The sequence below is a fragment of the Leptonotus elevatus genome, chromosome 2 (assembly GCF_054856555.1).
Source record: "Leptonotus elevatus isolate MCC_2025b chromosome 2, RoL_Lele_1.0, whole genome shotgun sequence".
Lineage (NCBI taxonomy): Eukaryota > Metazoa > Chordata > Actinopteri > Syngnathiformes > Syngnathidae > Leptonotus > Leptonotus elevatus.
In genome coordinates this window covers 18,126,318-18,248,213 of record NC_141240.1, presented here as the reverse complement: position 1 = coordinate 18,248,213, position 121,896 = coordinate 18,126,318, and the positions used below count along the sequence as shown (strand labels likewise).

General features: G+C 39.5%; 10 protein-coding genes and 1 long non-coding RNA gene across 27 annotated transcripts in view; 4 read left to right on the top strand and 7 right to left on the bottom strand.

The window, feature by feature from the left end:
- Positions 1–308: 308 nt before the first annotated feature.
- On the bottom strand, positions 309–3,181 carry LOC147178661 (uncharacterized). Its single transcript, XM_086069242.1, has 2 exons — positions 2,865–3,181; positions 309–2,382 (listed from the first exon to the last, which is right to left on the bottom strand). The coding sequence occupies exons 1-2, from the start codon at positions 2,982–2,984 to the stop codon at positions 1,285–1,287; spliced, it is 1,218 nt and encodes a 405-aa protein (XP_085925368.1). The 5' UTR covers positions 2,985–3,181; the 3' UTR covers positions 309–1,284.
- A 997-nt stretch (positions 3,182–4,178) lies between these two features.
- wfdc2 (WAP four-disulfide core domain 2) lies at positions 4,179–5,226 on the top strand. 4 transcript variants are annotated; one of them, XM_086069143.1, is made up of 4 exons: positions 4,179–4,332; positions 4,459–4,587; positions 4,697–4,834; positions 4,931–5,226. In XM_086069143.1, exons 1-4 carry the CDS (start codon positions 4,236–4,238, stop codon positions 5,062–5,064), a joined length of 498 nt encoding a protein of 165 aa, XP_085925269.1. In that variant the 5' UTR covers positions 4,179–4,235; the 3' UTR covers positions 5,065–5,226. The 4 variants fall into 4 exon arrangements, with proteins under 4 accessions (XP_085925269.1, XP_085925268.1, XP_085925271.1 ...); XM_086069142.1 differs by having other exon boundaries at positions 4,444–4,587; XM_086069144.1 differs by having other exon boundaries at positions 4,204–4,332; positions 4,462–4,587.
- A 486-nt stretch (positions 5,227–5,712) lies between these two features.
- On the bottom strand, positions 5,713–13,026 carry pigt (phosphatidylinositol glycan anchor biosynthesis, class T). Of its 2 annotated transcripts, XM_086069141.1 has the most exons (12): positions 12,662–13,026; positions 11,305–11,482; positions 11,041–11,165; positions 10,577–10,677; positions 10,274–10,448; positions 10,101–10,198; positions 9,861–10,017; positions 9,523–9,723; positions 9,002–9,167; positions 7,845–7,928; positions 7,491–7,765; positions 5,713–7,431 (listed from the first exon to the last, which is right to left on the bottom strand). In XM_086069141.1, exons 1-11 carry the CDS (start codon positions 12,978–12,980, stop codon positions 7,516–7,518), a joined length of 1,854 nt encoding a protein of 617 aa, XP_085925267.1. In that variant the 5' UTR covers positions 12,981–13,026; the 3' UTR covers positions 5,713–7,431; positions 7,491–7,515. The 2 variants fall into 2 exon arrangements, with proteins under 2 accessions (XP_085925267.1, XP_085925266.1); XM_086069140.1 differs by having other exon boundaries at positions 5,713–7,765.
- A 531-nt stretch (positions 13,027–13,557) lies between these two features.
- Positions 13,558–47,422, top strand: phactr3a (phosphatase and actin regulator 3a). Of its 6 annotated transcripts, none has more exons than XM_086067708.1 (12): positions 13,560–13,880; positions 37,067–37,231; positions 37,363–37,530; positions 38,135–38,353; positions 39,038–39,263; positions 39,511–39,764; positions 41,261–41,414; positions 45,648–45,703; positions 46,105–46,166; positions 46,274–46,414; positions 46,492–46,568; positions 46,941–47,422. In XM_086067708.1, exons 1-12 carry the CDS (start codon positions 13,607–13,609, stop codon positions 46,954–46,956), a joined length of 1,812 nt encoding a protein of 603 aa, XP_085923834.1. In that variant the 5' UTR covers positions 13,560–13,606; the 3' UTR covers positions 46,957–47,422. The 6 variants fall into 6 exon arrangements, 3 of the variants coding, with proteins under 3 accessions (XP_085923834.1, XP_085923833.1, XP_085923835.1); XM_086067707.1 differs by having other exon boundaries at positions 38,132–38,353; XM_086067709.1 differs by having other exon boundaries at positions 13,568–13,880; positions 37,070–37,231; positions 38,132–38,353.
- Positions 21,086–38,620, bottom strand: LOC147178658 (uncharacterized). Its single transcript, XR_015094014.1, has 3 exons — positions 37,335–38,620; positions 37,101–37,181; positions 21,086–21,904 (listed from the first exon to the last, which is right to left on the bottom strand). It is a non-coding gene; the product is annotated as an uncharacterized LOC147178658 (long non-coding RNA).
- A 53-nt stretch (positions 47,423–47,475) lies between the features above and the next one.
- On the bottom strand, positions 47,476–74,913 carry sycp2 (synaptonemal complex protein 2). Of its 3 annotated transcripts, none has more exons than XM_086067704.1 (44): positions 74,809–74,913; positions 74,277–74,331; positions 73,064–73,198; positions 72,836–72,967; positions 72,649–72,753; positions 72,531–72,555; positions 72,177–72,259; positions 72,003–72,094; positions 71,887–71,921; positions 71,660–71,802; positions 71,222–71,274; positions 70,559–70,604; positions 70,299–70,403; positions 70,151–70,211; positions 68,535–68,683; positions 67,308–67,376; positions 66,837–66,926; positions 66,689–66,761; positions 64,061–64,188; positions 62,585–62,648; positions 62,455–62,500; positions 62,267–62,346; positions 60,048–60,406; positions 59,551–59,669; positions 59,409–59,427; positions 59,255–59,322; positions 59,135–59,180; positions 59,011–59,054; positions 58,833–58,890; positions 58,558–58,717; positions 58,368–58,420; positions 58,122–58,277; positions 57,858–57,975; positions 53,650–53,732; positions 51,486–51,713; positions 51,323–51,368; positions 51,033–51,140; positions 50,562–50,752; positions 50,303–50,403; positions 50,028–50,127; positions 49,849–49,907; positions 48,242–48,317; positions 48,022–48,078; positions 47,476–47,719 (listed from the first exon to the last, which is right to left on the bottom strand). In XM_086067704.1, the coding sequence occupies exons 2-44, from the start codon at positions 74,286–74,288 to the stop codon at positions 47,660–47,662; spliced, it is 4,035 nt and encodes a 1,344-aa protein (XP_085923830.1). In that variant the 5' UTR covers positions 74,289–74,331; positions 74,809–74,913; the 3' UTR covers positions 47,476–47,659. The 3 variants fall into 3 exon arrangements, with proteins under 3 accessions (XP_085923830.1, XP_085923831.1, XP_085923832.1); XM_086067705.1 differs by having other exon boundaries at positions 58,122–58,274; XM_086067706.1 differs by having other exon boundaries at positions 60,048–60,346.
- A 1,298-nt stretch (positions 74,914–76,211) lies between these two features.
- On the bottom strand, positions 76,212–79,503 carry ppp1r3da (protein phosphatase 1, regulatory subunit 3Da). The gene is made up of 2 exons (XM_086069041.1): positions 79,192–79,503; positions 76,212–77,709 (listed from the first exon to the last, which is right to left on the bottom strand). Exon 2 carries the CDS (start codon positions 77,684–77,686, stop codon positions 76,766–76,768), a length of 921 nt encoding a protein of 306 aa, XP_085925167.1. The 5' UTR covers positions 77,687–77,709; positions 79,192–79,503; the 3' UTR covers positions 76,212–76,765.
- A 106-nt stretch (positions 79,504–79,609) lies between these two features.
- Positions 79,610–83,149, top strand: fam217ba (family with sequence similarity 217 member Ba). The gene is made up of 5 exons (XM_086066991.1): positions 79,610–79,870; positions 79,954–80,114; positions 80,198–80,297; positions 80,803–80,867; positions 80,973–83,149. Exons 2-5 carry the CDS (start codon positions 80,008–80,010, stop codon positions 82,342–82,344), a joined length of 1,644 nt encoding a protein of 547 aa, XP_085923117.1. The 5' UTR covers positions 79,610–79,870; positions 79,954–80,007; the 3' UTR covers positions 82,345–83,149.
- A 338-nt stretch (positions 83,150–83,487) lies between these two features.
- Positions 83,488–87,876, bottom strand: LOC147178653 (putative tubulin polyglutamylase TTLL9). 5 transcript variants are annotated; one of them, XM_086068707.1, is made up of 14 exons: positions 87,799–87,851; positions 86,784–86,833; positions 86,607–86,699; positions 86,424–86,535; positions 86,151–86,336; positions 85,975–86,043; positions 85,807–85,900; positions 85,651–85,691; positions 85,072–85,159; positions 84,789–84,847; positions 84,509–84,705; positions 84,097–84,210; positions 83,883–84,007; positions 83,488–83,811 (listed from the first exon to the last, which is right to left on the bottom strand). In XM_086068707.1, the coding sequence occupies exons 1-14, from the start codon at positions 87,820–87,822 to the stop codon at positions 83,768–83,770; spliced, it is 1,296 nt and encodes a 431-aa protein (XP_085924833.1). In that variant the 5' UTR covers positions 87,823–87,851; the 3' UTR covers positions 83,488–83,767. The 5 variants fall into 5 exon arrangements, 4 of the variants coding, with proteins under 4 accessions (XP_085924833.1, XP_085924832.1, XP_085924834.1 ...); XM_086068706.1 differs by lacking the exon at positions 87,799–87,851 and adding an exon at positions 87,684–87,784; XM_086068708.1 differs by lacking the exon at positions 87,799–87,851 and having other exon boundaries at positions 86,597–86,699; positions 86,784–87,172.
- A 763-nt stretch (positions 87,877–88,639) lies between these two features.
- Positions 88,640–96,572, bottom strand: LOC147178652 (putative tubulin polyglutamylase TTLL9). 2 transcript variants are annotated; one of them, XM_086070121.1, is made up of 13 exons: positions 96,427–96,572; positions 95,530–95,622; positions 95,363–95,465; positions 95,090–95,275; positions 94,900–94,968; positions 94,721–94,814; positions 94,599–94,639; positions 90,602–90,689; positions 90,400–90,458; positions 90,107–90,303; positions 89,628–89,741; positions 89,203–89,327; positions 88,640–89,105 (listed from the first exon to the last, which is right to left on the bottom strand). In XM_086070121.1, coding segments are annotated over exons 1-13 (1,242 nt in total). In that variant the 5' UTR covers positions 96,429–96,572; the 3' UTR covers positions 88,640–89,034. The 2 variants fall into 2 exon arrangements, 1 of the variants encoding a protein (XP_085926247.1); XR_015094250.1 differs by lacking the exon at positions 88,640–89,105 and having other exon boundaries at positions 89,312–89,327; positions 90,105–90,303.
- A 14,663-nt stretch (positions 96,573–111,235) lies between these two features.
- The window catches only part of edn3b (endothelin 3b), a 21,724-nt gene continuing 11,063 nt past the window's right edge, over positions 111,236–121,896 (top strand). The window contains exons 1-3 of the mRNA XM_086069036.1: positions 111,236–111,251; positions 115,467–115,832; positions 115,931–116,147. Of these exons, the coding sequence (XP_085925162.1) occupies positions 115,763–115,832; positions 115,931–116,147 (287 nt within the window). The 5' untranslated portion in view covers positions 111,236–111,251; positions 115,467–115,762. The remainder of the gene's footprint in view (positions 111,252–115,466; positions 115,833–115,930; positions 116,148–121,896) is intronic.

Genomic DNA, 121,896 nt, shown 5'->3' with positions numbered 1-121,896 from the left:
AGACTGAGCCCGTTTGATGGTTTGGGTGTACCTACCTGTCAATCAAATCAAATCCAGCCCGATTAGATTTGCATAGAGACGCTGCAATGAAACAATTTGAAGATTACGCAGGTATGTTTCAGAGAAACGCATCACCGTACTTATCAGATACTGATCATTTGAAACCTCAACTGATGGTTTAATTTTCATTTCACTTTTGACATTTAATGATTAGGCAAAAATGGAAAGTAGTGGAAAACGTATCGAAATACAGTAATCATTACTGTATTTCGATACGTTTTCCACTACTTTCCATTTTAACATCTATATCTATATCATTACTGAGTAATGCAAGTGGTTTGATGTTGAAAAAGGGAGAGCGCCATTTGGTTTTGAGTGGGACTTTTTCTATTGATACAACAGCGCTCTCTGTTGGTTGGTGATGAGAACTTAACCATGGACTACACTAAACTAAAAACGGACACTTCATTAGGTACACCTTCCCCCACCATCTAATTACATCCAATACACTCGATTCTATCTGATCGGGTACCCTCCAAACTCAACTGTATGCGCGGTATAAAAGTGGTCAGCACGTTCACCTCACAGTTCTGAGGTATGGCGTCCAAATTCCACTTTTGCGTGTTTGAATGTGAAGTTGTTTGTCTGTATGTACCCAAGTGAGGACAGGCAGTATAAAAAAAATGGCTGACTCAAAGGTCAACAATGCTTTCCATTGATTTGTATGACAAGCCAGTTCAATAAGTACACTTTCACAAATGTAATGGGATCCAATTTGAAAAGTTAAATCAAATATTGATTTAGTTAAGACTGACAAGAGAGATTTTGATAACAATACTGTAGTTTGACATAAAAGATTGTTATTCGGTTAGTGTTATTTCACAGTATACATTTTACAACGGCAAATCTCACAATAGGTAGTTTGATTCATGAATGGACTAATAAATGCAATCTGAATCTAAATTACATTTAAATGGCTTCGATCATGCTGTTCACATTTTCACAGGACCAAGTCGACACCTAACAATTAATTAACAATACTGAAACTGGATGTACGAAGACGAAAGTGGCCACTGAGTTTAGAGTGTCACAAAGTCCTTGGAAAATATAATAATAATAATAATTATTAAATATGTACTGTGAATTTAGCCGTTCCTTGTTCGAGAAAAAGCAAGTTGTGCAAAAAGAAGTGAACCATTGAACTACTGGACACGTGCATTCAAAGTTTAAAGACGGTCAGCTAAAGTTCAGGTGTAAAGCTCATCATGGATGGATGGATGAATTTCACGGATTGTCCCTGCTAAAGTACTGCAGCAACGCAGTTCTAACAACAGGCCCTTCTGCAGCACAATCCTCAGGTGAAATCTGAGCAGGTGGCGGAATGTTCACAAGACTTGCAGGCCGCGCCTCCTGGAACTCGTCACCATGTTCTTCACAAATGTTATGCAGCACACAGCAGACCAGAGCCATTTTGCTGGCAAGCTCCACTTTGCAGTCTAGTTTCTTCGTGAGGCATTTCCATCGACCTTTCAATCTCCTTAAGGCCACTTGTAAAACAGACCTCGCACAGTTCAGTCGGGAATTGTAGGCGACTTGCACCGGAGTCAGGTGTTTCGTACTCCGGAAGGGCGTCATGAGCCAGTCCTGTGCGGGGTAAGCTGGGCCACCGATGAGGTAATGGCCAACATTACAGCCCGAGATGTTGACTTTGTTTTGACCCAACAACCGGCCATCGCTTAGAAGCTGCCACAATGGTGACTGCTGTAACACTATTGTGGCATCAGACACACTACCCGGAGAGTCAACGCAAATGTCCCAAAAGTGTCCTTTTCCATCCACAACCGTCTGAAGAATGACAGAGTACGTGCCCTTCAGGTTTCTGTATTGTTGGAGGTTCTCAGTTGGAGTCGCTATTAGAATGTGGCAAGCACCGATTACACCCACACACTGTGGTGCTCCACAAGAGTTAAGAAACAAGGTGGACATCTCCACCAACTTTTCAGCATCGGGGGATCTGATGTGGATGGGAAGCAGTATCTTAATGAGCGCGTTGCAGAAGTCTCGCACACACAAGTACACCGTACTCAGGCCCACTCCAAAGAGACGGCTGGTGACATTGTAGCCACCACCGTTGGCCAGCTTCCAAATGGCAATCGCAACCCTCTTTTCAAAAGGGATACAAAGACGGAATTTTGTGTCTCTTCTCCCCATAGCACTGCTCACCCAACTGCAGATGTACTCAAAGGACTTCTTGGATAAATGGAAATTCTGATGGAACTCCGATGAGCTGAAATCCGGAACAATGTGGTCCCACCAGTGCCGGGAACGCGGACGCATCCACACGGAAGGTGTCGCTCGCCTTGACATGAGCCACAACAGCACCTGATGAGTCAGACAGGCAAACACATGTTATTTATTAGTCCCTCCCAATCCAGTTCATGAAATTTCAAATAATGCAAAGAAGGAAATACAGAAACGTGAACTTGTTCTGCAAATATTAGCTGTCCCGAGACAAACTATCACTGAAGCTCTCATAAAAGTCATTCTCATTCTTAACACACTTGAGCAACCCTCTAATAAATGATCAATATAAAACATATTTTGTCTCTTGTCCCTCCGTCTAGATGATTTACATATAAAATGACAGATGAAATCGGTTTTATATCCGATTTTATTGATAAGACTTCCTTCTGATTGATAAAATACCTTGTATATGCTCTGGTGCATCTCTCAACCCTTTTTTTCTTTATCAATAGAAAGCAAAGCACAAACTGCTCTCATGGGGAGGCAACGAACAGCGTCGTTTCAAAAGAGAACGAGAATATATCACAGTGGCAAACACAGCATTACTTTAAAAAAGTTACCTTCTTCCTGTTACGTAATCTCTGATGATGCATGTCACGGAGAAGTTGAAGAAGTCGATAACGGGTCCCAATATAAGCTTGCAAAGTCAGGAGCAATATTTTCACAGACTCCTTCTCCATTGTTATTGGTTCCCCCCCCTTCTTCCTCGAATGGCGGTTGGCAACGAGCGTTCAGGAGCATTACCGCCACCTTAAGTTAATATTTCTACTTCCGTGGTCTTGTTCCATATTTCGACACGTGACGCGTGAAAACTGGACCCACTCATCATGCAACGGGGTATATGCCACGTAGGAGGCGGGACTTTCGACGTTCAGGTTTTCACACATCAGCTTTGTTTCCGTTTCCTGTTTGCGACGTGCAAGCACGTCCCAGTTCTTGCGCTCCCGCCTTTGTGCCCCTCGGTTGCGCGTTCCCGTCGGAAGTCCGTGTCATCTACGCCGCTTGGCTCTGATTCAGACATTTTGTTTTGTTTGTTTTTGTCTTGTGTATTCTTTTTTCTTGTGTCTTGTTTGACAGCACTGTTCTGGTTTGTGCGCTCAGTTTGAATTGGATGTTGGAGTTTGAATTAATAAAGAAAGCAAAAAAAAACCTTGGCTCTGATTCGTACATCGATGCAGTCGCCATATTATATCTGGGAAAGAAGTGGATCATTGGCTGAATATGTCCCATTCATTTAGAGACGTACAAACTGTTTCACAGTCAGTCAGTGAAATTTTATGGGATTAAGACTGAACAATTACTTTCGATTGTATTTGGCGATGATAACATCAATTTACCGATTTGCTTGTTTAATGACTAACGATAAACGAATAATAAATACAATTGCTTCAGTGATTGCTGTAACTAAAATTAAATAAATCACAAAATAAGAAGTTATTAATTATGATGTGGAGTCAGCTCTATTTGTTACAAAGACACAGACTATGTTTTATTAATATTTCAACATGTCAGCCTCCTGTAAAGTGTGGCGTAATCTGTGTAATATAATTATCGATATGTATATGAAAAATGTACATTGATGTGATAAACATTTTTTGCATATTGTTGAAATAGTGGGGTTTTCAAATCAATAAACATTGGGGAAAAAATCGAAATTTCTAAAGTTTCCCTTTTAAAGACCAGACAACGGCCCACCTTAATTATTATTTTTCTGAATGCATATATGTGATTTTGTTTGATGTTGTTGGTTGTTTGTAATACTTTGTTGACTGGACTAGCAAAAAAATCAAACCACATTTTTAATTAAACTATTACAGCATGTAAATGTAAACTCGACAGGCACGAGGACCCAGCATCCTCTTCCAGGACTACCCCAGCCTGCAGGTTGTGTTTGTCCCAACAGGAGCACATTCTTGTGTGCAACTGCAAGTATGGATAAGTCTACAATTTGTGCATTGGTTTTAGCACTTGGTGCATTTATGCAATTTAACAGAGTTTCCACTCAGGATTCTGGCAGCAATTTGACAGGTAAGATGTATATCATTTTTGTAGTCATCTTTAGTAAAATAAAAATAAAAAATACAACTTCTGTAAGTTGAAACTATCTTGTCTAATTCATAGTTTGTTTTTTTAACTCAGCAATTCTCCCAAAAGCAGGCCAATGCCCTCGTCTTCTTAAAGTGGTGTCATCACATAAAGGGTGTGCATGTGATAAAGACTGTCCCGAGGACCACAAGTGTTGCGTCTTTGATTGTGGAGCTGTCTGTGTCCCTCCCTCTTTCAGTATGAACCACAATAGTTTTCCTCATGGAACTTTCACTCCTGTGTCCTTCTATGGGACACACCCGTTCACCTTGAAACCTGCTCATCTAGCGATGTTGATGCTTTTCAGCTAAGCCAGGAGTGTGTCCTCGTAGAAACTGGGGCTCTGGGATGTGTGCCGAGTTCTGCTCTGATGACAGTGACTGTCCCAATGAGGAGAAATGCTGCCACAACGGATGCGGACATCAGTGCATTGCACCTTACAAAGGTTCGATAAAATGGGAACGTTTTCTATACCCCGTGGCGGCATGATTCTGTTGGGATCCTTTTTGCTCTGTAACCATGTATTGTTTTTGTGTGTCAGTGAAGCCGGGCCGCTGCACTCTGCCCCAAGGAACTCCCATGTGTGCAGAGTACTGCTACCATGACGGACAGTGTCCAGGGGAGCAGAAATGCTGCCGGACAACCTGTGGTCATGCCTGCAGTGAGCCTTGCTGAGTGGACAACAAAAAATAGAGGAGCCGGATATTTTAATTTGATGTTTTTTTCCAAATATATTGAGATATGTCCTCAAATGGCCACATACTGTCGTAAATACGAGTATTTAGATCAAAATTCACCTAATTTCGTATGTACTGGAAAAATAAATGTTGGAAATGAGCAATGTGTTGCACTTTTACGTCGCAAAACATGCCAAAAACATGCTTCTAGGAATGTAGCTAGTAGCTATATTCAACACTTAATTGTTTTAGACGCTGGAGCAGCACATATAACTTCAACCTGGCTGTCAGTGATAGTTTTCATTAAGAGTACTGGTACATCAGCATATACATTGATCTGATGCCTGCTCTTTAATAGCTTTAAGAGGAAACCATTTGCAAGCCCCATCCCCACCACCAAACAGTGACCTAAAGTGCTGGGGTGAGCTTTGGATACAGAGGCCTCTTGTGTTTGTTTGCCCCATTGGAGTTTGCTTGTACAGTGCGGTACATAAATGAGGGCAGTGAGAGGGAAGTAATCCAGTTCCAACACTGATTCAATTCATAAACGGGACCCTCTTCTCAGCTCATAATTGGAATGGTTGAACACTTTAAAAGCATGCATAAGTGCGGAAGAATAGTAGTCATCAATGACGACAAACGCATACATGTTTTATTTTTAAATTTAATATGAAATTAAAGATTTAATAAGAAAGAAAAAAAATATATAGAAAATGACAGCTTTTGGTTGCCCTTCCACTTCATTAAATACAGTTACAGAATCTTCATGTGTACAATCTTATTTTACGTGCAGTACGGCTGACATTTGACTTTGAATGTTAAAAAAAAAAAAAAAAAAAAATGGGAGGGTTACGTCAGGAAAACACATCTGTCCGAAAAACTCAAAACAAATCATACATGTGACTGGTGAGTCTGGCGACCCCTGATGGGACAGGCTGACAGTTGCAGAACCTGATTAAAGTGTTCAAATGGATCGTGTAGAAATTTGTTATTTTAAATATTCATTAAAAAATAAATTTTACTAATATGCAAAAAAGATGTTCTATCACATAAATACATTATATTTTGAATTTATAATCGTAGATTTAGTCATCGGTATTACATCGGTCGCCGCGCCTTATAGGAGCCGACATGCTTCACCATCATCTTTCTGTTACGGATACTCCAAGGAGACAAACTTAGCAAACGTAGTAATCGGTGGCAGGCTAGCGGAGTCTGAGAATGCTCTCAAAATGTATGCTTCAAACTTCGGTCATTGCATTCTATTAGTTCACCACTAGATGGTAAAAAAAAAATCTACACCTGCAGTCTTCATGTCAGGCTATGGCCCCGTAAATGGGCAGTCACAGTAAGTACCTTGCATGTAGCCCGACTGGCCAAATAAAAACCATACATACCTACATGAGTGGAAAAAAGTCAGAACTTGGTATAGAGTCGTAGTTACCGGTCAGAATTAAGGCCTTGAGTTCAAGAACGGATATTCAGGGCTCCAGGCTGCCCCTAAATGGTGGCATTTTGCCCGAAAATGTGAGGCAGCAGAAATAAAAACTTTCATCTACTTGCGCCAGTGCAACCTGTAGATTTTGTAAAAATTATTGATTTTTTTTTTTGTTGCCGATAAACGTCTGCTTTACACTTCAGCCCATTTCTCAGTAATATAGTAAAAATCAGTGAGATTAATATTTTGCAAGTCAATTTACAGTGTGTGTACCTATAAGGTTAGAATCCACCGTATGCCTATTTAAAAAAATTATTCTGGAACTCTGAATATTAAATAAAATGATAACTCCAAATAAATCATTAGCAGCAAAAACACATTCCGACCAACCGTGCAAATAATCCATTTGTGTAGTGATACCCAACCACTGGACCATTTAATTTTGTAATTGGTCAAAAAAAAGAGAAGTTTATGTGGTATCTTTGTTCATGTATCTCACTGACAAACTGTAAAGTAGTGGCAGGCAAAACAATTAAACGGCCTTTCCACTAGATGGCAGAAGTGCAATTATCCAGTGAAGCCACCTTAATGTCATAGATTTTACACGGAAATAAGTACATTTGGGAATAAATTGAGTCAACCTAATTTTCCAGTGTTTATGTATTTTTGCAACATTTTGTCTTATGGCGTGCTGTGAAATTTTCCACATGTGAAATACATGCCTTGGCTAATTAAAGGTTGGGAAACACCGCACCATGTGTGTTTGCAGAAACTTCAAGTGTCATTAATGTGATGTGAGCATTGTTTGGCCATCATGAGCTCAAGACATTCTGCTCACCTGCTGCCTTATGCTTGACAATTACAGAGGATCCCTGCCCTCCATATTCAATCCAAAGTCTGTTTGCATCTCCTTAGAAGCGAATGATCCTGGGAAAATGTATCCTAAATAAATACAAGAACATTTCCCCTGAATGGCGCTTATTTACCAGTGGAAGAAATACGTGCTACGTCTCAGAGTGGCGGCACGCCCCGCATTTTCCGGATGGCGTTGGCGATCCGTTTGGCCAGTCCTGGGCTTGGCTCCTTAATCTGGAAAGTGCCTGTGAGCAGGTGGTAGAGGGATCCATAACCCACAGCCACCACCGTGCAGGTCAGGCAGATGACATTGTAAGGCATGCTGAAGTCTGGAGTAGGGATGTTGACCAGCAGAGGTTCTGTGTAGAGGCGCACAAAGTAGCTGGACTCTTCTTTGCTGGGGAAGCTGGAGGCAGACAACCCACAATGGAATTAGAGGACAACCTTTCCAATTTGAACAGTCAGAAAACCTACAAAATACTTACAAAGTGTTGAAAAGGGGGCGTGTATGTGTGGCATTTGAATCCATGGCAACGATGCTTGGTACAAGAGAACTGATAACAGAGGACCTAAACATCAAAGAGAAATAGGTTACACACAGACAGTCCCTGCTGGGGAACGGCGGCAGACTTGGTTGTCACACACCACCTCCCCCTTTCACCCCACCCAAATGCGCGAGTCCTAAGATTTCTGCTGTGATGTCTTTTGTCACGTGACTTTATGAGCTGAGGTTTTTACATTTTTTTGCTGTGCCCCCTTTTAACTCATTCACTGCCGTTGACGCCTAATTTTTTAATAATCTTTTGTTGTTTTTCCAATCGTGAGTTAACAAGTGAAGTCACGCCATTAGTTACAATTCATTTTAATCACCTGACGCCCCTAATTTTTATAATAATAATATTTTTTTCTTATTTTTTTTAAAGAAAATATATTTTAAAAGATTATAAAAAATTAGGGGCATCAGGCGATTAGAATTTGCAATCGTAATTAGTCGCATGATTTCACTAGTTAACTCACGATTAATCACATTTTCTATCCGTTCTAAATGCACAATAAAAAAATTATAGGTTTTCATACTCTTGTTAATAAAAGTGGGAAAAATGTTAAACTAATAGAAATAGTTAAAATGAATTTTTGACATTTATAGCCGTCAATGGCAGTGCATGAATTAAAAAGAAAAAGAAAAGATAAAAAATTTGGAGCATCAGGCGATTAAAATTTTAATCGTAATTAATCGCATTACTTTAAATGTTAACTCACGATTAATCACACATTTTATATCTGTTCTAATATGTACAATAAAAAAAATCTAGGTTTTCATACTCTTGTTAACAAAAGTGGAAAAAAAATGTTAAACTAATAGAAATAGTTCTAATGAATTTTTGGGTGTCAGATCTTGAACCTTGTTCCCCCCTCCCTTATGCCTGCCCCATCTAAGAAACTCAGTGTGCTGAAAGATGACCCGCCAGGATTTGCATTCTGTTGCTCATTGTAGTTTCATGTTTCTTAGACAGGCTGTGACTTGTGGAATTTCCCTTTTAGGGAATCAATATTCTGAATCTGAGATTTTGTCGAAAAGTGAATGTTATGTGATGTGATGATATTTTTAAAACTCCAACAACTAAACAAAAGAAACACAAACCCGATATAGAAGCCATGATTGGGGTCAGGCATGTACTCGGTCCACTTGAGCAGAATTCTCTCAAACTCCACGGTGACTTCAGTGACAGAGTTGGGAGGAAGCTGCACCATCATCTCCAGCATATACGGCTTCACGCGGTCCTTGGCCGGGTCATAGTGGATATAACCTGGAAGTGGGACGGGGGGAACACAAGCATCGTCTTGATTAATCCGTCATGAAGTACATAAAGATGTTGTATCATTCTACATAGTCAGTACAAGATCACCACTAGGACAGGATAGGATGGAAGAGATTTGTAGTATGATGAAGTCATGATTTTTCTAAACATGTAATTAAATTAAATTAAATATATTGAATATTATTTGGGCGGACTAGTCCAAAAACAATTTAGTATGGATCGGTATCGGCAGATACTGAACCCAAGGTATCGATATCGAATCGGTAATGAAAAAAGTGGATTCGGAGCATCCCTAGTTTTAACCTGCTTCAGATACATTTGAAGTCGGTTGCTCTTTACTCACTGGGACTGTTAGTCTTCCCTTTGCTGGTGACACGGAGGGTGTGGATGTAGAGACGAAAGTACCAGGGCACCATGTCCAGCATCAGCACAGGAAACGACCTGTACGGGTGGTTGTTGTATATCAGCGTGTGGATCTCTCCAGTCTGCATCCCGTAACCCGCCACATAGCGCTCTGCGTGGAGCAAAGGCCGCAGCATGTGAACTGTAGGAGGACAGAAAGAAGACAAGGTGCTGCTTTGACAGTTTCATATGAGAGGAAATTTACAGCAAAATACAACTCAACAGAAGTGGTTAAAGTGTCTTTCCTGCTGCAGCCAGCCAGCTGATTTTCTGACTCACCTTCACTAGCTTTCCAGCGAATCAGAATGTTGAGAGAGAGCGTTGTGCCATAGGTGCTTTTTTGGGTCAGGTCGTAGACAGAGAAGGTCCGTCTGTCCCCGAGCACCACTTCTTGGCTGGGCAGTGGAGTAGGAGGGCTCACCTCAAAATTCTCCCCCTGTAGAATGCCTACTATTACTCTACAATGTGTGCAGAAAGCATTTTTGTGTTTGGCGAGACTTTCAGTGTGCCAAATTGAACCTCAGCACTGTCTGAAACGTCGACGTAGATTTTACTGGAGGAAGCCAGCGGACAAGCCTCAGTCAGGGTGCGGGAGAACATCTTGAAGAGAGACCACTCTGTGGAACAAGGTGATAAAACATGTTCTTTTCGCGGCCGACAAAGCTGAAACATTTGTTGAGTGGGATTCCTACCTCGTTTGCCTTGTCCGGAAGTGTAAAGGTCAAAGACCACATTCAGCGTCTGTCTCAGCTCCCACAAGGTGCTTGTGCAGCGCGCGTCCTGGCACACGGGGCGGATGTGCACTGCTTGGGAATGAAAACTGCTGTGGAAGACTTTCTCCGACTTTAACAGCACAGCAAGGCCAGCCTGCGGGAGCAAAGTGGCAACAATAGGAACAAGACGACTTTGCTGATGTTGGTTAGAAACATTAACTTCCCAAGACAATGTAGAGCAAATGACGACAACGGACGCGCGGTGGAACATTCAAGACGCACCTTGGAGCCACATGGCAAGAGTTTCTTCCAGGGTGTCAAATTTTCCGTGCAGACAATCTCACGTGGAAAGGTGGCGTAGCGAAGGAAGCGGTGGTCGGTCACTTTGAGGATGACGGAGCAAAATTAGCATCAAGCAAAGCCACTTTCATCAATGAATTCATTTAGTTACAGTCCAGTAGAAATGATCAACCTTGATATAGCTTTTTGCTAATTTCTCTAATATTGTAATATTGTCATGTAACTTTCACATGACTCCAACTAGTAATAGAAAATCATTTTGAAATGAACTTGGCCAATATTTACCACTACAATCCTGTAGCATGATGCAGTCAGGCTACCCGACTGCAGTGATTGGTAGAAACTGTGATCTAATGGAATGCCTCCATAATAGCATTTCCAAATGTGAGGAGCTAACATCATTAGTTTACATAATACAAAGAGTGCTGAACGGTGTCAAATGGTACCATTGCCTATCCCCAGTGGCTTGAAGGAGGCGCTGGGCTGAATGCTGTTAGTGGAGTCACAGTTCAATGACGCGCAGAAGATCCCTGCCAAAACATTTGTCAGCTCCTTCCACGTGCCATCCACACTGAAAGAATCCAGAAAATAACGGCTTTACTGTAACATGCTTTTGAATGAACAAAAACAACAACAACCGATCGACTGTTTTTCCGCTAGCAATTAAAACAGGGCGATGACATGGCATCTTTCTAAAAAGGCCCACTCACTCTGTTACCGAGTCCTGGAACCAGACCCAGAGCTCAGCTCCAGGGGGAGACAAATTATAGGGCAGCCCCCACTGCATGGTCCTCCAGTGCCCCTGCGTTAAGGAGATGTGCAGCTCCCGCACAGAGAATTTCGAGATCACTTGACCAAGTGACTTAGGAAACAGCCGGTAGTGGGACACTGCAGAGAAAAAGAAAAAACAAATGGTGTGTGATGAACAAATTCAAAAAAAAAAAAAATCATATGGATGTGTCATTCAAAAAAAGTAGTTATACAAGATCGCAGTTGAGTTGGAGAGTAGTTCATATTAGAGCAATGAAACGGTTATGTATTGGATTACGTACAACAGATGGGGCAGGACTTCCTGCTAAAAATCTCGGCGTGCTCAACATTTTCCGTCAATGCTTACAGCACACTCCCGAAGGAAAATTCAACAGTTCAAGTTTCAGCAATCGAAAAGTGCAACTGCCGAGCATTGATGTCAGGGAGAGGCCCCGATACTGCATTAGAACAGTGGCATGTTACTTGTTAGTACTTGCCGATGCCGATACCATTATTTCCGACGCTAATATAGGACTTTGGATGCAGCATCTTGTGTCTTGCTTGTGCACGACATTCACTGATGTGTGACGTGTTCACTGCATGTCGAGCCAAGATATCCTATTGGCCCTTGAATGCTTTGAACCAATGGCAGGGCAGCTTTTTCATGTTGAAAAACAAACAAACTAGGTATCGGGACGCATCAGCCGATACAGTCCTCTACCTCTGTCGCCATGGCAGTCTCACTACTTTTATCCTATAAACCAGAGGTTTTCGATTCTTTCTTAAGTAAATTAAGAAACATCCTTTTATTTCTTTAATCTTAAATGTTTTCTTTTTAAACTCTCCTCCTGTTAATATATGTAAATGTTGTCAACGTATGTAATTTTGGCAAGCTACTTTTGTTTTCTCTGCTTTGTTTCTGGATGTCGTCAACCGTTTGTAAATGCTTTTAGGTGCTGTCTTTGATTGTGTGAATCAAATTGAGCTAGCTTGTCTATGAATGTGCTATAAAACTGACTTGACTATTGAGCAAATATATATATAAAGCACATTGTGACTTTAATTTCTGTTAAGAAACAACATGGGAGAAATGTTCACATGCGTATGAGGAGCCCGATAAAAAAAATATCTCACAATATCGCTTTAATATTGATTACCAAAAGCATGGATATTGTAAAACCAGTCCTAGTATAAACCTATCCTTTCATAAGTATGCTCAGTTTTATTGAGACACGTTTAGATGTATTTTTTTTAAACGTGTAAAAGCTGACAGACAGCACTCGTTGCTTTGAACTTTGTAGCTAACCGCTAATGTACCTTTGTTTTCTCCATTGAAATCTGCTTCCCACAAGGTTCGAAACTGAAAGCTGGCGTAAATATCCGCCGACGCAAGCGGTCTGATGACCAGTTCTTCTTGAAAATCATCTTTCCGCCGCGGAGGAACAGCAGAGACCCCGTAGGAAGTCCCTTTTCCAACCTTGGACGTTTGCTCAGTGGTTTCCTTCACACTTTGTCCGTTTTGCTGCGGAGTGGTAAAATGGCCATTGCTCAGTGTCGAGTCTTGATTGTGTGCGACGACTAATGTCGACAAACTAATAAGAAGCAGGGAGAATGTGGCACACCTGTGCTGTGCCATTTCTTCCTCCACTACAATGACTAGTACAGTCAACCGGTGAGGAGTGACGATATATTACTTCCGGATTTTACGTCATAAGTCAAACCAACAAGCCAATGGACATTCGCGTAGAGGAGTCACGTGACTGCAACCCTTCACCCTTTGTTTTGCACAAACATACTGTATTGTGCTTTATTGCGACACCAACGCTTGATATGGTTCAACTTCAATAGAATAAAAATGTTTATAGTATATAGCAGTAATATTGAGATATATTCACAGAGCTGTATCGATGCACTTAAAGGATTTTCTAATTTGGTATTAAAAGTAAATTTGCGATTTTCTGGTTTGGTATTAAAAGTAAGCTTGTTGCGTTTGATTTTATTCATGCCAAAATAATAACATTTTCGACTGCTAACAGGTTTCTAGATCACCATCATCAAGTTGCAGACAGTCAAATTGGGTTATTATTTGCAACGGCACGTGATAATAATAACACATCAAATATAACCTGTTAAACTCCGTGTGTGTGCGTGCGTGTAGAATGGACAGGGACGGGCGCGGGGCACATCATCATTCACCCCCCACCCCCTTCACGCAGCCGCACATGCGCGCACATATACACACGCACGCATACGCATACACGCATGCACATCCACGTTTCTTTTGCCCGGCCATGGATCCCTAAAAGACGCTCCAAGCCGCTGTTGACAGAGCGAATCAATAGCCCATTCGCTCGCTGCTTTCCTCCTCCTGACCTTGCCCGCCTCCGGCTTGGCTTCTTAATATTTGATCCGGGATTCCTGCGCTGTCCACCCATGGCCACATCGGATGGACTAGACGGCTGTCTGCAGCGAGGCAGATCTCAAAGTGACCCGAATATTCTCACCGAACCGGAGATTGATTTAGCTCACGGCACAGGTAAGGTAAACGCGTCGTTCTCCGGGTATTTGTCTTTTGTATCATGGAGGTGTTTTTTTCCCCCCTTTTTCTTCTTCTTCATATGCCTTCTTCCAATTGGGGTAAATATCAGCGATGATAAGCGCCCCCCCCCCCCTTCTCCGCACACTGAACCCAAATATAAAAAATGATATACCACATCATTGGCCGTGCTCCCTGCAGATTTAATTATGCAAGAAGATGTGTGTAAAGACGCCTGTGGCATCAGCAAATGTGTCACAATGCACACATTTGCATGCATGTTGCTCATTCAGTGCATCATACTCATCGATATGAAACAATGCAGCCAGTTGTTGCCCTACAATGTGAGCCCCCATTGTCCACTGAGGAGACACGGGTTCTATTTTATTTGTTTTTGTTGTAGGCATTGCATTTGCACAAACTGATCTTGACGTACTATTCAGTCTCTTTGACAAGCCTGTGACACCACCCTTGTCTCCTTCCATACTGAGCCCCTAAGTGTTATGATGAATGTCACGTGATCCCACCCATGGAAGCACTGAATGCCCAATTCACCACAGCCATCACTTTGCAGATTCATTGACACGGCAGGTGTGCTTTTCAAACATGGAGTCCCTGTTTATCTTGGAGTTAGTCATCCTTCTGCATGTTGGTCTTTGGCAGCAGCCTGGTGAACTGCAAGTAAAGTTGACAGGTTTAGTTCCAAATGTTCATACATTTGGGGCAAAGCATTTTATTTTATTTTTTTACATAAGTGAGGCTATTTGTAGTTACATTGTGTGGGCTTGTTAAGAGTCAGTGCTTCCTCCCACACAATTTTACGCACATGACGAAGGATGCTCTACTGAATGATGCAGGCAGAAGAGGCATGACATTCACCTTTCAACTGTTCGCTAATGAGCCCAGCTTTGCGCATCCATGAAATTGTACCTGTCTGCTCCCTTCACGCTGCCCAACACTGGGTTTTTAATGGACCTTCGCTGTATCCGGATCTCTTTTTGGAAGATCTAATTCACACATTTGGCGGATATGTTAATATCAGACTGAGTGCTTGACGCAACCTGAGTAAACAACACTGACGCCTCGGCAGATCAGCCACGCTAACGAGGGCCAAAGTCATCAGGGAGCATGCACACACAATCGCTAAAGTGGCACACAGCGTGGCGAAGTTACAGTAGGCTACCTTCCAACACATGCCTAATGACACACACCAAGTACAGTTGGTGTGCATCTGCAGAGACCGCATCTGGTCTGGTGACCTACACTGGGACGAAACACCCACCCCACCCTCTGCATGAGGCTCATCACCACAGTTGCATCTGGGGCACCAGTCTTTGCCAAAGGATTACTTTAACACCCCTCAACACAGTTGTGGCCTTCGCAGATCAGATGCATAGGCCGACACAAGTGTGACGTGTCTATCTATCTATCCATCCATCCATTGTAAAACATGTGGCACAAATATCAGTCTGAGAAAGAAAAACAGAGAACATCCAATGGGAAAATTAGTGCCCCTCACTATGTCAGTACAAATCGTAATCAAAATACTTATCAAGCGAGACGTTGAATAAAGTGCATGATTACAGTACTGGCATGGTTTGGATTGATCACAGTAAAGGGCCGCTCTAAAATGTGCACTTTTTTTTGTACAATGTAAAGTCAGTGAATTGTAAAAAGAGAATGTTAGCTGCAGGTTAGCATTTGCTGTACTGTATATGTTATGACCTTCATATCGCTGTTAAGGACAGCAGAAAAAAAACTGCACATTTGCTGTGTCAATAACATCATCAAAGAGAGTAAGCCCTTTCAACACTAAATATTGGTCAATAATTTGTAAAAAAAAAAAAAAGGAAAAAAAAACCCCAATAAAATAAAATAACAAAACAGCCCAAATAAAGTATCAATTTGTGACAACATATTAAAATGACCAAATTTGGACAAAGGAAGTTTCCACCTGACAGTGATATTTACAAATGTTTTCTGAAGATATTTAGGCATCAGTGCAGCGCTTCACTGTACAACCTCATGTCATCAGACGTGACCTTTTACATTCTCTGAATGATGAATTGTCACTTTCCTTGAAAGTCCCACTCTTTCATGGCACATTGTTGACTAAGCTAATAGCGTTGAGAGGACACCAATCATTGAAGACAAATGATGTGCTAAATTCCCTCAGTGATACCCGTGTCCTTGAGTAAGATTTGCGCTGACAAATCTTACACAAAGCATTAGTCAAGAGGGCTGCAGGTTTGTTGTTAGTAGAGTACTACTACTAAATGTGTCATTTAACACTTTGATGGTGGCAAATAAAAGTTTTGTTTGCATGTGCTTGCAATGCCTGAGTCTATATCAAGCAGTCTTGGCTGACTGCTGATCTTTTCTTAAGAGTGCATCTGGAAAGTATTCTCAGCGTTTCCCCTTTTCCCCATTTTGTTATGTTACAGCCTCATTCCAAAATGGAATACATGAATTTTAAAACAGAGGTCACAAAAAACAACCAAAAATAAACATCAGATGTCCGTATTCACAGCCTTGCGCAATCATTTGTTGATGCACCTTTGGTGGGAATTACACCTAGAGTTTTATTGATCCCATGAGCTTGTGACACTTCTTTGCAGCAACTCTTGCTCAAGCTCCTTCCGGTAGGATGGGCGTGTCAGTGCACTGCCATTTTCAGATCTCAACACAGATGTTTAATCATATTCAATTCTGGGTTTAGGATGGTATTGGTCAGGTGATGGGCAGTTCCTGGTTTCCTCCAAATAAGACTCCTGGGATCCACGCCAAAGAGTTCTTTGTCTCATCAGACCACAGCATTTTATTTTATGGTCTGGGAGTCCTTCAGGTGTCCTTTAGCAAACTCCAGGCAGGCTGCAATGTGCCTTTTACAAATGAGTGGCACGCCTCTATCCAGGCCTGATTAGTGGAGTGCTGCAGCAGAGATGGTCGTCTTTCTGGAAGGTTTTCCCCTCTTTACAGAAGAAGACTGCTGAATGACCAGTGAGTTTTTGGTCACTTCCCTGACCAAGGGCCCTTCTTCCCCGATCACTCAGTTTAGATGGACGGTCAGCTCTAGGATGGAACTCCTTCCTTTTATATGCATGATGGAGACCATTGTGCACATTGGAGCAGAATTTTTTTTCTCTCCAGATATGTGCCTGGACAAATGTGTCCAATCACTGAATTTACCACAGGTGGTAGCCCTCAAACATGACAAGTGGCACCTCAGCTCAATTTTGAGCTTTGTGGCCAAGGCTGTGAATACATATGTACATGGGTTTTTTAAAAATTCATAATAAATGTCTAAATCCCTATTTTTCACATTGTCATTATGGGACCTTGCGTGAAATTGTGCGAAGAAAAAAAAAAAACTTTTCATTTTGGAATGAGTCTGTAACGTGGAGAAAATGTGGAAAAAGTGAATCGTGAATTTTTTCTGCATGCAATGTAAATGATCCTCTTTCACTCACCTGTAATTGACCCAAGATTAGCATATATTTCGTGTTTGCAGCAATGAGCATCGTTAGTTTGTTAATAAGCCTTGAAAATGATTCCAATCAAATCAGTATTTTGTATATACTGTACAGTGATACAATTCCTAGCCATCAAGCCTTATATAACAAGGTCTCCGTTGGTTTGTTAATGAACTAAACAATGTGTTGTTACTTGTTTCAGTGCCACTGGAATTACTGACATAAGAATAGTTTACGATTGGCTTAAGAGGCTGTGGAAAGAACCAATCTGTCTTCAATTTCCACAGTACCTGAATCAATAAAGGCTTCATTTTTTCTTATATCATTTTCTATTTCATGCAATTATAGCGCTTGCATTAAAAACGACTGTAAATAAGATCAATGTGCATTTCCATGAACATTTCCCATATGCAGTGCTAGTTTTAATACAACACAAATGTACACGTGTACATACATACAGTGCATACTGTACGTCATGTACGAAAAAACAAAGTATAGTGTGTGGTTTCGGTAAATGTGTGGTGAGCCGGCCCAGCACACACCTGCAGCCTTATTAAGTCTTCACTTCCCATTTCCTGTCGCAGAGCAGCTCTTCACACCACAGTCACTCATTAGTCATGGTCAGCTTCAAGGGAGCGTGTGCTTCAGTCACACGCAGCCACCTGTTGGTAGAATCCTCCTCACTGGATTAGCTATTCATTTCTCCTTCAGTGATGCACAGACATCCCCACAGAGACATCGAGGAAACACTTAAGTCAAGTGGTAGATCTGAGCCGCTTCCTCGTCAGGCTTGAAAAATGACAACTTTTATTAAATATTTCATGCTGGTAGTTGTGACTGTCTGTAGCAAGAAAGAATACACTTAAAAACAACTTTTTTTTAGAGAGGGTGTTGAGTGTTTGAGAGTGGACTGTCTAGCTCATGAATATATTTCAAAATTATTCAGGGAGCCGACTGGCATTTCTCCTCTGGTCCAATTCATAAAACATACATTCTGTATTTCCGCGTTGTAGCCGGGGGTGTATATTTACTCACCTGCAGAGAGTAACGAGCATCTCATAGGGCTAGGGTTAAGCATTATCACGAATAGGGTTCGAATTACAACCAAGTTTTCAAAGCACACTTGTCTTCCCTCCCACTAAAACACTAATTCTGTGGTGGCCATATATTCATGTCAAAATGTATTGTTTTATTGGGAATACTTTATTATACTGAGTAAAAAGTATTATTCATAAAAAATTAATCATAAGGAATGCACTAATTTGTAGACTGCATCTACAAAAGCACTTGTATACACTTTAGTAGTGACCATTCAGTCAAAAAAGGGGGCAAAAAAATCTGTCTGCTAAAGATTCTAATACGTGTATGTAAGCCTGACATGTAACTCGAACCCTGCAAATAATGTCTCGTTTGCTGTTTGTAAAAAGGTCAACATAACATCAGCTTTAGAAAGTTGAGCAACATCCACACAGACGTCTGCAATTTAGCAAGTCCCCCAGGCGACATTATTCTACTAACTCCGACACTGAACAAGTGAAATGGACTCACAGCATCTTTTTTTTCGGTACTACTTGTCCTCATTAGGATATCAGGTGGGCTGGAACCTATCCCAGCTGACTGAGTGAGAGGCAGGGTACACCTGGGCTGGTTGTCCGCCAATCACATGGCCTATATACTGTAGACAAACAACTATTCACACTCATATTCACATCCAAGGACAATTTAGAATCAATAAACATAACATGCAAGTTTTTAGAATGTGGGAGGAACATGTAGACTTCACACGTAGAAGACTGGAGCACACATTCGAACCCCAAACCTTAAAACTGTTGGGCACACGTGCAATCCACAATTCCACTCTGCTGCCTACAAAATCTCCTATCTCATTATAAAGTTAACAAACCCATAAAATGGTCATGAATATTATCCATGGTCGATCAATGGAGAGGTGAGATTGGACCACTATATGAGCAGTTCTGCTTACTTGCTGATTTATTTCTGTGGGAAAAAAATCCCACAAAATTCATCATTAAACCAAATCAAATTGGCCACCAACAATTATGCATAGGCCAGCACTACGTAAGGTGAATACACCAAATGCTTGTGAACAAGACATAACATGTAATTTCCCACACTTTCAAACAGCACTTGAACTCACTCTTTCACCTCACCCACAAACCAGGAAGCAGGAAAAGGAAACAAGGGAAAGGTTAAGGCAGGGTATCCAAACTTTTTCATTTGAAGGCCGCATAAAAACACACACACACATATATATATATATATATATATATATATATATATATATATATATATATATATATATATATATATATATATATATATATATATACAGTGGTACCTCGGAGTTTGAACATAATTCGTTTCTGCAAAGTCCGAATTGTTCAACCCCCGAAACATTTTTCCCCATAGGAAATAATTTAAACGCAATTAATCCGTTCCCAAGCTCAAAAAACGGAAAATTGCTATTTTAATTTCTATTCATGTTTTTTACATTTACGGTACAGTACAGTATTTAAAAAATAAAAAATACCTTACCTCTTTTGTTGCGGTGTGATGGCATCAGTGGATGATAAATGCTATGTTAATGCTAGCTTCAGTTCAGTGCTGAGTTTGTGTATTTTACATTGGGCATATTGTTAGACTACTAAGTGGTCCTTGCGTGCATTGTTTAACGTCAGGCACGTTGCTGAACAGCTAAGAGCTAACAGCTCCTTGTGTTTACAGAAGTAGTCACGGCAGTTACAACGGCGAGATTATCTCCTTCCTAATTCCACTGTGATTCGTAGCACTGTATGTTTTTCTTTGCTGCCACTGGCACTGTTTTCTTTCTTTGGGCTCATGGCGAAGAAAATTGTCGTGGAAAAATCAAAATGCACTCGCGAGTATGGAGCACTTCTGGGAGTATTCACGATCGAGAAATGAGCAGTTCGTCGTCTCAACTACCGCAACGTGAGCATTCGGCATTGCTCGGCTTCGCTCGGCTTCACTCGGCTACCCGCTTTGGTTGGGTGTTCGAACTCCGAAAATGAGTTCAAACTCCGAGGCATTTTTTTACTCCGATTTTTTGGTCAAAGTCCGAATTGTACGAGTTCAGAGAATCCCCAAAATAATCTATAAATTGATTATTGCGATTTTTTTGTGTCAAATTTTGAAAATACTAATCAGTAAACTTGTTCATGTACACTGTAAGATTTGTATGAAAATGTATTTATTTATCTGAAAATTCAGCCTTATAACTGAGCCACTGCATTTACCAAACAGGTTGCAGTCTGTTTCATGTTTTAACAGCACTGAAATAAAATATTAAGGCTTAATGTTCCATTAATGTAACATTCTTCCATGCTTAATGTGTGAATCCTAAACCAAACAAGACGTTTTGTTGAATATTTCCATTAAAAAAAATTATGTTTAAAAATCGATTCGAGAATTGCGCGATGTAATATTGCGATATATTGCCACACCCCTAATATATATATATATATATATATATATATATATATATATATACATACACACACACATATAATGGAAGGATGCAAGAGCCGCTTGGAAATTATTTAACTGTAATTTATTAAACACACGATCGAGCAAGTAAGCCATTATTTTGTTTCTAGTTATTTTTGGAAAAACTTCTACATAACAGGCGAGTCAGGCTTGCCCAATGCTGCTCCTCGAGAGCCGGAGTCCTGCAGGTTTTCGATGTTTCCATACTCCAACACACCTGATTCCTATCGTCAACAAGCTATGCAGAAGCCTGATAACGATCCTGATCTTTCGAATCAGGTGCGCTGGAGGACGCAAACATCTAAAACCTGCAGGACTCTGGACCTCGAGACAAGGATTGGGCAAGCCTGTGTTTGGGATGGCCTGTATCCCACCAGACTAGATCCACCCCTGAAATGAACAATGACCAAATCTCGTCCAACCAAAACAAATGAAAACTGTAGTAAGCTGACCATTTTTAATTAACAGTTATTTGAGGATCATTAATGTTTATAAATTAGAAAGAGCAGAAGGAGGAAACAATTTTGCTTCTAAAATTGAAATATTTTTGAAAAAATTAAATATCTCTATTCACCACATTATTGTTATCATTTTAGTCATAGTTTACTTATATCTTTGTATATCTAGAAAAGCTGTACAATATATCTATTTTTAACTAGCTTTGCGGGCTGTGTCAAATGTCGTTCTTAGTATATGCCACGGGCGGCTGAAAAATAAATGGTGGGCCTTGGTTTGCATAACACTGGTTTAAAGTGTAAGGCTTCGAGGTGAATTAGGATTGAGCCTTAGAGTAACTTGTGATGCGTCACAAATAATACAATAATTGTACATGGTCATGAGAATTGATGAATTTCCCTACAGAGACCAATAAATCGAATCTATCTATCTAATCTCGCATTGCTAAAACAACATATGTAACAATGACCTCATTCTTGTGCACAGTGCAATACATACCACCGTTGTCGTGTATATGAACACACATACTGTAAGGCCTGCAGGATGCAAAATGACAGGAGTACAAGGGTCCTGGCAAAAGAGGCGGAGAGACAACAGAGAGCAACCTTAATTGGGTAAACCAAAATAGATGCGGCCCAAAACAGCTGTTTATGGCACTATGCAATCAGACAAGATTTCAAAGCAGTTCTCACTATAAAGCTCAATGTAGGCCCGATTCTTTCACCCACGTGACCCATATGAAGATAATTTTGGTTTTATTTTCCCTCATTCTCTCTCTGACTCTGTCATTAAAATGGTAATAATTCCTGTTATCCCCGTGTGACGTGGTAGCGATATGGACAACCTGCATCTTGACAAGCCTCGTTAGCATGTTTGGGAGTTTGGCAGAACACGCTGAGCCCGACCGAAGGTATTTGGATCTTCTGCATGGAATCTACCATGTCTGTTTATGCTTCTGTGTTCATGCCCACAAAGGCACAGATTAGCCGGGCCGATTATTGGTGCATCTGCCTTTTTACGAATCCGAAGGCCGATAAAGCTGGTATCCCACTGAGCGGTGAATGCTTGCGAACGTAGCGAATCATCAGGATTTGTAAGATGGTCACAGACAGTTTTTACTTATCGCAGAGACATTTCGAACATATTCAGACAAAGATCTTTTGAAACCTTTTACGAACCCTGACGAAAACCCCAAATGAGCTACATTCGCATACATTTGTTGCTCAGTTTGGTGCAGGGAACTTTTCATTTATGGATTTATTTAAATTTTCCACTTTATAAAAAAATATGCTGACACTGGGAACTCCCAAGGCTTTATTTGGAAAAATTAAGAAAAAATAAAAACAAAATTAAGACATTTTGTAAAACTTTATTTACAGTAGAAAACTTTAGGGAATGATTTACTTGACACATGCTGATGACCCTCGATGCACCCTGCAATTTTTGTTATAATTTTTAAACAAAGCTGTAATTTTTTTTACATGTTTAAATTTAAAAGAAAAAGCTTTTTTTAATTAATTTTGTTATGCTATTTTCTCTTTTACCGCAAATGAATAGCGGCTTGAAATATCGGTTATCGTTCTCCTCGACTACTAAAAATCGGTGTCGAAAAAAACATATTGGTCTATCCCTAGCACAGGCGCTCATTTCTAACAACGCTTGTGTCCAAAAAAAAAAAAAAAAAAGATAAGTCCACCCATGTGCAAAATTACACCGTAGTTTGCACTAGTTTTGCCCTGGGTACAAAAATAGACCCCTAAAAGTCTCTCTTTTGAAAATGCTTGTACAACAAGCACCTGTATACTGTAGTAAGTTTACCAATAACATTGTTTTGATGATTTTAATGGCTCTTATTGTGGAAGTTTAAATAATACACAGAAAACTAATACATAGTCACATTTAATAGAATGTTTGTTTTTCTGCTGCCTTGTAAGCCAATGGGTAAATATATGCCAGTCACACTCACTTGCACTTGTGCAAAGTTTGTAAGACAAACTAGGGGCACATGACACAGAACTCGATAGGTGGGTTGGTGGGTCGGGTCGGTAGGTATGTAGGTCAGGGGACGACAGGGTCGGTCGGAAGAAAATTAAATGACAACAAATGAGTGGTATGAAGTGGAGATGGCCACTTATGTACACCACAGGCTTATTGAGCTTCTCTGGCAATGCCTCTCAGGAGATGCTAAATTAAATACTAAGCTGAATCAGATAGTACCACGAGGAATATATTCATGAGGGGGATAGCAATGAAATATTGCTGGTAAGGAGGCAAACAAATGTTACCTAATTTCCACATTAGAACATTTACATGATACAGTCGTTATGACAGGTACAGGGAAAACGTGCAAACAACCCCACAGTCAAAACTCAGGCAGTAAAATCATTATTGTCAGTGTGTACAAGTACAAATACAAATGTAGTCATTACAGTGTCACAGAACCTCACATTTGTCATGATGGTGAATTTACAGGGAGAACAAGAAAACCTATGCGGCACTTTTAGTTGACAGTTTGTTTTTAGCCGGATAACTTTTAATAATTATTCCAGTTATACTGTGTGATAAGATGCTCTATCAGAAATTAGTTATCGTAAATATCCATCCATTTTCTATAGCACTTGTCCTCATTAGGTTACTGTCAGAAAAAAACTGAAAATATGCAAGTGGAGTATGATTCAGCACCAAGGACAGCGGCAGGCAGTGATTAAACACAAACTCTCACTTCAATGTACTCGATTCGTCAAAAGCTACAGTTGACTGTCTTAAGAGTAAGAGTTCTCTTTAGCCCTGGTTCCTCTCATGACCCAGAGCTGTTGGACCACCAGAGCCGCACTAAATCCAGCAAATTTGTATTTTGGAATTTAGACCGCAACGTTTCTTGACTCAGCTGCAGATTAGACCGGAACACAATTTAATGTCTACGGTCAAACACAATCTTGTGATTTCATTATCTTTTCAATAATCATCTTTTTGAATGATGTGGAAATAATTGTATAATATGATTGTTTTGTTATTTTTCAATCGAATTTAAGATTGAAAAAAGATAGTTTGCTATACATTGTAGAAAAAGTCACTGAATCGTGGTGTGTTTCATTCACTTGACATCCGTGCAGGCAGTGTGGGTTCCGTTCCCACTCAGTGCAAATGTGAGAGTGAATGGTTGATGTCTGCATGTGCTCTGTGACTAACTGGTGACCTTTTTGCCGCAAGTCAGCTGGAATAGGCTCCACCTCCCCGTGACCCTGAACAGGATAGGCAGTATAGAAAATGGATGAATGTTTGTAGAAAATACAGTGTTGAATTTAAGAATGCTTAACAAAACAAAAAAATCTACCTTTTATGAAATTCAAAATGTACATAGCAATTAATGGTTAGTGAGCTGCATTTAATTTACTTTTCATGAAAATATATTTACATCCGTGCTTCAGTATCTCACACAAATTAGGAACTACAGTTCGGCGAAATGTTTGTCTTTACATGATTATGGTCACGCAGTATATTAACTCATTCACTGCCGTTGATGACTATAGACGTCAAAAATTCGTTTGAACTATTTCTATTAGTTTAACATTTGTTCCCATTTTTGTTAACAAGAGTATGAAAACCTAGAATTTTTTTTATTGTACATTTAGAATATATATAAAATTTGTGATTAATCGTGAGTTAACTAGTGAAGTCATGCAATTAATTATAAGAAAATGTAATCGCCTGACACCCCTAATTTTTTATAATCTTTTTTTTGTCGTGTCAGGCGATTAAATGTTTTTAATTGTAATTAATCGCATGACTTCAATAGTTAACTCACGATTAATTGCACATTTTATATCTGTTCTAAATGTACAATAAAACAATTCTAGGTTTTCATACTTTTGTTAAAAGTGGGAAAAATATTAAATAGAAATAATTCTAATGAATTTTTGACATCTATAGCCGTCAATGGCAGTGAATGAGTTAAGTAGACTTTCTTTTTTTAAGCTGCCACTCTCACTGAATTTGTGTGATGCGTTTATGTATTGCATGATATTTCTGCCATGCTTATTAAACAGATTAATGACAAATGCAAGCCACGCATCATGCAAGGTCTGGTGTGTCATTGCCATGACGAATTACATTATAGACACACACTGTGGCTCAACTAGCCATGTTTGTAGATGGGCGGCATTATATACCAGTTTGAGTTGAGATTAATTGAACGTGAATGAATGTTGGTAATGTGAGCTTCTCGCCAACTACAACTATTACATTCTTAAAAAAAAAAATAATAATAATAATAATAATAATTACATTCTGCCATTCGTGGCATGCTCTTTGCGTCTAGGAGTATTTTCAGCCAGCATGCTCAAATTCCGCCAATGATGACCTGAATTAGTGGACATAAATAGTAGGAATAAATGCATGAATGCTAATATTGGAGTTTATTCTAAATTAGCCTGACCTTGTCACAGGATTTGGATAAGACCCTTTGCTTTCCCTTTAATCTTAATTCTTTATGTTAAGACACCTTCCTGTTTTGTGGCTGTGCTCCAGTGCACTTGAGCTCTCTCAATCTCTCTCTCCCCTATGCAACCTCTGACCTCATAAATGTGTATAGAAACTCTCCAAAAATGTTGTCAAAAGTTTTAGCGTAAGCGTGGAACTTCACCCAGCTGCAAAGGTGAAGGTGTAATGAAATGTGTTTGATAATATACTGCCATCTATTTATTTTAAATTTTTAAGTGGCTTAATGAATGAGCAGCTAAAAGTTTGAATGTGTAATGGTTCGAGTCCCATTGGGGTCAAGAAATAAAGCAGAGTGTAAGATGAATTTCCTCATGAAAGATTATAATCAACATCTCATAGGCTGATTTTGTTTATAGTGACAACCAATATCCCACTAATTGGCGACGGAATGGAAACGTGCCTGTTAGCGGTCTCCAGACTGCGATGTAGATGGAGGGGCAGGTTCATGTAAGTCAGGGGTGCTCAAGTCCGGTCCCCGAGAGCCCCTATCCAGCCTGTTTTCCATGTTTCCCTCCTGCAGCACAGCTGAATCTAATGATCAAGCTTTGCAGAAGCCTGATAGCGATCCTGATCATGAATCAGGTGTGTTAGTGGAGAGAAACATGGAAAACAAGCTGGATAGGGGCTCTCGAGGACCGAACTTGAGCACCCCTGATGTAAGTGATGGAAAGAACACTTTTAGCAGGAACCTTTTCAGCTCACTGGGATGGCAGCAGTGTTGCTTTCACACATTTGGTCAAAGATAGCCTGTATTTTCTTTCTCCTGCTAGTGTGAAACGCAGAGGCGTGTCTACGGGGGCGGATATGCTCCACGTGTCTCCCGTTATTAGTAGCACTGCCATTTTTTTATACTTGTGCATGAACTACTGTAAATCTGGAGAATTGTGTTGGTGCCAACCTGTTAACCGAAACAAGAGCATAAGATAAATTATGTATGAGTATGAGTAAGGTCTGATATCTGGGTTCAGGGGTCACAAGGAAACTGGAGGCTATACCACCTGACTTTAGGGTGCAAGCCAGTATCCACCCACCCACCTCTTAACACCTGCCAATCACAGGACTGACACATACTGTCAAAGCAACCATTCACACCTACTGGAGTCTTCATCGAACCAATGGAGCTGGAACCCGCTTTAGTACATGTAGCATTCAATTATAAATAACCAAATGAAATTTTCTCCAATCAAGATGGAGCATAGCTTCCTTTACATTGGCTCTTTGTACACTTTTATTTTCTCTTGTTGTTTGAAGCTGAAGATGGGAGAGCAGCAAGATTGAAGTAGTCATTGCTTTAAAGGTGTAAAAAAAAAAAAAAGTCTCTGCTTGACCTGGTGGAGGAGGCCCATGGAGCACAACAGGTCCACATGCCTTTTTAAAATTGTTACATTATATCATTGAAAATTTTCAACCAGAACAAAAAAGTCCTAATTTCAAAACACATCTGCCCTGCTATTGAATTGTCATTTTAATGCTTGATAGAGGCTCTCCCTCATCATAGTCCTCATTCTCAAACGTAACATATGGTAACTAACAAGGGCCTCTGGCCTTTCCCATTGGCATCACTGACATGATTTCTCGCTTTTGATGCCAGTGGTCTGCACAGTGCAGTGGAGCTAGCATACTTGCACTGTAAATGATCTGGGATGGCCTTCCCCAACATGCATTATGTCAGGTTAATATCAGACTGAACATCTGTATGTACAAGTAGTCCCTGTGCAAATTTCCACAACTTGATCATCTCGCAAAGACTATTTTGCTACCATTTCTAAGCAGAACATTCATTCTAATTCCAAGCTCTGTTTTGACATTCACAAGTATTTTTTTTTTTTTTTTACTAGAATTATTCCTCCTACTTTTTGACATGGATGTCCTTCTACACAAGTCATCTGATTCACATCATTCCAATTTCAACATATTATACAATTCATGCCATCCAGGGTATTTCTCATTCCAAAAATTCAGTTTTTCCACAATTCTACATTTTTCATACAAAAATTTCCTATTCCAATTCCACATCATTATCATTCAAAATTCTAAATATTCAGCTCATTCAATTCACTTTGGGAACAATTTTCAACATTGATACACCAACATATTGCATATTTTTCATAACCATTCCAGATCTTTCGACATCATTATCATTCCACATTTGGCACCAATACAGTTCCAAATTATTCCATATCATTCATTCAAAATCATTCCACATTTCCATATCTGTTCATTCAACATTTTAGCATTCAAACAGGCTACAGCTAAAAGGTCACAGTGACTTTTTTTCTTATGGATAACTGAACACATCTCATTAAAAAACTGCATGTTTGATAGCAGGGAGTAACCCAACATAACCCTTCATAGAAGCATGAAAATCACACTTACAGTATATTCTTTCACAACAATTTCAATCTTGCTCACTGTCATCTCAGATTTTCCGTGAATAACTCACTTGACAACCAAAACGGGTCGCCGTCTTTTTCTCGTGCAAACTGTTTTTGTTTCATGTCGCTGGAGCCCGTCTGCTCCTCGCTTCCTGCTAGTCATTTTGTGTGGCGGGGCTCCTGAGGCAGAAAGGCCACGGACAGATGGCAGCGCAGTTGTAAAGCCAGGGGGGCAACGCGAGGAGGCTAGCTGGCGTGGCAGTGAGAAAGGAAGGAGGTGTCCACTCAAGGACACATTGTGCAGGTGGAAAGGAGCAGAGTGAGACAGATATTGGTCAGAAAACGGCGGTCGCTTGGCTGATGCTGTTTATATCTATAAGGAATGGAAAAGGATCGCAAAGAAGTGCACTATATTATTAGTTTATTACTGTTTATGTGTTACTTGTAACAGAATAATTTTTTTCAGTCCTCACTTCAAGGCATAAATGAGTCAGGTTTTATACTTGTAGTTTGCACAGACATTGTAACAATTTCAATGAGATTTAAGATTTTGAAGGAAAATAAAGACACACTATTACTATAAGGTAGAAAACAGACAAATACCGGTTTACTTGTTTCATTTCCCCCGCCCCTCAGTTTAATCAACACAGTAGCCCCTTCAGACCTGTTTTATTTCTGGACAAAATTTATTATAGCTGATTTTGACTCTTTTCCCACATAAGAACATGGAATTTTTGGGGGTGGGGTTATCATGTTTTTAGTTGTTATAGTGGACGACAGGATAATATGGCTGTAAGGTGTTGTAAACTTACCAAGCTTATATGCAACATTTGTAACATGAACATCATGCAGATCAACTTGCGATTGTGATTGGTTAGCTAAGATCCAATCATGAACCAGAAGTGTTGACATTATCCAAATTATGCGTTTTATTGGTTTAGACACACAAATATGTTATATCCACTGTGACCATCTATGGGTCTGAAGGGGTTTTTAACAAAGCGATTCTCAAAGTGTGTTTTAGTACCACTAGCGGTACTCGGGCTCACTCTAGTGGTAATTGAAAGAATTACTGCCCAAGTACAGTTCAGTTGTATTTAACCATTTAGTCCAATTTTCTTATATTTAGGCACAGTGTTTATGTTCAAAGTGTGCGTAATGTTACAGTCACTCACAAAAGTATTATATTCATGAATACTTAGAAAGAACAGTACTTCTCAAATAGACGTAAGACCCCAGGGAATAAGCTCCCGCGCCTCCGCCAACCCGCTGTACAAGAATAAAGTGTAATTGCACATTCACTACAGTAGATGGCAGTGTTTTTAGAAGTTTGTACACGTTTTAGAATAGAAAAGAAAACATTTATTGTAAATATATGGGCAGATAAAACAAAATTGGGGTGCAACTCCAGGTTTGTGTTTCAAGAATGAAATGGAATAGAAACACGACACTAAACAATAGTGAATTATACAGTGCAAATGGCAGTAATGTCCAAGTAACCGTGTTTTAAGCAGTAGCAGTTTCGTCTGGGATGTTAGAATGCGCAGAGTACGCAATAATGCACACGTATGTGTGTATGAGCAGCACAGTCAGGGATGTTGAATTTGAAGTTAATTACATTTAAAAAATGTATCCATTAAATGTAATATTGCAAAAATTTATAATTTGAAATGTTCTTTTTAGGGGCAAAATTTCGTTCAGCTTCACCTTCAAATAGAATTTTACTTTTGTGGGTGATGCAGGTGCATACTGTATTATATTTTGTAAGAGTGCGGGAATGGAATATATTGGGAAGAAATGAGGCCAGTTCATATTTCTATGTACAAAAACAAACAACCAAAAAGTGCATTGCCTCTTGCAACATTAATTAGGACATTTTATTTCCGGCGACGTTCATCTGATTGGAGTGAGCAAAACTGAGGCTACACTACCACCAACGCTAGTTCTGTTCAACTACATGAGTAAAGGAGACGAAGAAACTAATATTGTATGTTAGTTTGCAGTACAGAATTATGCAAAGAAAATACACAAACCACAAACTTAGTGGTGTTAGGTTGCATGTTTGGCATGAGAACTCATTACATTTTGTTGAATATATGATTAAAAATTAAGAATTTATATTTTCAGTTTACATTCATTATTTTCCATGTAACGTCAAAGTCTAGGTAACAAACACCTACTACTGCACTTAGCGCAGTATTTTTAAGTTTTAGTTTCATTTTTGTTTCCTGGATTCACAATGGAAATGTTATATCTTCCCCAGAAAAAGAAAAAGAAAACAAAAGATGGTATAGTCCCGTCATTGTCTGTGTACAGTACACTGTGATTATGTTGTTGATGAAGTTAAGTTGTCTTTAAATGTCAAGAGTTAACTGTCTGTTTGCAGAACAGAGATTTCTGTGCTTAATGTTCGTGGGAGGCTTCATAATAATTCACTCATCTGTTGTCTCATTCTCATATAGTCAGGGTGCACGTTGTTTATTGCCAATACATTACTTGCCAAAATGTGATCGCACAAACAAACACAATGTGGTGCTCTAAGCATTTCCCATTGCCCCAGAATTTAAAATGTAATGGTCCCGTCACCTTAAGACATCTTTCTTGCATCACATATTATGCTTTTGCGTTCCTGACTGAGGTTTAGATTTAGACTGAGGTTTATTTTCGTAGACTTTTGTGCAGGCGCAAGGCTCACTGTGCCTGTTTGCCAGCGTCGGGAATGCTCGCTGGCTTTTGTCCTATTCATTGTCATCCATCGCCTCCTTCTTGTTAGAGAACATGCTGTTGATTGCAGATAATGCTGCGCAGCATAAGGTGGCAACCAATAAATAATAACAGGAACAGGGATTTTTATTTATTTTTTTACCAGTGTGTGGAAAGTTCTGGATGAGGAGCCTATTTTAAGCAACATGCTATCTGCTTCACGTGGCTCAGAGCTGTTTTAAGATGATTTCTTTCTTTTTTTTTCTTTTTTTTTTCTTAAGAGCTCAGTATTGTTCATTCGGAAATGTCATCATCATTGCTCTTTTTTTTTTTTTTTTTTTTTTTTTTAAATATATATATATATATATACACATATATATATATATACATATATATATATATATATATATTTTTTTTTTGTGTGTGTGTGTGGGTGAGTATGTGTATGTGCGTGCGTGTATTTGTTAGCTCACCAGAAAACCTATTAGAAAAAATCTCATACCGTTCACCTAAACCGAACACCAGGAGACCCGAGGGGACCGAAGAAAACCAAGGAAGGTGAAATCCAGCACCGACCAGACACCCCCCACCAGAACTCCTCCCCAGCCCAAGAAACATCCAGACCCCAACAAATCCAAAAAACATAAAATCAGGGAGGCCTCAAGAGACCAAAGGAGAGACCGAGAAAAGGAAGGACAGACGAAGCCGCGTGAGATCCGCAGACACCAGCCTCCACCGATTCAATAACCTGAGGAGGAAACAGATTGTGTCTGAGTTTCGGTAGATGCTGGTGTGGTGGATCTGGCATGCATGAAAATCTCCACCAAAGAGGGGAGCCGACGACCCCCGCCGGAACAGAGCAAGCGCAACACCTCAGGGCCCCCCAGGCCGCGGCAGCGCCAAAGGACGACCCCCGGGCCCCGCCAGGGCCACCGACCGGAGAGCAAACCCAGGAGCAGGAGCGCCCCCCGCCCCAACACGGCCCACGCCCCCGGCCCAACGCAGCGGGACGGGGCACTGCAGGCCCACCAGGCACCCCACCGGCCCCCAACCCCCGCCCCCCCACGACCCCCCGCCCCCCACCCACCCCGCCAACCACCCCAACCCAGCCCCAGCCGCCCCCAATCCCCCAGACACCCCCAGCACCCCCCCACCCCGCAACCCCCACCACCGCCCCCCCCAACAAAGCCGACCCCACCCCGACCAACCGGCAGCCCCCCCACCCCCGACCCCCAGCCCCCGGGGACCACCCGCACCCAGGCTCCGGCGCCGAAGAGGGGCCGGACAGCGGAGCGGAGAGGGCAGCCGCGCCCACCCCACCCCCCGCCGTGTGGAAGGACGGAACACCGGGGGCAGAAGGGGGAGATGGGGGCACCGGAGGGCGGCCGACACCCCCGAACCCCAGGCCCAGCGGGGGAAGGCCCCGGTCGTCACCCCAGCGTTCTTTGTGAAAATTAACCCCTGTTACTGAGTCCGCCAGCTCGCGGACTGGCGAACTCTACCCCTAAACCGTGAATGTGACCCCACCCAGTGTATATACAAGTGTGTGTGTGTGGTGCATTAAAATTAGGAGCAGGTGAACCGGAGCCGATGGAAATGATATTCCCACGCTCCGATCCACCCGCCACCCAAGCATGTTGCTGAGTGTATGTGGTGCATTAAAAAAATAGATAGGGCGGGGGGGGGGGGGGGTGCGGCGACACGGACAGGGGCCCAACCGATGGCACCTTCACAAGCCCCCCCCCCCCCACCCACAAGTTGTGTGGTGTATTAAAATTGGAGGGGAGTTGTAGGGTGAAGACGGTGTTTCCACCCTACCCCACCCCCCAAAGTGAGTTATGTGCCCTATATGTCTATAAAAGTGTATTGTGCAAACCTAGTGTAGTGAGATAAGAGGAGTGACCAGCGGGGCCCTCCCCAACCGGGCGGGGGCAGGAGGCGCACCGGCCCACCAAGCCCCCACCCACCCCACCAGGCCCCCGGCGGGCATATGGGACCCGCCCGGCGGGGCGATAGGGCTCGCCCCCCGGATACTGGGTCCCGCCCGAGGTGTCAGGACGCCCACCGGAGCGGGGCGGGCACGACACCAAACCCCAGCCACCCCCGCCGGCCCCCATAGCACCGAGACCCGGGCCATGGACGGAGCCCCCGGCCCAGGGGAGGGGAAGGAAGGCGTACCGGGGAGGGGGAAGGGGAGGAGGGAAGGGGACGACAAGAAGGGCAGGGGGCAGCGGCAGGGACGCAAGGAGAGGGGGAGAGGAGGAGGAAGGGTGACGAGGGAGAGGGGACAGGGAGGCGGAGGACGGGCGGGGAGAGGCGAGGAGGGAGAGGCAGCAAGGGGGAGGAAGGGGGAGGGGAGAGGGAACCACCGGGCACCCCGGCGGCCCACAGGCCCCGAACCGCGTCGCCGGGCCCAGAGCGACGGACCGCGCCGGAACGGCGCCGCCCCAGACACCAGGGAAAGCCCCGCAACGCAGCACCCCCCAAGAGACCCAGGGAACGGCCAAGACGCAGCCGCCACCCAGCAGCCAACAGAGGGGCAGACCCGCCCACTCCCCGCCAGGGGGGACAGCACCCACAGAATTATTCCAGAATTATCCCACTGGCATGCCGTGAATCCGAATATCAACATGTTTTAAGATGATTTCTGACCTCAGGTGTCCGGTAAGTGTAAGCTCCACAGTTGTGAGAGACATGACCAAACGACAGCTTTACTGACAGACGAAAACGAAAAATGACATTAAAAAACTGCATATTGGTCAGGTACCACAGCAGCTCGACTGGGGCTATGGTAGCTTGTTTTGATCTGAACAGTGGAACAGATTCCTGTGTCTTGCCTCAGTGTCATGGGGACACTTGCAGACTGTGTAGTTATGAGGAGATCTAACGCTCTTAAAGGTGCTGACGAGCCGTTTAAGTGGGGTGTGGTGGCTTGGTGGCTCACTCAGCATCTTCTGTGTTGAATTTCTTACCACACAACATTAGCATATTGACGACTTAATTTCATTCAATTTTTTTTCCACTGCTGTGAAGCTGCCCAAGCTTGTAATGTTTTGTTTGCCATTCATGATTTGTAATTCCCACTTGAAATTAATCTGTGTCTTAATGTCACCACCTGATTAGTACTGGAGTTGATAAATCCAGTTTGCTAAAGCGGCTTCATTAGACGGACATATGATGACCACATGGCGCCTGATCATGCTAAACTGAAAGCACATTTCCGTAGTTCCTCATTAAGTGGAGAAAATAAATCTCTATGTGCTTACATGCGTTTCCATCTAATTCCCGTGTTCTCCTGTCATTGTCTGTGAACAACACCCCCCAAACCCATGAGAGAAAGGCTTGATATGCATTACGAAGGACTGCGCCCTGATTGGACGAGCCTTCATTCTGTGGCCATCTCTTCCGGATAGCAACAACCCCTCTCCCTCTTTCTTACTGTAACCCCCCCCCCCTTCTTAGCACCCCCTTCCGCCTTCAAAAGGAGCACGCATCTCATCCTCCATGTGGCTTCTCTCCCCGCCCACCATGCTTTCCCACAATGCACCCGGTGCATGGCCACTGTCGTTAGATGTGGCAGCATCCGTGTGTGTGTATGGGTCTCCTCTCTTTCTAAGCTGACTCGCTCGATCCCACCAGCTCCCAGTGCTGCAACAGCATCTGGATGTGGTTGTCATGGCAACAACAGTGGGCCTGACCCCACCTCCTCTCCCCTTCCCACACACATACACATACAGGCAACGCCTCTACCCCTCCTCCCGCTTGCTCCTCCTCTTCTCTTTTTTTTTTGCACTCTTTGGTGTATTTTCCTTCAAGATTGACCTGGATTCAGCTGGCGGCGCCACGCGGCATGCAAGCAAGATAATGACAGGAGTGATATGGGCGAGGCCTGTGACCTTTTGTCACTTGTCAAGCTCACCTGAACCAAAATCCTCACCACAATCATTCTTACTCTTTCACACTCTCCTCTGACCTGACAATCACCCCGCACTTTCCTACCGACATACTGTCAATGTGAAGACGCAAAGAGAACAAAAAAAACTTGACAAAGAGGCCCCCCCCATCACCACCATCCTTTTCTCGACTATATTCTGCACCACAATCACAGATCTTCCTCTCCTTAGATGAATATTTGAACAAAGAAATCAGCCCCCAGATGGCAACATTAAAGTATAGCCTACTGTATATTTTGCTGACATTCTTATGCAGCTCTTTAAATTTTTGGTACATTTCCATACTTTCCTGGCATTTGGTTTTGTGAAAGAGTTCCGAGTTGTTTTTGTGTTGGAGAACATAAAATGGCAGCCCAAAATATTCACAATATTCATAAATACCAGTGCTTTCATATTGCACTTCCATAAAAAAAGTTTTTTTATTATTATTTTATTTTGGATGCCGTTGCTGTAAAATTCACGATTTATTGAGCATTTCAATCCAGCTTAGCTGCTTTATGTTAATTCTCATTTTATTTTTACTGATCCTGTTTTATGTGTCATTCAGTCCTTGAGTGGCCATAACAGCACCTACAAATAAAATGTATTTTATCAGAAAAGAAAGTGAGCACAGGCAGCTTGAAAATGCCCCTGCGCCACAGTCTCTTGAGTAATACAAAAGCTGTTTAAAAAAAGAAGTCCGCCATTCACTTTTGGTTGACAAAGCAGAGAAGTGTTTCAAATATTTTCTTTTTGTCAAAAAGTGAAAACTTCAAACAGTGCTTGGTAAGATTCTATACGGTTCTACATCACTACAAGCTAACCACACTAGTAACAAACACATTGTGTAACTTATAATAATAATAATTGTTATTATTATTACTCATGGGCTGCCTCATGGTCTGATGTTCGAGGTTTGAATCACTGCTCTGGCTTTTTTTGTGTTTGCTGGACCCTAAATTAGGTGTGCGTAGTTGTTTGTCTATATGTGCCCTGTGATTGGCTGCCGAACGGACTCTCTGGTACATTTCAATCAGGTTTCCAACCTCATCACAGTACAGAAACAGCTCTTATTAAGATTGAATACTGCTGCTAGGAAGGTGTCAGTCCTAGTCTTATTGGATCTCACGGCAACGTTTGATACAGTTGATCATAAAATAGTGTTGAAAAGGCTGGACATTTGGGTAGGATTAAATGGTGCAGATGCTACTCGGAGGTAGGGCCAAAAAATGAAATCTAGATTATTATTTTTTTTTTACAGACATTCAGATTACGATTTTAATCTAATAAACCCAACAAACATTTATTTAAAGGTTTCATTTATTCAAAAAGAATTCCTGTGCAAAATGTTCAAACAATAATGTACTGTATACTGATTCTAAATTAGTTTTGACATAAATTTAACATTCATAGTTTTTTCTTAAAGGCCACAATTAAGTAGTTGGTAGCTATTGTAAACATGTCTTGTAAAGCACCCATCCAGCATTCTGCCACAAAAACATTTGAATGTAACAACAGCTTTTAAAGACCAAATTTGATTTCATGAGTTTGAGTGATTTTTAAAATGACGATGTATCGAATTAATTTGATTTATTGCCCAGACCTACTTGGAGAAAATGATTATTTTGTGAGGATTGGAAGTTATGAATCAGATAGAATGGTCATGACATGTGGGGTCCCCTCAAGGGTCAGTCCTTGAACCCATTTTGTTCAGTCTTTATGTTACCTGTGGGTCAAATGCTTTACAATGCCAATGTTGGCGGTCACGCAGCTATATATATCCATTTCCCCAAATGGCAGCAATGCAATTAGTATATTGTGTCAGTGTCAAATGCAAAATAACCACCCCACACACACTTTGATTAGGTCAAATCAATTTAACTATACTTTTAGTAATTTAAGAAAGTTACTTTTTTCCTTTGCTTTTCAATGTCTAAATCTTTCCTTTGTAAATGTGTTAAAATGTTGTCAATCTTTTCTTTAAGTAATTATAATGAGATATTTTTGTTAGTTTGCCTTTGAATGTCTTTAGCTGTTCTGTTTGTAAATGCTTTCGGTTGTGTGAAGCACATTGTGTTATGCCTTATGTATGAAATGTACTATATAAATAAAGTTGCCTTGCAATGAATTGGAGTAAATGTTCTTAAAGGTTAAAGTAGGGCCGTTCAAAGCGTGGAAGCAATCAAACAACAACCTAATCGTTTCACACTTCTCATAATCAGTAGATGTGCTGGACCAGCAGAGGGTGCTACGTACCGGCTGCCTGGTGACCGGGGTCCACACTCCACCCATCAGGCGGAACAGCAAGCTGGCTACACTGGGCCGCATCTTCAAGCCCTGGAAGTGGAGGAAAAAGAAAAATGAAAAGCTAAAACAGAGTTCCACAGGTACACAACATACACTGCTATTACTTTGAGTCAGTAGCATGGAAAAGAGAGTAGATGAGATTCAAGCAATAATCACACACAAACACAATATTGACATGATCACCTCCAGTCCTGCTTGTCTCCATGAACAGATGTAGCATTATCCAGTGGCCTTCTCTACCATGATCCAAACTCCTCCAGCCAGGGCTGCTGTTCAGACGGAACACTCCTGCTTGGCGGTTTTGGGGGACCTTTGAACTCAAACCTCACCGTCAGCAGTGTGGAATACCTTGGACCAGAGGAGGAGCATTCACTTCCAGGTAGAAAAATCCCTCGCTGGCTCTCAGTGAGCATTGTAGATATAGAAGGGCATGAAATAGATTTGTGATGTGGGCTTCATGACTTAACAACAGTGTATAAAATTGCAGTAATTGACCTGAACGAATGCCTAAAACCAATTGGAAGTAGCACAAAGAATAATAAAACAGCAGTGACTCGATGGGAGCTTGTTTTTGTACTACTGTCAATGTTGAATTGTGCTTACCAGTAGACGGCAGCAAAGTTTGGAGCCCAGGAGGGGAGGGTTGTATCATTAATGCATAATGATATCAGTGGGGGTCAAACTGTGCCAAATAAGTCATGAAAAGTACATTAAAAAAAGACGTAATAGACAAAGATAATAAATACCTACAAATAAAAAATACATTCATAAAGCTCAGCATTAAGTGTTGGAATTGTGGGGGTTAGATCACCAAATGATTCCAGAGCACGGCACCGCTGTTTCTCAACGCTCCCTCAGGAGATGGGTCAAATGCGAAGAACAAATTTCACCCCACTTAAGTGTGTGTGACAACCGACCCACTTTAACTACACACTTAATATGCCAAAATAACTACGATTAATTTCTTCCCCCACTTCAAGTAGTCACCCCCCTTCAGAACTGCAAGCGTCTGGAAGAAACTGTAAATGCTGCACTAAAAGATGAGGAAGGAGACCAAGAAGTGCGCCCTGCAGGCGAGTTATCCGAGGGCCTGCAGGACACCAGAGAGCGAATGGAAGAAAGAGCAGAGGAGGAGATTGCTCCTGGAACGTCTCCGCCACAAATACCTCCAAAACTATTGCCACAGCTTACAACTGGAGACGGTGAGTGTTGCGTTGTTTTGGGCACTGTCATACTTAACTTGGTGACACTTTAGCCATTGTATTTCCAGTGCATGCATGCATGCTTGGATTAGTTTAGTTTAGAAAAACTTGAACATCCTGACCCCACCAGCATTAAAAATGTTTTGAGATGAGCTTCAACAAATGCAATCCAACATCTTTAGAAAGTCTTGCGAGAAGATCCTAAAGTTGGCGAGATTCCCATTGACGGCAATTGGTGTCCCAATATTTACTCTATATCCAGATGGGGCATCATCTGATTTCAATAGATCATTTATTTGTTAAAAAAATAAATACTTTAAACACTTTTTTTTTTACTACATGCAATTGATTATTATGATTAAATAAATAATCATAATAAATAGGCAACACAAGCGAAGTGATCAGTAGTATGCCTCACACAGCTGTGTGGTTTCGGGTTCATCCAGTGTGGTTTGCATGTTCTCCCCGGACTTGCATGGGCTTCCTCCCACATTGAGAAAAAAACACATGCATGTTAGATTCATTGAGGATTCCAAATTGTCCAAAGTGTGAATGTTTGTATCTGTGTGATTGGCTGGTGACCAGTCCATGGTGTACCCCCCTCTCACCGCTCACCTGTGACCCCAGTGATAATATGCAATATAGAACATGGATGGACAGATAATAAGTCTTTTTCCCCCCCAGATTCAGGCCCCGTGTCACTCCCTCTTCACCACCCCTCCTATCACCCCAAGGAGCCTCCACACAGGACCACAGAGTGTCTGGTGCCCATCACCCTGCCCTTGCGAGGGCACCTAGCCAATTCCTCAGGGTCGCCTCACCTTGGCAATATGATTCACCCACCTATGCCCCCTAGTTGTATTATGGAAGAACTGCAAAGAGCGTTCGCCACCAAGAACAGACAGGAGAGGTGAGCCTGCACATATCTGCTTAGTAGAGATAAAAACAAACTCATGCAGAGTTCACGTTGTGGGTGAGAACATGCAGACTGTCTCCGGTCGAGCGTCTAACTTTTTGCTATAGAATAAGTAGCTTTTGGTAATATTGTATCCGCAACCAGTTATGAGATGGGCTGTTTGTTTTGAAATCCAAATCTCCCTGCAGTGTTATGACCTTTTTGTTGACATTTCTCTTCTTGTGGTTGTGCGTCCATGCAGTGTGCATGAAGGGTGTGAGCAGGGCTCAACACCCCCACGGTTGTGGTGCTCGGACGGACGTCTCTCTCGCTCCTGCAGCTCAGAGAACCAACGCACATCCTCTCTGGCGGGCATTTGCGTCGGAGGTGGCGGCTCCGACTGGCCCAAGAAGGAGGCAGAGGAGAACAAGGAGAACGTGCGGCTGGACCAGTGCTTCTCCAACACATCGGGTCTCCCCACTGATTTGGAAGGATGGAACGACTCTGTCATCTCTGGTGGGTCATTTGCTTCGCTCTAGACCAAACCAAAATGTACAATGGAAACTCGATTTAAGGACCCACAGAACCAACAGACTGCAGATAGAACAGACCAAAAATAGTTTCCGGTCCGCTCAGAACATCAGTTTGTACAGTAGTTGCCAAAGTCTGTTATAGTTCTAAAATTGGCTGCAATCGGCCACAGCGCAAGTAAATGCCACTGTGGGGTAATTAACAGACTGATATAGAGAACATATTTCTGGGTTGAGCTACTTCTTTTTCTTCGTTTGTGGCCAATTGACCAGATTCTCATCAATAGCTGTCAGACCATGAACCCCATCTGGATGACAATACATGGGGCAAAATGTTATCACATGATCTGCAGATAGCTCCTCTGCACCACACTCACAGGTTGCAGTGGGAGCCATTCCCCATCTGTGCATAGTTGAGCGGAAAAGCCCAACGCCAGTTCGAAGGCAGTTGAGCTTGACCCAGGCAGACCTTGGAAGACACATGCCTGGAGGTGAGGTGCTGGTGTTGGTAGGGGTACAAGTCATCAACCTCCACGTGGTGTACCCTGTCAACTGAAATCCAAAAATTTCAGGCTAATGATGATAAAACGGAGGTGCTTTTGAGGTGGTAAAAGGATAGACCCTCTGCCTCGAAAAGCAAAGAAGTGACAAACTCAAAGGTTGACCAATGTTGTCACAGAAACATAGTAGACTAAAGCTGGCTCATAGATGTTCCTATGTGGCGGTCATTTTGGCACAGGCGACTTTCCCATCAATGGCAATGATTGGACATAGGTGCCGGCCATATTAGCAGGGACGACTGCCCCATCAAAGGTAACAAAAAACATGCACATTAGCTTAGCCCGCCGTAGGCACGCAGCTCTAAAGGAGGTATCATAGCAGTCATATCATATCATATTCATCTCTATTGCTGTTGTTTACTGGCACGAGTTCTCGTCATGGGAGTACATGTATACATCTCTCACATGCTATTTTATGTCGTTCATGAAGTTATTCTTTTGTAAAGCCTTTATCTATGAAATATAATGGAGGTGGAAAAAAAGGAAGTGCACTAACATTGTGCCCCCACAACTCCAAGCACTTGTCAGTTAAGTTTCGATAAAGAGTTTCAAGCTTTTTTCTCCCAATAATTATGCACTGTAAGTCTGTAGCCTACTGGGCATTATTTAGGCCACAGAAAAAGTGCAACATAATAATTTTGTACTGCATTGGGTGTTTTTAGGCCACTCCCCCCCAAAAAAGAACCTTCAATTTTGTGGACAATCGTCTCTAACGGGTAACACCTCCCCCAATTAGTCCGTTAAATCGAGATTTCCCTATAATGTAACCAGAAATAATGATGATCTTGTCCCAATTTACGCACAAATTAACTTTTATGAATAGCAAAAGGTGGACATACATTCTACCTTGTGCTATCTAGACAAAGAGCATTTTATACTGTACTGTATATATGATAAATGTTTTCCTTCTTTTTTTATGCAGGCACACTTCCTCGCAGGTTAAGGAAGGAGTTACTGGCTGTCAAACTACGAAACAGACCCACCAAGCAGGAGCTGGAAGACAGGAACATCTTCCCGGCAAGGAGTGACCAGGAGCGGCAAGAAATACGGCAGCAGATTGAGATGAAGCTCGCTAAGTAACCAATGTTTTCTTTCCTTTTCTAGTAATTGCTGTAATCAGGGGCGTGCAGAGATCTTTTGAGTGGCAGGTGCTTTGGAATAAAAAAATTAATAAATATATTATTATTGTAGAAACAATATAAATGTGTGCTAAAAGGCGAATTGGTGGCCATTCAATATATATTGTTTATAGTTCCCTACTGAACAATTGAATTAAGTAATTGACGAGAATATAGTAGTGAATAACAGTATCTTAGAGAATTTAACTCTATGTGAACTGGAAAGGCAATGCTATATCCTGTGAGGAAGCAGGGTTAGACGATAAGCCTTTTTGGGTGGTGGCAAATTGTGACCCCTGCCAAAATCATCACTGGCCCTGTAATGTATATCACTGCCCATGGCCCAATACCTCACATCAAAATTTCGTCAATTTAATATATATATATATATATATATATATATATATTTTTAATTTACACAATTACCGGCTTTTGACTATTCTCTTTCACACTGCTGCTATCCCGTCGTTGTTACACCTCAGCTAGATCCTTGGAAGCCACGAAGTTGAGAGTGGGGTGGTGGGGGGCAATCAGGGGTTAATAATACCCATCAAGTTCACTTGAGGCTGGTGACCCTGTGAACAGGCTTTTTTTTTTAATTATAAAAATTTACTTCACAAATGAATCATTGCTCTGAATTTAATATACACTATCAGAAAGAAACACTATGATATATTGGTGAGACAATGAGTCGACACTGTCTGTTACCAATGAGAAGAATAATTTGTTCTTCAACAAATCAGTTAAGAAGTCAGCTTATTGTTTAAGAACAGCAATGGGAATGCTGGACTCTAAACAAACAACAATTATTCAGCAATAAGCACGAGTGAGCAATCCTCTCAGCAACAGGTACAGACAGAGTGTGCCTCTAGGAAACCTCTTTGAACAAGATGCACTGACTCACATTAGCAAGTGCCTTCATGCTGGGACAAAAATAGAACTTTTTTTTTTTTTTTCACAGCCGAGGAACATAATGTCCAAATTGAACAACAGCTGTGATCTCCTTTGTGAATTTCTCACAAGATCCAGATTCTCAAGCACCCGCATATCAAACATGAGGCACGCCGCTGAATGTATTGCATAAGTAGATAATTTAAGAATAACATAACACAAAGGCATGCACAGATGCTTCCGCACATCCTACAGAAACATTGTGCGCCTTGTCTCAGAGACTACTAAGAATACTGCTGACAACCCATCTATTCTGTGAGGAGATGATTCTAAACTTGAGTTACAGGAGAGGTTTTTGCTAACTTGCTTTCAAACATCAATCAGCTGTCATATAGAAGGATGCAGGGCCAGTGATTTTAAAGCAGTTCCACTTGTAGCATGGCAGTGAGAGAGGCTGCATGTTATGTAAAGACCTCACTCCAGACAGCAGCATGTTGCAGGCTGCTTTAATTCCCATCTAGAATGAATGAGCTCAGAAAGATCGATTGAGATTCCAGTTATCTTTTTATGTGCTACATAGTGATGCACAGCACAGACATTTTTTTGCATTGGCTGACTTTTTTTTTCTTTACTTACGGCAGTTCAAAAATAAAAGTGCAACTATGTATAAAAACTGTATAAACAGTACCATTAACCTAAGCATCTTTTTTTTAACCCCTTGTCCTCAGGACAGGGTCGTGGGTGAGCTGGAGTCTATCACAGATGACTGGGCGAGAAGTAGAGTACACCCTGGACTGGTCGCCAGTCAATTGTAGGGTACATGTAGACAAACAACCATTCAAACTCAAGTTGACAGTAAAGAGGGGTAGAGTGCGTGTTCTCCCTTTGCTTATGTAGTTCAAAAACATTGCATGTAAGGTTAATTGCACACTCAAAATGTTGTGAATTTAAGTATGAATGGCTGTTTGTTTATATGTGCCATGCTGGCAAGCAGTCCAGGGTGTAGTGGGATAGGCTCCAGCTCACCTGTGATTGAGAAAATGAATGGATAATATCATACCATACTATAGTATATTTTTGACAAGCATAATATAGTTTTCAATGAGAGAAAAAAAAAGCAGTTATTCTGCATTAAAGTGAGGCATTTCAATTTAATAGAGCGCTGTGATTACATCCACTACTGTCAGCGCAAAGCCATTTGAGAGGGAAACCCTTGGCCACATATAGCTCATCAGGAGTGGAGGGATTCTTGTGGCAGTTCATTTGCCCTGGGAATCCACAGTGAACGACAAAACAATCTCTGGACTTGAAAGCATATGTATCACAATTCACTCTATTCTTATCCATGGCTCTGCGCAAAGATCTGCTGCTACATTGGCTGTACATCCAACAGAAAATGTGATCAGGCCTCATGGTACGCAAGGATGCTCTGTTTATACGGGTGCACTTGATCGATGACCTTTCTATTTTTAGAGACTCGCCGCCTCGTGACTATGCTGCAGTCACACTTAGCTTTTTCTAATCTTGGCTTTGGTTTGCTCAATAATGTATCTCACCATCCACTCCCCACGAATGTGCCACAGAGTTATCTAACGATAAACATCTTACATTTGATCACACTATCCCAAATAAAAAGAACAGTGAATGTCTGACTCATGAGGTGTGTGAGACTGAAAATTAGGCCTTGTTTAATATTGTCAGCGTCCTTATTTAGTAAGCCTGCACACTCTAGCAAAAAAAAAAAGAAGAATCTAAAAATAGCATCACACCAGCAGCTCAGAATATAACAGAGAATTTCCCTCCAGTATGTTGCTAGGGAGAAATGAGCATTCCTGCTGGACGACCATTGTCTCAGACATAGAGAGTATGGTTGCCTAGCAACTCGGAGTATGGTCTTGTTCATTTATTTCAAAGGTAATAAAGGGGGAGATGAGAGAGCAGTGAATACTGTTTTTCAAGGAAATGGATGGAGATTATTGACCAATCTAAAGTGTTGGAAATGGCTTGCTTTCTTTGATGACAAGGTTTTGGCCGACACCAGCGACGTGACTGCTTGCTATATGACTCTGCATTCATAACATCATAGTCACGCAAAAAACACATTCAAAATATATTCAGTGTAATTGCGAGAAATAACCTTGAATGAAAAAACCCCCCACAAAAAACGGTGACTTGTGTCTTGTGGTTCCAATAAAATTGGGTTAACAGGAAATGGATGAATAACAGAAACATTAGGAAAAAGGCTTGGTCAACTCACTATTTTTTTGTTTATGTAATTCAATTGTAGAGAATAGGTTGTCAAAGCAAAAATATCAGCTGCTTCGTATGTAGGTGTGTGTGTGTTCACCTTGAATTTGCACATGTCGCAAGCACAGTGTCATGTGTCATGGGATGATGATGGGATGAGTCCCACAGCAAAGATGGTATTCTGCTCTGTCCTTTGCACCCCAGGATTGTGGTGGTGGTGGTGTTCAGCTCTCTAGTGTAGATTGCATATGTTATTCATATCACGTATTAATAGTTCAGGTTCACATATGGTATACTCGGGGTAACATACCTTTTTTGGAGGCCTTGCTGCCAAGGGCACCTGACAAGCTGAGATGAATGAACAATTCAATAAGTGCTCAATGAACAGTCAACAAATTATTTGATAAATTTTTGGTGCCAAAAATTAAATAGAAAACTAAGATATTAATAAAACAATGGAAATGTATTGTCAATTGATTGATTAAAATGGTAAATAGAATCTGAAAGAATCACATTAAACGGATTTGTTTTTATATGTACAGTATTGTATTGTGTTTTATTGTATTGCCTTTCAATATGGAGAATTTAATCTAGGCACCTCAAATGTAAAACGTGCAGCAATTCTCTCTCTGTGTGCATGTGCTGCGGGCTCAGTGCACATCAGGAGATCGGGGATGCCACGAGTATGAGTGTGCTAAGCCCTGCCCAATGCTCATTATTTATGCAGTAACCAGGGAGACTGAGGCAGAGCCGCGCGGGCAGCCCATCACGACCCACTTGAAAAGCTCATGTAGTAGAGTGCTCGAGCTAGTAGAGGACCGCAGTGCACTGAGAAGACATGGCACATCTTGGCTTCCTTGAATAATCCAACAGAGGTCCGGAGCAGCTTTTGAGTATTCCAGATGTTCGGCACGCCTCTTCCCAAGTACCACAGCCGCGGTTCGGATGCGAGATGGAGACATAGGCAAAGTGACAGAAGTACAAAGAGGACAGGGCCATGACAGTGGGATAGTGGACAATGGTTCAAAACGTGGTTTTGGTGTTTCTACGCAGGAGGCTGAGCCAGAGACCCAATGTGGAGGAGCTGGAGAGTCGGAATATTTTGAAACGTAAGTTCATGCTAAACTGCTGCCAGTCTTAATTTTAGTTAGAGTTTTACATTATTCACTGTAAACCTCTTGAGGACATCCTATTCTCTTCTTGTTTCATACAATGGCAAATGATTGTGTGTTTTGTAGGCAACAAATTAAATCCTTTCAATTAAATAAAATATTAAGTACAAGAAAAATTAAATGTCATTGGGGTTTTAATAATAGAATAATGTCAGAAAATACCCTCTCTCAAAATTAACTAAAAATGATTAAATAAACAAATCCTGGATCCATACATCCATCAACATCTTCTTTGGCCCACAACTTCTTATGACAGTCAGTCTTGTGTTTTTGCATGATCCTGCTTACTAGTGAACGGAAATGAAAACATAATCAAAAAAGGCTTTTTTCCCCACCAGAGAGAAACGACCAGACAGAACAAGAGGAGAGAAGAGAGATCAAACAGAGGCTAAACAGAAAGGTACAACATTAGTCTAAATATTAATGCTTTTACTTAATGAGGAGTGTTTGTGTTAATTGCAATGGTGACAATTTGGGTGACTGTCTTGCATTTCTTGCATGTTGCAGCTCAACCAGCGGCCCACAGTAGATGAACTTCGGGACAGAAAGATTCTGATCCGCTTCAGTGACTATGTGGAGGTGGCTAAAGCTCAGGACTATGACAGGAGGGCAGATAAACCCTGGACGAGGCTCTCAGCAGCGGACAAGGTACCACTACGGCATCATGTTCACCACTTAAGCAGAGAGGCCTGCTGTATTGCCATTGTCTTTGCTGTTCCTTGCAGGCTGCCATCCGTAAGGAGCTGAATGAGTTCAAAAGCACTGAGATGGAAGTACACGCATCCAGCAAACACCTTACAAGGTTTGTGTTTTGAGGCATTCCGTGCGCATGCTTAGTATGTATGGGAGTAGCTATTCTGGGAAGCAACGCTCTAAATTTAGATACTCCTTGCTCATTCAGGGAGGACAGTGGAGCTAAAAATAGATGGAAGCACCTCAGTCAGGGGGAAGGGAGACGAAATAATGAAAAGCCAAAGTGTCCTTAGCTAAGCTTGTTTGTGATTGGACCAGAGCCCGCTGCTGTAACAGTGACCCAGAGAGAGAATAGGAGTATTCAAAGGCTGCCGGCACATACATTGCTGGATTAAAAATAGACAACTACTACTGATTAACAGCTGCAACTCTAGGAGGCTATAACAATTTACAACTCATCTCCTCACATTTGTCTCCGTAGGTTCCACCGGCCATGAGAGCCTGGAGTTTCTTCTGTGAAGAAATGTTCTGAAAGTGCTCAGTGTCGACAAGTCTGGAGTCTTTTCAGTCTTCAGCGAGTCTCAACTTTATTCCTGGTTAGACAGGAGATGATGCTTGTGGCTTCGTGTTCAGGAGGCCACCAGGCCACTGGCCTTTCATAGTGGCAGCGGGCTGGTGGGAGTGGATTATAGTATGAAGCCTCTGATTACCAGAATGAGAGCCAATGAGGAAAAATGTTTTGTTAATGAGTCAGTGTTTTTTTGTTTTGGTACCATTTTATGGACTTGACAAGACATTAGTGAGAAGACTGTGCATGTGACCACCTTTTCATAACTGCTGAATAATGTGTCACTTGACTGGGGATGGATTTGATATTCACTGTACATACAGTATGTCAACATCACTGAAAAGCTAACTACCTTTGTAACAATACTTCAAAATACAGTCTTTTCTAAAAATGAAGGCTCGTTTACCTTGTCAAACTTTTTGATTTTTGAACTGTTTTTGCTCACACGTAAGGTTTACAAGACATTAATTTAATTTCGCAAAAAATGAGTAACATGAAAGTCAAATTCACAAGAATCAATGAAACAGATACATGTAAAGCTTATAGATGCCATTTTACCAGTAGTAGTGTAAACAGTAACTGTAACGCAACTTATTTACACTAACAGTGTAACTTAGCTTGCACTTAAATCTTCAATCAACAAGGACCCAGGCACGCAGACTTCTCCTCAAACTTTCCAAGGCATCCTTGTGCTGCAAAATGCACACAAGCAGGATGATGACTAAACTTCCATGCAAATTCTATCAAGACAGAAATGCTTGTTTGCAGACAACCACATCGTATATTACATATGATATAAATAATTTCAAGTATTCTGACAAATGAACATTTAGACCACAGTTGTTCTACCTAGTGGAGAAGTTTTAATCAACCTTTCGCACTAAAGCTGTGACCCCTGTTCTTAACTAATTCAAACTAAGGTGTGGGAGATAAAATTTAAGCGAACAAACAAGAGTTGGTGTGAAACAGATTGATGAGCACCATTTTCACTTACCATTGTCCGGAGGACTTTCTCTTGGATTGACTTCATGTCTTTTTTAAGATGAGCCATCTGCAAACAATGAAAGGCTGTCAGTGCGTGTTGAGGGAACACACTATGACACAGTGGTCACAAGTTGACCCATGAGACAATGAGAAGATCAATATGGTACTAGTATGGCACATAGGTGATAAGACACATAAGTTGACATTTTAAGATAAAAGCTGCTTCAGACCTGGGATGTGAATAATGGCTTCTCGTACTCAGGGCTCAAGCGCATGTCTCTCAGGGTTGTCTTTAGGACCTCTATGCTAGATGGATGAAAAAACAAACAAAATCACACATTAGAAAAATGAAGATACTGAGAGATTGTAGAAATGTGGTGCATCTCATTAAACTGGCAATAGCCAGATTGATAATTGTGATTCACTCAAGGGAGTTAACATCAACTACAATCTGGGACTGCTCCACGGTGATTTGCTCGGGAAATGCGGGACATTCTGTATAATACTTCGAGCTGATTGGACGATGCGGTCTTGTGCACGTCTACCTAACTTTTGTTTTGACTGATCACAGCCACGGATGAAATTGTCATCTTTGTTCTTGTCGTAGGGGGGATAAAAGCACTAACATCTTTACCAGCTAAAAATGCACAAAGCGTCTCTTGCTGTTCAACATTCAACAAGGAAACTGAGTTATTCTGCGAGAACAGAATTAATTGCAGCGTCCATTTGTCCATGTTAGGTTAGTTTGTTTCTTACGGTGTTGGCGCTTCCTGGTTTTGTCACAGCTGCATATCCTGCTCCCAAACACAATGTTGCTCTGTGATTGGTCCAAACCACCAGCTGTTCGGATCGGTGAAAATCAACGGGTTTGGTACAGGATGTATTCTATGGAGTTTGTAAATTCACAAATACCGTGAGAATTCATCTTGCAGTGCAAGGTTAGCATCTCATTAGTTTAGGGTAAAGATCGGCTTTTAAATTTTGTTAAACTTATTTTTAGGGGTTACGAAGCAACAAAATAATGAAGCTGTACAAAGAGATTGCCAAACAAAAAAATTATGTACACATTTCATACTACGCAACATCACAACACAGCCGGAAACAGCGTAAGTAAACGCAGCCAGCAGAGGAACATTCCGGTAGTTGTCGTGTGATTTTATATTAATTGTGCTGATAATACTTTTATTATCCCACAGCAAATTCCAAAAAGTTCATAAACAATTTAGCTTGAGAGTGATAACACTGGCCAATGGAAGTGGCATTTTAATGGTCTCTGGGTAATTTTGGGCTGCTGAGTCTGACAATGACAATTCATTTGAATTGGCTCAAGTCTTTGAGATAGATATTTTTGACATTTTGAATTGGCTCAATAAAAAAAATGTTCATGTTCAAGTGTTCATGCTTTGATGTCACCTGTTTTTGCATGTGTTTATTTCTGCTTAATTTTCACATGAAACATGATTTGCCTATGAAGCCTCTCTGTGATAACAATTGCCATCTTTCACGATATATATATAAAAAAAAGGAAAGAATACTGTATGGACATTGGACATGCTTACAAAAATAGATACAGCATCATCAAAGTTGTACCATAAAGTGAATAACCAATGTCATAATTGTCACATTTCTTAAAAATATGGAATATTTCAAAAACTAGAGCCAATTTGGAAGAAACAATGTCATTTTCGGATTCTGTGACAAACAATCAAAATACCCTAAAACTGTTGAAACATTCTTGGCACCAAAATGTGTGTTGACCAGTGTTATAAATTCAGAAGGAATTTTTTTTATTTTTTAGTCATTCTATTGAACTCATTCTTCAGAGTATTAATTTTACCTCTTGGATTCCTGCTCATGATATAACTTGAAAAAAGTCTGCTGCTTTTCCAAGCATATCTGTAAAATAATTAATACACAATTCACAACACTGGTGAAATCACAACAAACCATACACTCTTATTTGAGAACACAATTTGGTTTGACTTTGTATGCTTAGATATGAGAGGTAAAGTATACATTCAGGTCTTTCTCCATATTATTCAGCTTAGCCTTCCCCTGCTCCAGGTTGTGGATCTCTTGCAGAAACACATTCTTTGCATCTTCACACTTTTGCGTCCTGTGCAGTATATGAGGAAAACACACCATTTAAATATTTCATCTAAAAAGGAGAGAAATACATTTGGCGGAAATAACTGGCCTTCGGCAGCCATGCTCATGGGCCATAGTACTTGTATTACATGCGTCTTTTCAAAAATGTTTCACTGGAAATGTTTAAGTACCTAGTGACTGACCTGTGTTTGCCAAGTTCTGTGCTGAGAGAGGAGATGTGTTGCTTGACAATATTCATGTTCTCTTTGTAATAAGCGCCCATTGTCTTGAAGCCGTTCTGAATCTAAAAACATTTTCAAAGACAGTCTTTTAAAAACCATGTCAAGTGTTTGAAAGTTAGCCTTAATAGGCATTTGAAAGTGCAATTACAAATGTAAAATGTTATTCACTGTGAAGTAATACAGTTAGTGATTATATCCAATACATTAACATGTTTTCAACCTGGAACTTTGTCTTTAGTTTGGCAGTGAGTTGCGGAGAAAGACAACTCAGGTTAACTCCAACATCCGGTAACTCTAAATCCTCCACGTCCATCTCTCCATTTCCCTCATCAGTGTTCCAGTGATTTGTCATCACTGAGAAGGAAGTGGTCACCAAATGGCTGATCTCATCTTCACTGCTCTCTTCTGAAACTATAATTCAGTTATAAATCTACAGGCTGATGAGGTGTGATTCGACTTCATAATGACTTTTCAATAATTATCATTTTATTTATTTAACATTTATTTATCCAGACACATTTGCAATGGTGGCCTGGCTCATCGTGCTAAACTTTGCTAAAGCACACAGTACCATTAGTTTAATCTTGCACTATTATTGTAAAAACAAAAAAAAAATACTATGAGATAATTTGTCTCAATTAATGCAATACATGATTTGAATAAAAATTTACGTGTAATAACTTTTTCTTACATGAGTTGAATAACACACGAGGTTTTAAGCGTGGGGAGCACTTCCTTTTTTGCCTCTCTTTCTCGTCGGAATTACTGGACAAGGAGATGCGGCGCTTCCGATTGGGTCCTGTCATCAAAATGATACGAAGTAATTTTTTCCGTAGGACAGATGCTTCCTTTCATCATTTCAGAAGCCTTTGCAAAATCGTTATATCAATCATCTTCAAGTGCTAGCTAGAGACATTTGCTCTATGGTTACCTGCAGCAAAATGGAATCCATAAGAAGAAAATTGGTTGAATCAAAGTTACCTAAGACAAGACTATCAGGAGAATCTTCATTTGAATGTGGTGTTTTCTGTCAGAATGAAAAGTGATGCAATTGTTCATATTTGACAATGGCTATTACAGAATGTCAGTTTCAAATTTTCAAACGTATCCACCCACATCAGACAACGTGACAGTACAAACCTACCTCTGTTTTCTGACTATTTGCCTGTGAGGCATTTGGCATTTGCTGAACTCCACTGGTAAAAGACAGACTGAGAGAAACCTGAGAGACAGATTCCTGACTGAAGCTGCAATTCAGATCAGGATTCATGTTGGCTTCAGAAATATGTGAAGCGGTGATGAGGGGCAGCTTTGTGGGTGCCAACAAGGGAGAAAAGGGTAGTGGAAGTGAAGACAGCTGGATCACACTTTTCTAAAAACAAAGAAACGGGGGGAAAAAAGCACACAATGTCAAAATAATGGACAGAAAATATGCCAAATGATACAATACTGACATGGATAAAAATGTATATAGTGCTGTGCTTCAAAAATTACTACACTGAAATCCTGCCTATTCGCGGGTCACTTATTAGGAATTAGATCAACAGGCGGATCGGTGCAGCACCTGCAGTGATGCAGACTCTATAGCGGCTGGTCGATCTATGTTCCTACCCTCACCTATGGTCACGAGCTGTGGGTCGTGACTGGAAGAAGAAGATCTTGAATACAAGCGGCTGAATTTTTTTTAAATCTTAAAAAAATTTATATATTTATCTTTGGCAGACCCCACAATTAATGATTTAAAAAAGTGAACAATTAACAGCTTTGGTCATATTGTGTGTGTGGGGTGCTCCGATACTCTCAACACAGCTCCCCACACATACAAAGACGATCTTCGAAAAACAGTCAAGAATTCAATCCTCTGAGGCAGACCTCTCAAGTGATTTCACAAACATGAAGAAGATCAGGTTCTTCCGGGTATGCGCCGGTGGTTGCTGAGTGTTTCGAAGAGGACAGGAGGTGGGAGCGTTGTTGAGTGTCAAATTGGCAATGTCTGCAAAGAAATACTTGGTTTGGAAAATATTTCCTGTTGTCTGTGGTAAAATGTCCATAACAAAGCACTGGATAATGATATATGTTCTCTTCTTGTTTTTATGCCAAATGGTCTAATAAATTAATTACAGTTTTTTTCACTTGGCATTCATAGCACCATGATCTGCTATGTCTTAAATTAAACAGGACATTCCATTAATGCTTCCCATTTGTTGTGTTAATCATGTGTACTTTCAGAACTATTATTATTTTTAATTATATTATTCGTTTACTTAGAAAAATGTTACCCTCAATTGTCAGGACCTAAGCTTTAATCACTTTGTATCAATAAAAAGTGTTCAAATCAATTACCAAAAGGAGGATGAAGGAGGGAAGTCTTGCTTGGTCACCTTAGTGACTGAAAAAAATTGTCAATTTCAAACTGAGAATTTCACATCACAGACCCACTTAGTGAGAATCAAGTTGATTGACGATGAAGGTCTGTGTATTTGTTGCACCTTTAGCTCATGCTGATCTTGTGAACTTCACTTGAGCATCAAGTATCATCGGTGACTTTCATGTGCCAGGTATATATCCATAAAGCTGACAAATTCTAGGCAACCACCATTATAGCCACCAGAATTGGATTCTGAGTTTAGTTTTCAAACAACTTTATGCTGGAAGCAACCTTTAATAATAATAATAATAATAATCTAATCAGGAGGCAATACTAGCGATTGACAGATATGTTTTTTTTTAGGGCTGATACTGATTAATGGTCGTCAAGGAGACAATAAACATTTTCATTAGTAGGGGAAAAATATTGACATCACCTTTAAAAAAAAAATAATAATTCCAACACCTAACTTTGTTGAGATGTCTTAAATTATATGTTAACTGAATAACTTTTCAGATTTGCAAAAATGTTTTCAATCTTAGACAATAGATATCTTTGTCTCAAAATTATAACAAAAAGCTCAGGGAGGTCCGAGTGTCATCAGTAGGCCTTTGTCTTAAAATTTCAAATCCCCATAGTTTTATACAGGATTTATTTTTTGTCTTTTTTTTTTAACAAAAAAATCTAAATAAGTGAAATGATAAACTTTCACGTAGATTTGTTTTAATTTCAAACAAAAACAAAAGGTGCAGAGTTACAAGGGTCAACAGTATCTCTTATAAAGCTATCTGAAATTAAATAAATATTTCTCTGAGGTTTAACACAGTTTTAAATTGATCTTTTATTGGCCGCCATATTTTTAAAAACACCACAATGCAGATTATTGGCAGCGATAATCGGCCCAGCCAATAATTACAATATTACCGAGACAGTATCTTACCTCCTTTGGTGAAGAACAACACAGTGGCAGGGTGATGAAAGGGGAGAAGGCCAACTCCAGGGATTGGGTGGACATTTCACTGACTGTAAAGGTCCAAAATAAGCACATGTGATAAAACAGCTGGCCTAGATGGACAATACAGTATATAACATTAAATACTTATTTTAACAGTAAAAAACAAAAACAAAAAAACCTGTTCTGACTAAATCTAATTACTAAAAAAATAAACAGGCAACATTTCAGCTAACATTCATTTATGCACTCAGCTGTAGAACGAGGATGGATTTTACAACAAGGGCGGCATGGTGGCTGACTGGTTAGAAAATCCGCCTCCCAGCGCTGAGGACGTGAGAACAAGCCCGGGCTTCGGCCTTTCCTTGATGGGGTTTGCCTCTTCTCCCCGTGCCTGTGTGGGTTTTCTCTGGGTGCTCATGTCTCCTCCCACATTCCAAAGACATGCATTGCCTGTTAATTGAGCACTCTAAGTTGTTCCTAGGTGTGATTGTGAGTGTGGGTTGTTCGTCTCGGTGTGCCCTGAGATTGGCTGGCAACCAATTCAGGGTGTACCCCGCCTACTGCCCAAAGCCAGCTGGGATAGGCTCCAGGGACTCTTTTGAGGAGTAAGCAGTTAAGAAAATGGATGTATGGATTTTACAACGACACACTGTATTATGTATTTACAGGAAATTACAGGCAACTAATGTTGCCAGTAAAGTTGCCAGTAAATTACGTAGAATACAAGAAACGCTTGTAAACTAGATTACAGTGAATTGATGTAAACACAGTAAGTAACTGTAATTTGTACAGTAAATATTTTACAAGAATTAGCTGGCAACTTTTTTGCCAGTTATTTCCTGTAAATGCTACAGTCAATTCGTTACAGTGCAAAACTGATTGCCTCCAGACACCGTTCAGTCAAGCAATCACCTAAATAGAACCTGTCTGACAAAATGAAGTCAGCCAAAAGATTTCAAAAAGCTGCAACAAAATGCCATGATCCAAAGAAATTCAAGAACAGACGAAAGAAAAGTAATTGACATCTATCTGTCTGGAATGAGTTACAGACATTCCTAAAGCTTTAGGACTAAATCATGGTGAGAGCCATTATCCACAAAGTGAGAAAACATGGAACAGTGGTAAACCTTTCCAGGAGTGGGCCATCCATCTATTATCTACCGTTTATTCAGGGCCGGGTCGCGGGGGGCAGCAGCTTTAGCAGGGAAGCCCCAACTTCCCTCTCCCCAGCCACTTCAGCCAGCTCCTCTGGCGGGATCCCAAGGCGTTCCCAAGCCAGCCGAGAGACATAGTCTCTCCAGCGTGTCCTGGGTCGTCCCCAGGTCATCCTGCCTGTGGGACATGCCCGGAACATCTCTCCAGGGAGGCGTCCAGAAGGCATCCGAACCAGATGCCCGAGTCACCTCAGCTGGCTCCTCTCAACACAGAGCTGTGTCCCTCCCGGATGGACGAGCTTATCACCCCCTATCTCTAAGGGAGAGCCCAGACATCCTGCGGAGGAAACTCATTTCGGCCGCATGTATCCGGGATCTTCACGACCCACATCTTGTGACCATAGGTGAGGGTGGCCATCCTTCAAAAACTATCCCAGGAGCACAGAAACTATTCATCCTTTAGGGCACGAAGGAATCCAGGACAATGTCTAAAGAACTTCTTTTTTTTCTTTATAGTTTTTAATTCTTTATAGTTTTTAATTACCCTTTTGGTCAGTTGTTTGTGATTCAACAATGAGGACGAGACTGGGGAAAAAATGACATCCAAGGGATTGTTCCAAGGCAAAAACTATTGGTGACCAAAAAAGAACATAAAGGCTTGTCTTACTTTTGCAAAACAGATCTGAATACCGCTAATTGCCCAGACATTTGGGAGAATATTTTATGGAGTGACAAAACGAAAGATAACTTTCTGAAAATGTGTGTAAATTAATTAACTCTTTGACTGCCATAAACGTTATATAACGTTTAGTAAAAACCTACGGAGGGGCGCCGAGGACGTTAAAAGACGTTCACTATGTTTTTTTTTGGGTTTTTTTGGAAACGGGTGGAGGTGCAGCTGTGCTGAAAGTATCAAGCAGATCTAGTTAGTATAATGACTCGTTTTGGCCCCTAAATGGCAGCGATGACTCTCTTTGGACAAGATTGGGTGGGCCGCCCACCGTGGGCGTCAGTAGAAGACGTGAGGCGGAGCTAGAGTGTTGAGGGGACAATGGCTGATGATGCAACAATGGCTGATGAAGCAACAATGGCGACCAGTTGCAAGCAGCTCACGCTTGAGCATTTTTTTTCAAAGACGGAAAGCATCGATCAATACAATCGATCAAAAAGCGCATTGATGTCGACGGTGATGATGACCTTGACGCCAAAGTTGGAAGCCTTGACGCGATCGTTATTAACACGTAGTAAGCCTCACCGGCTAGCGACGCTAACGCCGGAAAACGTGCAGCACAACCGACCGGGTACTTGGAGACGATGGAGAGTAGTCGAAAAGCATCGACCAATGCACATTGATGATGATGATGATGGTATGTCCCGAGGTTGACGGCACAGTTGGAAGCATTGACGCGGCCGTTATTCTCTCGTCATAAAGCCTCACCGGCTAGCGCTGCTAACGCCGGAAAACGCGGAGCTGCACAAGCGGACATTCGATCGGGCGTGTGGATGCATATTCATCGGAGGAGCGGGTACAGTCTGATCACGGAGAAGACACTGGTTCTGGACTACGGTGCCACCATGAATGGAGTGGATAAGATGGATCAGAACATCTCTTACCACCCGGTATAGGAACCGAAGGACATGAGGAAGCCAGACGTAACACCACCGTATGTCAACACACACTGCAGTATATACTTGCTATTCCCCGGAAAAAACGGCCGGCAAGAAAGTGTAGCTTCTGCACGCGAAGAGGCAATCGCAGTGAAACTAATCTGTTGTGCAAATCCTGTTGCATCTCCTTGCACGCAGGGGAGTGTGACACAAAAAGAAAAACTGTCGTTGAAACATCCACATAATTGTAAATAGTACCACAGTTGCACACATTTGTAAATAGTTTGCCAAATTGTTGTCAAATTGTTACACTGTTGAATGTAAATAAACGTATTTTGCTATCAAAAAACACTTTTTCATTCTTGGTGGTAGTGTTTTATAGAAGTAAAGCACTATTTAGGTGTTTGTGGCATCATTCATGGACAAAAAGAAGTGTAAAATTCACTAGAGTGCATGAAATAATATCGTTTCACTAAAAGCTTGATTTCTCCGTATTTTAATCCAAAACAAGCACATTTGGGTGAAACTAACCATTTTCTATTGTTGATTACTAAAGAACGGAATAAGGTAGAAACATACTTTTTTTTTTGATGAAAGATGAAAGTTCAATCTTTGATTTGGTAGTATGTGTGTTTCCATAGTCCAAACAGAACATTTTCTGTGGACCTTGAAAGGTCAGTCAAAATGCTTAAATCGGCTGGCACTCACAGCATCCCTTTTCTGAAAACGTCTGGCAGTCAAAGAGTTAATGTAATTTATAAAGTTAGCGTAAATGTAACAGAACAATTCTGAAGAAGACCATCATACCGGTCAACCGTCAAACATAGTTATGGTAGTGTGATGGTCTGCACCTGCTTTGCTAATTCAGGACTTGGATGGCTTGCTGTGATTTAAGGAACCATGAATTTTGCTCTTCACCTGAAAACCTTGAGGGATAATATTCGGTCATTCGTTCATGACCTTAAATTAAGGTGAAGGACATGTAGGTTCTTCTGCATCACAACAATGATCTAAAACACATCAGCAAGTCTATGTCTGAATGCCTTAAAAAAAAGAAAAAGTTTTGGAGTGGCCTAATCAAAGCACAGACTTGAATCTGACTGAAACGCGGTGGCAAAATATTTAAAAGGCCGCTCATTAATAAGAAAAAACATTTAAATGTGCGTTTAGTGTTTACTTGCATTATCTTTAACTAATCTTTACATTTGTTTGATGATGGGATACATTTAAATGTGACAAATATGCAAAAAGTAAATCAAGAAGGGGGTTAACATATTATCACATCACTTTACATAACATTGAACATAAAGCCATACAGACAGTGTTTTAACAGTACTGTATTGCATTGCCCAAATCAAAGATACCCTTGTTACATAGTGAGTACAAATGCTGCTAATTGCAATAGAATTTATCTTAACATTAATTACTTACATCGCATTTTCTTGCTGGAGGAAGGGGAGGCGCTGTGGTCAGGACGAGGACACTTTGACGTCTGTCGTTCAAAGATCCTTGTGGCATCGGGCTTGTCTGTCTGAATAATTTCACATGCCTGCTGGAAAACAGCGGTACGTTTGATAGGTGTAGGTGCCTATGATCACTATGTGATATAGATGTTGTCTGATGTAGTGTGAGATAAAGTGATTTAATGCATCTTTTTTAAACGAGTAAGTGACACAATTTCTGAAAGGCCCTTGCCTTGGTTGCTTGAGGGTTCTCTGATTCTGACAGGCTCTCATCAGTGTCTGGCTCTTTATAGCTCTTGGCTAAGGCTGCACGTCGCCTGGGTCTTTTGTTGTCATTGAAGGGTTTGCCAGGTTCTGGAATGTCTTTCTTCGGTAAGTCCATCACCTTCTTCAAATGAATTATCTTTCAGTGAATGATGACACCTAGTGGCTCACTAGCAATGTACCATGCGCTCATTATTTCTGTGCTCTTCCTTACCTTATTGAGTCTTGCATTGCTTTTTCCAGGTTTGGGGAAGATTTGGGGTACAACTGGAAATGTATCCACCGTGGAAGAAATTGAAAAATATGCATGGAAATATGTTGATTAACCATTTTATCAGCATTCTAATATCATTAAGCATTCTGTCAACATTTTAACATATGATTTGGAGCAAGATATATTGTACTTGAATTAGAAGGCTTTAATGTTCTGGACTTGATTGGTTGCTTTCGGGCATATGTAGTTTTGGGTTTGGCTTTCTTGCTTGATTCTCGTAGCCAGCTGACATCCAGAGAATTTATATCGTCTCTGCCACTGAACAAATGATTATTTCCATTCTGCTCCTCCTACAATATACAAGTCCAACCCAGATCAATACGTTGTGAGTTATAATAGTCATACTTTTATTCATCATACCTAAAACTACTGAATTACAGCGTATGGGAAAAAAAGGAAACGTACTTTTGTTACCAGTCTTGTCCTGGTTGTGCAAAAGTGTACTGAAGAGTCAAGGGTATCTCTGCCATACAACAAATGTATATTATTGAAATAAAATGAATTGCATTTTAATTCAAATTCTGTTCTTCATTCTAGTCATTAACCAGATAGAAGCCCAAATTCAGCCAACAAGTACACATACTTGCGTGATCTGGCAGGTTTGCCAAGGAATGTATTGAACGTTCCCTAAACAAAAAATGTGGCAAACACTGATTAGAAGCCAAAAATGTTGCATTCAGATACAATGAGATGGACAAAGTATTTACCCCGATGCTCAATGTTTCATCAATGTCAAATTCAAAAACATCTTTTCTGTACAAGAGAGAGAAGTATTAAAATCTACCAGTGAATCCAAAATGCCAACTCTTTCTGTTGAATGTTTTCACCTTTTGTTTGCTGCATTTGATGTGATCTTACTGTGGGATTTGGTTAAATCTACTGCTTGTGTATTTTTCTATAGAAGTAAAAATAATATTTAGCAAATGAAGTCATATCAAGGCTCTTCTCAGCAATAAAATATTAGAAGTAGTAGTTACTTACTTTACCAGTGGAAAGCAAGCTGATACCAGATGTTAAAAAAAGGTTCAAAATAAAAGATGAAGTAAATGGTTACATCTGTTCAATGTTAAATTCTTGCAGAACATCACAGATTAATACATAAAAATTAGTGTGTGGTATGTACCCGCTAACAGCTGGTGTACAGCGCTGAGGTATACTTCCATCTTTTTCCTTGGATTGATTGTTTTTGGTGTGATAGCTTGAGATGAGTTTCACCATGTTGCCTACAGCCTCCATAGCTCTCTAGAACACAAAAAGTATCATCATATCACAAGCTTTCGTTTATCTGCAACAGCCGATCTTGGTGGCATGGTTCTCAGACACGGTCCTCGAGTACCCCCTATGCAGCCTGTTTTCCATCTCTCCCCAGCCAACACAGCTGAGGATCATTATCAGGCTTCATGCAGGGCTTGCTGATTAGCTAATGGTTTGAAACACCTGTATTGCCTGTGGGGTACATGGAAAACAGACTGTATAGGGGTACTTGAGGACCACGGTTGAGAACCACTGCTTTAAGCCACCAAGTGTTTGTGTTCACAATTGTTCTAACATGGCCAGGTTCATCATCGTTATAAAAAGCATTAGATGAATTGTTGTTTTTGGAATGTATGAACAACCTACCTTATTTGAATTTCTTGCTTGATTGGATGTAGATGCCTCAGTTGAAGCTGCCATCAATGATTGCCTGCCTCTGCTCATTGTTTTGTAAAGTTGTTTTCCCTGGGCCTGTACTTCTTTAGGAATATGCAGCTCCAAATCATTCGAGCCTTCTGGAATGTTTTCTTTTACACTTTTTTGATCAGGCGTCAATGTAATGGCTCTGGCACCTTCTGTTAATGCAAACTCTGTGTTTCTCTCTCTGATTACCTGCTGCGAGTGCCGAGTAGTTTTGCTATGGAGCTGCTTTCCCCTATTCAGGCCTGTAACCGTTTGGGCAGAAAAGGGGCGCGCTTGCTTCTTTGCAACATTTGAACATTGTTCTACAAAGATCATAGGGTTGATTTTAAAAAAACAACAACTTGCAAAATAAAGATTTTGTGAGTCAATACACTAAATAGATTTTAATAGCAATGTGACAAGGTTTACCAAAAATGACTGTCTGTCAAAATGCTGAGTGTACTTGGATATGCCACTTGAACACTTTGAAGTTGAACCTGAGAAATTTAGCTTTTGTGGAATACTTTTGTGTAATATCACTGGAAGAAAATCTGTCCAAAAAACAAGCTCGAATTGGAGGGGGGGGGGGGGTCAAAACATTATAACTTATTAGGGTATTAAGCCTTTTTGGGCGGAGGCCCCGGTGGGCCACCATCAAACATGTTGTGGTGGCTCTTCTAGAACGAGTATTAGCCTTGTATGGTTTCAATGATTATTTCACATTTAGCGTCTTTAGCATTTAAGCCTTTTAAAAAATACATCTGTTGCATTATAAAATCTAACTGAATATTTAATATTTGACATTTTCCAAGCTTCATATCTTTTTCAAGTTATTCCTTATGGAAGTATTTAACCTGACGCACAAAAAAAAAAAGTGTGCAGTCCAGTAAAATGACAAATGCTGATTGATCAATATAAGTACGTAAAGTTCAATATCTAATATCAAACAAGACAAAGTGTGTTGATTTCATCATATTTATTCATTAAATTTGTACTGGCCCAGTCAGGCCAATGTATGTGAACTTTGGACAGCCTGACAGTCATATAGTTATAGCTCGGTGGCCCAGAGCTACTGTAAATGTAGAAACGCTGCTTCATTTCTCAACATATCTCTATAAAAATTCACAAATTAAAATAATTGGCCATTCTGTATTCACTTTGGAATTCATTTCTTACGGAGATGCTCCTTTAATGGTGTTTTGAATTTTGCTTAGTCACACATCATTAGAACATTTCATGTTCTCCCATGCCACTTTGTCAGGGCAATCTGAATTTTTTTAACAAATATTTGTGTAAATACAACAATATAATAACTCAGTGTTTATAGTTACATGTGTAACATACAGAGTGGCTCTATATATGTACTTTTTCTAAAAATACTTGTTAAAGATCAAGAAATAATTTTTAATTCATATACATTTACACATAGATCTGGAAACAACATACAAACTCAAGGGATGAACTTATCCCCCTGCCTTTGAAATGTAAACAAAAAAATACAAGTTGTGGCAGTGTATGCTAGAAAGGCTTCAACCAAAGCAACCTCTTCGTAACCAAATATTTTGACTAATATTTTCAAATATTCTGTGTCTTCAAATGACTCTCACAGGAGCATTTTATATGAGGTAGATTTATTTTGCTCCTGAAACTTTCCATTTTTTTATTCTTCAAACGTTCATCAATATCAGGCCTCAAATCTTGAGTAACAGACAATTTCACGAAGTCATTTAAGTGGTCGTCAATTTTCTTTATTAGTTTGGTCTGTAACATGAAGAAAGAAAACAGGCAAAAATATTGATAATTGATTTCCATAGTAAAAGCAAGGAAATCCATCCACCTTCATGAGGACTAAAGAAATCTGAGAATATTTACTATTGAGGGGCTGAAATTCCAAGCATTTGGACAATTTTACATTAAATAAGATATCAAAACAATCGATTATCAAAAATAATTATTGATTAATTTGAGAATTGATTAGGGGTCGATTAATCGTTGCACTCATTAGTGATGTATTAAGTGACCATTGTTTTTTTCTTGAACATGTTTAGTATGGATGACTTTACAAGGCGTTTGAATTGCTTGTTAAATTTTTTTTCCTTTTCTTTTAGAAAATTACAACAAGATGGCAGCCACTTGTCACATTGCTACCTTTAGCGATGATACTGTGTGTGCACATTTCTTACCTGAATTTGGCAGAGGATTGTTTTTTTGTATTATAGGCCTTTTGGGTATTTCTGAAACTGGATGTTTGTTCCTCTGACGCCTACAAGATGAACACATAAGAATAATCAGAAACACGATCACATGCGGTATACCATTTAAACATAATATGTGCAACAAATAAGCTACGGCGCTTTATAGCTGTTCTTACGCGTTTCGCTCCGTTAAAGGCTGGGTGTCTGGCACAAATGAACCTTCTGGAAGTGTGTGTGAGAAAGAGAGAGTGATACTTCTCTTATAAATATATTCTGTTTTTGGGACTGAGCAATGACAATACCTACCCTGAGACTGGTATGTAACCTGACCTGCTTGCATCCTTTCTGACTCTCTTACTACTGGTATGTTCTGTAGGACAAGAAAAAAACAAAACAATTCCCAATTGCAGGGGTGTCAACTCAATTGCACAGAGGAACAAAATTCAAAACATGCTTTAGGTTGCGGGACCAAACAGAACAGAACAGAACATTAACTGAACAGACTAAAACTAAAAGTTTTCGGGCAAAAATGTGAATCGAAAAAGACAGGATACAATATTATTCATGAATAAGTCAACTTGAACTTGAATTTTGTTACTCTAAATAAAAACGTTAACATTATCTTGATTGAAAATATTAACATGCTACAAAGACTAAACAAAATTGAAAATATAATAAATTACTCTTTTGAGAGAAAGTTAAATAGAAACTTTCAACTTTCTTTGCTGTAATTTCTTTTTTTTTTTTTCTTTTTTTTTTTTTAAAGCTTGGTACTTGGCAACGAGTTTATATTTGGGTAAGGTTCTGTGTTGTAGATTCCCAGAATGGAATGCAGGTGTTCTTCAATCTGACGAGGATGCATTTCCCAGTATGCATTGCTGTAGTTACAATTACCACGTTTGACAATGATCATGTCTCTTTAATGTGTTATTTTAAAGACAAGGTCAGTGTATACATGTACAATAGGGTGAACGATTATGAAAAATAATCTACCGTAAAATTGTGTGAATAAGACCCTACCCCCCCCCCCCCCCCCCCCATATAAAATGATCCAAAATCATCCCACCGTATATACACGAATTCATAAAAATATATATTTTTAAACATTTTCTGTTTGCTGGTACCTACATGTAGAAAAAAAAGATGCACATATTTATAGTCTCATTTTACAAAATTATGTACCTTCCTAAAATGTACTCCGTGAGCAAGACTAGTCAAGCAATTGTTCATTCTGTCCATGGCGTGACACACAGCAAACATGGTGAGGCCACCGTCAAAATAAAACATTTTATATATATTTTATATTTATTTCTTGACATCCTCTCCATTCGTCACTTGTGCATCTTTTTTCAGCCACAGTTCCCCTTTCCTCTGTTCATGTACTTTGATACAGTGCTTTGTGAGCACCCAACATGTTTTGCAATTTCTTTGTGAGATCTTTGATCCCTATGAAGGATGTCAGTGATGGTTTCCTGCACAACTGTCAGGTTAGCAGTCTTTTCCACCAGAATGCGACCATTTAAAATCTCAGAAAAACCTCTGCAGTTGTTCTGCATTAACTAGCTGACAAGAGTGGGACAAAGGGAGCCTATAATGTTGAGCTTTGTCCTAATAATCAATTTTGTGAAACACTGGATGTTTATGTTTATGTCATTCTGCCATAACCATCAAAACAGAAACAAATTAAAGCTTCAAATAGTTCACTTTGTGTGTGGTGAACTAATTATAATACAAAATATTAACTTTTCGAAACAAATTATTGCAATAAATGGAAAACCATACCTGCTTTGTCCTGACATATTTGAAGGTTTCTTCAGTGGTCTTTTCTTCTGCCAGGTTTGCACTCAACCTTCTATCAGAAGCACAAAATATTTCCAGAGATGGTTTCCTTTTGTTCTCGGTGAATTTGTCTAATTAACAGAAACAGGAAGTAGTAAGTAGTAGTAGTTGAGTATAATTTCCTGAAATGTTCACAGAAATAATGACATACCTTAGACTAAAGCTCAACAGTTTGGCCAAATTTTGTGGATGTCAACATGAAAAGGCCAACTACTTTATATCATAAAATGTTATAGTAAAGATATATGTATTTTCTTTAGTGTCCTCATCAGGGTCTAGCGCAGGGGTAGGCAACCCTGGTCCTCAAGAGCTGCAGTCCTGCTTGTTTTAGATGTCTCCAAACACGCAGGACTACGGCTCTTGAGGACCAGGGTTGCCTACCCCTGGTCTATAGCAGGGGTCACCAACTCCGATCCTCGAGGGTCCTTATAGTGCATGTTTTAGATCAAAGGTAGGGAACTTCGATCCTCAAGACTCGAGAGCCACTGTCCTGTCACACAAACCTGATTCAAATGATCAACTCAGCAAGCTCTGCAGAAGCCTGATAATGATTCTGATCATTTTAATCAGGTGTGTTGGAGGAGGGAAAGAACAAAGCATGCAGAGTAGGGGCCCTCGAGTACAAACAACCACTCACGCTCAATATTCACACCAATGGACAATTTTAGCCTTTAATGAATCTACCTTGCATGTTTTGAGAATTTAGGAGGAAGCCAGAGTACTCCAAGGAAACCCATGCTAATGTGTGTAAAACACACCAACATATATATAACATACCCACAGAAGGAAGCCCAAGTCAAGACACTAACCCTGACCCTATGAACTGTGAGGCCAATGTGCTATGCATGATCCTACTGTGCTGCCATGGAAAAGATGAATAATAATAATAATAATGATAAAAGCGCAGTCACTTTTATTTGACACGGTAAGGGAGATAGTAATTTAAGAATATGTGACCGACTCTGGCTAAAAAAAGAAAAGAAAATTGAGATATTAATTATATTCTAATTCTACACTTAATTCCCTTTGAAATAGTCTCTCTCTATATATATATATATATTTATTTTTTTATTATTATTATTATTTTTATTTAAGTACCTAAAAAAAAATTATGACAATACAGCAATTTCAATGTGGTCGGATTGAAATCTCTACTTTTAGGAATACTGCTTTTAAAGTTTTGGCACATACATCAAAGGTCCATAACAGCCAGTACTTGACTCACTGAGCCATTTTTTTAACGGTAAGAAGATCATATTTTTTCTACAACTAATGTGATAACTTCATTATTTTTCATGAACAATTAAAACCTTTAAAAACACATTTTGTTACTTACTGTCGACTGAAGAAGACATCACCTGTGCTGAGGAAATAGGTAACGAAACCGATCACTTTTGAAACCGGGCTCCAGAGTGGAAAGATTTCAAAACGCGCCCCGTACGCGTCCGTCTGGACACCATATGCAGGATACGCCTCCAGTGATGACGTAATGGCCGCTGCTCGATGGCGACGCATTGTCGCAGATTGATGACGTATGCGCCAATTCTCGTGTGACTGCGCGCAAACTGTCAGTCTGTCAACAACGATGGCGGATAGCCGTGTCGTAGTCGTTTTGCGCAGCCTCCTTAGCTTGCTTATGCTTTTGCAGAAAACTATTTTGCTTCTTTATTCCCACGTTCAACAAGCGGTGTTGTACTTGAATCATGTCTTTTTCATGTTGTTTTGATACATGCAAAGCCATTTTTGTTCTATAGATTGCAATAGAAAAAAGTTTGTGTCTTCTTTGCTGATTCTTCTTCTACGCTTTCCGTTAATTCCCTGTGGCTGCACTACAACGCCACTCCAGACTTGGCATATGCATTACAGCCATTAAACGTCCTCAGCATCTTCTTTTGGACACACGCAAGTCTTGAAATGTTTCTGTTTACGAGATTTGTTTGAGGAACAAAGCCGGCTTTGCTTCCGTCTGCACAGGGCCTTAAACCTGCAGGACTCCGGACCTCGAGGACTGGAATTGGTGGACCCTAATCTAAATAATTTGTAAAATGACGTTAGAGGCGAGGAATTCTGGGTTACAGTATTTTGAGGCAGGTTCCCCAAGACAGGCTTGTTTCAAGTCAGCTAAAAACACACTGGTTAATGATGCACGTTGTCTACTAATCACCTATAGTCATACACTTTGACAACAATTTAAACTTTTAGGCTGCTGGGAAATGGAAAAAGAGACCTTAAAGTGGGGAGGTAGTGAAACCTTAAAATCTGAATTTTTGACCATGTGATCTATTTTTGTCAAGAACTCAAAACTAACTTTTGCGACATATGTGTGGACCCTTTAATCAGAGCAAGTCGCATATGTTTACTGTTGTTGTACTAGTTAATTGTGTAAAGAATTGCATTTCAGAAGAGTAACCCAAAATAGTAGAAATGGCTAAATTGTCTTGGTGTACCTAAAAGTTTTAGCCAGACATTGTAAGCTACTGTTGCTGTGGCATTGTGGCTCTGTACAAAGGGGGCTGTTAAAGGCTCTTATGCTTTAAAGTTGGCCACCCAATTCTAGTACAGTTCACATACTTGTTTTTTGTATGCTTCCTTTTGAACTTCTGTTGCTGGAGATGGTCATCCCAGAAATGACATCGGCTGAGATCTGGGAAGGAAATTACTATGACTAAGAATCAATTTGTAAAAAATTTAGAACACTCTGTAAAGTACAAAAAGTCACATGTAAAGACGTCGGCTTTGCAGTTCCAAGACATGAAGCAGTGTTCTTGTCACCGTTACCAAGAGACATCTGAGTCTCTGGGACAACATTCTGTTGGAGAGTGACAACATACCACACTTCAATCTAAGTTGACATACATGCAGTCACATACACAGTCAAAAAAAAAAATCATTATTTGATCCCCTGCATTACTCACTAACTATATCAACAATCTCAAATGTTATGGTTGTTCTTTGATTATGGAAATATAGTTTGAAGTTCACCTGGGCCGCAAAAGAAACGTCTTTGCTTTTAGATGTACTTTTGGTTGTGTCAAGGACAATGTTTGAAATTTGCTATATAAAGTTGCCTTGCTTATAAAAATTGGAGTATGTTAATTTAAATTTACAAATTCAACAAGGGACCAAAATGATTTCCCATCTGTAACTGTCTAATAGTTCAAAAAAATTGCGAGTCGAGAGTGCACTTTACCTGGGATTTGTCCTCGTCAATGACAATTTTAAGTGTCATGTTCACAGAGGATGTCTTTCCTGCTGTGCTCTGCCAGAGAAGGAAAGTAATTCACCAGATGTGTTATTAAATATCTATTCCATAGTGCAAATCTGTTATGGTATATGCAGAATGTCACGTAACCAAACCAAGAAAACAAGTTAGCTCAGTGGTCCTCAACCCTGGTCCTCGGGGACCGGTATCCAACCTGTTTTCCATGTCTCCCGCAGCCAACACAGGTGATTCATATCATCAGCTAATTAGCCATCTCTGGAGAAGCCTGATAACGATTCCCACCTGTGTTGGCTGTAAGAGACATGGAAAACAGGCTGGATACCGGTCCCCGAGGACCAGGGTTGAGGACCACTGAGTTAGCTGACTTTTTTGGTATGCCACTATAACTAGTAATGTATACAGTAATGAGTTGATGACATGACGCTCTCAGGCCCAACTTGCTAAAATCTTGTTTTCTTTATGGCTGGTGTCTTTGGACAACATTTAAATACATGTTAATGTATATCATTTATTGATACACATACATGTAATATATACATTTCCGAAAAACAGGACACTCGGCCCGGGCTCGAGATACTTAAATGATAAGACATGGTAAGACACTTAATTGACTTAAACCTTCGTTATAGACTTGGGAGCAGTCCGCGGTCTAGAAGTTGTGGTAACACGATGTACTCCGCCTCCCATTTGCCGCACTATGAAATCTGGACATTTTTATTATGTCATTTATAAAACCCATCCAGACACCTGGAAAGGATGTTAAAGTGGACATGTCCGGGCAAAAGAGGACGTTTGTCACCCAAGACTAAACATCAGATTTTGTCACATTTGTTGCTGTTGAAGACATTATGTGCAAAACAAAAGGCATTGTAGACCTTTAACGCTCCTATGGGTGTTCTGTCCTCATCCCTGTTAAAGGGTTCCACTATCCTCATCCCTGCTAAACGGGTTTCACTATTTACCTGAGCCAAAAGTACTTTCACCAGTTTTCCCAAATGCTGAAGTTGGTTGTGCCCAGATTGAGGAATTAGGTAGATCAAATTAATTTACGGTAAGTGCTGAATAACAAATGCATGTGTTACAAACGTGTTTTTTTTCTACCGGTAACCTCGATCTTAACTGCAATTGTGATTTATCTAACTATTAGAAATGCACTTCTGTTAGTGTGATTATAAATGTGTATATCTGCTTTACTTTTTCCTTTCTTTGTCCATAGACGCTAGTAACAGCCTGCCGGATGTTTAAGGTGGAGCAGAAGGTGATGGTGATACTTGATCCTTTTACGCTACCCGCCATGACCACTTCAGACAGTTGTAACTGTAAAAATTGCTTAGGTCCCTTCTCTGGAAGTATTGAACAAACATAAACAAAAAGTCAGATGTTAATTTAGTGGTAGACTGTAAGATATAAGGTATAGTGCAATCAGGATACCAGGAATATATTTTTGTACATTCGTGAGGTTGGAGATCAATGATGTTTGGGATGGAAAGGGCTTGATTCACAATATCTCAGTTCAACATGGCTTTATGAGAGGGCCTTTCCCCAGACTGCCCCCATAAATTTGGAAGCAACTAAGATTCAGGGAAATCAAAGGTTGAATTTACAAAGCATGTCAAATTGTCCAATTTCAATGTACTGCCTACATTTGCTTGTCTATTTACATGTACATTTCAAGTGACACGTATCGAAAACAGTTGAGTCACAACACACACTGGGGGAAAAAAAAAGTAATTTCATGAAGTGGTTGCACACAATAAAATCATCTGGATCCAGAATTTTTTTTAATTACATGTACAGTTTACCTAAAAATGTAACCAGATAAATTTATTTTGTGCAACCACTTGACAAATTAAATTGAGTACCATTTTTTCAATGAATGAAACCCAGACATCCAAATTGCATGTACAGCACAAAAACTGCACTTAAATTTTCCACATTTTGTATTACTGTACAGCCTTATTCCAAAATATATTGTTTTCTTCTTTATTCTTTACTTCGTAATTCCACACTATCTCCAGTCACAGAGCTGCTAACCTATTCAGTTCCATAACAATTTGTCCAAACTTCCCTATTTGATTACATTTTGCCAAGAATATCACAGAACTGTTATTGCAGTATATTTGATACGAGGATAAAAAAGAATTATGCACTGCTCAACAGCACAACATAAACATTACTCCTTACTAGGGGTGTGAATTGCCTAGTACCTGGCGATTCGATTCGTATCACGATTCATCGGTCACGATTCGATTCGATACCGATTAATCCCGATGCGAATCTATAAATTGATTATTGCTGTTTTTTTTACTCAAATTTAGAAAATACTAATCAGTACACTTGTACACTGTAAAATTTGTATGAAAATGTATTTATTTATCTGAAAATGCAGGCTTATAACTGAGCCACTGTATTTAACAAACAGGTTGCAGTGTGTGTTCATGTTTAAACAGCACTGAAATAAAATATTAAGGCTTAATATTCCATTAATATAACATTCTTCCATGCTTAATGTGTGAATCCTAACCCTAAGTAAGACGTTTTGTTGAATATTTCCATAAAAAAATTGATGTTTAAAAATCGATTCGGCCGCATATCGAATCGATTCGAGAATTGCGCGCTATAATATCACGATATATTGCCGAATTTCTAACACCCCTACTCCTTATTACTTCCCCTTTAATGCATTTATTGCAATGATCTTGTATTTGTGGACACAGTTGCAGCCTGAATCAAAGTATATTATGAGATTTTGGCGTGCTATTCTCAAACATACATGAACTGAGCAGCGATGTGTCTCATATGCAATGTACCTGTAACAGTGTAGCTGTGGATTGCATTCTCAGTGATACAGATTGAATCCCAGAGACCTGTCTACATGAAGGGGATGCCAAAAGTCAATCATTCAGATTTATATTGCAAATTAAACAAATTGTATATTTAATATCAATACTGACTTACCAGAGACTTCTCATCAGCAAATGAAAAATAAAATGAGATGCTTCGGCTGCCGAGGTTGAAGTCAATCCAGAATTTGTCAAGCTTGTCATCAGCGGGTCTCAGAAGCTGACAGCATGAGCAATAATTGTTTAGACCAATTGCATTACACACAAGAAATTAGCATTCCTGAACATCAAACAAAACAATTATCATTTAACCAATGTATTTGTGTTGTTTTAATGTGCTCAACCAAGATATAATTTACAGCCACAGCTACTGACCTGGAAATTGTCCAGATAAACCTCCAAACATGGATACGATATCACTCTGCAGCAGAGAAGATATTTTTAGGTCAAATAAACACATCATCATGTCGCAACATCCATCAAATAAACAGTTTTCAAGCAAGGGGTAAATTAAGAGAATATCAGTGAATCCTCACTGTATCGCGGTCCAGCGTTCGTGCACCCGCTATACAGTTGAGCAGCTGGAGGGTGTTTTTAAGGGATAGTCTTTGCATGAGTTTTTACTAGTAATGCAGCGAATGCAAATTCGGTCAACCAAAAAATTTCAGCCAAAAATGGCCCAAAAGCACATTTTTGGTTTCTACCCCAAAGACTTGTGTCACAAGAACAACGAGATGACGTGAGCTGTTCGCGGGAAGGAAGCCCCTTCCCTCTCAGTAAAGCCGGTGTGGAGTCACCCCAGCAATCAAACACAAGAGAGAAAGATGGCACGTCTGAACGTAGCATAAGGCAGATGTGCTAATGGCTTACCCACCGTGTTGCCCGTTTTGGCCATTATTACTCTCAATTAATTTCTAGAAAGGATCAAATGAACCCTTCAAATGAAATACTAACATTTAACATCTTTTAAGACAGAAATTGTGAGAACACATCTTGGAAATTCATTTTTATCTTGGGAATTTTATTTCATTGGTGTACCTTCTACTGTCTCCCTGTAATCCATTCCCGAAGATCAGAAATGTGCGACAATCCTAAAATCAAAGAGGTTGTTATGAAAAGTGGCATTCCAATTGCAATGCATTTCAGGCCATAAACTGTAAATGCCGATAACGGACATGATACAGTGATTCCCAACCCAATAAGCCAGTGGTTTATTATGAGAGATGATCAGGTCTGCTGTGGTAAATTCACTTTATTAATCTGAAAATAAGGTCATTTTTGCTCATCTATTTATTCCTTTATTCATCTCTCTATACTGAGGCGACAGAACAAATAATGCTCTTCCACTCGATGGCAGAATGTACTGTACACTGCAGATCCACTTTGTGTTGTGATATTGTATTTATTTTATCTTAGATAAAATATGTACCTTGGCTGAATAAAGGTTGGGAAACACTGTCATAATGAATGCGTTACCGCCTCAAACTCCGAAGGGTGGATTTGGCCAAAGGCAAAGGCTACTTCAGCCATGCTGAACCAGAGAGCATTCAGCTTCTTTCTCTGGTCAGGGGTGGTCATTCGGAATAATACCTCAATCAGAGCAACCTGTAAATCGTAATCTGACGCAAACAGATTTTGTTACACAGTTTTCATGAATAAAAGCTTGAATAGAACAGGAATTTGATGTTTAAAACGATGATTACCCCCACACAGCATTATCTGACCAGCCAGCATCATCCTATGGAATTATGATAAATAAGATGAGTGAACATATTTAAATAACTGCAACTATAATAACTGTAAAATTAAATTCACATACATCATATCTGAGGCCTCCTGTGAGGTCAGGAACTTTTCTTTCCCAGGTGACACTGCCATTTTTTTCAGAATTATGTTCAATGCACAGATTGCCTATGCAGACATTAGTCATTAGATTCAAGAGTATGCAATAACACAAAAGTGTTTAATGCTCATCAAAATTGGTAGGTCAAACCTCTTTTCTGATGGTGACGCAAACTCTGACATCGTATACCAACTGGCCAACAGAATACAAGAAGCATTGGATTCCCATCATTCCTGTAAATATATGAGGCATCACAGTCATTGAAAATTCATCACGGAATTGCTACAATTCCAAACTAAATCTTATATCTTATATGTATATCTGTTCTTATATTGCTTATTCTATGCAGAGAAAAAAAAGGTCATTATGAAGTTAATAATATGATCAGCACAGTAGTCTAGCATGAGGTTCACATTCTCCGTGCATGTCCCAAACAAAATAATACAAATACTTTCACATTAACATGAAGAATGGGAGGGGGAAAAAATACATTAACAAACATACCTTCTTTGGAGGCTTTGTGAACCATCTGTCAACAAAGGAATTCAATCCCTTCCTTATATGCAATAGAATATGTGGAAGTACAATATACTTTGTACTGGCTTTTTAGACATTATCTCACCGTTACAGCATCGAAGAAGTCCTCTGACAGCGTGGACAAGGATTTATCCCACTGTGGTCCGTGCTGAATCCACAGTTGCTTGCACTTGTCAAACCACTGAAACATGTGCAGAAAAATCTGATCAATTAACAAGTGTTCTACTTTTGTATTAATCCATTTACTATTTGTTTACAGTTCATATACTTATCTTTTGGATCAGGCCTTGATGTATTATTCCTGTAATTCCTTGACTGCCCGCAGGAAATTTCAGGTTCCTCCCACAAATATGGAGGACTGCGAAAGCCACACAAGCAGCATTTAAGTCTTTTTCATCCAAGCTCTGTTAAAAAATAAATACATATGGTTTCATTAAGCATATGATCCAGCACATGGGACACAACATCCATTACAAAAGAGAGCATGCAAAATATCTGACCCGAGTGACAAACTTGTCCAATTTGTTGAGAAACTGCGCGGAACATTTGAGAGCTTCATTTGTGTTGTTTTGCAGGAATCCTTTCAGAGCTGTAATGTTCTTGTTCTTGAATGCATCAGTGATTGCTTTCTCCAACTGCAAACACAAATATTTATATTGTTGTCATTTAGTTTCCACCATTGCTTCATAAAATGCCCGGGTGATCACATAATTTGTTTTTAAATGTACATTCCTGTGTGTTACCTAATTTCACTTCATTGGTCCAATTTTTTTAATGAGTTTACTAAAAATAATGTAATGTATCTTTGTTCATATATCCATTAACCAACAACATGGATGAATAGGCAGAACAATAACATGCTATTTCATTCGATAGTAGAAAGTCACTAACCTGCATCTCTGTTGCTTTTCATACACTAATACAGGTACATATAGTGTTACATCAACATTTGAAAAACTGAGTTTTTTGTCATTAATTGTGAGAATTTTTTTTTTAGTTATGAGCACTAAGAGGCCAAGTGATGGCTTCAAGCAGTTAACATAAAACAAAGAGAATTAGATGTTGTGTATTTAACTAAACCACACGTCTTTGTCTTTTGAAAGTCAGCTAGCTAATTAACACACAATGCAAAACTAGCATCAATATTGTGGTAATTCACAGAGAATGCAACAATACTCACAGGCAATAATATATATATATAGTTGTTTGTTTTTTATCCTCTGCGTAAAAATACTACTACTATTATGGCAGCTTAGTTGTGATAGCTTCCTTCTGTGCTTCAGCATCAAATCTACTTACTTTGTATTCTTCTGCCCCCTGGTGGCCAAAGCACACTCACCAACAAAATTACAATGCACACTGAATTACCTTGATGCACAAACTCTAATTTTGTACATTCGAATTATGTCATTCATGTTTGTTTTTATTAAGTACAATTGTGCTGTGCTCTTTTTTTTTCTCAAACATAGAAAGGATAAGTGGTTCACAAAACGAATGGATGGATGTTACAATATTTTTTGTGTTGGCTGGAACTGGACTGACATCTCCATTTATTTTAATGTAGAAAAATTGTCATGAAAATTGATTGTACTAATAAGAACAACTTTTTTGTAGCATTTTGTTTGGTGGTGCTGTAAGATTTTTCTAATGTAACCGCATATGCATTGGCTCAATAAAGGTTGGGAACACTGCAACATGACATGTTATATATACCTCTGAGGCCATTCTTTCTTTGCTTCAGTGGAATTTGTTATTGTCTTCAAAACATCTGGGGGAAAGAGGGAAAACATATATGTTCAGACAGTGACACTAAAAAAAAGTTTAGCGGTCAAATTAAGTTCAACTTGTTCGGTTTGTAGTGCACTTTACATCCTGAAAACCAAATCTCGCTCTGCGTGCGAGTGAATTGGGACTATGCCGCGAAGACTAATTACACATTTTTCCTTCTTTTGTTTTTCTGAGAACTTTGAATGTAAAGAATACGTCGCAAAATGTCATCGTTCCATCTGTTCATAGGCCTACAACAAAAGGAACAACGCTGCCACATTAGCATACGGCGTCGGTTTACGCTAGTGCTAGCTGACCTAAAAGTCTTAAAAAGTTTAGCCTGGCATGGATTCGTCAAAAGACTGAATATTTAAAGCACGCTAAATAGCTATACAATATAATTTATATGACAGCGAGGTAGCTACAATTGAAACAGTGACAGTAATCTGTAAATCGTCTTAAAAGGAGGTGTTCTTACTCTAGTCCTCCGCTCAGGCGTACAACCGCCAAATCCTTTTGTCCAATAAACAGGCGGCAATTTCCCCAAGACCTCTTACCGTGACTGTCAAACACAGATGGTCCAACATCCGGGTACTTGTTCGACGGAAACGAGTAGCGTAGCGTGTGATATTTATTTATTTATTGTCAGTGAATAAACAAATACAACCAACATAGGCAAATATACCATTATCTCTGTATCAAGAGCCATGCAGCATACAAAGACAACAATAAAAAATAATAAAAAAGACAAGAAAAAGAAAAGGGCAAAAAAACATTGAGGGCATTAAAACAAATTAAACCGCTTCAGCAGATAAAGCAGTTTCATGGCTTTCTTATCCTTCACAAAATTAACTCATTCATCCAATTATTCAGACAGGGTTTTCTTTTGAAAAAAAAAAATCTACATTTGTGTACAAAGAATTACCCTAATAACAGCAACACATTCATGACAAAGTTGACATTCTTATTTTCACCAAAACCCCCAAACCTGATAGATAGATAGATAGATAGATAGATAGATAGAGTGTATACAGTGTTGTCTTGTTTTCCGCTGGGGTTAGGTTCCAAAAAATACCCGCAATAAATGATATCTGCAAAGTAGTTCGCTTTATGTTTTACATTTGTTATAAATGCTTTAAGGCTGTAAAACCCCTCATCTCCTGCTTTATACACTTTTCTCAACGAGGCATTTACATTTTCTCACATTTCTCTCTTGTTTAAACATTCTCAATGTTCAAATCTTCATAAATTTTATGAAATACATATATTACTGTAAAAAAATGCATGTAAAATTGCACACAAAAAATCAGCAAAACCGCAATACCGCGAAAAACACTGTACATACATACACACACACACACACACACATATAGGCTACAATCCACATTATTTACTTATATACAACAAGATATGTGTGTAAACACGAAACAAACCTGAACATGGGATATTTTCATCTTTTTTTGCTCTTAAAGATATGCCATGTAAAACAAAAAAAGTAGTTTTGTCTAATATGGAAGTTGGTTGTGCTGCTGTGCATGTATTAAATATGACTTTTTTATTATTATTATTATTTTGCATGCTGAATGCTGTGATGCATGACGTGACATCTATACCATAATTGAATGATTAACAGCACACACATTTGGAAAATAACTACCCGGGTATTCTGTCTTACAGTTCTCTGAAATACAGAGAGGTATCCACTTGATTAATTAAAAAAAGCAAAGCACATGACCGCCATTTACAATTCACACAATTCACCAAGATTGATCGACTTTTTTGATTATGGTAATTCAGTGTATGACAACAATCTGTCTAGTAAAAACTATTGCTATAACTACCTCTGGTACTGCTTTGATGGCTGAAAAATAAGAAACACTAGACATTTTATCATATCTTTATTAAACAAAATAGACATTATTTGTATTCTACAACAACACATGACAAAATATATTTAATTTCTTATAGTCCCCCTACAAACACACATTAGGCTTTGCGGAGATTTGTGGAACATATGCTTTTTCAATATGGAGAATTTTCTTTTTAAAATGACTTAGCAAACTGAAATACAGAGATGGGGGGAAAAGCGCTTCATTTTAAGTAAATATAATATACACATTATGGTATATTTGGTGAACCTTATTTTGAATGCAAGTCCAAACATAGGCAACGTGTACATATCAAATACTGCAATATAAAAAGACAAACGTTTAACTGGAAGCCACAGGCAGATATAAATGCATTTACTGAAAGTGTTTGTCTCCCACCAAGTCAAAAGTTAAAGTTAATTCTGACGCCAGGTGTAAAAACAAATCTTATTTTGTTGTATATATTATTATTTTATTTATTTTTTACAAAAAGTGACTTCTCAACATCACAAGCAAGTCATTTTCAATAAGTGTGCTTTTAATTTTTTGGTGTCTCAAGTCAGCGTCCTAAAAAAAGTGAACCATGCTATCCTCACATTCTTTGGGCACAGTGTGCTTGTAGTTATGGCAAACTAACTTGTAATTTTCTCCATGATTATTGTCCCAGTATTCTGCTCCACAAACCTTGTACTTGATGGCAAATTCTAAAACTGCACCAGGCTGCAGGAATGGCGGGAATGGCAGGTGGAAACGGAACACATCATAAGTGAGTTGACCTCCTTCACAGATCTTGGAGCTTGTAGAAATCCATGAGGCCTTAGTTTCTGCAAAGCTCTTCCACTCTGTAAATGAATAGCGAGCTGCTACATCTTTCTCAAAATCTAGATTGAGCACCTGGGCAATACCGATGACACCAAATTCAAAATATAGGACTCTCTCGAGACACACTTTGTTTTTGCAGAGACGATGCAAAAATGCTGGATGATCGCTGTGTTGTTGATCAAAAAGTGGTTTTAAGTAAGGCAAGGATATCTCCAAATGGTTTCCGTCGGCCAACTCTGCAGCCATTAGTAATCTAAAACTGACGTGATGAGGTACACATGGTTCATCTCCGGATTTAAAAAACTTGATATCCTCCAGGTCAAGGCCCAGGGAGTCAATAAATCGTACACCAACATGTCTGCATTTCCTGTTTTTTTCTGTGGTAGGTGGCAGAGACTGTGAGCGTTGTCGAATGATGGATTTTGGTATGTGTTCAGATAAGGGAGTCTGAACGTCCCGACCACTTGGCGTTGACGCTCTGGGACCTGGCGGGCGAATGGGAATCGGCCTCTTCTCCAGATCACTTTTTACTTGCCTTACTTGCCGTAGCATTTCTTTCAGATTAATGGCCATACAGGGCTTCGAAAATAATCTACCAGCACTAGTCTCGTGTTCAGATGATGTAGGCAGAATCTTCTCTTGTCCAATAAACCACTCTGTGTCCATGTTGTCAGAGAACTGCTGCTCACCTGCGAAGAATGTTGGGAATGATTCAACTCTAGTGCATATACAGTATGTGTACTCTATACACTTATTAGAGATATGGTATCTTTGCATTGGCTGTTGGTCTAATTTCAAATAGACTTAAAACTTTTAATAATAACATTTAAAGCACTCCACAGAATAGCACAAGAATATATGGGTGAGCTTTGAAATTCGTATAGACCAAAAAGACTGCTGAAATCTGCTAACCAAACATTATTAGCTGTTCTTGAGTCTAAGTTAAAAACTAAGGGTGATCGAGCCTTTTCAATGAAGTCGCCTAGGCTCTGGAACGGCCTCCCAAACAATTTCAGAAATGCGCAGTCTTTCATCTTTTAACCCCTTCAGACCCATAGATGGTCCCAGTGGACATGACATATTTGCGTGTCTAAACCAATAAAACGCATAATTTGGATGATGTCAACACTTCTGGTTCATGATTGGATCTTCCATACCCATCACAAACACAAGTTAATTTACATGATGTTCATGTTAAAAATGTTGCATATAAGCATATAAGTTTATAACACATTACAGCCATATTATCCTGGCGCCCACTATAACAAAAAAAAAAGAATAGATAACCCCCCAAAAACATTTCCATGTAGTTCTTATGTGGGGGGGGGGGGGGGGGGGGGACATAAAAACACATTTGCCCAGGGTCTGAAAACTCATTTTGTTAGGCTTGCTTTTACTGATCTTACAGTTTAAATTCTTATATTGTATTAGTATATTGTATGTATGTTTTCTTTTATTCTATTAATCTTTTCTATGTCCAATTTACTTACGGCTGTTCGATTGCTTTTATGTAAATGTGTTTTGTTTGTAAAGCACTTTGTACTGTATTGCTTGAAAGGTGCGGTATAAATACATTTATTATTATTTATTACAGTGAAATTTCAATTTAACGGACTAAAAGGGACAAGGAGGACATAAAGCTCAGTGGCGCTCTCGTTGTCAGAGTTGTGCACAGGGCAACCGTGCAAGCACAGACGCAGCACAAAGCAAGCCTATGGAAACAAACATGTAAAATATTTAAAACTGCTTCAAATAAAAGCAGAGAAAGACTTTTTAAAAAAACAACAACGTTAATGTTATTTCGTAGTTTTCTTTTTTATTTGATTTAATGTTAATAGGGATAGCTGCACTACTCTAATGTAATGTTAGGGCATGTGGAATCCATATGGCATGCAGAAAACGGATCGATCATCATCATTTCGCCCATTTTATCTTTTATAGTAGAATGGACAACAACATGTTCTTCACTATCGCATCCCCCCCAAAATCCACTGTATTGGTGCAAAGTTGACGGAAATCGGACATGGTGGGCATAGATGTGCATGTGAAAACATTAACAGTAAATAAAGGAAATGGTGGGCGTGTATCCGACGAGTACGTGCGAAGCTGCATGCAGTGTTAAAGTTGTGCCTCAACATATCCATTAAACAAATACGTTAACTTTATCTTACCATATAAAAAACATGGTTTTGTTTCAGGCTGCAGTCTCTTCTTGATCCTTCATTTCTGTCTGATAGTCTCGCCGACTTGATCTATAACTTTAGCCCCTCAAACAAGACAAAAGGCACCAACACTTTCTATTGATAACGATCAGCTATCACGCGTGCAGCCGTTTAGGAAGCTGCACTTGAACTGATGTTTTATGGGGGATTGAGTGCTCGTAAAATACGTGACCCATGTCTAAGACCAATACAGCATGTTTTCTCGTACCTGTCTCAATCCTCTCCAGAGATACTCTATCGCTGATTATCAGTGATGAAACCTAGTACGAACTAAAATGGCTGTATTGTTCGATTTAAAAGCAACATATGAACGCTTAAACTTCAGGTCCCACAATGCACCTGTAAATTGACGTCAGGGCTAGCAGCGGGCCAGTCACTGGCAGGTAAACAAACCTGTCACTGACGGGGGAGGCGAGCCAAACAAAGCGAACTACCCCTATGGCCGTGTTATTTATTTGATAATGGCGATAGTGGAGATGAACAATAACCATATACGTCCGTTGTGCCGCCGCGTCAATGGATTCGAAGTTGTGTTGCTGCAAAGAAGAGACTAACTGGAGAGACGGTAGCAACGCGCTGGGCAGAGGCAGCTGTCCGCAGACTCCACACTGACGCATGATGCACTGCAGTAATTTTCCAGAATGGGTGTTAACATCCTTATTCATACAGCTGGACATCTGATCCGATACATCATTTGTTTTCTTTCGCTAGAGTGTTAATTTAGTTGGCAGACTCAAATGACCATCGCCGCTGAAAGAGTGCAACATGGGGCCCATCATACAAGAGCGCGCAGCATCCATGACACTGAAACGCGTCGTTTCCAAGGAGAAGATCCGCGTCAAAAACACTGAAAATAGCGGACCGAACACCAGGTAGGACATTTAATCCACCGTCCTAAAATTGAATTACATCGGGTGAATGTTAAGGTGACTGTGACCTATCTTTTTTTGCACAGTTTAAAGAAAGGAAAGAAGATGAAGAAAGTAGTGGGCCAAGCGAAAGGTGGCCTGCCAGGACCAGGTCAGGACCAGAACGTCGTGGAAACAGTGCAGCAGGTGAATTGATGTCTAATATGTAGACAACACTGACAACAATGGGGGGTGGTGGGGTGTTGATCAGCAATGTCGTCAACATTTGTCAACTGTGGACATGTGATTGTGAAGCCTCCCCAGAATTGAGAAAATATTTAGCGCCCGACCGCCCCCAAACCTCCACAGCAACTATAAATAGTATCATTTGTAAATAAAATTGCTATACGCCTCTGCAAAGGAACTAATACTCCTTGTGCACTCTGACAATGAGAGCACCACTGGCACCTACTCTAGTGGATGTGCAATTACAGTTTATTGTAGTACGGCAAAAAAAGGAGGCACACACGCCCCCCTGGCATAGCACCGTCTCTCACTATTTGAGGACTAGATTAAGGGCTATGTAAATAAACTTGACTTAACTGAAATTGTGTTTTCTTTTCATTTTCATATAATGTATGGGATTTAATGAATCTGAATTAGATTTTACAGTATTATAGTTGTGTTATAAAAAAAGAGGTTTGTTTTACAGAGTTCACAGCCGAGGAGTTCCAAGTTAAAATCTAGCACCTCTGGGAATACAAGCAAACTCCCTAGGTATGTTTTAAAATAACTTTGTATTCTTCCCAAAGTCTCTGTTTCGGGTACAGTCAATCATTGAATGCTCACAAGCATTTCCATGTGTGTGCGTCTTTCTCACAGCCCGGCAGAAGCACGAGATGCAAGACCTCAACTGGGCCAACATTCGAGTGTGCAAAAACATGAGGAAAGGAGAAACCATCAACGAATGTCACAATACGGCTCCGAGCTACAGCAGAAGAATCGACGAGCACTCTCTCTTCCCCTCTCCCCTATATCGGGACTACGACACATGCCAGGGCACCCGCATTCCCCAGCCCCTATGCCAGAGGCCCTTCAGGATCCCTACAAGGTTGACGACAGTGACAGTGCCAGTGACCTATCTGACTCAGAGAGGCTGCCTGTGCTGCCATCGCCTTGTACTCCTTGTACGCCTCCTCATCTAAATCTGCGAGCTGAGGTCATTAACTCTGACGACTTCCCACTGGACATCCCTGGACCTCATGGGAATGGAGATGAGGATGAGAGTGAGACACCTCCTCACTGTTACCCAGACTTTCTTCCTCCACCTTTCAACACCTGGAGCCTTAGGCAGCTTGCAGTGTTTCTTCATACAGAGGGTCGTGGTGCCCCCAGGCCTAAACCGGTGGGGCCTTTGGAGAAATTCCTGGAAAGATTGCTGCAGTTAGAGTGGCTTCAAATTCAAACCGTTCAAGCTGAGAGCAGCCGCCCACCTGGAAGACACACGAGGCCTCAGGCCACACCTGGTCACTCACCTAGACCTCATACAGCCCCATCATCCCGACTTAACTCCCCTAAAGGCCCGTGGCACAGCCAGCGAGCCTTCCCATTTGTCATCAATCCCCCTTCACCAGCATCTGCTGCTACACAGTCCCACCTGCCAGTTTGCCCACATTGTCACATTCGCTACCCTTTGTGCAACGGGAGTTGTTCTGCCTACGCCTACCAGCGCCACTCACGTCTCAGCCCACTGCTGGAGCGCAGAACCCGACCAGGGGCGCCTGTGAAGAGGAGCTGCAGCGAAACACAAGAAGCCACCAAAGAAGGTAAGAGCCAAGGAGCACAAGGCGGAGGTGGAGCTCAGATCCCAGTGAGCCCTTCAGCAGGAAGGAGTCATCTCAGGCACATGAATGCAGCAGGCAATGCTCGAAAACAACCCCAGGAATTGGGAGCAAACCCAAACGGTAGAGGCCAGGTGAGGAAAAGTCGAGTTAGAACCAACTCTGAGACCGATGTCAAGAAGGAACCTAGTGTGGTCAAAGCAGCAGGTACTGAGAAACATGTTGTAGGGGCAAGTAAGAAAGGGGCCATCACCTCGAAGAAATTAGATGACTGGCAGAGGACCACAGCAGGAGGTCAAGCATCTAAGAGCGCCATGAAAAGAGCTGCTAAAGAGCCGCAGTCTCTTGCTAAAGCGCCTTCTAGTGGTGGAAAATCAAAAAATCCAGTCCATTCTGCTGCAAAGCAACATTAACTGTAGGCCTGTAGTGCTTTACTCTGTGGTCACTTAGCATTGGACCTTGAACCTATGCTTGCTTTCGTGTAATACTAACGCGTTATAATGTCACGCCACTTTCAAGAGATACCATATAACTATCCGAATTTCAAAGCACAGCATTATGTGCAACAGCAAATAACGATTATAAAGTTACACTATGCGCAGGAGAGTATTATGTCTTCTCAGAATGCTCATGCAATTTGTACCAAACTACACAGCATTTTAATTTCTTGTTATGCTACTAATTTCTAAAAAGGCATGAAAATGGCAACCACTTGCCAAGTTTTAACATAAGCAATCCATAGTGATGGTTACCAGCTACTAGTGTAAGAATGTTTTTTTTTATTTTTTTTTTACTTACTTAGTTACTTACTTACTCACTCACTCACTTTATATTAATTTTAAGATGTTCTGTGTGTTCATTGCTTCCCTGTCTGAAAAGCATGCTTACTAATAAATTGCAGTGTGTTGCAGGGTGTGCCACTTTTACATGTGCAAATAATTTCACATTTTTGTTCAAAAGGGCTTCTTGTGTATCAAAGTGCGAATGGTTGTCTTTGAAAATGAACTGTATTTTGCATAGAGCTGAGCTCTTATGAAAGTAATGACAGTAATGTTTGCTATGAATGTAAATGCGTATTTTTCCAAATTTTATACATTATAGTTATATTTATGTATTGTGTTGCAATTGTATTCATCATTGTCATTATTATGTTTACATACAGTATGTGTCATACACTTCATGACAAATATTTATATTAAAAAAAACAAAATAACTGTCTATTGTGCTGTCTCACTCTTAAATCACAGTGGTTCAATAGCATGTTACACATGTCAGGCGATACATTTTTAAATAATGGTGGATTGTAGATTGTACTTGGCTACTAAAGTGTCAAAAATGTGTTCAGTGTAAAGATAAATATTATTCACACAAGGACCAAACTGCAGTGCTCATATTGATTTTTATTTATGAAACAAACAAAATAACACAAATTAGACATCAAGAATTTTACGTTATTTAATACACCCTTACCACTATGCCTTTTAGGCTTGGTATATAGCCTACTGCAATTCAAAGAAAGTCATAGCAGAGTAATTCAATGTTAGAGAGCCAGAGACCACTGTTTTCTAACTTTTATTAAAAGCACATATTAAAACGTAAGAAGAAAAAAAAATCACGGGCACACCATTAACCAAAAATGTTACAAGTGTACATACTAAATTAATGAGGCATACCAAATGATCTCTGCCACAGCCCACAGTGGCTGGAAATCGCGTATGTTGACTAACCACAACAACAGAGCCATACGTGATCACAAATGATGTTTAAACCTACTTACAGGCATGGATGACACCATGAAGCACTTTCTGTCATACAAAGTTCTTTGGTGAAAGCACATTAAATTTTCCGGACCTTCCGGTATTCCCGGTCATTTCCACAACCTGCAAAAATAACATGTGTCAAGACTTGACAAAATATGGTACATTATTAACACTGTAAATAGTATAAATACCTAAGTATGTGTTGGCTTTTAAACATGAACACTCAAATATTTCTGGGTTGACTTTCTCTCTAAAGACTGGCCCATCATTCCACATAAGTTCATATCCACCCACTCTTGACTCCTTTCCATTCAACCTGAGGAGGTGCAGAAGATGTGCACGGTACTATTAGTGGCAGTGCAGCATAAAATATGAAACCTTGCTTTTGAGGCCGTGGAAATTTACCTTCCTTCCATGTCAACAACATTCAAAGTGTCATTCAGCAATCTGTACTTCATCTCGTAATCTTCTTGATTACTGGGTGTAAGTGATGGAGAAGCATTTACTTCAATTAACCACCTGCAATAAGATGAGGAGTGGCATCAATGGCCAAATAATAAGCAATTAAGAGCAGCATTAGACCTTCATTGGGGGAGAACAAACTTTTCAATAAAATGTCTAGGATGCAATTTAAAAATTTACAGAGAAGTGAGGCAGTTGGACCAATGTCCCCTCGTCACTTAAGTAAATTATACAGAACCGCATTTGATTTATTTCTACAGTAAAAGAGTTAGTACTTTCCATTTTCTTTCTTTCTTTCTTTTTGGATATATCCATAGCCTAATGGAAAGCATGTGCTTTGTATTTGAACTCACACGGTTTGAGGTTCTCATCCAACAAAATGTCATAGCCATAGAGCTCAAAGCAGTGTTTGTCATTTATAATGATCTTCTGCACACTCTGGAGGCTGCTGATGAAGATGTTATCCATCTCTTTGAACAGAGTTTCCACCACTTGTCTTCCGTGCTTTGCAGTCAGGTACCTACGGAGCTTTTGTAACTCCCATTTACAACCCTACGTACAGGCACAAGCAATTAGGATAGCATTGAGGAATACATATAACGTTATCAATTAAATGTGTGTTGTAAATTACTCACCTTCTCAGGATCATAGTCAGGTGCTGTTTTTTGAACAGACACATTAGTGAGATGTACATCTGTAAGGAAGCACTAAGGAAAATGCAGGACTTTTTATGAATGGAAACTAAACATGTAAAGGAAATAACCAGTACTTTGAAACGAAAACCTAATCGTGCATAACATATCAAGTATTTTTTCCTTACTATTCTTTTTTCATTTGATTTCTTTTTTTGTACCGCATGTTTGACATGAAGGTTGAATCAATCAATAGAAATACCACAACAATTCTGAAAAAGGATACACTTGTCATCAATACTACTCAGGGAGAAACGTGTGCTTGAGAGGCGAGCAAATCCCTCTCGATATAGCCATGCCTTCAAGGGAAAATACTGAGCAACAATAACACATATTAAATATACAGTTAAGACCAAAATAATTCACACATTGACTAAATTCTGAGTTAAAGTGTGTGTGTTTTATTTATTTATTTATTTTTAAAGTTGTTGAATACTGTAGCCTATATTCTGGCTGGAAATGACACAAGAACGTGTTGAAATACATACAGATGGATCATATTGAAAATTGATTTGCCATTTTCAGTATTCCAATTCTAACAGGTTCTAAATGTAGAGTACATTGAAAATGCTCTTGATTATATCCAGAATGCTTTTTATTGAGTTTCTTCAATAATTTTCAACTTGCCATAAAAACATTTAAGGAATATTTGTATAATTCCCATCTAAAAGATGATACTTATTTAAAAAAAAAAGAAGAAGTATAAATACATTTCAACTCAACATTTGTCCAGCATATGAATCATGTTGGTCTTAACTACAGTAAAAATGTAACCTTTAAATCGAATTTTGAATCTTAAACATACAGATGTGACCATCACATAGACCCGCAGATCAAACTTCCTGCCTGTGGAAAAGTAACACATTAGTACATGTATGTTGCTTTACTTCTTTCTGAAGTGTATTGTGTATTTTTGAATACATTTGCTTTGTAAAATTAGATTGTTGAGTCAGTGACTTACCACCAAGTAGGTAAGGGTTCTCAATGTAGCGTTGTGCCACATAGCTTTCCACTTGGTTTGCATCTTTTTGCTCCTCTGAGCGGGTACCATCATGCTGGAACACAATGTTATCAATCAGATCACAATATATGCTGTTATGTGCAATCACATACAAACAGATCGGTATACCTTCCGCCAGTCCACAATGTCTTTCAGTTTTTTAAAAAGGAAGATGCCTACCCCTTGAGATTTTGCTGCCTATGAAAACATGAAAGGCTCTTAAATGCTGTCAATGAGCTCATTCACATTCTATCGTATGCTAAACAAAAAGTCATCCATTGCATCTGTGATGAATTTGACCAAACCGGTTTCATGATCCAGGTGCTGCCAGGATTTCTTTTGAACTCCTCCACAAAGAGATGATACTCATTAGGCAGTGCGAAGGTACAGGGGAAGAAATCACAGTTGGAGCCATCCATGCAGCTGGCCTCCCTTTCAAGATGTTTCTTGAATCTTTTCAAATTTTTCAACATGAAATCTTTACGAGTCAACTAAAATAGAAAATAGAAAAAAATATATTGAAACCTGTGGGTTTAAGTGATAAAACAAGCTGACGCAAGCTGACATTAGGCCCTCACCTCGTAATTGTTGCGAAAGTGGTTTATTCTTACGTGTTCCTCCATGTATGAATGATCAAAATTCTCCCTCAGCCAGCTCACATCACACCAATGAAAGTCCCAGTCACTATCACTGTAAGAAAAACAACACAATCCTAACAAACAATATCAAATACATTGATGTTTCAACATACCACAACTAACTCTTTGACTTCAATCCAGCCTGGTCTTTGTTTTAAGACATCCTGTATGGTGCCAAGTGGGCCACATCTGTAACGCACAGCACATCTTCCCTCCCTGAGGAAAAATTGTCACCTTATTGAGATGTGCTGCGACCATCATTAATAAAAACCAAAACTAAACATTAAATACTTCACTCACCGCTTCTCAGTGGGCTTGCTACAATCTTTGGATGATTTGCACCCAATTGCCTGCAGGTGAGCAAAAAAGTCCCTCAACTAGTTACTCAATTTTGTGAGAACTACCAATATCTTAGTGTTCAAACTGTGCACACAGTAATAGTGATTTACCATAATAATAGTTAAAATAATAATAATAATTTTATATTTGCGCCCTGGATTGGTTGGCAACCAAGCCCGCTGGGATAGGCTCCACAGCCCCCCGCAACCCTTGTGAGGAGGACTAAGCGGTTAAGAAAATGGATGGATGGATGGATAAATATATATTTGCTGTCCTATAATATACTACTAGGACAGCAAATAACAATTACTATAACAATCGATTAGTCTGTTGACTACTTTATTTATTAATCAATTAATTGAATAATAATGTTTTATTTTCCATTTCGTTTATTAATAAAACAGGAAATTATTTCAAATTGATAGTGCTGGAAATGCACTAACATACATTATGATTCAGTTACTCGTTTGGTCCATATGATGTCAGAAAATGGGCAAAAATGTTAATCATTGTTTTCCTAAGTAAATATATTATTTTTGATTCAACAAAAAGATAATGAGTCTGCTTTCATGGAGAACTACAGCAATTGGATATATACCTTTGAGAAGCTGAAAATCTGAGCATTAGGGCAATATTACATTAAAAAAGATATTAAATAATTATTTAAATAAATGAGTATTGATTAATTTGATGATCAATGTTGATTAATCGTTACACAATTTTTAAGACAATTTTGATTAACACCTAGTTCTACCATGTGACTGCATCTGCATATATTTTAATGTTTGTCTGTGCACAAATGCAACTCAGCATATTTTATAATATAGTATTAGTTTGATAGGTTAAGGTGACGTAACGTACCTCTTTCGTAAACACACATGACATCACATTACTGTTTACCCTGGTCACTGACATATGGACGCATTCGTTAAATTTCAGGTAAAATTTGACGGAACAAAGAATGGAAAACATTTACCCGCGTGACAGCTGCTGTTGTCATGGTAACTACATAACAGCGCAGGTCGGAAGTGCGACGTCGTTATCGTCCTGTACGGGATGTCAGAGGGAGCAAATCTAAAAAGTTTATGTAATGTGATGTCTACCACCCAGTGGCGAACAGCAGTATTACAGCTCAGAATGATAACCATAAAGAAAGCATATAATCCAGGGGTGGCCAAATTCGGTCCTCGAACGCCACTATCCAGCCTGTTTTCCATGTTTATATATATATATATATATATATATATATATACACATATATATATATATATATATATATATATATATATATATATATATATATATATATATATACATATATATATATATACATATATATATATATATATATACATATATATATATATATATATATATATATATATATATATATATATATATATATACATATACACACAACCTCAGAGTGGCTAAGCAGAGTAGACAATGGATGGAAGGTAAATATTGTAAAGCTACACCCTGCAGTTAAAATCTTGAATTTATAAACATTTTGAAATGGTGACTATAAAGACCATTACTCCTCAGGTCTTACGCCTCTTTATTATTTAAGTTTCACTGACCCCAAAAGAGCCTATGAGCCTTCCATGTAAACCTGTGATGTATCCTCCACTGCCTGCATCGTCATCCTTCTTCCTAACTCACCAACATTCTGTCATATTCACTTTCTTCTTGTGCATTGGTCCACTGCCAGTGGATGCTTCTGCTTACCCCTAGCAGCACCACTCACGACTCATCCACAGCTCAAGTACTGAACCACGTGTACCAGGAAAAAGAAGTAGCAAGAGAGCAAAGCACAATAAGGCCAGTGTGATTTACTTTATCTAGCACATGCATCAAATAAACAGCCCATTGTCAATATCATGAATTGATTTGCCAAAATGAAATATTGCCAATCCAAACATACACAAATGAGTTTTGTCTTGGAATAACACCGACATCAGAATACAAAACAAATGATAACACAAGGTAGGAGTAAAATCTGGAAAGAATGACCTAATGTGAACAATGTGAACAATGTGTGACATAATGCAGTTTGTTGAAAGAATAGCTAATAAACGTTGTTAACAGACAGAAGTAATCTCATAAAGTTGCGGTCCAGTGAGAAAAAGAGTCAATGGCAACTCTTAAGACTAAGGTTACAACTGAGGTCAAGAAGAAAGTTATTTAGAAGTACAACATCAAACTGAAAAGTTTATGTCCTTTTCTGGCCAGGAAATGTTTTCAGGAGAGAATTTAACTGGTGTTCCCTGTCATTGACACACCCTGAAAAAAAAGGTACATTAAATAATTACATGTTTGTACATGTTTTATTAAACCTTGAAAAAGAAGCTCGTTGACTCCAAACAATCTGCTCCCTTACCCAAGTATGTGTTGGCTTTTAAACATGAACAGCCAAATATTTCTGAGTCGACGTCCTCGCTGTAGACAGGCCCGTCATTCCACACGAGGTCATATCCACCCACCCTCTTCTCCTTTCCAGTCAACCTGAAGAGGAACAGCTCTGTTACTATCTGTATCGTGCTCATAAGAGATGACATTCACTGATTGAAATTAATACAGTATCCTTGACTGTATGGACAAAAGTATTGCGACTTACGGTATTGGTTACAGTGGAACTGTTCACCAAAGTTCCCATGCAGTTGACAATTAGCCAAAATGTCATGGAAGCCATTCTAGCGTTGAGCCCAAGCCCAAATCGGCATTAAGAGATGTGCGCAGACTTTTGCCCATATCGTTTTTACATTGAAATCCCAACAAAAGCTGTCAAAAGACATGGTGATTTACCTTCCCTCCATATCCACAATATTCACAGTGTCTTCCAGCAGGCTGTACTTCATGTCGTAATCCTCCTGGCTACTAGGTGCAAGTGATGGCGAGGCATTCACTTCAATTAACCACCTAAAAAAAGGATATGGGTTGGCATAACTATCCATGAGGTCATCTTTTCAATGACAGCCTTTAAGTAGAAATGCAAAGAATGTAATAAGATTTGCAGAAGCATTGTCATTAATGCAGCAGGAACACACCTGTCTTGCCAAGTGCACTGTATAGACGTGTATTAGTCATACTTCCCTTTGGCCAAAGATTTTACTACTATTTTAATATCCATGTCAGCAGGTTTAATGTTCAATAACAGACCTTGCGTGCTTATCTTATTTTGTGTGTGTCTTTGTTTGGGTTATGTGCATATCTGTGTGTACATTACAAATGGATGCCTCTGTTCTCATGCCACACACAAACGTGTTTTATATCTAAACTCACACGGTTTGAGGTTCTCATCCAACAAAATGTCATAGCCATAGAGCTCAAAGCAGTGTTTGTCATTTATAATGATCTTCTGCACACTTTGAAGGCTGCTGATGAAGATGTTATCCATCTCTTTGAACAGAGTTTCCACCGCCTGCCTTCCATGCTTTGCAGTCAGGTACCTGCGGAGCTTCTGTATCTTCCATTTACAACCCTATGTCATGGCGGACACATACTTTTAGTAGAACAAAGCTATTATGATGTCAGAGGTAACCGCAGGTAGCAGTCATGTGAATGTGAAATTACTCACTTTTTCTGGATCATAGTCAGGCGCTGTTTTTTGTACAGCCACATTAGTGAGATGCACATCTGTATAGGAGGCAATAAGGAAAATGTAGCAACTTTGATGTTTAATGTGCAGCATAAATGGAATGAGCACTATATTGCAACTAAAACCCAAGTACCAATTGCAGAATCGTATCAACACTGCCATAAATCTTTAAAAAGGATACACTTGTCATCAATACTACTCAGGGAGAAACGTGTGCTTGAGAGGCGAGCAAATCCCTCTCGATACAGCCATGCCTTCAAGGGAAAATACTGAACAACAATATCACATACACTATTAGATACTGTGTACTATTGTTTTTGGAACCCATGTATACATTTAAGTTAAGAAGTAAAATTTACTTTTGGGGACCGAGAGAAGTAATAAAGAAATAACATTTGTTTAAAACCAATTGAAAAGAGGAAGATAATTATTGTATTGTATTCGCATTTGTAATGTAATTTGTAATTTGTAGTGCACCTGAAGGCCCCCCGTGCCCTCCGCCAATCAGAAGCAGCATAGGTCACACTCAGCCTATGGATTGAGAGGTTAGTTTAGGCGCGCTTTCGCTCTCGTACTTCTTTTACTTCGCGAGTGACATGACAAAGTTACGAAGAGGTGATGCAGCGACACAAGCAGAAAGTTTAGAAAGCTATTTGAGTAGATTTGAGACCCGCTTACTGTTTACTGTTACTTAGTGAATACTGCTTTGAGCAGTAGCTAGTCCAAACGCAGGTTGGACCGGAGCTAATACTGCATTCTGGATAACTTTTTTAACCTTTCCCCCATTTTTCTTTTCTTGTACTGGTGAGAGCGTTCGATAGCGCCCAGCCTTCAAAGGATAATGCAACGTTGAGCAACGTGTTGTTCTACTTAGAGACACCGTATTCGCCATTGCTAATAGCCTGTTAAAACAAGTTAACGGTATAAAATAAGCTGAACACACACAAAAAAACCACAACTTCATACTCCCTGCTAGACGGTTGGTCGTGGTAGGACAAACATTTCATACATCTTTTGGATTTACCGTTGGAGGTGACAAACAGTCTGTCACACAGGACAAGTAAACTTTATAGTTTTTTTTGGTGCACATAATTTTCTTTCAATTTATTATTTTCAATACCAATTCCATAAGAATCTGGGTTCTTCTGATGCTAGTCCAAGTTTGTCAAATCTTAAATTAAAGATCTATTTCATTGTTATCTTATCTGATAGGTGGGTTACATTTTCATCATTATACTTAATTTGTAATTGTTGATTGGGCATCTTTTAGCTAGAAATAACACAATAAAGTACTTTAAACATAATTGTTACAGTGGAACCTCGGAGTTTGAACGTCTCGGAACTCGTACAAATCGGACTTCAACCCAAAAATCTGAGTAAAAAATGCCTTGTAGTTTGAACTAATTTTCGGAGTTCGAACACCCAAGCAAAACAAGCTAAGCCAAACGTACCTTGAAAACAGGTAACCGAATGAAGCCGAGCAATGCCGAATGCTCACGTTGCGGTAGTTGAGACGATGCACTGCTCATTGCCAGTCAGATCGTGAATACTCCCGGAAGTGCTCCATACTCGCGAGTGCATTTTGATTTTTCCACGACAATTTTTTTCGCCATGTGCCCAAAGAAAGACAACAGTGCCAGTGGCAGCAAAGGAAAACATACAGTGCTACGAACCACAGTGGAATTACGAAGGAGTTTATTGCGCCGTTGTAACTACTGCGACTACTTCTGTAAATACTGGCACGTAGCTAATTATGTTCAAACTCCAAGGTAACACTGTATTTTCATTATTTCCCATGGCCTTTATCCTGTGTTCTAAAAGCATAGTTGATTAGAACGCTCCTTATTGTGTTCATCCTCATAAAAGACAGGATTGGCAGCTAACCCATACTATACTGTCCAGGCTGCCATCTTTCGGGGTTGTCAACCATCTTTCCTGTGCTCTCTTCAAATTATTTTTGTTAATTGTCACCTAATCTGTTCCTAGGAGCCACTGGCTGTGCCAGACCTATATATTCAAGAAACATCTCCAGGATGCACTGGGACTCACCATCAGGGATGTGACCTTGGATCATAAGGTGGTTTGTGTCACAACATACACCCTCGCAAATGGTGTCCCAGCCAGGGATGATCAGGCCCATGACTTTCTGCCCCAGTAGGTAACCAACGGATCAGACCTTTTCAACCAAGGCCACTAAGTGTGACTATGTTGGCAGATTATATGACCTCTTTTCAGCTTCATGCTCAGTTGACTAAGGACCTTACAGAGCGAGCATTGCGCAAATCCTTTGTAACAGACTTCTATTGACTCCGATTTTTTTCCAGCCTCTGTCCCTGCACCATTTCACAAGTTTCTAGTTCTTGGCACGTTCCCTGTCCTTGGCTTTCTCAATGTATTCTTCTCGGGGCGTTGTCAGTTCCAACATGACAAGGTGTTTTAATGCCGCTGAGGTGATGATCTTGTCTAGACAGAGAGAAGTTGTTGCAATGTGCTGTGGTGATATAAGATACTTCCCCAAGTATTTGTGCAACTGCTAATCAGAGGCTGTGGGGAGAGGACACGTTGATTTTGCCTTAGCTTGGGGTCTTTCTCCATTTTTGATTTGGTTGGTGGTTTTGGCAGCTCCTTGTAATAGGCCTCTTCCAGAGCATAACAGGCACAGGTTGTCTCGTTCTTTCTCCAGATGGAGGTTTTACAGGGTTTCACAAGGCATTGTGGATTACCTGCACTGGAAACCAGACATAAATTAGCTTACAAGCCGTTAGATCAGGTGCTCTTGCTCTACAGTCTACCCACCCACCATGATCCATGCTCTCTGCTACTGGAGCCCTACTGCCCTGCTCACTTGTTCTTCTAACCTCAATGTCAGCTGCTGACACTTTAGCATCCTTCAAGTCCCTGAACCAGGCGGGGCATCCAATAAGCGAGTCACCTGTGAGACCACCGAACTGTAGCAGCAAAGTGTTGCTTGTTTCATGCAGTGAGATGCTGGTAAGGCTGTGCAGCTGGAAGTTCATTTTACTTTCTAAGGACTCGATTGTTGTTACTCGAATTGCGTAGACCAGCAGAGGCCCAAAGACTTGGGGCAGGATGGAATGCTGGCCCTAAATCTGTTAAGAGATGAGCAGTCAATCTTGGTGAGCTAAGTACCAAGCGCTTGCAAAAACGGTGGCATTGTCTTTTATGCAAGCATCAAACATGTTTCTCAAGCTCTTGACTGGATAGAATAACTGTTATTAAGACTGTAAATTGGAACTTTGTCAGTTGCCTTGCCCCCAATCTCCACCGCCATAGATCTTGACTTGGAAGGCTTAAAATTTTTACTTTCACAACTGATAACTTTTTCCAGACTCTGTAAGATCCACCATGCCAGTAAATTTTTCTCTCAAATAAAAGCATACAGTGATGCAGATGCAATACTTCAGGGTTCAAGGGGCCTTTACTTGATCATATAACACAATTTTGTTTGCAAGTCGCAACGCTCCATGGTCTATCACCAACCTAAGCTACAATAGTACATACTACCAGTACATAGTAAGTAGGAGTAGACTCATATTTACAGTACAGTATTTGTATGAAAAACTCAGTATGGGCCATAAATATAAAAGCAATCTCAAAAAAGGAGAACTCATATAATTTTGTACCCCACCCATAATGGATCCGCAACCTACTTTTGGGTTGCAACCCACCAGTTGATGATCCCTGCTCTAAAAAGAATTGTTCTGGATATTTTAGAATACAGACTTGAAACTCAAGGCCCATGGTCGAGATCTGGTCTGCAAAATCATTTTATGTGGCCCGTAAGCACAAATAAGGAGCGTCAACCAAAATTTCAAATTGTTGCATGCAATAAATAACATTGAAATTGCACACATTTTTTGTTACCTTTTTTTTACGGTAACTTGAACAATAGTTTAACAAATTATTCTCCTTGACTTCTGATAACCTTGACACCCTTGCCTAAGAATGAGATTTCCTAAAAACAAAACAACAAAACGACTAAAGAAATTCTTGTCTTTTGCCACTTTTTTGTGCAATTTCTAGTGAGAAGATGCCCTTTCTGGGTACAAAAAAATTGGGTGGCAGGTTATGAATAGCCTAATTTTGGAATTATCTGTGTACAATAATTTAATTTGAAAATACATGTAAATGTTATCTTCACAAAAGTATTTACATACTGATGTAACCATCACGTAGACCCGCAGATCAAACTTCCTACCTGTGAAGAGGTAGTGAATCAGTAAATATATAGTGCAATACATTTACTTTGTAAAATTTGATTTTTGAGTCAGTGACTTACCACCAAGTAGGTAAGGGTTCTCAATGTAGCGTTGTGCCACATAGCTTTCCACTTGAGCTGCATCTTTCTGCTCCTCTGAGCGGGTGCCATCATGCTGAAACACAATATCATCAATCAAATTACATTGATGTGTTTTGTATTGTTTATCCATCCATTTAATATCATTCAAAATCACACACCTTTCTCCATTCCATGATGTCTTTTAGTTTTTTAAAAAGGAATATGCCTGTCCCTTGAGATTTTGCTGCCTGCAAAAATATTGCACTTTAGTGTCTCATTAATTGGTGACATCATTCACATTCTATCTTATGCCAGATAGTCATTGTTAATATTTTTTTTCTGTGTGATCTGTGTTCAATATGAGCTTACTGGCTTCATGATCCAGGTGCTGCCAGGGTTTCTTTTGAACTCCTCCACGAAGAGATGATACTCATTAGGCATCGCGAAGGTGCAGGGGAAGAAATCACATTTGGAGCCCTCCATGCAGCTGGCCTCCCTTTCAAGATTCTTTCTGAATCTTTTCAGATTTTTCAACATGAAGTCTTTGCGTGTCAGCTGAATGAAAAATAACATGTAACTGTAGTGTTATTATTGAAAGCGAGGAATTCATTTGTAAAACTAATGACACACATGATTCCTCACCTCATAATGGTTACGGAAATGGTTGACTCTTACATGTTCCTCCATGTACAAATTCTCCTTGAGCCAGCCCACGCCACACCAGTGGAAGTCCCATTCACAATCACTTTAAGAAAAAGGTAATTGCTCAACAACAAATAACGAATATGACTAAAGCTTGTCATACTCACTCTTTGACTTCAACCCAGCCTGGCCTTTGCCTCAAGACATCCTGTATAGGGCCAATCTGACTACACTTGTAGCGCACCACATATCTTCCCTCCCTGATAAAAAAAAAACAACAAAAAATCACAAGATGTTACCTGTCATGTGACTAGTAGTTCATTTTAAACAGCAGCTTCTGATGTTGGTATTTGGAATGATGGTACACTGAATTGTCATAAAGAGAATAACACATCATTGCTATCCAGATTAGAGGCAGTGTCTTGAACAAACATGACTGATCATTACAACATCTGGTAAAGTTTGTCCGGCAGTGATTGTACAGTGATTATCAGTGGAAAACAGTATATGGCAAGCCCTGTGTTAACATGTGACCCGTCTGCTAAAGTAAGGTGGCACTTTACATGCTATAAACATTGTTAGCCATTCTTCAGAAAGCAAACCAAAAATGTCCTACTCATTAGCTACAAATGACACACTTCATTCAATGACAACGCTCATTCCCCTGCTATCTTTACGACCTGTTCCCAATTTGGCCCCTCTGTTAGCAAACCAGGACTAATTTGTCTCATTCACATATTATTTGACACTGGGTTATTTACACCCTGACAATCACAAGGCACATATAACAAACAACTATGAACTTATATTCAAACATATGCCCATATTGTAATCGTCTTAAATTAACCTAACATGCATGTTTTTCCAAGGTGGGAAAATGTAGCTGGAGAAAACACACACAAAAACATTCAAAATCCACAGGTTTGAACATTAAACCTTAGAACTGTGAGGCAGAGGCGCTAGCCACAGAATGCTTTCCAAGGTACAATTAATGGGCTCGTAGTGCCCGTTAGTGAGCCATTATAACCAAGCAACAAAACAGCAGACATGTGACAACAGCGTACATTACGAAGCGGGAGTGTCACCGACTGCTTCTCAACTCGACAACACGTGCGAAAATGCTGTTATGAAGAAAGGTGTCACTTTAGTAATTTATCCTATAGCAGAAGACCGTATAGTGCTTAAACCCCGTTGCACTATTACGACCTACAAAAAAGGCGAACACGTTTGCAACAAGCGGTTGACAAGAGTTACCGCTCTATGACATCATAAAGCGACGAGTGCCTTTGAGCGTCACGTGTCAAGTAGCGGCAGATGATGACGATTGGAACAGGCGACATTCCAGCTTTGTTTTGCTAAAAATGTCCGGTAAGACGGATAAGACATGAAACAAAATCCACATGAAAACACGCTTTATTTGAGACGGTAGTAGATGTATGAAAACTGTAAACATCAATCTACACTCACCAGCCCCACATTGGGTCAATCAACGCAATCAAAGGTAGCTTAATTAAAATGTGACTCTACAAAATTATGCTGCCCAGTTTTAAGCAATATCACAAGAGACATTTTAAGATTCAATGACAAAACTCACTATGTTGTAGTTAATAACCTATATGATTGGCCAGAACATTGTAATAAAATACCAGCTATAACTACTTTGTACATTCGCACTTTGAAAAATTCGAAAATTGATTCTACAAAGATTGTATTAGCTTCTGCCTTATAATTCTGAGGTCCTGGATTTGAATCTCGACTCAAGTCCTTCCGTGTGGAGTTTGCGTGTTGTGTTTGTTTATTTATTTATTTATTTATTTTTTCTTTTTCTTTTTCCTTTTTAAAGAGCTCAGTATTGTTCATTCGGAAATGTCATCATCATTGCTCTTTATTTTTTATTTTTTTATATATATTTTTTTATATATATATATACATACATATATATATATATATATATATATATGTATATATACATACATATATATACATATATATATATACATATATATATATATATATACATATATATATATATATACATATATATATATATATATATACATATATATATATACATATATATATATATATATATATACATATATACATATATATATATATATATATATATATATATATAATTTTTTTTTTTTGTATGTGGGTGAGTATGTGTATGTGCGTGCGTGCGTGTATTTGTTAGCTCACCAAAATAGATACATGCATGTCCCAAATATTCCATTACTGTATGTTTTTACCTGACTTACAGTATTATTCCAGAAATATATCTTAGGCTATTGCTATTATAGTTTACATTTGCAAAGAACTGGACTTTATTGTACAGAGGTCCTTCGAATATTTTTTTCCTTTTACCTACAAGACAGAAGAATTGTGAGCCAGGCCTTTGCTGGGATCCAACATCAGTAACCTCTTAGCTCACAAATCTTGTGGATTCTTGTTCTTGTGGATAAAAAGAAAAACAAATTCCACATACACTCCAAATCCTTTTTGGAATTCTTTCCAAGTTACAGCTGCAAAGGTGAGACTCAGGCCATATCGTATTTTCTTCCATTTTCTCTGTCTAGCCGGTGTTTAACTGGACATTCCAATTGGACAGACCGAAAGCTTTGCCTACATTTGGACTATTTGTGTGGATAATTGCAACAAACGTTATATGAGTCCAGTGTGAGCGTTGGCTACTTAGGTGCAGACAATGTCCCAAACATTTAATTACCCATAATTAAAAAAAAAAAAGGGAGAAAAAGGGTACTATAGAGTGACTCAAAATTAGAATTTCATGAAATCACTGTATTTTTTTTTTTTTTAATTTACTATACATGGGTGTCAGACTGCTAAAAATTACAGTGCTTTGCTGCAGTTAAAGAACAGCTCTCAAGTGTCTTTTTACAGGAAGAAAAGAAGATCATTCATTGTGATGTACATTCCGTACATGTACATGCCTCTTTGAAAGCATTACTCAAGCCCTTCTGTCAACCCTACTTGAGCTACTTGATAACTCTTTGTATCGATGAAAGAGAAAATGTCCTTGCCTTTATGAGACAGAATGTAAACCTGTCAATTCCAGCCACAGAGTGTTAAGGTTCAGTATGTGCAGGATTCAAGTCTGAAACTGTCAGAGCTTGACATAGTAGTTGTTCTAGTAAAACAAAACAAAAACAAAACAAACAAAAGCAATCTCACACCACTGTTATGTAAGGATCCTAAGGTTTCATATTAGATTATTTTTGCGCTTAATCGTATCGATACTCAAAATAACAAATATTTATTTAAGGCTTCTGTTTTATTCTGCATCCTTATCTTATATTGAAAATAGATTTTTTTTCTCGTTGTTTTTTTTCCTGCATTATCATTAGATTAATTAGATGTTTAATCTGTATTTGACAATGAAGAAATGTCCATATACTACAAATGGATGGAAATGTGATGTTTTTTTTTTGCAGCATGGAGATAAGCTGTAGCTCCTGAATTGCAATAAAATCACCATTTGGTGGCACCAAACCCTAACTTCATGGGATTTTATGCACATGTCTGCTCCAGTTGTTTAAAACACTCCAATTGTTTCCATCATTTGATCTACTTTTGCGGAAGTGTTAAATAGACACTTTATGACAGGGTTAGGGAATCCTGGTCCTTTTTTTTAATGCCATACTTTTTTATTTATTTTATTTTTTAACCCTCTCTTGCTATTAAAGCCATAGTATGCAATTTAACTCTTAAAACTTAAGAATTTTTGAAGACATAGAAGTTGAATGTTATGTCAGTGTAAAATCTCAGAGCCAATGATGCCAGATTACATTATGCTTTTGGCACATAAACAAATGATGTAATGAGAGAAACTGTTGACAGTGAATGCCTGACAAAGCATTTCCAGGTAGGAAACTCAGAATTTGGTGCGAATGCCAGCCACTCAATGACTGCAAAAGACTTTCTCCCAAATATTATAAATATGTTTATATTTGTAATTATGCCACTTGATTCCCTGAAAATGGAGCACAGCACATAAAATGGCTATCGATCCTTAATAATAAATGCTGTATTTTTGTGAAACATCATAAATTTAAAATGACATTGTACAATGCAATTACATGTTGTTTGTTCTATCCAATATTCATTGTGGTGGTGTATAGACAAACAGGCAAAATCATATATACTATATATATACGATATATATTATAAAAAGTCAATGACAATTAATACATCCCATTATCAGTTTTTTGCCTTATGCAATTCTCTGGTAAAGAATGCACTTACTGTTTCGGTAAGGATAGCAAAAGGTATTTAAAATCATTGATTTTTTTCAAATGAGGTTTATGATGACAAGAGTTTGCAGCATGTGATGTAGGTGACGACAGGAGGATTATTAAAGAAAGCATTGCGGTGTGGTCTGTTGTGCCGCAGGCAAGCTTGAGGACTACGTTTTCAGAGATCTTCCTGTCAGGGTCGGAAACATTTTCAATGTGATCAACACAGGTAACCGATTGATTCATGAATTGATTGCCAATTGATTTCATTGCCATTTGAAATATAAATAAAAACACACACATGATTATTCTTTTATCTCGGGAAACATTTGGTTGTTCATGCTAGTCATTATCCATTATGTTTTCTGCCCTGCGCTATTTATTTAGTTTAAAATCATTTATGGGTTCCATACAGTGTGTTTGTTTTGTAGTGACAAAAGCATGGTTTGATTAGTGGTGTAAGCATTATGCTTTAATTTGACTGATGTAACCTTGGTGGCTTGGGATGCTTGGCTTTTCTCGATATGTCCGCCATATGGTAACAATGTCTCAATGTTTGCTCAGAACACTTTATTGTTTTAAATGCCTCATTGTCAACACTGTTACAAAATCTTATGCCTGCAGACAGATTCCTGTGAAAAGCTAAATAAATGGACAAATTTTTGCCCATAAATGCTACGCCTTTTTTTTGTCTCAGCCACCCACCAGGAATTCAACATTCAAGCTTACTTTTGGCTTTGCTATAAACAAACACAGCAAGATTTAGCTTGGTTTTAGGCTTCAAAATCAGGTTGATGTATGGGTTGGCTACTTTCCAAAGCGGCAACAGTAGTTGAGAACATTGGCACTAGCTCTCAGCAGCAGTTAGGCCTATCACAATTGCTCAACTCAACCTGCCCTAGAATCTACTAAACCTACCCGAGGAAACTAGAATGCTCTTGAACTTTTTAAACATGTTACAGTAGGTTCTTACAGAAATGTATTAGCAAAAAAAAGTCTAATTTTTGGGGGGAGCTATGTTTTTTAGATTTTTTTTTTTTTTTTTTTTTAATGATATTTTCCTCAGTTTTTCTGAAAATTTATTTTTCTGTTTTTCTCAGTAATTTCCCCCTGTTTTATAAAATCATAATTTTTCTGTTTTTCTGAATATAGGGTTTCCCTCAGAGATTAGAGAACAAACCACAATACAGTATACACATTCAGTCCTTTATTGAGAGTCAGTAAGTAAACATGACCATCTTATTGCATATGGAGGTATGCGGGAAAGTGTCCGCTTCCTCTATTAGCGAGTCTACAAGTCACTTGGAGTTCAGAGTTAAAAAAGTAATAAAAAATACTCCGAAAAACAGAACACCAGCTCTGTTTTTCGGAATATATTTTTTTCAGTTTTTTTAAATAGTTTTTTTTCTCTGTTTTTTGAATAATTTTCCCCCTGTTTTTCTGAGTAATTTTTCCTCCTGTTTTTCGGAATATTTTTTTTCAGCCTGTTTTTCGGAATATTTTATTGACAGAAAAAAAATATTCAGAAAAACAGAAATAAAAAAAATACTAAAAAAAACACCTCCCTTCAAAAAATTGTCAGAAAAACAGGAGTTGTTTTTTTTCAAGTAAATGCAATACGCTTCCGTAGGTTCTGACAAAATAGTCAGAAAACATTCATGTGTACTGTTACTTTTTTTTTTTTTTATGTTACTTTCTTATCCCCTTCTTAACATGTGTCAAGTTTTTTATTAAGCTTCTGCATCTCTGCTGAAGCCATCTGGCAGCTTTGAAAAGTGCTGATACCAAATGTATTATTCACACACTAATTGTATTTATTACGTGTTTAGACTTCCTGGTAGTCTACATTGTACAACACAAATCTTAATTGACATAATGGGGTTCAAACACACAATGGAATTCAAATCACAGTAGCTTGAAAATGTCTTCACATAAAATAACTTGCTGTCGGTCATATGCCAGGTCCTCCCTTCACCACAGTAGCACAAATCCCACTGTCAAATTTAGGTGCAATGATTTACAAAGCAGATGTTGAAGTTTACTTTTGAATTTATTTACTTGCTTCTTATTATTTTATTTTGTTTTTGCCAAAGACCTAATGATGACCTCAGGGGCCAAACAAGGGTCAGGTTGGTTTGGCACTCAGTTCTGCAGAAGTTGCTCATTGAACTTGGACAGCATTGAGCTTCAAATTCTCACTCACCGCATTTCTCCTGATCCAACATAATTGATCAGCTTGTCTCTTTCGAACATGTCACCAGATTTATTTTAGCCACAAGGTTAAATTCCTCTTTTACTAAACCAAAAACTGAATTATTTTTCTTCCACAGAAATTCTTATCAGTTACTGACTGTCTTATACTGAAAGTGCTGACGACAGGTGTGGTGTTGAGTTATTGACTGATTGACCCTGTGATTAACTGGCGACCTGTCCCGGCTGTATATCACCTTCCATCCTAAATCTGCTTGGCCCTTGTGAGTCGTGACACAACAAATGACAAAAAAACAAAACAAAAACGGATGCCTCACCAATTTCCCTCAACTGTGACCACAAAACAGGGATTATTAACATCCCACTATAATTTCCTTCAAAACATCTCAGAATAATTACTTTTTTTTCAGTGCCATATTGCGTGCAAGCTCGTCACATTATTACATTCCTACAACAATTTTAGCAAGAAATAGGATAACTTGAGCAATGTATCATATTTCAATTGGATTCTTTTCCAGCAGCTAATTCCAGGATAAACCTCTTGTCATTACAAAACCATTATATCCCCTACAGGCATTTTTGGAATAGCATTTTTTTTTAACCTTTTAAAATTCAAACAAGTCTAAAGAGAAGTTAATTGTTGCAACACAACCTTTCAAGAGATTTGATTGACTTCTAATTGATAGAGAAGAGCAATACTAATAGTAAGTTTTATAATATGTCATGCTGGAATTAACAATGGTTCGTGCCTCTGTTGGCAGGCAGCAAAAGAACATGCCTGGAGATATGGGGTTGCTTAGTTGTATTCTAAGTTGTTTATTCTTTTATCTCGGGAAACATTTGGTTGTTCATGCTAGTCATTAGCCATTATGTTTTCCGCCCTGTGCTATTTATTTTGGTATCTGCTTGGTAAAATTTATTTGTACTGTATATGCTGTACTTTTGTCATCACAGGTAGCCTTTGAAAAAAATTTGCCATAGTATTTGTTGATGTTTCGAGTGAAATCATGACAGATGTGATGATGTTGACCATCAAGTTTTTGTTAGTCTTTTTTGTTGCATAGTTCACACAAAAATGTACATTTTGATCTAGTTTCAAAGCGATCAGTGAAGTAGAAGCACACTAATTTCATAAAACAATGCATCAGCCCAAAATGCACTATTGTAGGCTACACTTCTAAATCAATTTTCCAGCTGGGAGAGGCGGAGAGTCATACCATGAATTTGGACCCATAAGGCATATATACTCAATTCACATGCAGAAAAAAAAAGCGAGACATTTGAGACAAGCAAAAAATAAATGGGAAATACATTGGTGTGACTGTTTTGGGGTTGGGTCATTGGGTTATTGTGTTGTTTTGATATTGATGTTGTCAGTTGCTATGCAATTACTATGTCCCTTGTGATGATAATCTATTTGTCACTGTCAATGTCTATTTGAGTTTTTTTTCCCCCATGCAAGCTTTCTTCCATGTTTTCTGCATCCAGCCCTGCTTGCTGTGGTTACTTTGTACTTTTGAGCTCTGCATGCAGCCCTCCCAAGGTTCTTGGTCAATGTTTTCTCCAAGGAAGGCCAACTGAATCCAGCCCTGCTCTCTGTTGTTACTTTGTATTTCTGTTAATAAACCTTATATACAGTGATTGTTCACTGATTTCTGTAGTCCTCAGTTTTTACTTTAGAACACAATGACTGAACCGGTAACATAGTACAATATCAATCCCCCCACCCACTTTTTTTAAATCACTATACGAATATTAAGTACGGAATAAACACCAATCAGTAGTTAATAAACAGTAATCAGGGGAAAATGCTTTTGTAATACATTGTAATGAAAAATTAAAATGAATCTGATTAGTCGATTAATCGATTGAATAATTGGTAAATTAATCAATTCTAAAAATATTCGATAGTGATAACACTAATTTTGTTCTGTAAAATGTACATGCAGATTTGGTTTGGTTGTAGTTTCTATTGCACACATTCGTGGCATGAAAACCTAGCTCTAGTGGCTCTGTGTATCTGACGGCAGCGAATGAAGACAAGGCAAGCGACACGTAAGCTACTGTATGTTAGTTATCTCAATGTCAGATCAAGCTGACATCTAGAGATTGTGAGAAAGCATTGCTTCCTAATTTTTTCTTGTATGTACTGGCAACAGGAACGTGAATGAAACTTGAATCCTTGTTGAAAAGAAAATGAATGTACAGCTTTGCTATAAGTGGAATGTGTGCAAGATGATACACAAGAAAATTAGTGCAGCTTGTCTAACCTGGTATACTATTCACATGTACAGTAGGGATGTAACGATATCCAAACATCACGATACAATATTATCACGATATGAAGCTCACAATACGATAATTATCACAACATTGTGGGGACGTTGGCGATATAAAAAGAGGTCACAATATTTGTTTTTTTAAAAGAGCTAATAATAAAAACACACACACACACACACAATATTGTGCTTTTGTACATAACAGCAATGCATATAAACAACATACAATCTCACATATTGACTCACTTTACAAGCATATTACATTCCCCTTCATCTGCGCATTAGCGTGGATTTTAATCATAGAAGGGCCAAAACATGCCTTAAGAAAATTAAACGGCACTAAAAAAACTATCCACCAGAAGGTGCAAGAACTGCACAAATGGAAATCAACCTGACCTTTTTTTTTTAACAGATATGCTGCTTTTAATATCATGACATGACGACAACGATATATTGTGGCAGTTTTAATGTAGTGATATCACGATATTGCCAATTATCGTTGCATCCCTAATGTACAGTATGTGATTGAGACTCTGCATGAGCAAGAGAGTAAAGCCTGACCCAGTTGCAGGGCAAATGCAGACAAACAACCATTCATACTCAGTTACACCGACAGACAATTTAGGGTAGAAGGCTTGAAAATGTTATCAAATATCACCTAAATAGAAATACTGTATATAAATAGTAGATACATTTATATAACACCGTGTGATTTACAGTTGTGCTTACATACCCTAAGTAAATGTATGTGAACACTCTACAGTGAGACGAAGGCTTAATGTCCATAAAATCCCAAATACTGTGGCAATTGTTTTGATATTTTCAGAGGTTGAAGTTGACATGAGTAGAGATGTGCATGGGAATTTTGGTGACGATTTATAGCAATTTTGTGTTGTGTAATAATAATAATAATAATTATTATTATTATGTCCCCCCAAAATGTTGACTTAATGCTTAAAGTGAAAGAGTATTCCTTTGCGGGGTGACTTTTTTTGGGCAAAAACGTAATGTCATCGTAAACCCGTTTGGAAAATATCTCATGACAAGCCTGAAACCAGGCTTCAACTCAGAGGAGAGACTAGTGATGCTACAAATATATGAAAATTGCTTAAACTGTCCAAAAGTACCAGAACATCTACAGCATTAAATGATAACATACATTGAAACAATATTAACAGAAAGCTATAACTGAGGAATCATTTTAATGCAGAGGGAGTAGTTCATCTTTTTTAACGTTTCAAATGCACACGTTTATACATTAAGGACTTAAAAGACATTTACGCTTTCCCAAGTTCAATGAGAGAAAGAAATACTTACCAACACAGGGGAAATACAGTATTATCAGCTGGACAGTTTTGATATAATGATACTCACTATAGTTTTGCGTGCCCAGCAGGCGTCAACGTTGATGTTTTTGCTGCTGTCTGTGAGTTGCTGCTACTTGCCGCTGACACAGACACAGTGAAGAATGTAGTCATTTTTTGCAACTTGGAAAAAAAACTTGTTTTCCTCCTCCTTCCTCTTTTCGGCCCCACTGGGATAGTTTCTTTTTATTTTGGTTTTATTTTACTTTCTTCTCTCACTGTCGTCCTTTTTCGCACCGTTTGCTTTGTTTTGCGCCAACTTCCTTTTATAGTAACTTGAGGCCCTCCCTAGGCAACTGCCTAGTTTTGCTTAATGCTAATCCGCCACTGATTGACAGTGCTGATGCAGCACCTGGAGCAATTTCAGGCATTTGGGGCCCCGTGAAAAAAAACCTCTTCTGACCCCTCGATGTCAAAACCACAAAACGAAAATACTGTTTTCTATAGGGCGCCTGTCAGTCATGAGCTCGTGGAACCATCAGCACCCCCTCCTCTCCCCCTAACCGTGCCCCTGACTGGGTGTTCAGTATCTTGCTCAAGGGATCTAACCCGGAAGCTTGGGGTCAAGCCAATCACCTCAGCTGTGTATGTCACAACAATAAAAGGAGAGGAAGTATGACATCCGTGTCTACATTAGAGCTAAATGCGCTTCTTTACAATTTCCTTACCACCGTGTGATGTGCGTGGGACTCCTCTTCCCCGTGTTCATTTCAACTGGCTTATACATGCTGTTTATTGTTTCTGCACTCCTTAACTCAGCAGCTCAACATCACTACAGGGGTAAGTCTGTAGATCCCCGGGTTTTGTGCAATAAAAATGTTTTCTCATAAAACACGTGAGATGTGTCTAACAGCCATGGCTAACTTCTATTGCATTGGGTTACCTGCTGCTCTCTACATCAAGATTAGGGTTAGGGTTTGTATATATATATATAAAAAAAATTGACATTTGCCAAATTGTGACTTACGAAGCTTTGACCCGATGTCACCAATATATACTGAAATAATAACGATGTTTGATTACTGGTGGTGTCTCTGTCATTACATTCCTCTGGCATAGATAGATAGATACATTGTTTGTAGTAAATAAATCATAATTGTCAGACAAATTAAATTGAATTGGAAATGGCTCTAGATGGTCCCAAATGGTTTTGTAAAGAAAGATTTAGGAGGAACATTTACCATTCAACTGTAGAAAATATGTTGAATATTACAAAGAAGTGCCAACAACCAACCATAGCTCAGAGCTATTATTACATTTCAAGCGCATCATCTGTTTTTATTGCTTTAAACATGCTAGAGTGAAACATAAGTCATGGGGCCCTATATTGGTGCCCAGCACAAGTCTAGTCTAGCATAAAGTGCAGTCAAACTGTGAGCATGAGTGGAGTTTTTATTTATTTTGGTACTTTACAGGCGGCTGACTTGGTTTCCAGCCAACTGAAATGTCGCTTTAAAGTCATCTCAGTGGTGGCGCACACAGTCCTTTGCATTGCGAATGTAGGAATGACTGTGCAGGACATCGGATGCTGCGCGTGTGACGTGGGCAGTTGGAGAGCGGGTTATACCACCTGCGCCACAACTTAGACTTCCTCTGAGCTGGTCTAAAATATAGTCTACTTTTAGTCATCTAATTGCCAGATGTGCCAGGGGGGTGAAATAAAGTATGCCCTTGGTGTGCCTATCGAGGTAAAGAGCGGTCTGCCAAACTCACAAGCATGCTAAACTACAATGACTCCGGCCAAAAATGAAGATGCTCCCATTTTTAATCTGAGCGCACATGTGCTCGTCTATCAAAATATGGCCCTAGCAAGACATACAATATTGTACAGTACATTTGCCACTTGATGGATAGGAAAGCACCTCCGAGCAAACGGATTCGACTAAAATGCTAAGCTACGGCTTCTCTGAAGGGATTTCTTCAGGGCCTCAATAGTGTGGCACGCGGTTTCATTCTGGAAATGTTGTGAGAGATGAGACGTTGTGAGAGATTCCCTACAATTTTGGCTTGATCTTGAGTCTGCTGCCTGCAGGTCTGTCTCTGTGTTCGGAACACAGACGATGCCACACACCAGAGACGCTGGTTTACTCATGAGTGAGTGATATAATGGGTAAATCGTGAGTCATTGTGAGTCATCAATCTATCTGTCCTACCTTGTTGAGATTACTCAACAGCATGCGGTCCTCCTCTCTTTCAAGTGCCGACAATTCCTGTCATCTGCGTTCCTATCCCATTATTAGCTATCCTCACAATGGCCTGACATGAAAGTTTCTAGTCATCAATTTTTGCTGTCATTCCAGCCAGTCATCGAAGTTATACACACCAAGTGGGACCTCTGATGTTGAACTTCCTTGGGGATGTAATATTAGGATCGGCACATGTTATGAAAAGTTGTGGCTGCACAACATTTAGATGGTTGAGCAGCTATCATGTTAGCGTACCTCACAAGGTGTGCGTGCATTTCGCTGTTTTTTGTATGTGCATGCGTCACACGATGTATGATCGGGGATGATCGAGGTCTTCTTGCTGTTCCTTTTACTGTAAATTTCTTTTGCGCACGCCAACCTCCTACATGGACATATTCACGTGTCTAAACCAATAAAACGCATAATTTGGATGATGTCAATACTTCTCGATCACGATCGGATCTTACATAACCAATCATAATCGCAAGTTGATTTACGTGATGTTCATGTTAAAAATGTTTTTAAAAAGTTTTATAGCACATTACAGCCATATTATCCTGGCGTCCACTTTAACAACTAAAAACATGAGATAACCCCCCAAAAACATTTCCATGTGGGTAAAACCCCCCCAGCAAAAACAATGCAAAATGGCTTGTTTTTGCAGTATTCAGTCATCTTAATTTGACTATGGGCTCAATGTGTGGCAATTCCTACCTCTTAATCATCATGGCAAGTCCAAGATGACCAGTGTCTTATTTTCATGAGACTGGAAAATGGATGGATGTATGGATGGACGGACCAGTAAGACAAAATACAGGATCTGTAAATGGTAGTATAATTCTCGATCCTATGGGTATTTTGACAAAAGCGTGTCAGATACATCATTAATATTGTATAAACATTTGTTTTCTTTGGTCCTTCCTCGGGTCTCCTGACAGCGATGTTCGGTTTTGGTGAACGGTATGGGATTTTTTTTAATAGGTTTTTGGTGAACTAACGAATACACACACACTCGCACGCACGCACGCATGTACCCCCACACGCACACACCCACATACACATACTCACCCACATACAAAAAAAAGAAAAAAAAAGAGCAATGATGATGACATTACCGAATGAACAATACTGAGCTCGTTTTAGAAAAAAAAAAATGCTTATAGGACTTGTTTTAAATTGTAAAAAAAAAAAGAAGAGACTTTTTAACAGAAAACAACGTTGACAGTTGAGAATAATCACTTTTGTTATGATTTATTTGTTTTAATCTCCAAAAGCTGAACATTATGGAATGGGTTGTGTTTGACTTGAACGTTGACTTGACTTGACATTAATGGTTCCATCCTAGCTAACTGCTGGAATGGGCGGGATTTTCAGGTGTATCAGTCATACCATTTTTTATGGTTTTACACATTCTCTCAATTACTTTCTGTCCTTCTATGGGCTGAACACCATGGTGCTCACCAAAAAAAGCTCAAGACCATCAAACTCTGCCCTCAGGCTGCGATGCACTACTCATTCACAATTTGCATCCCAATATTTTTCTCATAGACTTTTCACTCTGTTAAAAGCCTTCCCCTAGTTCTGCTTATCACTTAAGTGTAGCATCCAGTCTTGTTTTTTTCTTTGTCTATTTCCCCAGGGCATGACTTTTCCCCTGCTCCTGTTTTTCTTCACTGCATGGCTGACTTCCTGTGAACTACAGTCAGCAGGTAATGACCTTAATTTTGTACTTTACCTAAACTCCTGTGTGATCCCTTCATAAGTGTGTTCTCTTGAAAATGACCGTGACAATAGCACGATGGCTTCCACAGGAATGTCTGGCATGCATCTGGCCAAAATAGTTTAGAAAGAAAAAGGTAGTAAACGATGTGTGTATGCCGTGAAAGAAAGGAATGATTCCTCTCATGTGTTGCTTTGCTAGATAATCACGATTGTAGGCAGGGTCCTAACCACATTTTATGGCAGACGAAACAATTCTCTGGCTGGGTACATGTCATGGCTACATCTGAGTAATTTAGCTTAATGAAAAGTGCCAGCGGCGCACCTTAAGTGCAGTATATGCAAATACCAAAGAAAGAGACCCCACATGATGGGGGTGGGAAAAGTGTTTTATTGCTCTCGTAGTGTGTGGTTTAGTTGTCATAATCAACACTTACACCAGTGGTTCTCAAATGGGGGTACGTGAAGGCAATCCAGGAAGTATGCAGGATTTTCAAATTCCTCAAACCAGATCGACCTAAACTGCCATATGCCATCTAGGATCACCTGCCAATCGTTTGAAAATTTTATTTAAAATTAATTATTTCTTTTTGAGAACATATCTTTAATATGATCCCAAAGGAGGACACTTAATGATGATAATACATTTTATTTACACAAATATTTATTTAAAACTTAATTATTTCGTTTTAAAAAAAAAGAAGTTTTTTTTTGTTTTTTAGTCTTTTGATTTCCAAATCGTTCAAGAGAGACCACTGTACAAATTAAGTTCCAAAGTTTAATAAATCAGACAACGATGGCGCCACAATCAGTTTTTCTTTCTGTCAGCCAAAAATGTTTGTCTCTGGTTAGGGGGTACTTGGCTGAAAAATGACTTCACATCACTGAAAAAAGGTTGAGAACACACACATTGGGCTGCATAATTGTCAAAAATGGAAACTTCCCAAAAGAATCAGAGAGAACTCATGGAAACAAAAGGCAATAAGGGGGGGGGGGGGGGGGGGGGTTCGTGTTGTAGTCAGGAAATTATAGTAACTCAACACTATAGTAACTCAACACTTTTTGCTGTTCAATTAAAGGTACAGTGTGTAATAAGTGACCACTAGATGTGACCACAACTTAACATCCCACGGAAACCTACTAGAAATTGAAATGTAATTGGAGTAATCAATTAATTGAAATAATAACTGACAGATTCATCAGATTCAATTTAAAATAATCATCAGTGAGCAGCTCTAAAATTGAAAAATGTGCAGCCATTCACTTTGATTTTGGGTTGTGTGTGCTCCAATTATGCAATCTCTCTCTCTGAATAGCACCAAGCATTGATCATGTGACACGTCAGCTAAAGGTAAACTTTTGACAAAAGCCCACAGCTCGGGTCAAGGGAAAGAAACAGAATATCATTTATTTGAATTTTTTTCCTCTTGTTTTTACCAGAGAACTTTGGAAGAACAAGTTTTGCCTTTGGAAAAATTTGGGAACGAACCGGAGAGCTGTCATGAGTCACTTCAGCTGTCACTAGTCAATTTAAGTTGGCCAACGCTAGTTATAAAGTGACAGTGTGTAGGATTTAGTGACATCTAGTGGTGAACTAATACAATGCAAACGATTTTGAAGCACGTGCGCCACGGTGCCTCAGAGAGACAACACTGCTCAAGCCTACCATCAATTATACCAGCGGCAGGCAAGAGTGGCTAGCAAGAACTGTTTGGAGCGGCTAACAAGAGCAGCTAGCAACAACTAGCTGGAGCAGCCAATAAGAGAAGAGGAGAAGCTAGCAAAAGCTAGTGAAGTTGCGAGAGGGAGACAAGCAGCAGGAGCCCGAATCACAGGACTCAGCGATGACCACCATCAGGCCCCACTTGTGGAAGGTAAGCGGCGGTCGACCCATTGGGTCAGATTAGCAATTACTATGACCCCCAAAAACCCCCACCCCCCAAAAAGTACATTGATGTGATCAAACATATGTATTTTTTGCATATTTTTTAAATTAATAATGGATTTTTATAATGATATGAATACATATACAAAAATATTTATTTATTCATATCTATGGTTCTGTACATTCTGCCATATGTGCTAATGTTTCCCAAACATTATTGAGCCATGTGACCCATTTTACATTAGATAAAGCAGCCCTGGGGAAGACTGAGTAGGTGTAATGCGGAGTGGAGGTGTAGTTATACATGTGAACTTGCTGACATTTGAAGACTTCCAGATGTCTCCACCAAGGTTGCTTCTGGAGAACTGGCTGTCAAAGCATTCCTCAATGATATCTGTCATCCTGTGCTTGTCAATGAATTATTTATTGAGCAACTACATGAATGATTACATATTAGACCTTATTGTGGAACTTTTGTGCCACAGAAGATAAACTTCATGGCAGCCCACCATAAAAAAATTGTGAAATAATGAGAATCACATCTCAGTTTACTCACAAATAGACTCATGCAGTGTGAATTAGCATTAGCAATTAGCATCAGACATTTGACTTTTAGTTTCTTTTCTTTTTTTCATTAACCCATTCATGTTGGTTTCATGAATGGGTTAATGAAAACAAAAGGAAATTATATGGTAACTGAAACCAGAGAAAGAGAGATAGCGCTAGCCTGTTTTATAAAGAGAAGCAACATAAGTTCTTGGTCAGTTACCGTAGTAAAATACTCTATGAACCTAACTTGGTCGGTACAAAGTTGATCTCAATTAACCTCGAGTTTCTCTCTGTCCCTGCCTCCTTTCAGCCACACATGACATTTGATTTCCTCATTCATTCAGTCAGCTGGTGAGTTTTGGCGTAACATAGTTCTGCCTGCTGTTATTTAAAAACAAAACAAACAAACAAAAAACCCTGTCAATAGGCCTATATTAAAAGTCATGAAAATGGTGCATCCTTTTGACAATTGAATTGTTGACCAACTTAATAAAATTGCTCCAATTGGTAACACATGATATAATTAAATTAATCTAAAGTGAATATATTAAGTTTAATGAATTATGAGTTCATTAAACTTAATATATTCACTTCGGATTAGCTTAATTCTGCTTCCCTGCTGCCATGGTGACTCGTCGAATCGGGGCTCCATTGATGCGGTCTTTTTAGAGTAGTGGTGCACAAACTTAACTCTAGTTGAAACTATTCTGTGTTGATCAAACTAACTCAAATCAGCTGTCCTGGTACCAAAAATGCAGAGTTTCCTAACTCAGGGTAGGTCAACTCAGTTCAGGGTTAGTCTCAGAGTTTGTTGAACCTGCTTTGTGAAATGGACCTCTGGACACCTCATATTAGCAACATGGTCACAAGGACGAGTAGGGCTAATTTCATCATGAAAAAATTTGCTCGTTTCTTAGATGAGTCATCTTTAAAAATTGTAACCCAGTCTCTTGTCCTTTCACATCTGGACTATTGTTCAACAGTCTGGTCTTCACAAAAAGAAATGTCAAAACTACTGCTCACTCAAAATAGAGCAGCTCGGCCTGCACTGCAGGGGTCTATTTCACAAAGCAGGTTTAGTGAGAACCCTGAGTCAAGAAATCCTGAAATGTGGGGAAACTCTGCGTCTTCCGTTTCAGACAGAGAGGTAACTGAAACCATAGAAAAAGAAGTAACTCTAGCCTGTTTCATAAAAAGAGGTAATTTAAGCTCTCGGTCAGGTACACACATTTCCTGAACCAAACCTGGTCGGTTGCAGGTGTCCACTGTCCCCGTCTCCTTTCAGCCACACAACATTTCATTTCCTCATTCATAAAGTCCGCTGTAGCGAGTTTTTGCGTAAATACGCTTATAGTCTAGAGCGTAAAGTCCAAACATGGCATGTCCTTTTGACAATGACCCTGTTGATAAAGGTACCGCATTATTGTGCAGGGAATTAAATATTCGTCGTGAGATTGTTATCAGACCGCACATAGATATGCTGACATTTCCGGACAGTTATCTTTTTGAGCAGTATCGTTCCACATCACAGTCCATCACCTACATACACAACTTAATCCATCCTTACATTTGCAACATTATCAGCCGTAGTCATGCGCTCACATCACAGCATATATTGTTTATTTCGGTCTGTTTTTCTTATAATGGTTTGAAGAATGTCTTTATATTTCATCTTAAATCAAGTGCGCTTCTCCCCCGCAGGATTGCATAAATTAAATGAATTAATGAGTTACCATTCAAGAAGTTTCTCCTGTAATATTACTGTGATTGCAAAGGACTACATTTAAATGTACGCATTGACCCGACACCCGAGCAGCGACCTTCTCCCACACCGCCTTCCTCTATGGGAAGCCGCTGCTTTTTTTCTAAAGACATGTTCAAATTCTCAATATGATCGCATTTAGATTTCCAGTTGAGAGGGGGACAAAAAAAAAAAAACACGGAGGCAGAGGGCAGCGCCGTGCTCGCTTACCCGTTGACTGAATAAAATCCAATTTTTATAGTTTTTGTTTTGTTACTTTTGTTTCATAAGCTTAGGTATTGAGTTTGTGTGTTTGCAAAATTATAAAATAGTTTTTAATAAATTCTTTCAATTGTAATTAATGCTCCACTTTGTCGGAAATTATTGAATTGAATATTGTAATCTTTCCCTTGTAACTACTGTTGACGATTTTAATTGTCATTTTGCATGTTTCTATTATTTATTTAATCGTGATATGTGTAAGGATCCCACAAGGGAGTGATGGCTAATGGAGATCCTAATAAATAAACAAATAAACCAATTCTGGTCCTGATTGTTTGAACGCAAAGCTAATATATACTTGCAGAAAGCCGTGACTTATTTATGAAAACGGGATACTCAGGTTTATTGTACCTTCTACCACTGAATGCTTTTCGGTGTAGGTGACTGGCAGAGAAACAAAGATATATCTGTAATAATACATAATAATTTTCATACAAATGAATTGTTATTGGATAATTTCGTTATTTGATGATTTCGCTTACAGTCCAATAGGATGCCACACACAGCACCCTGCTTGTGAATCACTGCGGACCATCCAAATATGGTAAATGGACGGAGTTTATATAGCGCTTTCTGAAGCGCATGCTGCTCAAAGCGCTTTACAATGCATCACATTCAAGGTATTCAAAGGTATAATTTAACACGAAAATAACAATCGGGAGATAAATTCACAAGTTTTGCTCATTGAACTCCATATGTGTTTTGCTTTCTTATGGTTTAATGTGTTTTTGCACCACTGAAGGCGTAGAGGAAAAAATAGATAGAACATGAAAGGAATGTGATTTATGGGATATGTCTCTATCATGGCTTCTCATTATATTATTATTATTATAATAGAAATGGAATGTGTACCAGAAAGTTAGCTGTCTTTAATATTAGAAGATCTGTGAGACACGCGGGCTGATGCGTTATTTTGTGTTCGGTCTGAACACAGCATTATCCTCACAAGGGTCACGGGCATGCTGGAGCCTATCCTAGCTGACTTCGGTGGAGAGGTGGGGTACCGTGCAAACGCCCTGAACTTGTCGCCAGCCAATCATACCATGACATGACAGCCTCGAAAATGAATGGATGAGAACAAGTTAGTCAGGGTAACTCTTATGATTTAAAGAGACTGAACATGACAGCATCTTGTCTCATGTTCATCATCAAGGCGATGACTTGGCTTTTGAACTCAAGAGGCAACACTCATCTTTGCTTGCAGGCACCCTGTGTTATTTCCAGGAAGCCTCTTATATAACCCAGCATGCACTTACATTGTGAATGCTGCATGTGGTCGGGTAAGCCTGTTTTCTATGTGCACCTGGAGTGAACTGAACCATGAGAATTCAGATGAGTATTGTGTGATGGTGCTCAGGTAGGTAACAACATAGGGGACAAAGACCCTCGTCACACAGCTGAACTTATCTGCAGAATGATGGGATATTACAGAGCTCATGCAGTCTTATGATTACATACTGTAGCTCTCTAGCCCTAAACTAAGGAAACATCGCTCATGCCATGTATCAACAGCAAGTCTACTGGAGCCCTCCCTTTCAAGCATATTTGATCGAGGGTGGTGGGAGGTGGTGTGGGGGGTGTACACCAGTTATCCATCCATCTTTATTTAGTTTTTTTTTTTTTTTTTTTTAGGGGGCGGGCAAGAAGGCTGCTCTTTACTCCAGATGCTGCGACACGGAGAAGAGTTTGGGCATATGCATTTATTGCAGGGACTAGTAAAGACAGGTCGACACAGCCCTGCGTGCAGGATGTATGACATGAAGGTACAAATATGAACGCAACGGAGGGATAAACGTCATTTTTGTTTTTGTTTTTGCCAGGATCTGCACATGGACATCAGTGGATTGTTACACGTGTTGGATTAATATGACCACGTCGTCGCATTACCACAAGGCTCTCTTAGGATTTGGGAATATTTAACACACACGATGAGGATCTTTTCCCATATGCGCACGAGAATCATGCTTTACAAAATCCTTGCTTTAATTCTCTTACAAGGTACGTGGCTCACATCGCCGTGCAAGCTGTGCTTCCATCGCGGGAAAACTCTTTCCCTCTTTTCCTAATACTGTCATGTGTTTCCTGTGCAATACAAGGTGTGTTGAGGTGTGATGCTTGGGTCATATCCGAGGTCAGCCCCGGAGGTGTCTCGGGGCCCAGCACGGAGTTGAACTCCGGCGAAGTCGCGGATCGAAAGAATTCTGATGCGGCGGAGCCAAAGTCCAGATCGAAGCGCTGCACCTGCTATTCCTACAAGGATAAAGAGTGCATCTATTACTGCCATTTGGACATCATCTGGATCAATACTCCCGAGTAAGACATCCTTTGTTAAATACGACATACTACATACTACTAAAGTTTACTGCCAAAAGCACACATTTGTGAATTTTTCTTTTTGCGGCACATAAATAGCTGTGAAGCCTGCAAGGCAAACATCTTAGTTAACCGCACCAGAAAGCCTCAGGCCACACAACAGGTCCGTTTTCAAGTGATGGCGACCCCAACAGAAACATCTAAAGGCTATAGTTTGACGCAAGTGACAGCAGTAATTATTTCAAATACACACTCAGTTTTACTCACTGTTCTTTCTCTGACCCCTTAATTTTTAATAGTGGCTTGTATTAACTCTAACAAGGAGGATTTCTAATTAATTTATTGAACAGGTCCAACTCAAGCAACAGAATACTTTAGTATCAAAGAGCAGTGATTCAGAAACTGTGTGTGCACAAAATAAAACGCTTAAATATGAGCATTTCCACAAAGTAATAGTAATAATAATAAAAAAAAATGTTATTTGGAACTCAAATGCCAAAAATTTAATAAGCGCAGTTCAGCTACTCTAGATGCTCTGTCTTCTTCAATGATCGAAAATAAGCGTAGCCACATTGATTTCAATTTTCCCTAGACTGAAGCCAGTACTAGACCGATTATCAGCCGGGCCAATTATTGGCGCAGATATTCAGCATTTGGACAAACATAGGCCTTTAAAAAAAAAAAGAATTCTGATGACCAATAAAGTGTCAATTTAAAACTGTGTTAACTTCAGGGAACTATTTATCTAAAATGTTTGTTATTTATAAGAGATGCTGCTAACCCTGGGAACTCTGCACCTTCTGTTTTCGTTAGAAATGAAAACCAAGATAAGTGAAAATTTATAAATATTTCACATATTTTGAAATTTTTGAACACTTTATTAAATGTAGAAAACAATAGGGAGCTATTTACTTGTTTTAAGTTTTTAAGACAAGCTGATGATTCCCAAAGCTTCCTGAACTTTTTGTTTGAAATTTAAAACTAAGATGCCTGTTGTCTAAGAATTTAAAAAAATATCAACATTTTGCATATCTAAAAAGTTGTTCAATAAACATATGTTTAAAGACATTTCAACGACAATAATTGTTCATAGTTGGAGTTTTAGTTTGATGCCAATTAGTGAAAGGGAATATAAGCTCCAAATATCAGTTATCAGCCTCCTTGACTATTAACTGTCAACATATCAAACACAGCTAATAATTGTTCACCATGTTGGCAGAACTGCTCAAAACACATTGGTAAAGAGCAAACATGAGCAGACAAATTCCCAAGCGCTCAAAGTATTGAAACATTATGCATCTGCGGTTTGCAACTTGGAAAAAAAAAAAAGAAAGAAAAGAACGTATAGCAAAGATTTATATTGGCTTGACGTTAACATGAAGTCTTGCTTCATTAATCACTCAGTGAAACTATATCGTGACGTGTGTTTGAGGCATGTCAATGAACTTGTCTTTCCCACAGGTCTTATACAGTATTCACTTTTGAAAAACGGATCTAACCTGTGACCTTTCAAACATCTTGAACAGCTGTATGGGTTTTGCAGGAAATGCAGTGACAGGGTCTCGATGACTACTGCATGGGAGGATGATGCAGGAATGAATTTATGTTTGCCATGATTCAACCTTAAATCACAGTGGATTTGAGAAAGGATAAAAGGCGGATGCAACTTGACTGATAAGTACTGTAAATCAGTTGCAGCATGTGCACTTTTCTCACTAGTGTCTGAGTGCATGCATGTTTTGGCAGTTGTGTGTTGTGCTACACTTACACAATAGTTCTTTGAAAGGCCCCACAGTAGAGTTCAGTCCTCTGTTAAGGTGGAAAGAATGTACATGGTCTGCATAGAGTTAAAGATGGTAATACAAATGTTAGTATCCCATCATTTGACAAAGGGAAATCCCTCTTTTATTCTGAAAATGTAGTATAGTGGGTTCTGCTCATGTTCTAGGCGTTCCATACTATTATGGGAATCAGTGTTATTTTTGCTTGCGTAAGATGGCTAACTAGCTAACTAACACGGGAGAAAGCGATGCGTCTCGTCTTCGTACTTGGCGGAGGTAATACATATTTCATGGCTCCTGGTAGACTAGGAGACATGGCCGCTGAGCGAGGAAGCCAGAGTACTTACTCTCAGCACAGGATTGAAGCTATAACAATCCCGCCATTTGGCAGCACTGCTTAACCACTGTGCTGCCTGTTAAGATTAAATAAGACATAGAAAGCTCTGGTGTTAAGCAATCTGTTCCTGGATACTCAGCCCTCCATCATTTTTCTCCTGCAACAAATGATAAAGAAACAATCCATTCCAGGGTCAATCTGTTGCCAGTAAAGATGGACATAATTGATTTATTGATCTTTGATAAATATGTCAATTGCATCAAACCAAGAGAACAGCAGTTGATTCAGTCTCAGTTTGGTGCCTGAAGAAGCACAACATGACCTTAGCTGTGGGACATCTTACGCACAGACCTTATTTGTTTATTTATATTTTGGGCAGCATCACTCTGAGTTGTGGCCTGACATGCTGACGTCATGCACAACAAAAGTTTTGTTCAACTTTAGTGTTGTACTTTTTCCCTAAAATTGGGTGATTTGGCTTTGATTTTTAGACATGCCATTTAAAAAGAAATGGAAGGTAATGTCAGTGAACTGAAAGCAAACAGGTGGGTTAGTGGGTAAATAACCCAAATAATGAGTTCCACTAAGTTTTGTCCTTACCACTTTATGGGAAGAGTTACTGCCTTGCTTTGTAGAGGTAACAAAATCACCATTGAGCCATGGTGGGCCACATCTATCACTATCATTAAAATGTTCAAGAAGTTGTTTGCTGGGTGTGCTCAGGTGTCATGGAAATGGTTGGTTCCTTAATGCGGGACACACATAGCCAAAGGACTTAGTACACTTGAGTAGTGACAACAGCTTATCTCCACGGTTGTTGCTTGTCGTCCATTACTGAATCACCATTTTCAGCAAGACAGTCGTTTTTTCTGTGCTCTGTCTTCTTTTGCCAAGACTGCTGTGGGCTATTTCAGTTCCACAACACTCCCTCTTACCGCCTAGCAAGTCAGGACAGATTGACATATTTGAATGTCTTCACTGTGTACTGATATATAGTGAAATGTTTGTATAAAGTCAGTAAGTGTATAAATATTTCCCCACAAAGGGGGGGGGGGGGATAAAGTAAAACAGTTCCTCCTCAAGTAAAATTAAACTTTTAAACCACTGGGAACAGATGAAACAGTGCTTTTGTATTGGCATCACCTTGTATTATTTCAAGATTAATGACTCAGTGTGACGTGAAAGTGGATAATTTCACTTGGTGTCTGGCACACTAGAAAGTAGTACATGTGACATGCAGTGATCTTTAGGTTTGGGTAGGCAGGCAGGCAGTTGGAAATTGAGACGCACACATCAATTACAAATTTGTGTGTCGGTAGGCGAGTGTAGACCGTATCCTAGGGTGACCATATTCTCATTAAAAAAAAAAAAGAGGAAACTCGGCCCGACCTCAAGATACTTATAAATGATACTCAGTTTACCCCAAAATGCCGTACATTCAAACTATTTAGATGCTCTGTATGGGTAGAACATAAAACAAAAGAAAACATTACTCTCTTTTGAAGTCTTACATTTTTTTGTTCTGCAATCTTTTTTTAATTTTTTTATTCGGGGTTCGTACCCATCGCCTCTGGTGCGGCAGCTCAACATTTGCCACTCAGCTAAAGTTCTGGGCCACCGTCTGCCAGTTGCGGTAAACACGGTGCAGTGCACTCTGCCTCCCATTTGCCGCACAACGAAAAACAGACAATTTCATTCATTTATAAAACCCACCAGAAAGGATGTAATAAATATCTCCCTGTAAAACAGTTAAATTCCTCACAAAATCAAGTTAGCAATAGCAATGTCAAACGTCATGTGAAAGAGCCAGTTAATTGAAGCACATCCACAAAGCCAATCTTTCCTTTTGTACCGTTCTTTGTGAAAAGTACGAATAATTCTCAATACCTTACTTTGCTGAAGATTCGGTAGCTAAGGCGTTGGTCTCCCATCCTTCAAAAGCTTACCTTTTACCTCAAAAGAAAGGCGTGAAAATAGTCTTATATTCTATGGAGTGGCGTCATCTTACCGCCGTACCGTGCAGTGTGTTTTGAATTCACGAATGCACTGTGTGAACGTATGTACAAAGGCAGCGTCGAGATCTGCCTATTTGCTTTTATACTTGGAAACTGATTACGCATGCACGAACACACATCGCTACGCGGAAAAGGCAGTTAGAAGCACAGTAGCGATGTGCCTTCAGGAGGATAATTTTTGCAGCATTTGTGCCTTCAGGCTAGAAGAAGTAATGAGTCGTTTTTAATTGAGCTGTAAAAATGACTAAATGTTGTCACTTTTAAACCTATAGGTAGTGTAATGCTTTCTGAAATGAAAACAAATAATAATTAAAATAAATAGAAGAAGCCAAATTATTTCATTTCAGCCTTAGGCAGGCAATCAGTGATGTTATATGGTAGAGTTGTACTCAAGACCAGACTATCCAAGACCAAGATTTGCCCAGAGGCCAGAACTCACAGAGACCAAGATAAGACCAAGGGCCCTATTTTCATGCCCAATGCAAGTCCCGTGTAAAGCGCAGTGTTTTCTTTCTTTTGGTATTTCGCTAGTCTAATGCAGATGGGCGATAGTGTTTGTGCCGTTGTGAGAGGAAATAGAGCCGACTGCCGGCCAATCAAAGCAGGTCCCCTTGTTAATCTACTCAAATTTGCGGTCTATTGGAATCCATGCAAGATAACGGCGTGTGCAAAGTGCATTTACAGCTAAGGGAACCGCAAGAAGAATTGTGGATGATGCTTTAGTGACATGTGACATGGGCAATTGGAGACCGCTTTGTACCCCCAATCGAGCCTCCGTGTGACAACACCAAACCACCACTACCATGTGTCGGGGTGTCGCACAGTCATGGGAGTGCAATTAAAAATAAGTTTAAAATAATAATGATATTAATTAATTCAGCTGCACGGGAGCTGACGAGTTAGCACGGCCGCCTCCCAGTGCAGAGGACGTGAGATCGAGTCCGGCCTTCGGCCTTCCTGGGTGGAGTTTGCATGTTCTCCCCGTGTTTGCGTGGGTTTTCTCCGGGTACTCCGGTTTCCTCCCACATTCCAAAGACATGCATGGCAGGTTCATTGAACACTCCAAATTGTCCATAGGTGTGATTGTGAGTGTGGGTGGTTATTCGTCTTTGTGTGCCCTGTGATTGGCTGCCAACCAATTCAGGGTGTACCCCGCCTACTGCCCGAAGCCAGCTGGGATAGGCTCCAGCGCCCCCCGCAACCTTTGTGAGGACAAGCGGTTAAGCAAATGGATGGATTAATTAATTCAATGAATTTATTTCTACAGTGATTGAGATGGATTGTCCTACGCTGCTGTCATATTTATACAGCCTAGCGCAGTATTTGTACAATATCTAAAATATATGATTTTAATAAGGGATTTGCTGTTCCTTACCATTAATGTTATCTCACCTGGATTTATTTTTTCTTTGGGTACACCGTTTGTTTGATATTGTCCCTGGCGTCTCATTGAATTGAGGACAGAATTTGCGGTCTGCATTGTTTTTTATTTGCATTTTTTTTTTACATAGGAAGTCTTTGTGGTTGAGGAAACTTAACTTAATTACTGTTGAGATAGTGGCCATATCTTGCTCCGGGCTGTCCTCGTTTGCACTTTTGTGCTTAAGTTTAGCACC

Excerpts from the sequence above, each read along its gene's own strand:
- LOC147178653 (XM_086068706.1), bottom strand. The coding sequence starts at position 87,737 with ATGTCAGTGACCAGGGTAAACAGTAATGTGATGTCATGTGTGTTTACG. Across the intron at positions 84,008-84,096 it reads GTTGTTGACATGGAAGGAAG|GTTGAATGGAAAGGAGTCAA; the intron begins GTAAATTTCCAC and ends GCACCTCCTCAG. Across the intron at positions 83,812-83,882 it reads AAAAGCCAACACATACTTAG|GTTGTGGAAATGACCGGGAA; the intron begins GTATTTATACTA and ends TTATTTTTGCAG.
- pigt (XM_086069140.1), bottom strand. The coding sequence starts at position 12,980 with ATGGCACAGCACAGGTGTGCCACATTCTCCCTGCTTCTTATTAGTTTG. Across the intron at positions 10,199-10,273 it reads TTCCGGACAAGGCAAACGAG|AGTGGTCTCTCTTCAAGATG; the intron begins GTAGGAATCCCA and ends CTTGTTCCACAG. Across the intron at positions 7,929-9,001 it reads AATCATGGCTTCTATATCGG|GTCCTCTGTTATCAGTTCTC; the intron begins GTTTGTGTTTCT and ends TTTGATGTTTAG.
- fam217ba (XM_086066991.1), top strand. The coding sequence starts at position 80,008 with ATGGGGCCCATCATACAAGAGCGCGCAGCATCCATGACACTGAAACGC. Across the intron at positions 80,115-80,197 it reads AATAGCGGACCGAACACCAG|TTTAAAGAAAGGAAAGAAGA; the intron begins GTAGGACATTTA and ends TTTTTTGCACAG. Across the intron at positions 80,868-80,972 it reads AATACAAGCAAACTCCCTAG|CCCGGCAGAAGCACGAGATG; the intron begins GTATGTTTTAAA and ends TCTTTCTCACAG.
- LOC147178652 (XM_086070121.1), bottom strand. Across the intron at positions 94,969-95,089 it reads GCACCTGGATCATGAAGCCA|GCAGCAAAATCTCAAGGGAC; the intron begins GTAAGCTCATAT and ends ATATTTTTGCAG. Across the intron at positions 89,328-89,627 it reads ATTGTGGATATGGAGGGAAG|GTTGACTGGAAAGGAGAAGA; the intron begins GTAAATCACCAT and ends GTTCCTCTTCAG.
- LOC147178661 (XM_086069242.1), bottom strand. The coding sequence starts at position 2,984 with ATGGAGAAGGAGTCTGTGAAAATATTGCTCCTGACTTTGCAAGCTTAT. Across the intron at positions 2,383-2,864 it reads GATTACGTAACAGGAAGAAG|GTGCTGTTGTGGCTCATGTC; the intron begins GTAACTTTTTTA and ends CTGACTCATCAG.
- wfdc2 (XM_086069142.1), top strand. The coding sequence starts at position 4,236 with ATGGATAAGTCTACAATTTGTGCATTGGTTTTAGCACTTGGTGCATTT. Across the intron at positions 4,333-4,443 it reads TTCTGGCAGCAATTTGACAG|CAATTCTCCCAAAAGCAGGC; the intron begins GTAAGATGTATA and ends TTTTTAACTCAG. Across the intron at positions 4,588-4,696 it reads CTGTGTCCCTCCCTCTTTCA|CTAAGCCAGGAGTGTGTCCT; the intron begins GTATGAACCACA and ends GATGCTTTTCAG.
- phactr3a (XM_086067707.1), top strand. The coding sequence starts at position 13,607 with ATGCACATCCACGTTTCTTTTGCCCGGCCATGGATCCCTAAAAGACGC. Across the intron at positions 39,264-39,510 it reads ACCAAGAACAGACAGGAGAG|TGTGCATGAAGGGTGTGAGC; the intron begins GTGAGCCTGCAC and ends GCGTCCATGCAG. Across the intron at positions 39,765-41,260 it reads GAACGACTCTGTCATCTCTG|GCACACTTCCTCGCAGGTTA; the intron begins GTGGGTCATTTG and ends TTTTTTATGCAG.
- ppp1r3da (XM_086069041.1), bottom strand. The coding sequence starts at position 77,686 with ATGGACACAGAGTGGTTTATTGGACAAGAGAAGATTCTGCCTACATCA.
- sycp2 (XM_086067704.1), bottom strand. Across the intron at positions 72,095-72,176 it reads GCGTCACCATCAGAAAAGAG|GCAATCTGTGCATTGAACAT; the intron begins GTTTGACCTACC and ends ATGTCTGCATAG. Across the intron at positions 49,908-50,027 it reads ATATGGAGAAAGACCTGAAT|ATATGCTTGGAAAAGCAGCA; the intron begins GTATACTTTACC and ends ATTATTTTACAG.